A 144,179-nucleotide genomic window follows, 5' to 3' on the forward strand; every position below is an offset into this window, starting at 1 on the left:
TCGATTTATGGCAGAGGCTTCCCTCCATGCCATCAGGTGTGTGTTAAGAGCGTGGGAGGATAAGCTGGGATAAAATACTACACCTCTTGGGGGATTCCTCTGGTGGTTGTTTTGGGGTTTTATTTCAGTTTTGCCTTTGGAAGTTCTTACAGGTGTCAGACAATTTATTCAGAGATTTTTCCTTGCATAGGGAAAACCAATTGATTGGTGATGCTGGGTTTTCATCACTCAGGCGGCCAACACAGGACAGGCTGTGTCCTTTCATGGCCTTACCCTGCCAATGCTCCTCACTTCTGTTGCTCTGGGGTGACCTGAGGGCTCTGATGACTCTGTGAACTGCCTGTCAGGAGCTGTGCTGAGGCTGTCAGAGGCAGAGAAGGCCACACAGGACAGCCTGTTACCCCACGCAGCTCCAAGTGCTCCAGCAGAAATGCTCCACCATCGCGTTATGCAAAACTGCTGGTCTGCTTCAAAGAATGGGGAAAAACCAGATACAATCATCGGAAATTAAAGTCTGTACATGATGCAAATTCATCCCTGTCGGTGATGACAGATAAGCCCGTCTGTCACCGGCACAGCTCCTCTGATCTCAGCAGTGCTGGTGCTCAGGGAGGGTTTGGGAACAGACTGTGCTTGGGTGATGCATCCAGACGGGAGTGAGGGCAGATGCTCCCCCAGGATCTGCTCAGCGCGGGGCAGCAGCCTAGGAACCACTCCAGGAGGAGGACTCTGTGGCTTTTCCAGTCTGCCTTCGGGCAGGGATATTTCCCCTCCTGGTAGTGTTGGCTGGCCCCAGGTTGGGGTGCAGTTCCTGGAGCAAAGCAGGTGTGTGGGTGCCTGCAGGGGGGTGCCAGCCTGGGTGCATTGTATCGCTCCAGAGTGACGTTGGCTCCGTCTCTCCCGGTAAAAGGCTCCCACCTATTGGTTATGCTGCACAACTTCAGCTACCCTAAACACCTGCACATTCATCCATCCATCTCTCTCTGAGGCCAAAGTCAGGTCGGCACATCCCTGGCATTATCCTGATGGGGATGTGTCACAGAAGATTTAGCTTGGATTTAACCCAGGAAAGATGCAACCAGGTGGGGAAAATGCTTTGGTTTGCAGGTATTAACCTACATTGCTGCATGCCATCCCTGTGGACTTCTGACCATATTGTGGCTGTAGCAGACTGTGGGGCATTGGCAAGAGCTCCAGGGGAAAACCACCAAGGTCTGAGCTTGGGATGACTGTACCCTGTGCCATGTGGGGAGGGGGAGCACCCATGTGCAGGGCTATGCAATGGATGATGCTCGACTGGTGGCAGAGGACCCTTCATGCTGTGCTTGTGGGGGAAAGTGTGGATTATGCTTGAAAATGGAAATGAGAAAGTAGTGTTTTATAATTAGAAATCTCATTTAAGAAATTTAAAAAACATTCACAAAGTTTTTAGTTTAAAGACAGAAAAATAAAATACCCCAAATTGACCCCTAGAGGAGGACAGCTTGGCTGAAACCTGGCCAGGCGTTTGCTCAGGCTCTCCAGACCCTTGTGCAGCTCTTCTCCAAACCCTGCACAGTTCCTGCTGTGAAGCAGCCGGTTCCTGGGAGCAGGCAGCAGCTGCTGGGCTGTGTGACCGGGATATGGAGGGGCTGGGATCCCCACGATGGAGCTGGTGTAAGGGGTGGCGGCTGCCCTGTGTGGCAGGCTGGAGATTGATGCTAATCCATCTTCCTGGGGGCACAGCCCTCCATCTCCAGCAGCTCAGGCCAGCCATCATATTTATTTGTCTCCTTATCATTTTTTATGTGCTGCAGGAAAAAAGAGAGAAGGAAAATGAATGAGGAGGTTGGTGGCATAGTGCAAGTTTGTGACGTGGCAGAAATTGCAGCTTGTCTTGTCGTGGAGGATAACGCCACTGGCCCTTGTCTTCTGCAGACAGGTAGGTGAGATGTAGCTTGGGAGGTGCTATGAAGAGGATGGAGCCTCCAGAGCTGGTGTCAGGAGAGGACCACATACCTTTTCAAACGGGGTCTTGCTCATCAGCCCTTTTGCTCCCAAGAAGATCCAGTTGTCCCGGAAGCCCAGCTCACTCACGTGGCTGCTGCCCAGCTCCATGAAATGTGCCCGTACGGTGTCAGTCATCCTGAAAGAGGGTAAGAGGGTGGCAGTGTGCTGCCAGGGGGGTGGTCCCCTCCTGTCCCTCTCTGCTGCTGGCAGCTCCCCCAGCTGCAGGTTTTTGGGGAGCCCAGCGTTGCCCCAGCAGGCAAACTCACTTTGTGGCAGGATCATCGTAGCTTGCTGTCAACACGAGGGTGCCGCGCTTGATCTCTTGGAGGAAGTTTTCCAGATTTGTAATGTCTGGGAGAGAAGAGCATTAGGGAGAGAAAAAGGAAAAAGGGATTTGGCAGGGACTGCTGTGTGGTAGCTGGGGGAGCCTCCCCTGGGTCAGTGGGAAAATGCAGGTGCTAGCCAGGATTTGGAGCCATGGGCCTGGGGAAGGGTGGGCTCCCAGATGCTGCATTCCCCATCCTGCATTTCCACCTGGGGTTTCCCACAGTGCCCAGGACTGATGTCCTCCTCTCAGTACAACTGCAGGGGGAGAATTGCTTCTAAACTTTGCTTACTAACTGTGAAATCTAGTTACGTGAATTTACTTCCTGACACAAGAAATGAACCTGCCCAGACACAGAGCTGACTGCCGTGCAGTCGTGGCTGTATTGAGGGAATAATTCCTCATCCCGCAGCCATGGGATGCTTGAATCCAATGCCCCATCTAGTGGCACAGGAGCTGACTGCTTTCTTGTTCCCAGTGTCTCTCCTACCGAGTATCTTGCTCACAAACTCAGCTGGAAATACCATTACATTAGAGATTCTCCTTAAAAACACAGAGTTATCAAAAATAAGTTGCAAAACCAAGGACATAGGGGGGATTGATCTCTAGGGAAGGTTTGAATAGAAAAGGGAAAATCGAAAGGACTATAAGGCTGATTTTAACATGTGGTTTTTGATGAGTCCTGACAAATCTGAGGAGTGATTTGGTAACAGCTTTGCAACAGCGGTGGGATTTTCAGCATCCAGCATGTCAGTGTCAGCCGGGTGCTGCCCTGGCTCAGGGCATCTATTTGCTACTAGGAATATTGTCTGAAGCCAGCAGGCACAGGTCTTTGCTCCCACCAGGCTCTGCTCCGTGTGCCCAGCCTTGCTGAGCTTGGGGGTCATGTCTCCCTGCCATGCCCTGAGCTCCTCATTTATCCTTCCATGAAAGTCAGGGAAACAAACTCCTGCTCAGCCAGCACTTGCATTCAAAAAGTTGCAAAATATCAGGATTAGTGTAACTACCTGTTCTCAGAAAGTACCTTTCTCAAATCTCAAGTGCCCTGGTCTATTCAGGTTAGTGAAATTATGTTTCCCAGGCTACTGGGTGCACATAAAAGGAGTGAGAAGCCAATCTTGCATTGTGAGGACTCCAGGCTTGATGGACTCAGGGAAAGCTGTGCTTTTACCAGCCAAGCTGACAATTCTAGTCAAAGTCCACTCAGATTTATGGTTAAATACATGACAGAGGAGCAGCTGAAGTAGCCAGTTGCCAGTAGTGTTGGTGTGAGCCCCGGCTGGGAATCACCAAGCAGCAGAGTGACAGTGCTCACCTCCAGAGTACATGTCGAATGAGTCGGTCTTCAGGAGCTGCCCAGTTGTTCCTGAAAGGTTAAAATTGAAAACAGAACACAGTGAGTTTGCACTAGGATGTCTCTAGGCTTTTGCCTGGGCCTGAGGTTCTTGCTCCAAATGCTTTGCTCTTCCCTCAGTGTGTCATATCTTCTCTGTGTTGCTTGGAGGAGTTTGTGGAACTGTCATGCATGACCCTGGTGGGTTTGCTCTCTTCTCACTGGCAGTGCTTGCAACCATAACTGTGTCTGTGTGCCCCACTCAACAACAGATGGATGTGCTTTTGGCTCAGCCACAGTGCCTGGGATGGGGCCCCCAGTAGCCTGTTCTCTCCTGACAGAGGAAGGAAACCCAGCCGTGGGGAGAAGGGGGTCAGTGCCCACCCGACTCACCATTCACCAGTGCGATGTTCAGGCCTCTGCCAATGTTGTTTTTGACGCTGCTCATGAGGCTGGAAAGGAAAGCAGAGAGCACAGTGAATGCAGGGATGCCTTGGAGGTGCTGATGCCAGTGAAACTGTGATGGGGCAAAGAAGCTGGAGACAGCAAAATACCCCACAAATGGTAAGAAAAAAATCTATTTACAGAATTATTTTTAAACCACAAATACACTGTGACAGCCACTGATGGGCTTGGCAGAGGCCAAATTGAAGGCCAGACCAGCCACGGTTGCTCTGTTCCTGCCTTGTGCTACTTACACCAAGTCTTCGAAGCAGATGGAGGGTCCCACCACGTTTGCAGCACCACTGACGATCTTGAAGGCAAAATAATTCTTGGGGCAGCTCTTCTGGTTCCCACACTTGTGCCGAGGCAGCTTCTCACCTGTGAGGGAGAAGCAGAGCTGCAAGCCATGGCATTGGCCCCATGGGTGGACACAGGCTGTGCCCCTGAGTGGCTGAGCAGGGCTGGAACTGGGGACAGTGGACCACTAAGGGGCCAACACCTGGACTGGCTTCTTGCCATGAAGGAGGCTTGTCCTGGTGCTGGGACCAGCTTCATGTTTCAGGTTTACGGTGCTGAGGCTTGGGGTGGGAGGCATGAGCTGGTGCTGCCAGGTGCTGGTCTGGGTGTGAGCAGCGGGATGGCATGGCTGATGCCATAGGGATCAGGGGTGCATGCCAGGAGCGTTTGGAGTTGGCTTCCAAGACCAACCCCTCAGGGCTTTTCTGCCCAGAGCTTCCCCATTCTTTGCCAAGGCGGGGGGACCCACCTGGCAGGGACCCGTGACCTTCCTTCTGTGCCCTGGGGGTGTTTCTGCTGGGGCAGGGCAATTGCGTGAAGGTTTGTGTGCTCGCAGAGCCTGCCAAAACCCCACTGCTGAGTGCAGTAGCAAAATCCTCCTGTGCGTGGGAGGGTGGGATTTTTGCCTTGGGCAAGGGGCTCTGAGGGCAGCTATCAAGCATCCACCATCACCCTCAACCCTGGAGCGGAGCTGTGTGACAGAGATGAAGTCGAGAGCGGTACTCACTGCTGGGCTTCTTCGTGGCACCTGTGGGTATCAAGCAGGAGGGTTAGACACCCCAGAGAGCAGCTGGCTCTTCCCCAAGCCAGGAGCAGCTGTTCAGGCACCAGCTCCCCAAAACTGGTTCCTGTGGCTGCAGGCATCCCTGGCCCCACACTGCCCCAGTGCAGATTCCCACCATGCTGTCCCCTCCCTGCCCTGGTGGCCAGAGCTTGTGGCTATAGCCTTGGCCAGAGATTGGAAGTGCAAATATTTGTGGCCCCTATATCCAGCTCTGGGGGCTGGCTTGCAATGGAACCTCTCACACCCTCCCACTGAATCCGGCTGGAGCCTCACCGAGCCAGCTCCGCAAGCTGATGGCTTTCCAGCTGTGGTGGAAGTACGTCTGCATGATGAACCATGTGCCCAGCAGTGTGATGAGCAGCACCACGCACCGGATCACACCTGCAGGATGCAGGAGAGGAGCCAGGTGAGAGCAGCAGCCCCAGCTGGGTCGGAGACTGGGGCATCCCTCTGGTTTCTTGGGGACTTGGTTTGTCTGTCCCAAGGTTACCAGGCTCAGGGTGACAGCCAGTGCTTACATGGTGTGGGAAGGCAGCTAACACTCCTTCAACACCTAAACGGATTCTGATCTCTTAATTAATATCTCTAGAGGATGTGGTGATGCTCAGATAGGCATTACCGTTCTACTGGGAGGTACTATTCATATTTCTCTCTACATTAAAGTAAATCTGATAATTACTCAGAGAGCTATGTAAATCCAAATATTTCTTATGTTCCCAGTGCTGGGATGACTGCTATCCCCCAATTAGTCACTTGCTACAGCCGAGCAGCTGCTGATACAAATGTGATTGGCATTTGGCTTTAAAACAGCGCTCATCAGAGCAAAACGTTCCAGTCCTGCATGGAAGGAGAGTAGAAAAATGTACTTTTATTGCAGCTGAATGGCTCTTATGGAACCAGGAGCATCTCAATAGCCATCTCTTCTCACACACAGAAGGTTTCAGTGGGAAAAATACAACAGGCTGAAATCTACACAAATCTTGTAAAAACCTGATGCTTACACAAAGGCTTTTTCCCATGTGCCTGGCAGGGGAAGGTCAGGGCTTGGAAGGCATCATGTAAATGAGAAGGAGGCATAAAGAGCTGTAGGAAAATGTACAGAGAAAAGTAAATATGTCTCCTTCACCTGATATCCGCATGGTGTTGGGGAGGGAGAGCACAGCTGAGGGGGTGGCCAGTGGTCACAGGTCACCTGAGGAAAAGAAGGCAATGCCAAAAAGAGTACCTGTAACCCACCAAAGCCAGGCAGATTCTGGATGAAAAGATAATAGCTATGTTTAGTCGTATTTGTAATAGCTAAGGCGTCATCAAAGATGTACAAACTCCTATCAGGCACACATTCTTGGTCCCACCCTGATAAGCCCTGGCTCTGTATGCTGGAGGAGGCTGCACTGATAGAGCTCAGTCCCTCTGAAGTCTCAGAACCCTTCCCTGTGTCTGTCTGGTGCCCCCTGCACTCCTGTTTCATGTTGCGTTCTTGGTAATCTATCAGGCTTTCCAATTCTGCTGATGAGGTGGATATTTTCAGTCACAGGTTTGCTGCATTTCCTTCTGGGATGATGCAAAGTAAGTTTTAAATATTAAGTTCTGCAAAATGCTGTCCGAGGACAAGCTGTGATCTGGCCTTGCCCAGTCAGGGGATCCTCTGGGAACAAGCTTGTCCTCCTTCAAATACAAAGGAGAAAGGAAGAAGGACAGCACCACTGCGCTGGGCAGAACAGGCAGCTTTGCAGACACCCAACTTAAAACCAGAAATATTCCCACTCGGCCAAATCTTGGAGCGACTTCACCCACAAGGTGAGGTGTGGTTGTAATTTGGAACATGAACTATTTCCTAGCCGAGCGAGTCCATCTGCTGCCCTCTCTCCCACTGCCACTCTGACTGATGGGACAGGCACCTGCCACCCCACACACTGGGCTCCCAGGGGCTGGGAACCCACTCCTACCTTTGAAATTCCGGGCTGCAGTCTGGTGAAGATCTGTCCTGGAAACCACTCTGGAGTCCTAAGGCAAATTGTCACTCGTGAGATGGGTACTAACACTCCTGGTGAATGAGCCTGATGTTAACTGAACAGCCCTATAAGTGCCTTTTGACAGAAAATTTGTAAAAGGGCCGTGCTGAGAGTTGCTTTTCCTGTTTGATGGGTAAACAAGGAGCAACGGGTTTTAGCAGGGCTGGGTTGAATGTTGATTTCAGGCTGCTGCGTCATGAGGAAGCAGAGAAGAGCTCTGCCTCCTGCCCAGCCCTGCTCCGGGTCCCCTCCCAGGGCTTGCTGTGTTACTGACTGTGGCTGTGGTGTGTGTTCTGCCTTGAACCCTGGGCAGGACGGACCTGCATCCCCTCTCAGTGCCCTGATATGATGCTCCTCTTTTTTCATACAGCCAGGGACAGGTTGTAGCATCGTTGTTTGGGACTTTTATGCAGCCCCTCAGTGATGGTTCAAGTGTCTGGAGCCCGGCACTGCTCCCCCATGAAACCCCTTTGCTGTGTCCACGGCTGCTCCAGCAGGGAATTACCAGCTTCCCATGGGAGACTGACCTGTCTGCATTTTAAAGGAGGCCTTGGAAGGTATTTCTGTACCCTAATGTATGATGACAGTGTGTTTTTTTATAGTGTATCAGCCGAGCTCGCTGGCTTCCCAGCAGCATCACCCTTCTCTGCCTTGTTGCTATTCCTTCCAGAGGAAGGGGCCTGTGAGCAGCAATCTGTCCCTGTGGGAGGTGTCAGCAGGGTCTGTGATTCCCACAGCTCTTCCCCACATCACCTTGTCCTGGTCCATCCCAGCCCCCAGCACCGTATCTCTGAAACAGATTTTAAAAATTGTGTTGGAGCTGGCATTAGAAGCCCATTTCACTGAGCTGGTGGAAGAGCCACAGACTTCAAAAAGGACAATTTAAAGGTTTTGGAGGATGAACGCTGCCTGTGGCTGGATCTGGAGGGGCAGTATCAGGCTCCTCCCTTTTGGTCCTTTCAGCATGAAGTTTTGCTTGTTAAACGCAGGGACCCTCTCCCAGTCCTGGCTCCCCCATTCCAGTGCCTGATCTAATGACAGGGTCAGAAAACGGGGGCAGTCCTCAGAATCCCTCTTGGCAAGACACAAGGAGCTTAAAATGGGAATTGGTTTGCTTTGGGAGCTTGTTGACTTCCCCCCAAGTGCCTTGAGCAGAGCCTGGAGCTGGTGAGGATTCACACTGGGACTGTGATTTGGGCACAGTGAGTGGAACAAAACTCCACCGGGTTTGCAAAACCCTCCCCGTTTGGTCCCCACCTCTGCAGTGACCATTGGCCTCACAGGGGCCCATTGCATAGTTCTCTCCCTTACCAAAGTTGTGGTTTTTCTGTGCACATATTGATTTCATTGCAGAGGAAGAGAAATGGAAAAATAAACCAATAAATGCCAGTGCTTTAGGGAAGTGATGTATTATTTGGGCTATTTATCTTTACCTTAATCCCAGATAAAATTTATTGGGTGAAGTCCCTAGGTGGTGAAAATCCTGGAACCTGATTTCATTACAAGAGAGTAACCATGTCCTGGCATTTACATTACATTCTTTTATAATTGTTTGCACTGAATATATTTTTTTCTTCCTAGGGTTGTGCCAGAATAAAAGGCACCTGTGCTCTGACATCTGCCAGAGACCTGCTGGCAGGAGAGGAAGAAAGGAAGGAACTGCGTTGTGTGTTAAACAGAGTTATTTGTCTAATAAACCTGAAACATATTTACTTAAAAAGCATTCCAGGAACAAAAAAGTTCTTGGACAAATACTGCTAAAGAAGTTCATGGTGTTGTAAGGCAAAGGCTCCACCCAAGCCTGCTCTGGATGGAAGTGCCCCTTAGCACAGCTGAGTTACTTGCTGTCAAGAAGAAACCGAGGGAGGCTTTCCAGGATTCAGCAGGTGAATGTTCTGTTTCCTCCTGGCACCGCAGGAAAACTTTACTTTGCTTCCCCACAAACTCCTGCCATTTTTTTCTATTCTATTTTTTTTTTTTAATTTCAGCTTTTGAGCTCTACACATCCCTCTCTTTCCCAGCAGGTCCCTGACTGTGAGCACCAGCATTTTGGTGTGGAGTGGGGCTGTGGCTCCCAAGAGGGTGACTGCCCACACCCCTCCAACAGTCAGGGTTTTCCTGCAAAACTGAATGCAGGGGTGCAGAGGAGGGACTGGTGTTGGGTGGGTGCACATCCACCCTGTGTTCAGGGTTTATCCCACCACAGGAGAATGGAGGATGCTACAGTGCCATTTTCAGTCTCAATAGGAGTTTGAGTTTTGCCAGCTTACTCAACTGGAGGAGGCTGTTTGCCAGAGAGCTTATAAATTCCTCTGCTCATAAAAATGCTTGGCCAGCTGCTGGATCTACCAAATGGCTGGAGAGGACATCTTACGGAAAAACTGCCCCAGTACAATCCAATAGTTATCTGGGGTGTTGACCAATGTTTGCTGCTTTCTACCAGAAAGCGCTTGCCACCTCATGTCCTTCATCCTTTCCATCTATTCTGGTTTCTCAACTCCAGATGATGCCATTAGTTTTGTAAAGAAAATAATTCCCTCCCTATTGCTGCTGTGTGGGCAGCAAGACTGGGTCTCTTTTAGCAGTGCAAGAAAAAACAGAAGATAACCTGAGCAGCAGCCTGATCTTGGACAAATCACATATTCTGTACAGTGAATACCCTGCAAATTCATCCACAGCCATGACGGATAAAGGGCTTTGACCTGGACCCCACATCACACAGCTGATTCCACCACATCACAGATCCCTGTTAACATAGGTAGTTCATTAATTCTGACCATGAAACCAGCACAGTTGCACCTCATGGAAGGAATGCACCTCCTGCCTACAACAAGGAGGAACAACCAAAACTTTCCCCATGCAACCTTCTAACCTGCCAGCAAGTAAAAAGTAATGTATGATTTCAGTCATGCTCTAGAAACCACATTTGCCCAGTCAGGGATGGGACAAGTCTACGTACCTTTCAATGTCGCGGCTGTGCCGTCCCTCTCTGCAGGCTGGGTGGGCGCTGGGGTGTCCCAGGGAGCTGGGGCACCATGTGCTGGGCAGTGTGGCAGTGCAGCTGCCAAGTCTGCCCAGCCCTCTGTGATTCATGGCACCTCCCTGAGCCTTATCTCACTGCCTGGTGTGGGGCTGGGCACCCCGGCGTGTCAGCCCACAGGGCACAGCGACCGGCAGTGGTTGGGAGCAGCTGTTCCATGGGAGGGAGGAAACAGTAATTCCTGTGGCCATGAGCTCATGTGTTTCTTTTGGAGGTTTTCTCTGCTTTGGCATTTGCTTTTTTTGGCACATCAGAAGAGAAGAAGCTCTCTGAGGGTGGTCACCAGCCTGACTCTCTGCTCTTGCACCAAACCAGCACATTGGGTAGCATGGCTGATGGAGGGTTCTGCAATGGGAGCAGGTGGGCAGGAAGCCAGGCCTGGTGTTCCCCAATCTGGGGTAAAACCAGAATAACCTCATCTGGCAGGATTTCCCCCTGGCTGTGCTGCACGTGTTAGGGCTGGCCCGGAGCGCTGCCTCCCTGCCTCTCATTTGCAGGAGGCTGGAGGTTCCTTTTTCAAGTGAGCATTTATTTATTCAGCAACAGGCCTGAACACTGAAGGAGTCCCGAGTTAACTACAGATATAGATTTTAGGCTGTTTTCTTTTTAATCATTTATTGTTATTATTATGGTTCTGAAGGAAGAAATCACTCCTTGGAGACTCCAGCCCTGCAGTTAGCACTAGAGGCCCTATATATTTTCAAAAGCTGAACCTCATTTACCTGCCTGCAAGAACAAAAGTGTTCCCATTCCTTCTTTCCTTTTTCTTTTCCATTCCCATTACTTAGAAGAACCAAATAGCATCTCTTGGAGCTTTTAAAGCAATTTTCATTCCAGAACCAGTGGAGGAGATGCAGGGCTGGCAGCGACAGTGCTGCCTTTGGACTGCAGCTTGCAGAGGGCTGGAGCGGAGCCCCTGAGGGACTAACACCTCTCCCTGGTAATTAGTTTAATACCTGAGGGTGATCTCTGCACAAAGCTGTGCACTGAGCTTTTCTTTGCTTCCCCCAGCTCTGGTCCCCAAAGCTGGGCAAGGGGTTCAGGGGCTGCTGAACACCAGGGGAAATCAAAGACCCTAAACCAAACCCTTCCAGACAGAGAGCAGAAAAGCAAACACATGCTTGGGCTCTGCACTGGGATAATTATTGCCCTCAGAAGGAAATTTTAGCTGTGGTGAGAGTCTGAGCTTAAACAGCACAGTCTAAATCAAAAACCTTCTCCCTCTCCAGGGAAATATCCTTCCCATTAGTTTGTTTAGCTGCTGGCAATAACCGGCTCAGCTCAATAACCCAGTGCCCCAAGCCCCGGTGTGCCCCAGCACGTGTCCCTGCTCCATCCACCCACTTCCCACCCGTCCAGGAACTGGCCCACTGCATGGGGACTGTAGCACCCTGGAGGAGGTCAGTCATGTGATGAATTTCTCCTCCTGCTTTAAAGCACCTGAGGCCTCCGAGTCCTCTATGGAGATGGAGGCATTGCTGCTGACTGCAGAAGAAAGGAGCAAAAACCATCAGCAGAGCCAGGAGCCTCATCATCACAGCAAAGCAATCTTGCTTGAAATGCCTCTGCTCTCTAGAACTGCACATTTCATCCAAGATGTTTCCCTGAAACCACAGGAAAGGATGGGGAGCTGTGCAATTTCCTCATGGGATGTGGCTGTGGCACAGCCCAAGTGCTGGTGCTGGCATGGAGAGCCCTTGTGTCCCATCCCTGCATCCTATGTTAGCCCAAGTTTTGCCCATCCACTGTGGCACACAGCCAAAGGGGGCTTTCAAATGGGGGCTTTTTTAAATGCCACCTAACTTCAGTGAAAGTGTCAAGTGCTGGGAACAAGGCATCAGCTTGGTCTCAACACAGCAAATAATTAACTGGTGCAGTGCAATGGAATCACACCAGACTCATTCTCAGGCTCCCTCTGGGAGTTCTGAGTGATACAGAGAAAGAAAAATTAGGAAAAAATAATAGATGTGATATCAAAAAGGTTCCAGGCTGGGGAATGAGTAGTCTATGGTGTGAAATCACTGCACTGCGATGAGCACCCTGGTAGGATAGGCAGAAGTGAGCTGGTGGGCGAGGAGCTGCTCTCCTCCTCCTCCTCTTCTTCCCCCCTCCATGTGTCAATGCTGTGTGTGTGGCTCCTCAGAGGATTATGGGGAGCATTGGGGCACTGGTGGCTCCTGTCAAAAAGCCCCAGTGGCTGCAGGACTGTCCCCCCCAGGACATGAAATCTCAGCACCAGAAGGAGGCTTCCCCCAAAGATCCCTCGTCTGTGGGGCTCTGCAGTGCCCAGGGACACGCTGCTTTTCAGGGATGTGCTCTCTGGAATGAAGTCATGACAAATTCTCTTAGGAAAAGTTTGGCCACTGCTGCTTTGCAAACTTTGTCCTGACAAGCCCTGTTTATGGTTTCTGATTGCTCCTGCCGAGCGTACTGCAGATATTAAGTGTAGCACCTTTGAAAGGAAACAAACTGTAACTTCTGGGTTTATCAGTGGTAAACATATCTACGCTTCCTGCACAACATGTGTCAGAGGTGGATGAGGGCGAGGGTTGTGCCTGCAGCCCACACCTCCCACCTGTGCCGCTGCGGGGTTATTCAGCCACCAATAAACCATACTGTTGCTGGACTCACCTCTCCCACTTTTGCAGAGTCAATAACCATTTCCCCAAGAGCGAATCATGCCAGCAAACTGCGGGGAAACCCATCCCGTGGGTTTCAGGAGTGACTGAGCATCCGGGTGAGACCCGGCAGCTTCCTTGTTACCTTGTGCCAGGTGAGAAGAACTGCGTGAGGACAAAGTTTGATAGGAGGGGTGTTATAACAATATTGCACAGGACAGTGAAGACGCAGTTTCACCGGGGGAGACAGGGTGTGTTTGGCTGGGCAGGGGTCGGTGAGCGGTGCTCGTCCCCGGCAGCGCGGCCGTGCCGGCTATTGGGGGTGCTGTTGTGTAGCGCATCCCGAGCCCGGCGCACAGCCCACCGCCGGCTCTGCTGCCAGGAGGGGAAAATAAATAAGGGAAATCATAACCGCTTTTACTATTAAAAGAGAAATTAGCTCGGGCAGTGCTAAGCCCCCGGTTTGCGGGCCCAGCGCAGCCAATCTGCTTTTATTGTTTTGCAGGACTCCTCTGCAACCGAACGATGACAAATACCAGGAATTAGCACAGTGTAATTACTCCGTATTAGCTGAATTCACAGTATAGACACAGATCATAAACAGCCATTGATTATTCCTAATTTCACATTTTTACCATTCTGAATTGCAGCAATTATGCCTGTCCGAGGGAATTAGCTTCTCTTTCAGCCCCGCAGGTTCACAGTCACTGCCCTTCCTTTACGAGACTTTTTTACTGCTGGAAAAAAAGAACATTTAACACAAATCCCTCCCTACTTCTGCAACAAAATGCCCTCCCCACCCTGCCCCCTATAGTCCCTCTGGCTTTACAGTCTAAAGGTTGCTCCTTTTGCTGCCAGGTGCCGCAAGACACAGGTGGGTGCTTGCTTTGTTCTGTAACTCCTGGGCCACAGCTTATTCCACCCTGGGTCGTTGCAGAGGCCATCAGCAGTCCTGGCTCTCGGTGTGGGTGTTGCTTGTGGGAAGGGGCTTAGGCAGCACCAAGGCTCACCTTCCGTCTCCTGCTGCTGGTTTGTCCATGCAAGCAGCGCTCATGTTTAGGCATCATCTCTTTTTTGAAACATGGTTGCAGGCCAGGACATGATTTCCAAGAGCTAATTTGCACTTCCAGTGAAATCGTGTTGGGGAGCCTGTGCCTCCAGCTGGGTAACTCCTGTGCCCTCCCCAGACAAGATCTGTGAGAGAGGCTGGTGAATCTCAGCATTTTCTTGCTACAGACTGCAAGCAGTATAAAAAAAAAAAGAATGTGGATATAAATTATTAATATTTGCATGGGAAATTTCTGACCCTATTAGTATCATATCATTAAATTTGTTTCTTATGCACAGGCAGTGATTTCATTACAAAGGGTAGCAGAGCGTAATGCCAGCTCTGCAACTCTGAGTCGGTCAATTAATGGTGAGAGGGGAAAGATCCCGTTGTTTTTTTGGTGGGGCCTTTGGAACTTTTGCTTTTGCTTTGCCCCTGGTATATTATGAGGGGTGGTGGGTGACTGCCACCAGCCACGTGCTGCACTCACAGATGAGCTGGAGTGTTAAGCTGGAACTGAAGGGGCTCAGCTTGGGGAAAAGGAGGCTCAGGGGGAACGTTATTGCTCTATACAACAATCTGAAAGGAGATTGTAGCCAGGCGGGGGTCAGTCTCTTCTCCCAAGCAACAAGTGACAGGATAAGAGGAAATGGCCTTATGCTGCAGCAGAGGAGTTTTAGATTAGATATTAGGAACAATTTCTTCACCAAAAGGTTGTCAAGCCCTGGAACAGGCTGCCCAAGGAAGTGGTTGAGTCACCATCCCTGGAGGGATTTAAAAGATGTGTAGATGTGGCTCTTGGGGACATGGTTTAGTGGTGGACTGGGCAGCGCTAGGGGAACAGTTGGACACAATGATCTGAGAGGTTTTTCCAACTGAAACAACCCTATGATTATAAGATTCTATAAAGGGATGAGGGTCTGAAAAGCCTCTGGTCCAAATCACTTCCCACTGCTGGTATGGGACAGGGAGTTATTTATTCCAGGCAGTGACTGTGGCCATTGAGCAGCAGCAGCAGTTTTTTATTGCATCCATTCCTAGGACACCGAAGAAAGATTATGTATGCTTGCACCATGCCAGCTTTTTATTAGATTGCAGGCAGGGGTTAAACTGATCCTTGTCAGCACAAATATAATGCCCAGGGTGATGGGAACAGCATAAATTGAGGACAAGAGGTGGCCGCTTTTACCGCTGCTCTCAAGAATGCTCTGCTGTTTTACTGCATCGTTCGCTCTTTAATTGGGACATTTCCCTCTGGCCAGGGGATGTCTTTCCTTTTTTGCCAATGAACTGCAATAAATAAATGGGCTGAGACACAGACTCTGAGGGGAGGTGAAGTGCAGAGGGCAGTTGAGTGACACTACCTGAGCCCTTTGAATCTCCCCAAATTGCCACAGTGGCATCTGTTTTGTTAAATCTTCCCCAACCTGGGGACACAGGGGCTGTCCCATGGTGGGGAGGGTTCCACAATGGTACAAGTCACACAGGTGCTCTATCTGTTTTTCACCTCCATTTTTTCCAGAGTACTCATGTCAGGAGGTGACAGTCCTAGGTGTGGATCAGTAGAGTGTTTATTTGTGGCCAGTTCTGATATGTCTGTCATTGAAATGCAAATATTCGAGGGAACATACGACAGTCCTGCGCTCTGGGCTGGCCAGATCTGCTGCTTTGTGACGGCAGAGCAGGACTATGGGAATGCATCATCTGAGTGCTCCCAACTGCCTGCTATTTGCTGGAATTAGGCAGAGTGAGTCATTATGGGCTGCCTCTTGTGGGGAACAGCAGTGGGAAACATGCTGACATGGAGTGTGTGAACCTGCAGGTGGGGACACAGTTTGCGGGGAGGCAGACACTGTCTGGGCCCTTGGCTGCTCTCCTGGCCCCACTGGATCCATTGCTGGGGTGACATGGAGTGTCCCAGCACACTGACTGGCTGTTGGAGGGGACTTTGCGGTTCATTTGCTCCTTTGTGACTCCCCAGGGAAAAGTTTGTGGGGACCAGGTGTGGTGGTTGTGTGGGGGCTGCCGGCACCTGGTGCTGGCAGCAGTGGCAGGAAATGGCTAATAACACCAAGGGTGTGGGCTGGATCCCTCTTTGGGCCATTCACTCAAGAACTGGACTTGATGATCCTCGTCGGTCCTTTCCAACTCAGAATATTCTGTGAAACCTGTGGAAATACATTGTAGTTACTGTCAGAGGTACCTTTCCTGATTTGGTGGATGATACAGTGGGAAGCCCTCAGAGGTGACCCGTTGCCCTCGCAGGGAATCCTCTTTTGGGAAGTGCATTGCTCCTCCTGAGTTTTGGGCAAGCAGCCCATGCTGGTCTGAACACCCTCCTAGCTACAAAGGTGTGTAAGGATGGTTTCCAGCTATGACACTGTTAAAAAGACATGTACACACACCTTGCAGAAAATCAGAAAAGCCTTTGAGCCACAGCTTCCAGGTCCAGGTCCAGCTCCTCAGCACCATGGTGAAATGACACCTTGCTCAGGTGAGTAAAGAAGTGTGGGTAAGCAGGTGAACCACCCAGTAGGTAGCTCAGAGCAATATAACAGCTCTCTTGCCATTGGGAGCCACGGCACAGGCTTTGGATTTGCAGCCAGAGCCAAAGTGCATTGACTCTGGTCTCTGAATCTGGTTAATGTGGCAGCCAACCCAGGGCACGTGCAGCCCCCAAACCCTGCATGCCATGGGGGTCTGGCACATGGCCACCCCAGCCTGGGGCTGCAAGGCAGCTGGGGGGGTAAATAAGGTCCTCATTCAGCTCTCCTGGTATTTTTATTTACCCACAATAGTAGATTAATTAGATGTCTTCCACCCCCACTCCCCACCCTCCCTGTGCTGGCAGCAGAGGAAATCCTGCCTTTGTGCTGCTAATGGACCTCACTGATACAGTAAACATTACAGTGCAGACAAAATGCCTCTTTAAGAGTGCAATAGAAATTCAAACTCTCCACCGAGAACAAAGCCAGTGGGGCTTTTTGCATCTCCTGTTTTTATTGTATTCTGTAACATTTGTAAAGTAGATCACTTTTATCGAGGGAGTCTATCTTCTCTCCCAAGCTGTAATTCCTAGACTTCTTATAGAAGATTTCTGCTCACAAAGGAAATAAAAGATAGAAATATGATGCTCTCTGACATTTGAACACACTACTGAGATTCTGAATTAAAAGGAACAGACACAGAAAGTATCATTTATACAGCAATCAACTTTAAAAAGTCACCATCTGCTAAGAGTTACCACCCGGTGTAGCTGTGTCTTTATTGCCAGACAGAGAATAGGAAATAACTCAGGGAACTCTCCTGCACCTGCTGGGTTTTTCCTGGCTCCATACACAAGTGGAGCCACGGTGGCCTGTGTGCCGCGGGGTGCCTATTGCAACTCTCCTTTTACTCCAGCTCACTACAGAAAATAAATCTGAATACAGGTGCCATTAGGAGGAATGATTTGGGGTTGTTCAAGTTACAGCACAGTGATAGACTTTCAAAAAGTCTAAAGGGCAAAAGAAATGACCAGAGCTGTACTGAAGGGCCTGGCTGGGGTTTCTATTTAGAAATATGATTTTTTTTCTTGCTTTCTGCTCACCTCCTTACTGTCCCCCTACCCCAATGACATTTCCTGGCTTCTCAGAGCCCTTTCTAGTTCTGTCTTTCTATTTCAATGCATCTGATCATGATATTACCAAATTCTTTGCCCTGTGAAACCTGAGTAGTGCTCTCCTTGCAATTTTTTTGCCTCGTTTTGGCCTTCCAATTCTTATTGTCTCCTAGAAAGGTTGCAAACTTTTTGATACAAAAATTTCCCATCAAATTTTATGTCTTCAACCAAGACCACTCTGTGTTCAGGTGATTCTTAGCACAGTTTAATCCTCCGTGTCAGTCGGCCCAGTGTCATTCTCTCTGTCCTGGCAATCATGATGGTTTTCCTCTGACCTCTCCATGGACAAGATTCAATTATGCCAACACAGTTGTCAGTCTTTGGTTTCTTGGAATGAACTGGGAACTGACTTATATTCACGAGATGTATCAGCCCCAAAAGCATGAAAACACTTGCACAAGTTATTTCTGCATTGCCTGCCTTGAGTTTTGTACAACAGCACCAGGCACTGGGAGGCTGCCATGGCTTTTCCCTCCCATGTTTTCCATCACTATGCAACATTTATCATACTCTGCTTGGGTCAGAAGCAAGGAAGCAAAGCTGGGGATATGAATAAAGGGGAAAAAAAACATGTATTTGCAAGTTACCTTTGTGTCTGTGCCATCACTGAGCCCCATCAGAGCCAGTGCTTCTGAGGGGCATCATGGTGTTTTGTGCTGATGCACCAACACAGACCATGGCAGGCGATAGTATTCATCTCTCCTTTTAGGACTTTTAGGCTTCCTTTCCAAGGTCTTGTCCTGTTGCAGAGGCTGAGTAAAGGATGGTAGAAAGTATTTGGTGACATGTTAGATTGTGCCTGGTGGGGAAAAATATCTTTCAGCCTCACTCTTAGTTATCCATTCCTGTGTGTGTCTGTAGCACTGTGCTGGGCTTTGGGAATAAGAGTGCCTGCAGTCCTTGTTGACTTGCTTTCAGGGTTTTAATTGCATTTAATCACAGTGGTCTAATTAAAGTTTGGAGGCTTTATTTGAGGGCAATAAATTAGTTAAACTAACTGTGGCTTGTTGTATACAGAGATACCCTTGGTTTGGCAGAAGGGCAGCCAACACATGCTCTGATAACAGACATTTCCAGCCTGACCCATGGGTTTGAAGTGCCCAAATTCCTGGGGCTTGATAGTTGGTTCTGCAAGATGTGGGGCTGCGAGTGTGTTCTGCTGGCTTCCTATCATCATCTTTATCATCACTCATAAAATCTCATTTATTGCAAAATGCAATAACTCTTTAAAAGATGGGAATCTGGTATGAAGCACATAAACCTGCACAGAGGCAGTTGCCAGGTGCCAAAATGGTCTGTTCAAGGTTAAGTTTTACATTTTTAAGCGCCTTTTAGGTGGGGATAAACCTCAGGGAGTTTCAGAAAGCAGGGTGACACTGCCTTGAAGGACATCAAGTAACATCTCTATTTTTCCCTGTAAATCAGCTGCCTTGGGAACCCACACTACCGTTTCATTGGTGACCTGCTTTGGATTTATCACCAGGAAAAATCGACATGCACTGAATTGTCTATAAACCTTCCTCAGATGGAGGGGATTGAATGAGCTGGGATTTTGTTTCTTTGTTGAGATGAAATGTAATTACTTTATGGGCTTTGCATGGTGTGTTAAATTCTGCCAGTATTAAAGTGTGATACGAGCTATAGAACTGTGCCGGTTGCTGAAGATTTATGGAATAAAAGGTATAATTTCACACTTCACTGCATTTTATTTTGAAGTTGGATGTTGATGTGCTTTTCAGCTGTTTAGATGTGTTTATTTAGCCTTTACTCTTGGTTAAGACAAGTATGCTGAGGGATTTGATGAATAAGAATTGTTGTGTTCCTCAGTTTCCAAAGGAGATGCCTAAGAAAGCATGAGGCCCCGTGCTGGAGCCCTGACCCAGCATCCCTTACAGTCAAAACACACCAACAGCTCAAGCATTAAAGTCTTAGAGGGTAAAAAGTCTTTCTTCTGTCTGCTGTATTTCAATAGGTTATGTTTTTCCAATAGTTTTGCAGGGCACAAGAGGATGTTCGGCAGCGACGGTGTTCAAAGCCATCACAGTGGCGGTTTGTTCTGGGAGCGACTGGCTGATGCTACTAAAGGAAATGGTAAAATGTGGAAAAGCCCAAATTCTTCCAAAGTTTTTCAGGCCAGACTGGCCAAACATGAGGGGCACTTGTGTAATATGATGCAGAGATTAATTTCTGGGTGAGGCAGTGAGTGATGCTGTTCTAGAGCATTCAAAAACTCCGCGCTGGTGAGATTCCTTATAGCTGGTCTCCTGTGTTTGACTCTAGAAAACTGATGACAGAGCTAATGACTCCCCTTAATGAATGAACACAGACACACACACAGACACACACAGCTGCACCAAGCTGGTTGCAAACTGCCTGAACTTCTGTCTGCACTTCTTTGAAAACTGCGTGACTTTAATATCCATCAACTTCCATGCAGGGCAGCATCACGCCCAGTTCATTTTTAGGAACTATTCCACGTGCCGTACAGTACCCCTGGCTAATTGCCTAAAAAACTGTAAAGAAATTTTTTCATGCAGCTCCATAAGAAAAATCCTTTTAATTTTCCCCCTTTTGTTTCCACTTCCAACAGTCACTAAGTATCCATCCAGGAACTGCATGGAGAAGTGGTGCAGTTCCTGAGGTGAACTATCCCTAGTGGGCAAGAGTCCAAGACTTTCGGGCTGCCAGGTGTCCCTCACCACAGTTCTGCTATCCTTGGGAAGGGAAAGTGTTAATCCAGACTAAAGACACTCATATTTCAACAGCCCATGACACCCAAGCTCCTCATGCTGCCTGCACCGTGATGAGGTGCTGTTCTTAATACCTCAGCAATTCTTTCTCACATAACATAAGCTTGAAGACATTGGCAAGCTGCTGGTGAGAAACTGCTGTCCAACACACCAAGGGTGTGTGCTGGGGAGTAGCACTGTTTGCAGCAAGGCTGCTGGCCCTGGCTGTGCAGGTGCAACATCACACAGTGCACCGGCTTCAGACCAAACCATTTCCCCAGGGCTCGTCAGCACCCTTGTCCTTTGAGTGACTCTCCCAGATCCAGTGTTAAACCACTCTTCCAGGAGGAACAACTGCTATTTCAAGAAAGACTCTGCTTTTGGACAGGACTGACTAAAAATAGTCCAGATCCAAGCAATCATTGGTGAGCTTCCAGCGTGCCTCAGCTGTAAAGCTCCAACATGAGAAGACCATTCCTGGAAGAGCCGTCTCATAATGCAGCACTGGAGAAGAGTTACAGGAAAGGGCCACTCTGTTCCTGGCTCTGTGTCCACAGCAGGTTTAGGGCTTTCTGCTGCTGTGGGCTGTCAGCTGCCACCCGGCCACCAACACCTCTCTGCTGCTGCACAAGCAGAGCAGCTCCCCAGAGCACCCCAGGGCTCTCCCGCCTGACCCGCCGGCACTCACACACACCCAGCTTAGCAACACCAATCTACAGATACTTTCTCCTGGTAGTAACTACTGGGCCTGGTTCGTAAGAGAAGTCCCTGAGCAAATCCAGCACTGAGTTAAACTGAACTGAAGCTGCTTTAGAATCAGGGGAGAGGCTTCTGTGAAGCAGGCACTGCAGCCACTGTGCCTCTGTACCTGCTCATCAGGGTGTTTGCTGCCTTGTTACAGGTAATAAATTACTATTATTAATACAAATTTAATTTTTTCCCTACTAATTCCCTGAACTCATCAGCCTTTTCTGGTAATAAGATTCCTCCCTTGTGCCCTGTTTCACCTGCTTTAATATTACTTCATGGGGTTTATCTCCTAGAAAACATTGCTGTGCACTGGAAAACTCTGGGATGGAGCTCCATGGGGTATGTACACACTCAGCTCACAGCCCTCTCCAAGCCAACCCATGCAAGATGTGCTGATGTTGTGCTTCACAGCAGCATCTTGATTTTAACTATTTAATAAGACTTACAACTGCTTTTTCAGAGAGCTTGCATCTATAATTATTTTCTTCATGAAGTAATTTTGGTTTCACAGGTAAACACCAATCTCAGCAATTTCCACTTTTAATATACAATCTGATTTAGGACTAAACATCCTCTGCCTGCTAAATAGGTATTTATTATAAGCAAGCCTGCTTGACACCCTTCCTCACCACCCAGGTTTCCCCCCTCCCATATAATAATTATTGTTCGGGGGGAAAAAATATGTTACAACACATGCCTGAGGGGGACCTGAACACTTTAACAAGGTTTAATTACAACATTAGCAGTGTGGGTGAGGCATGCAAGTAAACAAGTCATAAATCAGTCCCTAAAAGGAGCAAAATAGCCCCCTTCCACCCACACTGACTGCAGATTGCACTGAACAAATGGTGTTCTGTGTGTTGCTATGTGCTGATTTCGGACACCCAAGAGGTTTGCAGACATGGGTGTTGTGGGAATGGCCACAAATTTACCCAAAGTCCTGAGTGTCACCTCCCATCTCCCCAGGACTTGGCCCTCCTGCTTGCAGGGATGGGGTGCTCCCACTCCCTTGTCCCACATAAGATGAAGTCTTTTTCCATGGATCCTTTTTACTGGGATCAAGGGGCTCCTGTCTGCTTGGCTGTGGGCTGTTCCACTCACCAACCCACTGCAAACATCACGACCCCTCCAGCCTGATTTCCCAATGGAAGCGGTGATGGTCTGCAACACATGGATTGGTTTTTCAAGAGGAACTTTGGGAATTTCCATGGCAACGTGGCAGCAGGTGGCACACTGCCCACGGGATTGGCATCAAATGCTCATCCAGAACCACTGTGGTCAATAAACTGTGAATTTAGAAGGATTTACATGATAGTGTGTGAGAGCTGCTTAAGAGCTGCTAGAGTATGTTGAGTGATCCAGCTACAAAAATATGCCAATACACGTGCTTGATAAAAGACTTGAACTGCTCTAAAGTACAGTTACAGGCTACTGTATAAAGGAGAAACAGTAAGTTAACTATTCACAGGCATTGAATATGCTTGACTTTATCATGTGTTACAGTGATTTATGCAAGACATGAAAAACAATTGTCAAAAATTTCTCTCTTTTTGAGACAAATTCAAAGCCAAAAGCACAGCCATTTGTTCTGATAACATCTGGTAACGTGTTAATGTAGGGGAAGAGAAACATCAGCACTGCAAATGGAAAGGGACCGTTCGGCAAACTAAACTCTTCATTGGGAATAAAAATTCCACAGAATACTAATTATCCATTAGCTTTAAAATAACCTCCAAGTTAATAGCTGTTTTCCTTGCATCATGATGTCACAAATTTTTACAGAAAAACAAATCTATCACTGAGTGAATTTGTATTTCTTATTCTTTTTATATTCTTGATTGGGTCGAAATAAAACCTTGTTGAAGATAGGAAAAAGAGATGCCTTAGAAGAATAAAGGGTTATAATTCAGTCAAAGTTTCATAATGGCACTGCATACCCACTGCAGTGGAAAGAGAGCCTTGAGACTGAATTAGTGTCTCAAGATTTTGTGCAAAATCCTTCATTGTTACAGGGCCTTGCCAGTTCATATTTATGTGGTTTATAATGTGTCACGTAGTTGTATGTTTTAATCTCATGGCACTGAGTTTATTGCTGAGAGGACTGCAGAGCTGGAAATGTCACAGGAGCATCAGGGGAAAGTAAATTCATAAATTAGCCCCGTTATCCTTATTTCACAGGGTGGCTCTGGATGCACCACAGCTATTTATGCAGAGTCCTGAATGTCTTTGGCCAAGGTTTTCTGGGCTCTGGGTGCCCCTGGGTGCACATGGATGGGTTCTGAGCCAGCAGAGCCCAAGCAGGGGTACAGTGTGTCCCAGGGAATGAGGCTGGGACAGCAGCTCGCCTGGACCACCAGCTCTGCTGGGGCTGAGCGTGGTTCCTGCCACAAGCATCAGCAACACTGCTATGGCTCAGCATCACCAGGACTGTGCCTGGGGTTGTTACAGCTCCAGCTGTAAATCTGACTACAAATATCTCTTTCCCATTTAAACAACTGTAACAGTGCCAAAGTGTTCCCACAATTACCTTCCACAGATCAGTGAACTAAGGAATACCAAGCCCCCTGTTTCACTCAGAGGAAGGTGTAAATATCTTAAATACCTTCTGTCTGTGCATGTGTAACTCTCAGGTGGCTCTGGAGGGGAAGTGGCAGCAGGAGATGGGATGATGGATCGATGAGAGCCGACATGCTTCTCTCGGGTATCTCAGCACCTGCCGTGTGTTGGTTTGCTCAGGAGCTGGAAGTTAACAGAAGACGTCAGTAAAAGATGAGTCCTTTGAGCACCTTACAGACAATCAGACATTTCCTTCTATTGGCATGAGAGGATTTATAGATCATATTAAATAAGGTTTAATGCACTGCAAGCGATCAGGGCACTGTAGAGTAATGTGTCAGTGGCACGGCAGCTGCCAGGCCCTCAGCACCCCCAGCTCTGCTGCCCACCCCTGTCTGGCAGACACCCACGGGAAGGATGAAGGTGTTTCAGCCAGAGATGGGGGATTCTCGATGTTCTGCACTAGGTCAAACGTAGAGTCTCAGCTTTGCTCTAAGTATGCAAAGGGTAAGGGTCTGTTCCTTGTACGAAACACATCCCCCAAATAACACCTGTTGTTGCTGCTCAGGACACGCTGCTCTGAGGGGGGTCTCACAAGGAGAATGCTTAGCTCTGGCCCCTTCAGTATCAGCCTAGAGAAAGCAGCGCTGGGCTTGGGTACCCTGGGACCCTTGATGCATTAGGGGAACTATGTGGCACTGCAGAGAACCAGCAACTCACTGAGGATGGCAGGAGCCCTTCATGGATGTCCAAACTCTCCCACATGGCCCCTGTCCATTCCTGTTTTCCTCTGCCCAGTCCTAGCAGCATGATGGACAGCCCCATGCAAGGATGTTTGCACACAGGTGGCATGACTGCATGTTACCATACTAACATTTCAGAGCAGGAACCTGCCCTCTCGGTTCACCCTCCGTCATAGGAGGCTCTCCAGTTACTAGAAAGGACACTGAGGAAACCCAAGAGCTGGATCAACTTCTGGTATTCTTATGAACATGACACAGCTTGTCCAGGCATTAGTGCTATGTTGGAACTGGTTGTTTCTGAAAAGCTCTTTGTTTTTTTTTTTTGGAAAACAGCATCAATTTTAAAAAAATTTGGGCTTCACATAAATACACAGGAAATGCATAGGTATCTGCCAGACCCTCTAGTGGGAATCCATCTTACTAAAGATTGAATGATAAAATGCAGAGCCACCCAGCTGCGTGATTGGCATAACAAACCTTTTGACACGACGGGACTCCTCCTCAGAGGCTTCTCTCATGCCCCAGTGAGAAAATAGCAGCCTAATGTACAGGAAACTCTTACATGGGATGTTTCCTGAGCTTTATGAATTCATTAGAAAATTACTCAGCACACTAATAAATGCATCCAGAGCTTTGATAGTTTGCACATCAGGTGGTAAAACAGTAGCTGTGAATAGATTGCCTTTACGAAGGTTTCTGCCTTGAGCGCTGCAGCAGCAGATGGCCTAATAAATATGCAGTGCTCTAAAATGTTAGTAATTTCTGTGACCTAAGGTTTTTTGGTCTCCCACACAGATAAAATGCACAATCATCCCATAATAAACTTTTTCACAGAAAAAAACCCCTAAGCAGTGTAATGTAAACATCTTTTGAAGTACACTAGCACTAGTGGTGTGGTACCAGTTGTACTGGGAGCCCAGCTGGGTTTCTTTATGAGAAGTGTTTTACTGTGGCTGTGCAGGTCAGTGCAGAGGACTCTCTATTGGCATAGCCTGTACCTCTTCTCTGGCAGTGGCCAGGGGAAGATACCTGTGAGGAGTGGGATGAAGACACAGTGTCAGTCCCCAGGAGCACTCCAGCCACGCTACAGAAGTAAAATTGCTTTTCATTTAACGGCTCTTGATAGCATTTTTCCTCTGTTGTTTTGTAACCATCTTTCAAACCTGTGTGCTCTTCAAAACTCCCGGGGAAAGAACATGATAATGAGTTCAAAGCCTGAGATCTGCTGAAGATGTCACAGCCACAGGGACGGACCACTGAGTGCTCTGTCTTCAGCAAAATGTTCTGGCCCTCTGCAGCCCACACTGGACTGTTGTGCCCGAAGGCCAGGAGCCAACAGCAGCTGTTCAGGTGTCAACATCTCCTTTCTCTTTCAGTGCTGAGGGTACTTCTGTGTGGGTATCTTCAAGGACACTGGCACAGGGTCTGCATAAGCAGAGGGATTTATCTGGGCCACATTTTGACAGAATTAGAAAAGCAACCTTTCTCAGAAGCACCATTTTGGTGCCCTTAGGACAGAAAAAGAGGTGGAACTGCTGGGGAGCCATGCTCAGCTGGGGCATCTGGTTTTTGCATTGGCCTTCAACTCACCTCCAAAAATCTCTCTCAGTTCCTCAGCATCCCCAACCCGAGTCCACTCTCATCTGCCATGCAGACTGGATGGCACATACTTGCCAAGGTATTCAAAGCATCACAAGGCTGTTGATTCAACACTGATTTACCGCAGGGAGCTTCATAATAATTCTTACCCTGCAGTTTAATGCCCAGAGATTATTTGTCCCCTTGAAAAATGTCAAACTTGGAAACAGGACTGCCTTTAGAGTGGTGTGATAAGAGCAAAATCCTGCTCAGGTCTTTGCACTGTGGGCTGCTGCATGTGAGTCCTTGAGAGCTCACAGCTGTTTCTGGGGTTTCATCCAGAACTTTTGTATTTGTGCTGGTTATAATGCCTGCAGCAGGATCCCAAAACATCACAGTTAGAAATAGCTGTACAGCTGCTAATGAGCAAGTTAAACACCAAATAAGAAAAAATGATAAATATTGTTGTTACACTTATATATTCCCATGGGTATCGTGAAGCCAAGCTTTCACTTTATCAGGGAACACAATTTAAATAGTTTTCTTCAAGGTGCTAAAAAAGGTGGTAGATAAGGATGCCAAGTTACTATAGTAACCATGAGAAAAGTGGTGATTATCAGCAATACCACATAGAAGAGACAGGCTGGATTGTCTTTTCATTTTACATGTAGCCCATTGCTTAAAAAAATAAGCCCTTTTCTGAAAGGAAGAAATACCATGGAAAAATAAGTTGAATGTGAAATTCATTATGTAAAATTATCTTCATGGATTTTTCAGGTTGTGGATCCTTGCCATTCGACTCAGTGTTTAGAGGATGTGCTGCTGAAGAGAGCACTTTATGGCTGAAGAATATGTGAATAATAAAGCATGACTTTTTGTATTTTCTCACCTAGTAACCACGGCAGCAGAGGAGAAAAATCAATATTGATTTCTTACTGTAAGCTCCTCAGGACACAGTGTGTTCTTTGTTTGGTATAATGAGGCTTGGACATACAGACAACACTTGGGTACTGCAAGATTAAAGTCCTGGCAGCTGCTTGGAGGAATTCACGTGTGTGCTCACAGCTACCAGGTTGTCAGTGACCTACACCTCAGTGCTCCAGGTGTCCACAGAGATCTGAGGGCTGAAACCTGGTTATTTGGTTGGATTTCAGAGAAAACCTTGGTAGATGGACCTAAGGGAAAAAGAATGAGAAATGGGGAGAATCATTCCAGCAACATAGAAACACACTACTCTGGATTGTGGTTTAAAACAGTAAAAAGTGTTTTAAAGATTTCTTCTTTCTTCTGAACTATCTGAAAGCTGGCTGACTGTGCTTTTAGCAAGCAGAAACAAAGCAGAGGTATCTGTCACACCTCATGTGTGTAAGGAACATAGAAAGGCCTGAGAGACCAATCGATTGACTTGTGATCTGCTGACAACAGCAACTCTGGCAAGCTAAATTCAATTCCTCTATTTTCAATGCAGATCCAAGAGATGTTAATGAATGCTTACTAAAATTTACTGCATTTCAAAATTTCTGTTACCAGAAATCATAACTGATGCTGGGTCTGTAGAAATAAATCCCTGCAGTTTATTTTATTATTTATTTCATTAACCTGAAACTTTATGCCCAGACATAGGTCTTTTTACCTGTTGGAAAGCTTGCTCCAGTGAGAACTATGTGATTCTCATGGGCTAAAACATTGCACATGACTGCTAGGAGCAAATCTCTGTGTTCCTCATCACTTGCCATAACAGCTGGCTTTGACAAATTGGCTCAACAAAAAGCCCACTGTGTGTCAGCAGTGCTTTAGTTCTGGGTTCACAGGATGATGATTAAGAAAAACATGGTGAGGACAACTCAGAGCCCTTCTGAGCTGCTCAACTCACAGGTGTTGTTCACAGCATCATGGCAATCAATCCCCATGGACGCTGAAGACATAAAGCTGCTAACTAGAACACAAAGGGCAAGGATCCCAAACTGCTGATTTTGAAAAGCAGGATACTACCTGCTTACCTATAAAGTACTACCGTGCTAATGACATGAAAACACAATGTATCTGGACTTGACTGGGAATCTCTTTGGAATAACAAGCTCTCCCTGAACCTACTGTTGTTGCCTACCTGACTCCTTATCTCATTAAAGGTGGGGCTAAGAGTGTGGAGTCTCCAAGAACCTCCTTTTGCCCAAGCTTTTGATGCCTACTGGTACACTTCTGTATGTGACTGCCTGCCGTGAAGCCAGGACAAGCATATCTACCCAGACAGGCATTGGCAGACAATCCATCTGACACCAGTTTGCAGACAGTATTTAATTTTTTTTTTTTTCTTTTTCTTCCAACTGAGCAGCTCAGTAGCAGCAGTGATCCAGTCTGGACTCACAGTGGTGCTCTAGGACATCCAACCACTCCTGTGAGACATGTGGCTATGGAAAGAAAATTAACAACATGTTTTAAATAGCCCTTGCCATAGATAGAGGGAATGTGGTCCTGATTACTAAATGATGCCAAAAAGAAAGTGGTTAGATATGCACAAGCATGTACAAGCTGGCATCTGTTTTTTGAAGGTCAAAATTATGATTTCACTGAACTTTTAAACTGATTATGGCATTAGCAAGAACAGGTACAAATCTTTCTGGCTAAGGCTGGGTAAGTAAATTATCTCAGCACAGTATCTGTCTTCCTGTGGATTTCAGTGCTACTCTTACTTGAATCAATTTGTGATGATATGTTTGTACCTGCCACAGAGCCAAATACACAATCTGATCTTATGCCAAGTCACTATTACCAACTGCATTTCCAATTGATTCTAGGATATTCATTAACTGGGATCCATAATTACATATAATTTACAGACATATAATTTTAAATCACTTGCCACTGAGCTTACTAAGCTCACTTTATGACATTCAAATACATTATTCTTAAAAATTCACTGAGTAGTCAACTTGCAAATAATTACAGTGGAATAGCACTGGATATAATCAAGTAGAAACTTAGAACAAGAATCTCCAGAAATGCCTATAGATCACTTTTGCCATGTGATTTTCACACTCTCTTTAGCTGTCTCCAAAAAACTGCTAGGTGGACTCCAAAGCTGTTCCACTAAAGCAACTCCATTACAACACAATTCCTTGGATTTCTTTCATAGGCAATCCCTGCCGGGCACCTTTTTTTCAATACCTGGCAGCTGATTTTGTAAAGATTTATTTACCCTTTAGGCAAGCGTCCTGTTGGTTGGGGAGGATGCTGTCGGCAACAGCACTGCACTTGCTCTGGGGCTGGAAATGTCAGGCACTGCTTGGGGCCAAGCAGCAGCCGTGGCAGTGCAGAGGCGTCAGGGTCAGATTAACTGGATTTTAGACCAAAGTCCAGTACACAGGATTCATGCACAGTAATAAATAAGTGAAAAAAATTAAACAAGTATAATACATGCACAGTATTTTATTAATTTCATATAAGGATTTCATTTTCACGTGAGCACAGACCCTGAAGTGCTCGGCACTGTACACATGGCACCACCCCCTCTCTGACATCATCCCATCATCCCGTGTAACTAAAGAGGATTTCTTGAAGATGAGGAAAAACTTTCTCTGATGACTGAAAGGAGAGAGTGAGCATATGAAATGGAGGCCCGTGAACAACACACTGTGTATCTTACAGAATAAGATAGCCCACACCAATTAAGTAAGCAGTAAGCAAGTAATTAGTGTTTTTTTAAATTTGATTAAAACCATAATTTACAGATAAATACCACCAACCTTCTTGATCCAGCTTCATTTGTCTTCATATGGGAGCTGTGAATATTGGAAATAAATCAGACTAACAAATAACTGTCCTAGACACAAGGAACATTTATGTTATGCAGTTTTCCACTGCATTACAACTTAACACAAAACTATAAAAATAAGACACTGTTTACGAAATACATTAATTTGGTTGCAAAACTATTGTTTAATTTAAATTTTAAGTTAGGTAATAAATTATACTCAGTCACATTTTGCAAGAAGTTAAAAGATACTCTGAATACAAAATGAGATCCTCTCATGTTCTGACTATGCCAATTAATAGTACTTCCCAGAATTTGGATCAAAGTAACAGTTCAGGCATGGATCATACGGAAGAGTCAAAACTTCCTCATCTTCTTCAGCATTGAAGTCATCTTCACCTGCATGAAGTGGAAAAAGTAAGAATAAATCACTCCTATTCCCTCGGACAAAAACATGGAAATACCTTTCTATCAGATGTGAGAGTTTTTTTTCTTTAAAGTATAATCTTCTGACTTCTGAATTGTTACCTTCAAGATAACAGCAATTCACATTTTTATTATATTCCTGAGGACTTGTACTTGGCTGAGGTGAAATGATGTCAGTTGGAGTTTGCTTAACAACTGGACTTTTCGAAGTCCAATGGAGCAGTTCACCTGAAGTACCTTTACTAATAGTGGATCAAAGTATTTCTAAGTGATATTTTCCTCAATAACCTTCTTAATAATTTTTTAGCCTGAACAAAGGCAGTCAGGGCGTACTTAAGGCCTGTAAGAATGAAAGAATTTGAATGTCTGGTATCCAATATGTCACCTAAATGTCCAATATAGGTAAACCTGTACAAAAGAGCTTTCAGTATCAGAGAGGAAATGAGATTCTTCCAGACAATAAAGATTTTAAATCTAGGTTTTTCTAAAGTTATATAAAATTTAAGAATGTTTTCAGGTAACAGAATTGAATCTTTAGCCTAAAACACACTGATAAAGCCATACAGACTTTTATTACAGATGCTTTATACATTATAGCTTCTTTTCTGTCTGCCTTTCATATAAGCTAAATCTAAGTTATATGACATATACCTTTTTGATAGGAAATAATTCACAGTTGAATGCAATCCGTATCTTGCATTTCACCATAAATGTTCAGCCCATTCTCAGGCTGCTAATACCAGCTGAATGCTTTGTATGCCCTAACACTTCATAATAAGTAATGGCCTGTTATGCGAACGGCAGCAGTTTCGAAATGCTCACAGTCTATTTACAGCCAGGATCACACAACGATATATAGGTTACGTTATCTGGAGACCAGAAAGTAGGTTGGTGCATTTGATGCATACCAAAGTGTGAGCTTTATCGCTTCAGAAGAGATTTCATTTTTGTTTCCTCAGCAGCATTAACAAATACCATCAGAGAGAAACTGTCTTTTACTGTAAGCAAAGGTAAGAAGGTAATGCCAAATTGATGCCCTCCCTGCTGTGGGCGCTTCGTCAGGCCTGGGAAGGTAAATGAGGTTAACTGAGGTATTTTGTTTGGGCAGCTCCTGGGAAAATTATGCAATGCTGAAAGAAGGCAAAGAACTGAATGTTTTTTCTCTGCTTCACATCACAGTACACAAAGAAACAGTGTTCATGCCTCACTCCCTTGCACAGAATTACAATTTCACCTGAAACCACGTTGTTATTTTCACTGCATTCTTCCTTTTATTATTTTGCTTTTCACTGACTATGCTTCTCTTCAAAATGATTCTATATTCACCTCTAAGCTTAAATCTCCTTCCCTCTTTACCTTAAAACTGGCCCCTCAATTTACTCCCTGGTTTGAGTTAGGAATAAGAAATTCTTCAGACTCATCAGGAGAATACCTCTTTCCCTTGTGTGCCTTGAATTCATACCAAACCAGAATTATATTGCATCCAGGACTAGCTGGATTTATACCTTCATAGCAATAATTCCCTGCATGTGAATTATTGGTCACGACGTGACCAAGAAGAGAAAGTTTTCTAGATGTACCTTGTTTTTAAAGTTAGGCTCCGTTCTTTTAGCATCTCACCAGACCTCCACATGCACTTCAAGGCATTTTTAAGTGTTGCAACAGATTTCCAATATCAGCATGGAGTATTCAATTTTGAACAGAGCTATGAAAACCTCACTTCTGTTCTTCTTAATAAACAGAAGTACGACTTAAATTAAGTGATATTCTTCTGAAAACCTCAGATAATGTGTATTGGTTGTATTAGAAGGCATCTTTCTGATTTTGAGTGGTACATTGTTTGCAACCTGCCCATATGTAGAAATGAAGTGCCCATGGCCACAATAATTGATAACCAGGTCACCTTCAACGAAAATCTCCATAGCTGTTTATGCTGCTACCACCCACACTTTTGGGGTTGAAGCTATTCAGAACTGCATGAGAAAGCCTCTTGGCAGTTTAATTTGCATATCATGGTGAAAGCGAAATCAAAGCTTTTGTTCCTACATCACTAAAAAAATTAAACGGTATTTTAGGTGAGAAAATACCTTCATTTTAAATGAAAACTGAGGTCTGTGATATACACTATAGAGGGATGAGTATTTTTTTGTTCTGGGCTGAAAGAAGGCTGAAGGTAGGTAGTCCCAGCGAATACCTGTCATATTAAATGAAATGCTGTCCCACTAAAATCAGGGGAGCTATTGTTTTTGCGGAGAAGGACTTGATCAAGATGTCTAAACCCAGATAACAAAGAACAGGGCAGGCATGTGGCAGCTTTTTCTGAACTCTGAAATGAATGTACAAATAACTGCATGGTTATTATTATGTTATTATTATCAGATAGAAAAGTTTCTGTATGAAGTTTTCAAAATTACAAACGTCGTACATATATGAGTCAGAATTTGACTGAACAAAGGCACAAATATAAAAAGCCAAAACAAAAAGCTATGCTATATAGACATTTTCTGCAATCACAAGTACATGATATAAAACATTTCAGCTTAAAGGAAAATGAGCTTAGGAACAATTCACAAAAGAGTTTGAAAATCCTAGTGTGAATAACAGGAGAATTACAAATTCCAAAATAGACTTCTTTTTTAAAGCTTTTAAAGATAATAACACAATTTTTAAAATTTACAAAAATTATAGCTTTACTGCAGCAAACCTTCGATTTCACAATGCTAACATAAAAAAGTTCTCCAGGCCTATTAGAAATTTTTGTCCAACGGGCCTTTAACTCAAGGATTACTGCCCAATTCTCCTTGGCTTATTTAGGACCCTTAACACTATATAGTACTTGATTCTTCAAAGCAAGGTCCCTTCCTGACAGCAAAATTCTATTTTGCTGTCATAAACAATTACAAATATATGTCTATGAAAATATTCCCAATTTGAGGGGCATAATTTATTTTAGACAGTAAAGCACTGAGACATCTTTACCCCTCAGGCAGCCAAAATACATGGGGCAGATTTATGAGAGTTCACAATGAATTCCAAAGACTTGAAGAAAAATGTAGATGTCTACCCTGGATTGTGTGCAAGGCCAGGTTGGATGGGACTTTGAGCAGCCTGGTCTAGTGGAGGGTGTCCCTGTCCATGGCAGGGGGGTTGGAACTGGATGGTTTTCAAGGTCCCTTTCAGCCCAAACCATTTATATGGTGACTCTATGATGATGACTCTACTCTTTTTCCTAAGACAGCTGATAGGAAAAAAGGGCATTTGCAGAAAAGAAGGTATTTTCTTTATTCTTAACTTTCCAGTTTCAGTTAAGTTCTTTGCCATTCTCTAAGCAAACACCATTAACATAAAAAAGCTTGTAACACTGGTGACAACAGTCCTCAGGAAATCACACTAAGATTTCATTTAAGGGTAAATCTGAAATTTTTCTTCATAAGAGAAGTGTCTCTTATGCAAGTATAATTGTGCCTCTGAATAAGAATGTTCAGTCTTTGTGTTCTTTCTTACATAGGTTTGCCATCGCCATTAGCATAAATTCCTTATTTTAAACAAATAAGATGCATTTTTTATGAGTTAATGTGTGTAGTGCCAGAACATTAGGAAAATGCAACTGCACGTTATTCTAGCAGAGGCAAATAACATTGCATGGAAAACTCTGTTAGCTTGAGCTGAGCATAATAAATAAGAGAACTTGAAATCAAAAGGTACAGAAAAGTTTGAAAAGGCAGCACACCATCACCACAGAAACAGCATTTAGAAATCTTTTTCTATCCAGGTTCTTTTAATTTTCTTTAGAAATTCCTACTTTGATTATTCTGTTTTGTTGAAGATTTAGTGTGCTCTTCCAGTTGTTGGCTTCCAGGAATGATGGGGGGACTGAACACATTCGACCACTCCCTGAAAAATGCAAATCAAAATATTATTCATAAAAGCATAGTTTATGTTTCTAATTGTTCTAATTTTTTTATTATTAAAAATATTGAAAGTAAATCACATGTTGTCAAATGTGCTGAAACAAAATCAAGCTAGATTTTATTATTATAACAATAAACTTTACATTTAATGTAATTATTAAATATTAAGCCCCTGTAATAGTGTAACACAATAAGTGGTGCATCATTCCCTGTCTGGATGGTTGGTGAGTAAGAGCTGAGTTTAAACATGAAATGGATGGCACTAACAGTTTTCCAAAGAGGAAATATTGATATGGGAAAAGTATTGTTAGGTAAATACATTATAAATAATTCTTTATTCCAATTTCTTTTTGCTACAAAATGTCTGTTATAAATAAAAATTTGTTATAGAGAATGACATGATTCATCACAGCTGTCACAGAAAAAAATTTTGATGTGACCTTTATCATAGAGAAGAGAGTCCCTTCCACCTATTCAACTTAATGGACAATTTTTGTCTCTCCTGGACATTACTGTGATAGCTTTTAAAAATGGTTTTCATGTTATCAGACATTCATGCAAAGTTCAATGGTCATTTCACATACATCACTGTATGGAACACTGTCTTTGATTGTTACAGCTCAGAGAAAGGAAAACAGAACAGTTGTTTTTATTGTTACTGTTGTCTGTTTTTTATTGCAAACTGAAGTGCAGTTCAGTGACAAAGTCACTCATATTATACTATCAATCAGAGAAAGACTGCCCTGGAAGGACACATCTAAGTAACAAAGTTAAGACATTCCTTTTGCAGGTGCCCATGTCTTGCAATTCTTGTCACGCATGAAGCTGATCTCTGCACAGGAAGCTAATCTGTGCATAGCTGATGTTTCCTTCTCATCTCTCCTCTTCAGCAGTGAAGATCTGTAACACATTAAGGCTTCCATATAATCATTAACTAGACTAAATAACTGCCAGTCAACACTTGAACACAGAATTCAAGGGACCTCAGTGAATCATCTCATTTTGATAGAACCAGATCCATCCTTTTTGACCAACCTATTTCACTGCAAGGCAAGAAGAATGGAAGGGGATAAATTCCTATATGTTTGCTTCATGGTCATGGGAGCACTGCAGCTCTAAGGAGTAAATTAAACTTGTTTGGGGGTTGATTCAACTTATGGCTGGCCATGGCTGTTCCAACAACTGGCACAAAAACATTATGCATATGAGCTTGTGCCAGAGGCCAGGGAGATTAGCCACAGCTGAAGAGGTAACTTCAACATCCATGGTTTTGTCTAAAGGGGATGAATTTTTCCAAAGCTTGGCAGTTCTCTTCGCATTGCCAGGCTGTAATTGTCTCAACTCAATTGTCCAACACCAAAGGAAAAGGGTAATTCACTTCTGCTTTCTGAAAACCCTTCATGATCTCATGTACACGTTGCTTCTGTCAGAGAAATGTGGCAAGGCTCTGTCATCTGGTGTAATTGCTAAAATATGCCAACTACTTTTTTTTTGTTTTGTTAGTTTTTCTGCTACTTCTGGATATGTTATTGATTCCACATCATCTCCTGTTGGCATGTACGCATAATCTGGGGTGAATCAGGGGACAACCACCTATCTGTTTGCAGTCAAAACGGAAAAAACTAATTTTCCGCCTCAGGAAACAGAACTACTGGTGTAGAAATCCAGCAAGTAGTACAGCAGATTTAAAGGAGGAGATATTGAATTTTCCATCATTTCAAAATGTAAAAAACATACGTCAAAATTTTTTTTACACCATTGTATTATTTTCACATATATGGCCAACTTCACAACCAATCCTCCTCCTCTTCTGCTGTTCAGCTAATGCCAGTGAGACCTGGTACAAGCAATGCACACAGCAATATGCTTGCCCAGACTTCTCATTGTTAGCTCTCTGTCAGCGCACCATATCTGCGTTCCCTGAATACAGCCAAAGGCTTTGTTTACACCAAAGCTTCAGAAGTTTTTAGGAATAACAGCTAAATGCATGCTGACATCCAGTGGCGTGGAAGAATGCATTTTCCATTTCTGCCACTTGCATGTGTGGTTTGATCTGCCTCAGAATCAGCCAGCACAGGCCTAAGACTGGAATCTGACCACGCTCATAGGATGTGGTCTGAGAGCAAAAAACATCATCACATACCTGATTCTCTGCAATTGCACTGAAACACAAAGTGATGCAAGGACAGAGGAAAGAGTGCTCGCTTCTAAAGAGAATTATCTCACTCAGACCAACAAATAGAGTTACAAGAGTAAAGCAATTTTAGAGTAGATGTGCACTTCTACAAGTCTGGCACAAAACAGACGAGTTTAAAGATACGTGTTTTTCATATAAAGCGTGTATCAGAGAATTTCTAAAGAAAATAGTTGGTACCTGTAAAACAGAGAGGATGTTAGTAAGAGAGAAAGAAAGATAATAAGGCAATTACCTGCAATGGAAAAGAAAGAGGCAATTCATTTAGAGAACATTGAGGGAGCGAGGTAATAATGTGTCGTCAAACCAGTATTTCTGCTAAATTAATAGTTCTTATTATTCAGGAAATTGATGAATTTTAGTTTTAAGTCTCATCTCTGGAAGATCTGCCTGAAATCTCAAGTCTGGGAAATCAGAGACAGCATGATTTGTGAGTAGCTGGGTGATTTTATCTCTGATTTTGTCTTCATTTATTGGAGTAATTTTGGTGTAAAGGAGTTGTTAAATTTAATTTTTGTATTATTTTGATGCACCTGGTTCAGTAGATGAATGACTATTCTCTCTAGGAGGTCCAAGGGTAAGATACAGGGATTTTGATGTACTGAAGTGAGGTAAAGGAGTTTTTATATATGATAGAGGCAACAGAGATGTACTGGCAAGTTCAGTATTTCCTACTGAGGAAGTCCAGATTCAGATCATGTTTTTTTTTCTCAGTGCCCAAGAAAAACAAATCATTTTGCCTTTCAAGCCTCTCTCACCAAGACAAGTAATTAAAACATTACTGTATTAGGGTTTAATTGTTGACTTAACATTACTTCCACAAGTTAGCTAGCAATGTCAAAATTAACCTTTCCTAAAATCCTGAAAAGAAATTTTAAATAAAATCTCATGTGTGCTGAAATCTTCTTGGCAAAATTGCAGTAGAGAATAAGTGGGTTTGCAGTATAATTCTGACAGATGCTGGAGTCTGGCAGTCACAACAGACTTTTCCACAATGAAATCTGCAGTTACTTTTAGGAAGCAACTGAAGTATGTGTGTGTGTGGATGTGTGAGACAGAGGGTCTGGGTTAATTTTAATAAAACATCTTGAAAAATTTGTTAGACCTTGATTAAAGGTCAAGGCCCAGCCTGGAGACAACTGGCAATATTCTGAGAATCACAGACTGTGGCCTCTGTTTGCGTTTATTGTGGGTTTATTCTGACTGAAAAAGAATATACTTTTTGGAGAACCTATTGAAGTTATTGAACTTATTATCTCCTTAAACCAGAAAAGTTAATCACACATTCTGACTAATTAAAGACACTCTATTTATGCTATCAATGCCTCCAGCTGTAATCGATACAATCAATGTGCAATAAACTATCTAGAGCTTTCCTGGTAACAGTGTGGAATGCCAAATATTGTCTTTTGACATTGTGAGCTGAATTGTAGGAAGACTCAGAATAAATTCCACACACTCTCACAGTATCATGTACCTTTAATGCTTGCACTGACATTCTTCATCATTCTGAAAGATATTCTCCACACCAAAATGCAATACAATTTTTATATAATCTTGTTATATTTTTCCTTAAAAAATTACTTAAAAATTCTGTAAAAAATATTTTCAGATAATAATATATTGAAATATCATATGACAGCTGAAGTGTGATGGAAAGCAAAAGAATCTTTTGGACTTCTGAACACGGTTTTCAGTTTCATGAAGTTTTATGATACTACGTTAAATTTCCCAGAAAAATAGCATTCATCAGCAAAATCTGTTGAGAAAATTAGCGATGCTTTATTAAGTAGAACTTATCAATAGCAATGTATCAAAATTATCACCACCAACAGGAATCGTTAGAATCAAAAGGTTTTCATTTAAATCTTAATGAACACTTTTGATAGTTTGTTTTTTTACAGATAATTTTGCAGACTGGGAGACTGAAAAAATGCTAAATCACTTAGTATAAAGATTTTTAACATTGTTGTGAACTGAGACACCATACTTTACTGCATTTCTTTTGGATTGCATTAAATTTGTATTACTTAAATCAATGGGATCATTTAATCCATGTTATTAACAAAATTGAAATGCTTCAAAGTTTTAGTATGGTTTCATCCAACAATCTACAGAGAAACTGAAATTTGTTCAGCCTTGTAGCATGCTTAAAAAGGCCTACATTACATCAACACAGGAAATGTAAAAACAACAGTTTTGTATCGTTACAAAGACCTCAAATTGTCAGACTATTAAGTATCTGAAGTGCACAATCACTAAAACCACAAAAGATGGTATTTAACTGCATAAACTACTTAGTAAATCTTTATGAATATGACAGGAGAACTAACTTGTGCCTGAGTGATAGGAAGAGGAGCACATTTGCTGAACTAATTTTTTTTTTAACAGTGGATTATTTGACTAACTCTGTGAAGGGCCAGAGAATGCCAAGGTATGAATCAGGAGTGTAAAAACACTTTAAGGAAAAAAAAGGAACAATTCTTGACATCTTGTGCAGCTATAGCACATGAAGCATATTCTGCTGCAAATGCTGAAAGTAAGTGGCATCTTACTATGATGCACTGAATGCAAACTACCGGCTCATATCAAAAGTGTGGTTCAGTACAGCCTAAATATTCAGTTCAGCTAAGATGAAGACTTCCTTTCTCTTGTTTGTAATTTTAATTGTGTCTATTTCAGAAAGTTTAGCAGAGAGCATCTCAGTTCTTAGATAAATTATTAAGTCACCCAGCTTTGTAAGACCCCTCACCTATTTCCCAGTATGTCTTTTCTGGAGCATGAGTTACTTGTTAAGCTCCTCTAGATTAAGAGGTGTGAATTTTTAATTATTTACATATCTGCTGAGCTTCATGCACATGTATAAGTTTATTAACCTAAGTCAGATTACCTCCATACACCTATTTATTTGGGTTCTGCTTTGAAATATATTAACGATGTATGCATGATGGGAGCATTGGGTTTATTTTTTAATAGAAATAAACTCTTCAGTGATAGCTCCAGTAGTGAAGAAAGGACTTATGTAGGCTATTAATAATGAGATTTGAGTTATGCACAAAATGCAATTATATTATTTGAAGATGTGTTGAAACTAAATTTCAGGTCCTGGAACTACATGTCTGTAATAATTATGAAGTCACCTGAGACTTAAATTGTGCATTATTATATCTAAAATGCTTTAAACAATTCAAATTTTTGCAGATTCATGAAGTTTTTACATAAAAATGACACAAGCCAACAAAAATTCAATATTAATTTAAACATCAGTAAGTGTTCAGTGCTACTCAGTTCCAGGTGGGAAAACGAGCATCTTTGAAATGAAAAACTGAGCGAGTGCACAGCAGAAGAAGAAATACTACCAAAAGAATACAGAGTATACTTTACATACAAATCAAGAATTTTTGGAATGCACATTTTAATAAAAATATTGAAAAATAACATAAATTTATGTGTTTATATGATTTTCCATGATTTGAAAGTTCTAGTTTAGGAAGTATTTAAGGGCAATCTGGCAATACACTGATGATTAAAAAAAAGCAAGCCATGAGCTACATTGTATTATTCTCCTGGAGTGCTACTGTAGTTTCAAAATATCATTAAATCAGCACAAACCAACACTTATCATTTCCTGCACATTTTTCACAGTGAGCTGCATTCTGACTATGAGTAATCTGTTAATCTGTTCTTTGCCTCACAATCCGTCAAAGTGACAGATTCATTCCATCCCTAATACATAATATCTTCATTTACTGTATGCCTTACTGGAACTTTCTTTCTTTCCTAGCACCAAGATTTAGAAAATCACAAGCATATTTAGAGAATGCCTTTTCCCTTCCTCCAAACCACTTCAGCAAGTCCAGCGTGCCAAACACTGTACCTGCACTGGAGGCTGAGGTCTCCTTAAAAATAAAACCATTTAATTGTCAGTGAATTAGTAACTAAACACGAGATCACAAAAAGTACAAGTGCAATTGTGCAGGAAACACTTGAATCTCTCCTAAAGTCTTTAATCTGTAAATGAATTATGGGTTCTAGCACTTACAGGTGCTAGATTAGATTCAAGGATAACAAAGGAGATGTGAATGCTACTTTATTAAACAAGATATTTAGATAGTGTAAGGTGCTATTGCAAATGTGTACAGTATAATCATGCTAACTAGTATGTGCTGAAAATGACCTGTTAATGCTTTCCAGTTCTTTCATTTCCAAAGTTGAAACTGTGTAGGTTACTAAAAACATATACAGCCATCTACATCAGTCTAAAAATACAAATTACTTGAATCTAGAGGTTTAACATCTTAGTAATTAAGATATTGTGCTATTGGTCAATGTTTTGTAGTTAAATACATGACATTTCTATCACAGCTTCTGTTAAATGGAAGGAACATTTGATTTACTTAAAGACTGAACCTCTAGTTCATCACCATGTTAGCTTCCTGTCTAGATTATAGTCTCCATATTCACTAGCAATACAAATGGCACTAACAGAGAAACCTAGTCTTTTAACATCTAATTTAAATAAAATACTAGTTCTTTCTTCCTTGGTAGTTTTGATTAATTTATCAGAGGACCAGCTGTATAAATTGGAAGTAATGGATTTGCAAAGGTGTGTTAAAATTCCTTCATGTTAATCTAACCTCAGCAAGTAGATTCCAGTAACTACATTAGATACTCATTGATCAGCGAATCAAATGGATTTTCACATTTAGTGAAGTGTTCGTTAGGTGGGATGTAATTCCTTTTTTAACATTTTTAACAATTAAATAAACCATTAATTTTTAAAACTATATTTTAATGTTTCACCAGTTCAGGAAGCACCCGAATCTAGTACCTAACAAATCTTTGTTCATAGCCAGCCACCGGGAGCATCCTACTGCTCTGTGCATCCTGGATGTTGACTGCAGCCCATCAACTTTTAATGGATGGTAAGGAGGCGAGACATGACTCAGCAGAGCACTAACTTCAGTATTATCAAACTTGTTAAAGGTGATGCTATTGAATTCTTTTAGTATGGAAAAACTACTTCTCTTTTTCAGAAAAGGAGAAAAAAAATTGCAAGAAAACTCAGATTTTTTTTTTTTTATATTAATGCAATAAATGGGACAGCACAAAATCGGAAACTTAATCATCAGCACAAAGTAAGCACTTATGCTACCTTAGTTCAATTTTCCAAAAACATCCAGTTTTGTCAGTCTTGCACAAATGATACTGGAATAGCAGGGAAGGGAGGTGTGGGCTCCTATGCCCTGGGAAACCCAGATAGTTTTTCTCTGAAAGAAAATGTTGTATGTATATGGAATGTTGGTCAAGGAGTCTGATTTGTCTGTATTTAAGTAAGCTTCAAGTTCAGAAGAAGAACAGAGGAACAAATATATAGTTTCAACTGAGTACTGAAAAAGAGATTGCAACAGTCTGGGAACAGGGGGAATTCCAGACTTCTTAGGAGATAACACCTATCTCTTCCTTTCAATCTAAGATATCTGAGAGGCTTGTAAAACATTTTACTGCATATTCTCCATCTCTGTGTAAAAGCAAGGCCAGACAACTTTGTTTGAACAGCCCAGGAATATCCAGGAAAAGTGTGGAACCAATAAAAATTATTCTCAGTTAGTCTTGAAGATACAAAAAAAAAAAAAGAAAAAAGAAAAAAAGAGAGAAACTATCTTAACACAGAAAGAACAGATATAACAAGATAATACAGCATGTTTGAAAGTATTTGCCATGTTTTATATAGAAACCCTTAGTGTATATGCTGCCATGTTTCCATGTTCTCAGACTCCCATACAAGGGAAAGCCATTTTTGGATTATTTTAACAAGCTTTTATGTGTTAGCCACTTGGTTCTGAACAACCTTTCTGCAGCTAAGCCCTTTACCATTACGATTAAACAATGTAACCTGTTCAATTAGGTGGTTCCTGTGCCATTTGCTTCTTTTGTCATGTTCTTTTTCATGCACATTATAGCCTGACAAATGCAGCAGAATTTTGCTAATTCAGATTAACGACTGGGAGATCTATTGCAAATTACTCTATTTTGTGGGTAAGTCACTGAACAAGTAAAATAAAAACCGAAGTACATTTTGTGATACATTGTTCTTGTTCACTTATTTTGACAACTGTTGTGTAATTTTATAATACTTGATAATGTAATATTGTCTGTTTTGCAAAAGTAATGGGGTTGTATAGCCTTGATCTTATAATGAATCATAAAAATAAATATGCTTCTTTGTTTGCAAAATTCAATCTTTAAATGTGCTTCTTAACTAAGTTATTCTGCTGTTCAAACCTCTGCTTGGAAATACAGGAGACAAAGACCTTTTGTGTCTGAATTTCAGAGCATACACGTTGGAAAGGTTCTGGTGTAGTGCAAATAAATGTTATAGCTACAATCCTTCTTTTATTGCACCATTTTGTAGGTGAGTTTAATCTTACAGAATCTCTCAATGGTATAATAACACATGCACCAGCTATTGGAATGTTTAGTTTTCATCTGGGATGGATGAGAGTACTTGAATGGTAGTCTCAAAGCTGAATGTACTTTTAGATTCAGGAGTTTACAGTAGATGTGTTTTTGTGCTGGAATCACTGATATGATGCAAATTATGCAAATTTCAGGTGCCATGATGATGGCAATATATATGGCAGCAATAGGTTCCGAAAAAAGACTTCTCTAGCAGAAACTTTCGAAGAAAAAGAAATAATTTACTTCTTGAGATCAACAGAGTGGTGAGAGTTACAGAAAGAGGTGTTTATTATATGTATATATAATTTATAACTAATAAATCTAAATTTTACCAATAATCAGTACTGATCTACTAAGTACAGGTTACACAGCAATTCCCAGTTCCTGCACTGGAGGAAGAAGTAACCTGGATAGTTACAGCTTCCTGTTTGGAGAGAAGAAAGCAATTCTGAAGTTCTTCCAGGGCCACACAGCGCATCAGTCAGTGGGAAGTGCACGGCCAAGGCTTGAACACTTCACATCCTCTCGCTCTTGTGGCTCTGTAGCCTCTGTACCTGCCTGTCTCCTTTCATTAACTGGTTCTCTGCCTTGCAGAGCAGCACGATGTGGAGCTGATTTGTATTGTAGCAGCAATACCCTTGGCAGACTTATGACCTTACCCAGCAGAACCAACGGACAATGAGCCGAGCTGGGTCTCTTTATTGACTGAATTTCCATTATCTTCACAGGAGCTTTCTTTCCTGGCTTGTTCTTTTATCTTATTACGGACAGAACCTACATTTACTGGACAATAGCTTCCAGATTGGTCTCTTTTCATTTCCCAGAAAATATCACTACTATACTTTTTAAAGTTACTGGAGATGTGTCAAATTCTTTATCACCCTTTACAACAATTTGTTGATTCAGTAAATGCACCACAGAACTGTCTTCTTGCCATGGCATTTACACCCACACTTCTAAAAAGGATGTATCAATTTTTCAAATATTCTATGTTTTCCCTACATAACTATAGCAGGCTTACAAAGTTTTAGATGTTTTCTAGTTGCTCATAACTGTTGTTAAAATTGGCTTTAAAACCAGTTTAGGGAGTAAGTTATAGAATTACCATTAATTTTATCTCCCTCATTTAGGTACACATCCTCTGTGAAAAACATTACTGAGTTTTCTACTATAAAAGAAAGGTAATGATGTGAATAATGGTATTCAAGTCACATCATCCCCAGTTTTTATATCATGATGCAAACTGACCTCATAATTTTGTCATCTTCTGTATTTACAGCCCAATAATGCTTTTCTGGCAGTTCACAAGGGCTACTGAATTTATGAGGCACTTGCAAGTCAGGTGTTTTATGAATACTTCACCTGCATTTCTTGAAAATGATTTCTAGAGAAATTTAAGTCTACTGTGTGTACTGGATTAAAACAGCATATGAACTAAGTCGTAATTTATACTATTTTGTTTTAAATTTTACTACATGGAAATACAAGTTTTCATTGTTGATCATATTAACCTTATATGATGAAACACTTTATTTGTACAGATAATGGTGTTTATTCTGTTTTTCAGTATATAAAATGTATCGAGTACCAAATTGCTTTGGCACATGCATAAAAATAACTTAAGGAAACCTGACTCAACCAATGTATGGGCAAAAAGAAAACTAACTATGTAGCTTGCACTAAGATACAGGCAATTCTAATGTTATCAGAAGTGTGAAACTGGTTTTAGAATAAAGAGTCCAAGCTGCAGTCTCAAGGTACCTGCTGTTGTACTCTGGGAACTACAGTCAAGTGTCTCTGTCCACTTCACCATTCAACAATTCTTAAGGTCCCTTTGATAGCCATCACCCAAGGCAGAGAGGTGTTCTAGACCAACATAAGCACTTTTATTTACATGTGAAAGGGAACAGGAATCCAGGATTATACTTTAAATCCAGTAATATATTTTGTGCAATAGGACACATTTGGCTGCACATTACAGTAACTGATGCATCTGGGTGAACTTGCACAGAAAGTTTCATAGTGTTCACATCATAAAATCTAACCAGAAGATTTTAAATCCATAAAAATATGGATGGCAAGTGAGACAAGTGGCTGAAAACATCTGTGTGAGGAGAAACACATAATATCCTGCACAACTGCCTGGCAGTGTGCTATCATAAAACATCTCAGACTGTTGACAAAACATAAAGAAGTTGTATCTGAAATGTCCTCTCCTCCTACCCCTCCAAGAACACATACATTGCCCAGTTAAAACCTGGACAAACAAAATCCACTTTAATGACACCAGGGGAAAGTAAAATAGGACTGCTATTTAAAATAAGTACACCTCTTGCTCAGGCAGTTAAAAAATTGACAAAGTGATGTTAGGGGTTTCACAGGTACAAGGCAGTTCTGAAACTGGACAATTAATCTTGATTGTCTCAATACTCTCAATTTGATTAATTCTCCCCAGACATCTTCTTCCCTTGTCTTCATCTCACCTCACACTGAAGTCACAGGGATTTTCTTGCTGATTCCAAAGAAAACAGATCAATCTAAAAACCTGACAGACAAAATATACTGTAGACAGGATCCCTTAGAACTACCCCCAGCGTTGTAACACCCTCTCCTCAGTGGGCTATTTACTGAAAAAAACCCACAACTTTCTCAATAAATAACATTAAAATCTTTTGGAACAAATGGATTCCCTGACACCTACAGTCACATACAGAACTCTAGTTCTCAACCTTCAGAGCAGAGAGGGAGAGAGGGAGAAAGCAATGGATGAGAGTGTGTGTATGTCAGATGAGGACGATTTGCTGAATCATGCATCAAAGCAGATGTAGGAGCAAGGCCCGTGTCAGACACTTTAAATACACAGTGGTACATCCAAAACATGCAGAATTCAGTTCTGCGCTCCCGGACAGCGCAGACATCCTGCAGACAATGACTAAAACGAGCAATAAAGCCCTCTGAGAGGAGGTTGCAATTGAAAAGAGATTGAAGATTAAATCAAAGAATGTCACATTTAATATTCAGAACACTCTAACTGAATCCTTACTGCCGGGGCTATAAATGGAATCTTACCGTGGGTTGGAATGAGAAAGTGGGCTCATTTCTCTCTGATAGTGATGCTCCTGACTGACAAGCTATGGAAAACAAAAAATAATAGAATGTTTAGGGGTATGTAAGAGATCTTGTATGAGCATACACATTTACAACTTCTGATATTAGAATTTTACAGTCTCTTTTCTCATCTGTGAAATTAAAAACTGATATTCAAACTGTGCAAAAGTATAACTGAATAGATCATTCTTGTTTGGGTGGAAATGCATATGAATTAAAGAGTCAACCACAAAGTCATTTCTCTTCTGCCTGTGAGAGTGTTGGGACAGAGTCAGGAAATTTCAGAGATGGAGGGTGGCAAAGTCTTGTCAGACTGAAGGTATCTAGGAAGCCTGGTAGGAACTCTTAAGTAGGACCTGTGCAGCACCAACCACTCTGAAGAAAATACAGAGCCAGCACTAAGAGGGCTGGCAGATTCCTCTCTCAGAAGCACCACTAACAGTAAGCTTAACAGTCCCAAATGAAGTTTGCTGAAGCACATATGATTCTTGATGTCACTTCACCTCTGAAACCTAGATTGAGCCAATAGTATGGATATTCACACAAAAGATGGCAATTTTCCACATTCTTCAAATCTTGAGACCTACCCGTCTCAAATACGTGCCCCAAAGGTTTCAAACTACATTTGGTTTTGCAAGAAAGATCAATATTCATAAACTGGTATAAAAATTCAAGAATTCTAAAATTCATAAATACCTTTTCTCTTAGAACATATGTAGTACTCTCCCTGACATTATCACACACCTCAAAAGTGGTTCTGAACAAATCACTGAAGCAAATGCATAGGATGCACAAGGAGTGAAAATATAAGCATACATTAACAAGACTTGTACAATTTAGTATATTAAATGACAAAAAATTAATAAGCAATTTTTTGAAAAAGAAATCACTATAAAAATGAGCATGTTCTCATGGTTTCAGAAAATGAGACGCATTGTTGTAAAATATATGTTTGGGATGAATGACATCTTAATTACTGCCCAATATGACTCACTGCCTGGTGGTGGATAGTGCAATTCCCAGATGATGGCTAGTGGAAGATTGAGGACGAGACAGAAAGTGAATTAGTCAGTCTATGAACCAGAATATCTGTCTAAATAATTTTTAGCCTCATTTCATAGTAAAGAATATTCTGCTTTAGTTTCTCAATTTGACTTGATGTGAACAGATCCCTCCAGGGGTTGTCAAACTGAGCTCTCAGTTGGAATAATACTGGGTTTAAATATCAGTCCTCTTGTCTGTCAGACTTCAGTTCTTCCACACCATTTCTGTGTTAAGTGGTTTCCTTTTCTGAAAACTCACAAAAGAGGCCAGGAGACCTTCCACAAATTAGGTATGAACCTGGAAGTACTCTTTCAAATATTTTGCAGATCAAGACTTATGTGACTGAATTTATATTTAGGAAGTTGCTTTGGGAACAAGTAATCCTTCTTCTCTGTGAGTACTCCTTACTTGAAAGATGGGTACAAGTGGTGAGTGTAATATGGAGTCTGCTAATGCAGCATTATACCACTACAAGCTTCCAGGATATATCAATGAGCAATCCAGGAGAATCTTCCTTCTCCTTTGCATTTCTGACTCAGAAGCAGTGAATTCCCTTAGAGATGATCTTTCTCCAGAATGTTTGTGTTATACCTGAAGTGGTGCCTGAAGTGTTGAAACAACTATCCAAGAAGCTGAATGGTACAATTCCCTGACAGGCAGGAAGGTCTTACTGGATCTCTGGAATAAATTAAGGCATTTAAGTGGAAATGTTTTGCAAGCTCTGCAAATTTTCTTGGATAATGTGTATATGTGTGGGTATAAACTTCCCAATAAACTCTGCAATACATAGAACTGTGTCTTTCATAGTGTTGCAAAACTAATGTGGATCTTCATAGATCTTAAGATTTAAGGAAACATTCAGGTAAGACATGGTTCAAATAAAATCTTTTGAAATATTTAGTTCTGCATACACATATTATTGATTTGAAACTGTACCCCACACACATTTTGCATGGGTTTACAATTCCCCTTCAAAGTAAATCTATTTTAAAATAGAAGTTTTTCATATTTATAACTGATGGCTATGCTGGGTAATGTATAAGATTCAGACGGATTTTATTCCTTTTTGCCTGTCATAGTTTACAGCAGCTGCTAAATAACTTACATTTCAATGTTTTCTCCTGACAGCATATATTCAGTTTGTGGTAAACTACCACAGAATATAAAAATACAGTTTTAGTATATCCGTTTTATAGTTGTTTAATGACATCTGCTCTAACTGCAACTTAGCAATATGATTGATCTACGTGCCTTTACATTCGCGATGGTTTCTCAGATTCATCAGTCAGTAACATGACTCTAACGAATCCGGAAATCAGACTAACAATGGTAAGTGATGAAAAAAAAAACTAGCTAAAAATGTGTTTTATATATAAAATATTACTTCGATACATAAATTCACTATTTAACATGCTTATACCCTACCCTGCCATGCAAAACATCACAGGTATTTCAAAATGAAAGATACACAGAAAGCTGCCTTCTGGTGGTGCTGTTGCCATAGATTCCACTAAAGGACAAAAATGTATAAAATGAATGAAAATTTGGATCAAAAATACTCCTTATTTATCTTTGAAAAACATAAGAGAAAGCAATAGATACTACTGATTTAAAGAATCAGAAAGATATAACCTGAAAACACATGTAAGCATGAAACTTTAATCATTACAAGAATTTCAACCTATCCTTAATTTCTCAAACTACAATAAGAGGATTATTTCCATTTCTTTTCTATATACTGCACTGCTAAAATAATTTACCTACATAACTAGAAGATGGCTGCAGATATATATATATATATATATTTATATCTATATATCTTTAGATTTATAGTTTATATATATATACTTTTCTGCAGTTTGTACATCTGATTTTTGATGGATTGAGATTTGCAAATTCTCTTAAATGATGGTGGTACTAAAGATCAGTGACATAAAAACAAATTTGATTTTATTCTACAAATCCATATTTTACATGAGATAACTAAGGAATAAATATACATATAAGGAACACTTCTTTAAAAACTGGAAGCTGAAGAAATGATGAGATTACTAAAAGTGGGGAGTGAAGAGATTGAGAGCAGGCCTGTGGAGAAGGACATAGGGGGTGATTCTGTGCTGCCCTCATGAGAACCAGCTTGGAGTCCTGCGTCCAGCTCTGGAATCCTCAGCACAGGAAACACGTGGACCTGTAGGAGTGGGTTAAGAGAAGGACTGCAAAAATTATCAGAGGGATGGAAGACCTCTCCTGAGGAGACACGCTGAGACAGTTGGGGTTTTCAGTCTGGAGAGGAGAAGGCTCTGGGAAGATCTTACTGCAGCTCTCCAGTACCTGAAGGGGACTTACAAGAAAGATGGGCACAGCTTTTTCAGCAGGGCCTGTTGCAATAGGACAAGAGGCAATGATTTTAAATTAAAAGAGGGTGGACTTAGACTAGATATAAGGAAGAATTTTTTTACAATGAGAGTGGTGAGACATTGGAATAGGTTGCCCAGAGAAGCTGTGGATGCCCCATCCTTGCAAGTGTTCAAGGCCAGGTTGGATGGGGCCTTAAGCAACCTGGTCTAGTGGAAGGTGTCCTTGGCCATGGCAGCATGACTGGATTAGATGACCTCTGAAGTTCCTTTCCAACTCAAAGTATTCTATAATTCTATGATTCTAGGTCTTACATCAACAGCATGTATGGCAAAAGACCTTTTCATTTCACTCAGCCATTTGAACACCGGCACAGCATTGCTACATTCATAGTCTTCTGAAATGTTTTAAGCATATCAAAATATAATAAAATTAAAAACCAGAATACCAAAAATTTTAAAAGCTTCTGTGCAAAACCAGTTTGGGGTAATTAAATAATCACATTCCCTAAGAAATGTTAATAATCTTACATACTAAAGGCCTAGAAGGCGAATTATCACCCTCACATAGATACTATGTCTTTTTCTAAATATTGGAATAGAATTACATCAAGCAGTGTTAAAACACCCAAGTCCATACTCAGAAAACTTGCATCACATCTATGAAGATCTGGTGCTCTGGCAGATAGAAAGGAAATATGAAGTGAAACAACAGATTCTGTGGGCTTTTTGACACTGAACTGGTAAAGAGTTCCTCTTTGTAAAGGAAGAGGTAAATGGGTAGGGAAGACCTGGAAAGCTGAATTCCATTGTTGTTGTGAGTGACTAAGTGGTTAGTGCTTATCTAAGAAAGATTAAGTTTGTTTTCTAAGTTCTCTCTTCTTGACTAAATAATTTAATTTAAAATTAAATTACCATTTAATTTTAAAAGCTCAATGTCTACCTTGCAAAATGCAGAGGAGAAACCTGACAAGGCTCTTTGTGTTAAGGCCCACCAATATTTCAGCCCAGCCAGATGAATGAAATGTGAAAAAATTCTCTCTCAAAGAAAAATATGTTGCCTCTTACACTTGAATTATGTAGAAAAAGATGGTCATAAAGGACTGTTATGAAAAACTACAACTGTATAAATTGCAATTTAAATTACTAACCTATTATATCTAAACACTTTTTTAGACTGATGCTATTAGTCTGAATCTACAGAAGCTGATCAAGGCAGTAAGATCAAAGAATTGTCTTTGCAGTCACACTGTGCTTCTCCGAATACTGGAGCAGTACATTTGACTTTAAAAGTTCATTTTGTTTTAGTAATGTAATTTGTACTAACCAAACCTGACATGTCTAAATATTCTTATCAATTTCTTTATAATTAAACTACTCAGAAATTAATAAGACTGCTATTCTCTACGTTTAATTGAGTTTCATTTGTCCAGTCTTGCAGATTTACACCATGTTTGAGCCTATTTAGTGAATACTAAGAAAGTGCATTAGAAATATGATTAAATCAAGAAAATGTGCAATGTTGCTCATTCACTATGGAAGATTGTTGCCACAGGCCTTTACCTGGGCCTTGTAGAACCTCAGAGGTAATTTGCACCTAATATTTCAGAGCGTTTACCCTCCAATAGTTTATATTGGGGCAACACAGATGTGTTTACTTTTCTAACACTGGATCTGGCTTTCAGAGTTGTTTTGTGTGCTTTACTTAAGCCAAATTCATTGTTTATTATGGCTTCAACTATAATAAAATAACAGCTATATTGCTGATATATAAATGGACTATCTAGTTTTACAGCAGCTCCTGCAAGTACCTTTATATAGTTCCTGAAGTTATTCTGTGATTTCTTACATTCAGTACTTTTTTGGTGGACTGCAAAAAATACTCTGCTTCTGATATCAGTACTCTGTCACATAGTGCAGCTGTGTGTGATTTTGTGCCACTTTGTACCAGGACAAATAATGATACAAGGTGTAAAATACATAATGATCACATACTAAGTGCTCAGAACTACTGCAGCTTTTTGCTGCTGTTCTCCTACTTCAGTCCTTTAAACGTTTAGCTTTTCAGTAATGAGACTTCATGATTGTATAAAGCAATTATTTTCCATTACTCACACTGTAATGCAGCTGCTGACTGGTATATCTGGGTTTCATTCATTTTGGAACTATTTTTAAGTACTATATCACACACCTGCAGCTTGTCAGCCACTATTGTGACAAGCCGTACTGCCTACACAATTATTCAGGATTCTAGGAAGAAATATATATAAGATTTACTCTTTATCCCTGATGGTACTACAGAACCTGCTGGAAGTGCATGTGTCTCAGTAGCATGCTTTACTTTAAAAGTTCTAGAAGCCTTTGGTGAAGATGCCTTAAATTCCAATGCTTCTCAGAGAAATTTTAATATTCAAGATCCCTGAGTCTCAGAATTGACAGAAGCTATCCAGAGAACATACTTTGGGTTTAGACTTACTGGTGGGAAAAAGGAGTTCCAGGTTTCTGTGGTATCATCACTGCTTGTGCTTATGTTAACATTGCAGGTATCAATCTGTGACATGCTCAGCCCATGTGAAATCCCAGAATCCTGGAATTCTTCATTTTGTTGTCTCTTCATGCTAGCCAGCATCTGCAGTTCAGATGAACTCACTGTATTTGAGTTGTAGTTTCTCCAGTCATACTGCTGTGAAATAAAATGGAAAAGTCAGCAATACAGACAGGATCATGGAACAGAATAGATGAGTGAAACAGGGACCATGGAGAATCTCTTGGAGAATCTTCAAGAAGCTCCAATACTAAAAGAGGAACAAAATGTTTACTAGAAAAGACTGGTTAACAGATTTCTGTTCAACTATGAAGATCAACCACATTTATATGTAATTACAGGAAGGAAGAACATCACAAACACTGCAGTTTGTCTCCTGTTTTTACTGCAGTTTGAATCCAGGGTGTTTGGTGAAGTTGCTGTTACACTGTGGTAAAAACAGGAGACAAGAGCAGGCTTTAAGAAGTCCAAAAATCCAGCAGCAACAATTGCTCAAGCATTAAAGGCAAATCTTGAAATAAATGAAATCACACAGTTATCACAGTATCATCAACACCATCAACATAACATTTAGTTTTTGGTCAAGCACAGTTGTAAATTTCTCTGGAAAGTTACACACTAGCATTAAATTTCAAAAGTTATTTTGGCAATTTCCTACTGTATAAATTTTCAAATAAACTTCACTGTCTTTTTGTTTTTCTTTATATCCATTGGTTGAATTATTAATGCAACTCTAATTGTCATATCAAACTTGATCTACAGGCCAAAAGCTGAAAATGCATACTAACCATTTTTCACTTTGTACTTAAGCCTCATCTAAAACCTTATGATAAGATAGTTTAAGGTCATCCAACCTGCTGTGGCATCAACTTTGTTTAAAGAACTCCTTTTTTTAAGAATAACTTTTCCTTTTTTAAAGTGTCCACACAGATTGCTGTTTCACAAAGGAACAGGTCTGATATCTGAGGTATCTAGTTTTGGTTCTGAAGAAACTACAAAGCATTTCTGCTTAAAAAGTGAATCCAAGCAGTGACCAGGACTTCAGATCAGTGGAATATTGGCCAGTGGGCTGCGAGACACTATAACAGGTCCCCAAAGAGGGACAGTGCTTTGATTCCAGTGAAGAGAATGGAGCTTTTAGACCAGCAGTGTACATGTTCCTGGCAGAAGGTATGATCTCACAGTCTGTTTTGCTGTGAGAAGGCACCAGGTAACTGAACACCTCACGAACACATGGAAGTCAGCAATACGAGTGATACAAACACTGCTGGCTTTTCCCGCTATTAATGCAGTGTGTATATGCTTTAGTGTGTCCTTTAGGGGTACGAAAGTCACCTTAGCACCAGAAGACATACTAAAGTATTACACACTGAATTATGATTACAACCTCCTTTGCTTTCTTCCTATGTGTATAAGATAAAAGGCAGAAGAAGATACCAGAAGATAAAAGATATAAGTACATGGCAGAAGCAGCTTGCACAGCTGCCGCATCTTTTTTACCTCTGGCTTTTGAGGTCCAAGCTTCATTCCTTACTAGTGTCATTAGTTCTACCATTTTCAATCCTAAAATAATACAGGATGTTTACTCCAGATGCTTTCTGAATGTTTGTGACCAGCTCAGTTACTATTTCCTCACTTTGTTACCCTTGGCAGTCTGCTTTGCTCTGATCTATCAGTATTCTACCAGATCTACAGCTGCTTTTTTATTGATCATACTGAAGATGCTGATTTCCTGTTAATTTTTCTATATATAGACCTTCTGCAGTTATTTGATTATTGTAAGAGAAGCTGTGGCTTACCTTTCTTATCTCATATAAGCAGCAATTGGCATGCAGTCATTAAACTGACAGCACGAACTGGTGCTTTGCAGCATAAACGCCCTAACCATTGAAAACACTTTATTCTCATTCTCTTTTTAATAAAAGCAAAACATTGCCCAAACCTGCTTGTCCTTTGCTTTACATGTATGAAGAAAGGGGCATAGATTTTTGGAATTTTTACAGCATAATTCTAAATATGCTGCTGTTTTTACCCTGCAGCTTATTTCAAATTGTCATTCTGTTTTCTTTTCCTGTAATGGTCCCCCTTTGGAAATACCACTCTCAGGAAGGAGAAGAGATGTCATGACAATTTCCTGTGTTAAACATCCCATTCAATAAACTCCTAATAAAGGAGAAAGAGTTTAGACTACTTATTCTTCAGATTCAGATTACTATTACCAAAAAGCCTCTTTAAAAATTTTATTTTGTCTTAGTTGATTTTCAAAGAAAGAATTTGGAAACTGAATTTGAAATTAAGTTCACTTTGTAATTTAGAAGAAACTTTTGATGTAAGAAGTAATTTTGCAATACTCGTAAATTTGTCTAAAATTAATATTTCATTTACTAATTAAAAGCTTATCTCTTCTATTTGCATATCCTTTCCTTACAATAAAGTATTTTTATTAAGCACTTAAAACTTTTCCTAGATTGACAAACCCAGTTGTTTAAAGGATTTTTTTCATATATAATGACATTTGCATTCTTCTAGGTTCAAATGATTTGTTCAGAATTGTCTGAATGTAGTTATACGTGTGGAAAACTTTAATTACTAGCTATCTACATGCCCACAATATTACCCAGAGGGCTATACTTCTTTCTTAATTAAAAATATTTGAACTTAATAATAGAGAACTCTATTAAAACATGAATAAAACATTGCAAGCAACCAGGTCCTTAAAGCGTATTAAGCAGTTGGCAAATCGATTGTAGGAAGAGTTGGTTAAGCATTTTTTTCTTTACTAGTCCTCTGTACGAGCACAAAAAGGAGTGTCAAAGAACTCCAAGGAAGGGATTCTGGATGGGAAAATGTTAATACTTGACCAAGTCAAGTATGAGAGCTAAATCTGCCAGATATTTTAATCTTATATTTTGTAGCAATAAAATGAGGTCTGTAGCTTTTGAGTTTTTATACACTGATAACAGGATTTGTTCTTGAAAAAAAACACCAAACTTACAAGCAACAAATTATAAGTGCAATACATTTACAGCTATACATTTACATTTACATTTACAGCTATAAGTGCAGTATGTTAATGACCCTACAGTCTAAATTAGCAATCAACTATTGCAATCCACCTAGATAGTCTATATTTAGGTAAATTCTACAGGACAAAGTTGATGACTGCATTAACTTTTAGAAAAGTAATCAATGGATCATTTCATTTGTTGTGGACAAATAGATTTCAGTTATTATTAACAACAAATATAATTGAATTTCAAGTGGAACAATTTTCCAAAACTGGAAAAAAATCAGGAAACAAGAGAGGAATAGATTTAATCATGAAACTATAAATAGTTACTGGAAAACAGAAAAATTAAATTCCTATAAATTATACTATGAGGGAAAGGGAATGCAAAATACAAACAAATTTTGTTGTACACTTATAGACAGATACTGGGATATGAACCTATTTAAGAGAGAGTCAGATTATCAGTATCAACTGGGGTTTTCTATCACTAAAAATTACCGAAACATTATCTCCTTTCTAAATACAAAAGAACCCATGCATTGCATTCTTCTGCATTTTCTACATCACTAGTGGCAACTCTAATGTCTTTTCCAGATCATAAATACACAGAACATATGCTGCTGTTCATAGGACTTTCTTTGCTTTTTAATTTTTTCCATTTTATAGTCTTCAAAATCAACAGCCACTGGTATTTTTCATTACCATAAAGTCACAGCACTGCTTCTGATTTTCACTTGCACTATTGTATTTCATTCCCCTTGCTTCCCCCTAATACACTTCCTTCCCAAAGGAAACCAGGCTCCACAACTTTCATGGAAAAGGATGTTCTATTTTTATCAGGAAAACCCCAAGGCCTTTACCAATCTGATAAGCTTCTTGTAGAATACAGGAAGAGATTTCCAGAATCCCCCGTCTGAGAGACACCTCACAGGACTGTGAGACACATCAACCCCAGTCCCTGCACCAGGACTGAAATAGATTCATTTCACAAAAAGCACTGAAGTATCAGTGGCATGTTGTGCATTTCCCCATAACACAGGAAATACAAAGAAAAGCTGAACACATGCTTTGCTAGACCTTATTCTTTAATCTGATGCCCAATTTGGATTGCTCCTTCTAGCCCAATGCCCAGATTTCCATACCCACTGCAGGGCTGTCCATCCTCAGCAGCCAGAGCAGCCCAAATTAGGCAAGGTAGAACCATTCAGCATGATGACCCTGCCCCAGCAGCCACGTCCTTGTCCCATGGAACTTGTCCCCCCTGCTTCCCCCTTCACAGAGGCTTTCAAATCAGGTAACTAAAATTAGCTGTATCGACAGGTCACAGAATTGCTACAGACTAAAATTCCTTTAGTAGCTTGGTAAGTCAGCTTGTGGCACAGCTTTGCTGCTGGTTCTCAATCACATAATTTATTATTGTTCAGGGCTGTCGCAGAGAGACTATGAAGTGCCCAGATTAACGCTCTTTCTATGGCCACTCATTAATGTATCAATTCAAAATCTGTCAATGTTCCTTAGCAATTGTTCAGTCCCAAACTAACTCCCATATTTCCAAAATGTAAGTTGCTCAATGACAACTCTTTTTATCTATAAACCACTGTGATTTGTTTTATTTGGAGAATTATTTTGTGTGCTACAAAAACCTACAAAATCAACTTTCAACAGACTGAGCTCAGTAAATGCTGTTATGATGAAACCAGAATATATTTGGATGAAAGATGTACTATTAATCACTTAATACAAATGAGTATATCTAATATAGCTTCTCTATACAATCTAGTAATTTAATTTCAAAGTAAAAATCACTTACACAAGTCTGTGCTGTCAGACAGGAATTTTCTTTTGAGATTTTCTTGAGAGACGTTTTACTGACGGATCTTTCTAATTGATCATAAACTCCTTCATATCTTTCATATTTTTCAGATCCATTTCTAATTGCTTTAAAGGAGTTAGATTTACTTTTAGTTGGAGAAAGAGAAAGGATAGGCTTTAAGTTTCTCTGAGAGCTAAGAGAGTCTGATTTTCTCACAGTGGAACTCTGTGGTTTTGGTAAAATGGTCTCATTGAGATTATGTTTGCTGTGCTCCTTATTCTTCCAGTATTCAGTTTTCCATGACATCATTTTTAATGGGATCTCTTTAAAAACTGCTGAATCAGATGTTCCTTGTCTACAGCAGCTGATCTCAAGGTTCTCAGTACCCTGGATGAGTCCATTTATGTCATCCTAAATTCAGGAAACAAAGCAAGGGCAGTTGGTTTCCTCTCATCATTACACAATTCAGTTTTACATAATCTTAAAACATTTCAAAAATCTCTCTTTAATTTCTGCTTTCTAATTCTAATTTTGCAAGGGTTCTGCAAAACAGATGCTTTTCCTTGCAACTACACTGACTATACCATAAACATATTCTTACATCTCAAATAGATTACTCTTTTCAAAATGTTGCCCCAAATTTAGATTGCTAATCTCCCAAACCTGTGTCTTACCTGATAATCATAATTTCAATAAAATTTATTAAACCTGTAAACCAAAACTAAGCAAATAGTCCTCAAGAATGATGTCTTTCCTTTGAATTATTAAAATACCATATTTTCACATCACATCTTCAACTTAAATGTAGCAGGAATAACTCCTGCTGAGATCACTTTGCTCACCTCTGGTAATCATATGGTACAAAATATCATGTTCATTACCATTTGAATATAGTTTAAGAATTTTAGAGGTTAGTCTGCTAACCTCATACTCGTGCTCCTAACAATGTCTCTGCAAAATATCTCATGAATCAAGTGCACGATGTTCACTCACACCCCATCTCAACAACAAACAGCAGGACTGAACAGATGGGAAGAAAAATAATGGGGAAGCACATCTAGTGTTTGCCTCAATGCTCTTACTCTGAAGGAAGAAAGGATGAGAGAGGCCTCATCTTCATCTCATGTTGCTGCTCCTCTGCCATATGCCACCACACAGGATGTAAGGCAGGATATATTACAGCATTCAGCAAGACACTGAAATATCATCTGCTGTGTTGCCTCTCACAGCCACGTGCAGTCCTACTGCACAGGAAAGTGATGCGAGTTTGTTACTGACTTCAGTGAGTCCAGGACTGCACAGAATGAAAATTACATTCAAGAAGATAATAACTCAATTTTATTAATATGGACATGTTGGAAGTTTATATTTAATTCCCTCAGTAATTTCCTTGAATTAGGAATCCTTTCTTCCCTCTTTTTCATGGATTTTTAGTGACGTATCAGTGAAATTATCTATTGCCTTTGTAAGGGTACATTATCATATTTAATCTTATTTCTTGATTCTTTGAAATATTTTATTTGTTCAGTGAAGGCTTCACTGAAGCACTGGCCTGTTACACTTAAAACAGCATTTTTGACAGCAGTATGTGCTATGTGGTCACACCTGCCACAGTTGCATAACTCTTGCAATCAGTAAGAGTTCTTGGTTTTGCTCTGCGTTTGGCACAATCCATAAATGCTGCCATGACAAGCTTAATCATACAAAGTCTCTGAGAGAAATCTGAGCTGAAAGCATGGACATTCACATAATTACAAAATAAGTCACTTGATGGTGAATAGTTCCAACAGAAGAAGGAATTTTTATCCTTTACTGATTATTTGACTCTGATAATTGAAAAACAGCATTGAACTATTTCAGTGACTAATTAGTAACACTAAAGGGAATTCATACATACTTGTTTTCAGTTTGCAAAAATTTATTCCCCAAAAGCCAAAAGTTACATAAACTGTCTAATTCTAGCACAGTTATTGTGCATATCTTACATATCTCAGTGCATGCAACACAGAGGGAGTCAATGTCCACTTAACGGAAGGAAATGGTGACACAAACTGAAGGGAAACTTTTGGCCTTTTAATCAGTCTGACACATTTAAACTGAAAAGGTATGCAAAATCTTGTTTTAATTAAAGAAAAAAAAAAAAGAAAAGTTTTACTTATATTTTCCAGGAGAAATGCAATTTACACTCACATCTAATTATTTAAATTGTAGGCTGAGATATCTATTTTATTTGTTGTAACTCAAGAGCATGTACATCTTCATGGGCATTATACACAAACATAGTTTATTTGAATTTCAGAGGAAGTTGTAATCATGATTACTAGAAACAATAATAGTGTAAATTTAACATATATTTAAAAAAACCCAACACTGCAGGATTCAGCATAATTTGGTCAAATAAATATTTTGTCATATAGGTGAAGTACACTGAGAAACATGTCATGGTTGGGTTAAGAATTTTGGCAATTTTGCAAAGATACCTTAAACTGTGCTAAACCAGATAGAATTAAGTTAGCTATCATGGCTTTTCCAAGATCCTCTTTCCCATATTTCCCAGGCTTGAAAGAAAACTGTTTTCCAGTTTACCTCAGTAATGCAAAGTAGAGCCCTCTGAATATGAAATGTATCCAGACTATCAATATAAAGCTGACTTCAAGAAGCAACACAAAATGTATCTGTACAAGGAAGAGGATGAATATGGGCAAAATATGACTGCTAAGTAATTTGTTGGTTCAGTGGCTTCTTTCACATGAAAGAAAGGCTTAACTATGAATTACTAATGTTGCAGACTGAGAAAAACAAACTCTTCTAGCTCTGTAAGCCTAATGCATCTTCAGCTGCAGTGCTGATACTATTTAATGCAGTTTGCATCCAAAGATAATTACTGAAACAAGGGTTGTTCCCTATCACACCTCTGGCACATAATCAAAGAAAAACTTTTAGATTATGTAATACCTAAATTTTTTAAAGGAAGACAGGGGTCCTCTATCACTCTCTTGCATCAACCCTCGAGAATGGCCACTAATGTCCCCAGTGTTCTTCTTTTGCTGTAAAAGCAGGAGTACTTGGCTACTGTTTTTTCTTTGTGTGCTTGGCACTGGATCTGTATAGATCTATATAAATATAAAAAAACCGTTTCTTTCCTTTTTATTAATTTTATTGCTGAAAGATTTCTACACTGAAAAATAATTAAAGTTGGTGATGCTGACACAGCTCAGACAGGATATAAAGTAGAAATACCAATAATCAAGTGGCATTCAAAAGCTGAAATTTCTTAATTCACTTTCAACAACGTCAGTGAGCAAAAATAGTCTCCACTTACAGTTTTAAAATGTACAATGAAGTCTTATTTACTGCACTCATGAGCAACCATAATGGACTTGCATCTCACCCAAATTTATGATGCAGGCTTTTTTTTTTTTTTTGGAGTAATGATGCACAATTCTCACATCCCTCTGTTAGCACAGAGGCTCACAGAGAATTGGGTTACTTTTCCTCACTTTTTACACATGGTACACCTGCAGTTTCACTCCTGTACCCAGTTAGACACAGCAACCTGACAAAGACAAATCTACCTGTAGGTATATGGGGAAAAGATGATTTATCCTCTGTCTAGCTTGAAGACAGAATCTCATCCTAAGAGTTTTAGGATGAAGACCGCTTTATCAAGAATTACAGGTACAAAGTGGCCTACCTCTTCACTGCTGTCAGTTCCTTGGAAGTTATCTTGTGTCTTCTCATCTACTCTGTTACTGTCTGGCTCCAAATCCAAAGGGAAAACATAACGTTCTGGTGACATATTTGGAGACTTCCCATGAGGAGCTGATCGAGGTCTTGATGAAAATGTGAAAACCTCTTTATTGTTCACTTGCTGATCACCTGTTTCGCTGTTGTGATGTTCAACAGAGGCATTCTGGGGTGAGTTTAAATTATGGCAGGCTGAATCTTCAGTAGCTATGAACTGATCACTCCTATCCAACCGAATACTCTCAGTGAAATTTCCTGGAAACTCCCATTCATCTGAAACACACAATGTTTATTTCAATGCCAAATATGTAAATTGTGTGATACCTTGATCGTGCTTATTTTTTCAGGAAGTTGTACAGCAAAGGAAGCTTTTCTAGTACAGAAGCATTTTGCTTATCAGATTTTTACAGTTGGAAGAGTGGCGAGGATGTAATACAGAAAGATAAGGCTGCTTTCAATGTGCAATAAAGTTAAAAACATTTCTAGATCACAGATCAAAAAATATATAGGCTTTGGTGCATGACACGTGGGCCTTCAATTTGCAAACCTGAAACTATTTAGGTGTCAAGATTTGAGACCTGCAACTGAATTTTATTCTAGGAAAACACAATTGTATTAAATTCAGCCATTGTTTTTTTTTTCTATAGGCATTTTTTTGTGGCTGGCATTTAAAAAAAATAAACATACATTGGTGGAAAGTTCATAATATTACAATTTGCTGCTTCTTCATGGCTGAAATTCTGCACTTTCTTTTACATCTAGAACTTATGGTTTAAATCTCAATTTCAAACAACCTCTCTGATGAAAAATAGTGTGACATAAAAAATGTATGAAGATATCTGTTTCACCAAGTTTCCCTGAATACAGTCACTACTAATCTGACAATTTTAAAACAAACAATAAACTCCAGAAATGGATTTAAAGATTGAGTGCAGCTGATACACATGAAAAGACCATTTTTATATTCTTATTGTTAACTTATATTTTACTGTCTGGAATGATGGTATAGAAAAAAATGTCAATTTGATTGATTAAAACCAATCTCAAATAGCATCTGAGAAAAGGAGAACTGCTCAAGTATCCAATACTCCCTTATCTTCATTAAAGGTAGTGTGGTGTGGATTATTCACTAGATATTGAAACTTTCTGGCTCCATAAAACAAAGTTATCATCAACCATATTGAAAAAGCCTCAATAAAAAAAAACCTAAAAATGTAATAATAAAGTAACTCTGCAGTAATAAAATGCTTGCCATCACAGAAGACAGTAGGTTTACTCTGGTATTTTAGTTTTAGCTTTGTAAAGTTACCACTTCAGGCAGACTCAGCAGCTTTGGAGGTGGGAGTGAAGTCTGAACCCCCATAAATGAAGGCAAGAGAAAGAAGAATGTGATACCAGAAGAAACAGCTGTCTTCTTACTGGGTGCTGTGATTTTTCCAATTTACTTATGACAGCTAGTAAAGCTATGAAACTCCAGTTAATATCCAGGAACCAGTGAAAACTACTTGCTACATTTTTCAAAACAACAACAAAAAAATCTTCAAACTTACCTAGCTAAGAAAATGTTTGTATTTTTTCCTATCTCAGTACTCTTCAGCCTTCGGACCAGCCTGGCACCCACTCCTCCACATTGTAGTCTGGATACATTTTATGAAGTTTCAATGGCAGTGGCTTGACTTAGACCAAGTGTATAACACACACTTCTTTAATATTCAGAAGGTCTTTTCCCCATCATGAAATTAGATTGGACAAGTGTTGTGCTGCCTTTGCAGTTAACAAATACCCCCAGCTCAGACCACTGCAACAAGCCCTCTAAGGTGTGGTTATATGTTTAGTGTACAACCCACTTTATGAGAATTCACTAATTCTTATGCACAAAGGACTGTGAATGAGTAGAGAAGTGGCTTAATTTTTATTTTGGCCTACTGACTTAATAACAACTTCCCTAACTGCAGTCTCAACTGTTCTATTCTCATTCTAGAATAACTTCTAAATGCTGTTTATTTCCAGACGGCGTTACAGACAAAATTTTGTAATGAATTCTGAAGCAAAAAAAGGTGATAAATCACTTGCTCTTGAGATTTTAAGTAAATTTTAAATAAAGTTTCAAAACTTGGAAAAGAAAGCCTAAGTTTTTGTAAGGTGTTTAGAGAATAGTAGGCAATTACAGTCTTACACTTCTGACTCTGCCTCAGACATCCACAAACTCCTCACGTATCACTTTACTCAACATAGCGAGTAATGTCTTGCCCAAATAAAAAGTATTCCAGAAGTATAAAGAACTATTTTAAAATACTTAGTCTCTGGATAATATTTAGCCTGAATATTCTGCCTGTTTAGTCTAAGCCTCCCTGAAAGGAACAACATTCATTTCCAGAGATGTTAGAGAAATATACTTGAGTTAGGAGAAAGTTAAATGTAAATATTAGTTTGCATAGCTCAGTACTTATTCTTCATGAAATATGAGGGAGAAGGCAGAAAAGTCTGTAAGTCTTTAAGATGACATTTTATGGTGGTTACAGAGTTCAGCAACTTCTGTAACTTCTTGTATAGGCTACAGGGAGTTTTGGACCAAACAAAATCCCATTACCTCTCCAACAAAAACTCTACTACAATTTCTTTTTAACTCAGTATTTCCATGTCAATTGTAACAAATAATTTGGAGTACCTTCTTAGCAAAATATGCAAACTACTGTGTAATCACAACATTGCAGCAAACAACATAAATGCAAGAATGATCACCTTAACATCTAATTAGCTCTTCTACATAGTCAGACTTATGTTAAAGCTTCTAATTGCAGCCTAACATTTTAATGAAGGTTTCAGCATTGAGTAAATAAGATTGGCATAAACAACGTTCCCTCGTTTTATTTTTTTCCCCTCAGTTAAAAACAATTTACCTTGGTAAAGGTACAGTACACCTGCTACAGAAGACAGGCTGATTTGAGGTTATAATAAATCTAAGAGACATTATTATAAATAGCAACGCCTAATCTCAAAGGTAATAAGAACAACTGCTTATGAAAGTTTTCCTACCCCCAGCAAATTTAAATTAATATTTACTCAAGCCAATGGCAGAACAAGTGCAGTGCTGCTCCAAGATCTCCATAGGCTATGGCTGCACAGGGGTCAAGAATATTAAATGCCTGGTGATAAGAGTAGTGTATGATGGATTCCTGTTGGTACAAATTGCTTTGACCATTGTAAAAGAGGAGCCAGAAATCATGGAAGCTTGCACTTGGCTTGGGGAATGTGGTTTTGTTCCAAGGACTCTGTCATAGGTTTATGTACATTTACACTTTGTCAGAAGTGTCAGGACTACAATTTTGGCTGAGTCATCACCACTGGCCCAGACTTGTGGTTGTTCACTCTGGGGTAAGATCAGTTGGGAGTTTCCTCACTAGAAGATCTGTCCTGAGGATTATGGGGTTACAACCTTGACAATGCACGAAATACAGCTAGAACTCAAGTTATCACATAAATCAAGATTTCTTTGCTTTTATTAGAAAGGTATTTGTTTTTAAAATGTGAGTACAAATAAATCCAGTTCTACAGAATAAAGAAATCATTACGTTATCTACAAACAATTAGATAATTTCATGTATTGAAGAGAAACTGAAATCTGCAAATTGAGCTACCAGTGACAGGCAATGAAAACACAGGGAAAGAAGTTTGTAGAATTGTACCTTACAAACTCACATCATACATTTATCTGCCTGTGCACACAATTAAGACTGTATAGAAACAGTTTTCATTCTTGCAAACAGAAACAGTGAAAGGGCAGAGCTTATACATAGCGTTCTTCCTCAGTTTTCTGCTTCTGAATTCATACAAGGACAACTAGACATGCCAGTCCACTGCCCTAAGTCTGTCTTTTCATATCACTTATATTTACATTAAATAACCAGTGTTGATTCAATTTTCTGAAATTCTAGCCCTAGATAGGGACCCTGATGTTCTAGATGAAGAACAAGTTAAGATTTGTGACTCCTGACCCAGAGTCCTCAAAATTCAGGTAAATTAAAAAATTCTCCATAAGGTTCTACTTGCCTGAACATCTTGCATCTGTTTCAGTCAAATTATGGCCCCCAACACAGCAATTACTGACACTGCCATAGTACATAATTGCTTCTAAACATCCTCAAAGAATAAACAAAATGGAAATCTCTCACAATGTGAAGGAAAACCTCGTTGGTCAATTTTGAGCACATTTGAGTAGTCTAACCACTTTTCAAATTGGTGGCTACGCCTTTTAACAGAAAGTAACACTACTTTTCCATAGAGACAAGGGTTATTTTTGCCACAATAATGCACTTCCTAGACAGGGGCAGATCGAGTTGATTGACACTGTGTGCCAAAAAAATATCCACACCTTTTGACAGACAATCCAAAACATAAACTGATGTGTCTTTCTGTGAGTAAGAACAAAATGTAATTCACCACTGAACTTCATAAACAAACAAACACCCCAATATTACATAGATACCATAGTTAATATTCCAGTTTCTTATTTGTGACAAGTAAAATTTCATGTTTGGAATCTTCAGTGTTAAATTTATTAGATATTTAAAGAATAAATTATTTTTAGTTCTTTTCCTTTTATTATGAGAGCAGAACACTTTTCTTTTTATATTCATTCACTGCTCTGGTACTCTGCTTAATCCTGCAAATCTTTATCAATGCTCAAAAGCAATTCTGTTGCAGGGTGTTTGATTTCCATAATCCCCCACAACACAGACATTTATTTTTATGTGAACTGCTTCTGGATCCTTTGAAATTAACAACAGATAGTCCCTCACACCACATAGAAATGAAATGTAAAATAACATAAAATGAGCATCATACCTCTGGTTATCTCCCATGTGTTTTTGGCTGCATTTTTTAGAGATGATCTTTTATGACTGTTCTTGTCTGGTGATGGTACTTGTGGTGAGGTGAGCTGAAAATCTGCTTCTCCACTCACAGATGTTTTCTGAGTCTGAATTTCAAGGTCTGAAATGCAATGCAGAAGCTTATGAATGCCTGTGAACACTCATATTGTGTGAATAATGGAGTACTGTGCTGGGATACAAACATCTTCCAAACAGCATGGGGGTCTTGTAGGGCAGCAGGAATATGACAATCACAAGGAAGTAAAAATTTAATAATAGGTATGGAAGATGGGCAAATCATAGAAGTTATAAAAAACAGGCTTGCAAAAGGCTTCAAAATAATCAAGAGCCACTGCAGCAGCTCAGTTGTTTGCACAGCATGAGGGAAAGCAGAGTATGTGCATAAACTGTGGCTACTGCCAGCAGGGGCTGATCCCCGGCTCAAATGCTTACAATGCGAATACCTGCAGAGAAAATGAGCATTTATTTAAGCTCATACAGGAGAATAAGCCATGATTTAATAAACACGTCTTCAGTAATTAATAAGGCAGATAAAGGATTAGGAAAACAAAGAATTAAGTCTTACATTCCAAAGCAGAATAAGGCACAAATTTTGGCCGTTTGAAAACTCTACATATTCTTTGCTTTATACTCTTACCATTTTGACATATATCTTCAGTTGTTTGGTGAGTATTTATTTTGCCTCCTTGATCTAAATAATCATTGCATGATGAGAACATTAGCTCCAATCTCTCAATGTTATGTATGGATTCAGCTGGCATTCCTGAATTTTGAAGTTGGCATGATCTATTACTTTTGCTACCCGAGGTCTTTGTCACCTTGAAAGACGTAATTTTCTTGGTAAAAGACAAAAAATGTAACAGCTTTCAAACTACTCCAAAATAAATACACATTCTGAATTACCCTTATTTTTCAAATAAATATTTCCAGATTTTTTTTTTTTTTTAATTACTATCTTTTCAGGAAACTTCCTGGCAGATGTGATTCAGTGTGGTATGTTCAATTTTTACAGTCTAATAACAGGCAGGGTTTTTTATTCACCGAGTGAATGGAAAACAAGGCAAAGAAAAGTGAAAAAAAAATAAAATTCACTATCAGAATAAAAAGACTAAAACTTGTAGTTATTCCAGACTTCAGGAGTCTTTTCTTTTTGGGAGAAAGAACTCTCATTTTACATCCTGGTTTTAAAGTGACTTCCTACAGAAGTGGATCTGGGAATTGTAGTCCTAACCAGATTCCAAAAACTTGCATATTGTTTGTTGACAGACTGAGAGCAGGTGTTTTCCCTGCCATTGTAATTGGCTCCATCACATGAGCTACACTATGGCTGACTGTCAGAGCATATTGAAATGCAGTTTCTGCTCTGCATCATAGCTCTCATCATAGGGAAAAATATTTACATACACAAATTTCAGCAGTCTAGAACAAAAAATTCAGAAAAATAAGAACGATAAGAAATCACAATAATCAGGGTAGAACGAGACTTCTTCAGGCATGATGCTGAAATTAAATCAGCCTGTTTCAGTCATGTTTTGTCGTCTTTGAAAGTTCTGAGTTCCACAAATCCCTGTGATCCTGTTCTGGTACTGAATCACTTTATATCATTACATTTATCATTATGTTTAGTCAGAGACCCCCTGCAATTAGGGCCTTCTGCCCCTTGATCTTTCATGGCATCTCTCAGAAGAGGCCTGGCTTCTCTATAGCCCTGCCTTAATTGAAAATAGCAACCAGATTCTCCCTCAGCCTTCTGTCCTGGGGGATGAAGTAACCCATGCCCTGCGCTGTAGCCACCCAAGCATTTTGCTTGCTCCCCGCTGGGATCCCTGGCACTGGGGGTCCATGACCTAACAGAGTATTCCAGGGACAGCCTCTGAAACAAACCTTTAGTGTAATTCCTCTGCTTGTCAATCTTTTCCTTTGTTGAAGTGCCAGCAGTGTTGTAGGAATTTAAACCTTCTTACCTCTCCAGGCACCTTTGTACTGACTCTCTTGTTTGAAGATGGAGGTGGCCCAAGGATCTTTGATCCAAATGCAATATGTGATACATCCTGAGTTTTACCGCTGCGTATGTTGCCTTGTCCTCTATTAATCAAGCTACCTAAGTAAAGAAAAGCAACAGTTAAAAAAATTACAGTACTTACAAACAAGAAAAAGTAGTATTTTTCAAATCAACTAAAAAAATTATGAATACTACATATACCTAAAAACTGTATTTCTTTAAAGCACAATCCCTAGAAATATAGGAATTGCAAATGCACATTTTATAAAAGTGTGTCAACACACAAGCAAGAAACTTCTGGTCTATTATTGAGAAATATTTCTAATCCCCTTGCTTTAAAGATTGATTTAAAAGGGGGATATTTATAAAAAAGAATTGGTTTGCATGAATTCTTTAGAACTTCAATGAAAACCTAACTTGTGACAGGAAGAAAAAAGAACTCTAATTAATAAATAATAGAATAAATAAATAATAACACAAAAAACCTGAGGCAAGGCTGTCAAGGTATCAGTCACAGCTAAGAGAACTATTTACATATAGCTTGCTTTTTGAAATTACTGAATCTGCTCTATTGCCAGGCCTGAGCCCTAATATTCTAAACACACTCTATTGCTGGTAAAATGTTCTGCCCCTTTTACTATTTATTTTTTTACTGCTTAAAGTGTAGATTTATTCATGTAATTCTTTTCAAGCACAGAAATTGCTAACCAGTCTGCAAGACAAACAAAAAGTAAGCATGGAATGCAGGTGAATGTTCTGAAAAAAATTAAAAAGGAAGGACAGGAAAATGAGTATGTATTAATTTTATCATCAGGGTTGCAGAACTGCATGTACTATCTACTATATCTATATATACTACATCTACTATATCTACTATATCTACTATATCTATTTTCCTCTTTTTTAATTCTCCAAGATTGTCAGTGAATTCTCCTTTTCAGAGCTGATAAAACCAGTATCTTCACATTAATTTATATTTAATACCTATAACGTCCAAAGATATTTTCTTGCTATAACTTCAGTGTTAAATTGCTATCTCACTTTAGAGACCTGACACCTTCATAAAGAAACTAAGTAGAAATAAAACAGTTTGTTGATTCCCCTAAGCATTTTTCATAACCTTATTTCAAGATCAGCTTTATTTACAGTGTCATCAAGGAAATGAAAAACAGATCATGCATTAGCCTCCAAATACCATAATTTACTGTACTAATAAGCACAAAAGAAGCCCCTTTCTGCCATTACCTTCCCCCCTTTTTCCTAATGTGACATTTGGTTGCTGCTAACAGCTGCCATTTCACAAGATTAGATGACCTGTTTTGGTTTAACATCAATTTCTTTAATTTGCTGACTACCTTGGGATGTTGTTAGCTCCAATTAGAAAAGCTGATTTGCATTAAAATCTCTCTTTATTAACACATTAATTGACTGCAATTAATTACCTACATCTACACATAACAGTGTGTTGATGTCATAATGCTGATGAAATAATACGTGTAATTAAAAGTGGATGATACTAAAAATAATTAGGGCTTTTGATTATCAAACAAACAAAAAGTTTAGTGGATAAAAAGAACATTTTCCAATTAAAATGTACTTAAACGTACAAAGCTTCCATTTTCAAGGCGGCCAACTTCTGAACTTTGAAAAGCATGTCTGGAGGAACTCATGCTATCATAAGACGGGGTTAAAAAAAGATTAGACCTTAAACTGAAGGCATTTAGTTTTCATGCAGGTGAGGGATGCTATCATTAATTACTTCCCTATATATTCCTAAAGGCTATATGTTTTTATAGCATTGATGATAAAACCTGAGTCTTGTTTTAAATAAACAGTCGTTTTTCTGTTTAGATACATCATTCACATTATTCTACTCATCGAAATTTTACACTCCCTTGTATTTTGACAACCAAGTCAAGAAGTATTTATTTTTGAACACAGCCTCTGAGAATCTGGATTCCACAGTTCCCATTGATATTTCAAAGGCAAATTTACAATCTAACTTTACAACAGAACTTTGGCTGGACTACTTGTAGGGCAGTAATACTCTAAAAGTATTATTTCCCCTTTATTATTACAAAACCGGTACTTGCTGAATATAATTAAACACGTAAATGTATGAAGGGTCTTACTCTAAGCAAAAATTTAAAACTCCTCTTATTAATATCAGTTGCTACAGGACAAAGATTGCCTTTACTAATGAGGTACACTGAGATAGAACAAAAATTAACTTGAAAGAGCACCAGCATGGGAGCTTAGGGTGGAGGATGAAATATTTATGAGTTGTTTTTTTTTCAAATTCTGGTAAAAGCAGAAGAAAAAAAGTTTAAAAAGCGGTTTTTAAAAACCTTTGATATTATCAAGGTTGTTCTCAAAGTTTATTTTTCCTTAGAGTTTATGGAGATGGTATAGTATTACACTTAACCAATAGTTATCATTCTCTGTAATCTTATTCCTTTGGTCAATAGTTTGCACATGTATTTCCAGAGCATTTTAACAGAAATGGTGGAAATGATTATCTCCTGAAGTCAAATACTAAAGATGAGAATCCTCAGGAGTGAGAAAGTACTAAGCTGAGTGGGATAAAAATGTATCTTCTTTACCTACAGCACCACTTCTAACAATGCCTACATTGATGAAGATGTGTTGGAAATGGGTTCTTTATCTAATTTACTTGTCCAGACCCACTTCTAAACTATTTCGGTCCAACATCCTTTAAATCTTGGCATTTGCATCTACAGTTCAGTTTCTATGATTCTTGGCTTACAAATCTGATGCAGACAGATATGCCAACTTGAACATAAACCCACAGGAAGTCCTGGTCTAAAACAAGCCAATAATCTCTCTTACACATCCAGTTTCAAACAAAGGCCAAACCCAAATGCTTCAGAATTGCCTCAAGACAATTTCAGGAGAGATGTATGAAATCATCTGCCTTCAACACAGTTGTTAGAGTAAGGTTGGAAAAACTGGGAAGTAAAAGATTAAATTTTCCCTTGACACTCTTACTGGTGCTGAATACATTACTCTTATCCATATAAATGGCCAAATGATTTTGGAATCATACAAATTTCTTTACCAGCTTCTTGTAGCAGTAGGTTCCATATTTTAATCATATTCTGTGTAACAGGGCATTTTCTCTTGGTTTTGTGCCATGAGATAGGAAAAACAGCTTTTATTGAACTTTCTTTGTACTTCAGCTTATCTTCACATGAGAATTTTTCATTCATGCTGCTTCTCCCTGAATCACTTCTTGGTCTGTAAGATCTTTTCTGAGATGGTTGAACTGATAATGTATAAAGTATTTCAGATAATGATGCAAAACTGATTTAAAGGTTTGATATCTTTTTCATTTCATATGTATTTGAATTTCCTGCTACTATCTTAGTTTTTTAAAACATATTAAAATCTGAAAATTCTACTGAGCTGTATCTATGGTGATGATAACCTTCCTTCCTTGAATCATTTAATTTTGATACTTCAAAGCTTAACTATAGTTAACATTCCTCCTCAATGTACAATCTTTTGCATTTTGCAAAGCTAGATTTTACAGGGAATTATGTTACACATTTACCCAGTACAGTGGTCCCTAGACCATAATTTCTCAACACAGTGGCCACAAGAAATAAAAACAGTAAACTGAAACCTTGCTTCACAGACTCTGATTTTTCCTGCACATTACCTGGTCTGTTCTGTTTTTCATGAAAAAGTACATAGGGGATTGCCCATCTCACAAGCTTAAAACTCTCTGAAGTCCCACTCCTTATTAAACTAGTAGCTGTATCACATCACAGTTTTTATCCCATGTAATTCACATCTCTGTTGAGATTATTCATAACTATAATAAAAAACACAGAGCCTAGAAAAAAACCCACACTTTTGAGGTCTCCTGTTGTTAGCTTTCAGCTGGAGCAGTAATTTAAAATTTAATCCTCTCTTTTCTTTCTCTTAGCTTTTACCCAAGTCAGTAGTTTGTATCTTAGCACATGACTGCCCAGCTTCTTTAATAAATCTCTTCTATGCAATGCTGCCAAAATCTGAATTATATGGTTTATTATCTTGTAGCTTACGGAAACATTCAGATAACTCTGAGACACCAATAATACAAGATCTCCTATTTCAGAGTATAAGCTGAGGAGACTGCATGGTCATCTTGTCAGAACAGTTTCATTTATGTGAACAAAAGTTTAAAAAGTTTATGTGAACAAGAGTTTAAAAAGAAGTGTACCAACTTCACTGTACAATGCTTCAATGTACGTTCAGATGACATATCTCTAATACAATTATAAACTCCACACCTGAATTAGAATTATTCAGACTGCACATAGATCTCAAAGTACAAAACAGTCTATGTGCTCACGGCACTGCAGCTCTGCAGGAATTGTCACATTTTATTTTAAGACACTGGAACTTTAAAAAAAATATTCCATTGTTGAAAACAGACTGCATAGATCATATTCACAGTATTTTAATACAACAGGATACCTTTTTCTTGTAGTGGATATTCCCTACATTTTATTTCTTGCTTGTGAATTTTTGTTAGGTTCAGCAGTTGAGTAACTTGTGGCACATCCGTATTTAGCTGGCAGGTTCGAGGAATAACATCTGTGGGATCACGTGGCACAGACGGAACAACACTTGCAACTGGGATCGAAAAACATGGGCTTTACTTCACTCACATGACACTATGGAATTAAATTCAACTTACATTATTTGGTAGATTACATATACTTTAGTTCATATGGCTATAACAATTTAATAGATAACAGTAATTTGAAAAATTTGCTGTAATTGTTCACTTTTAAGACCATAAGCATGTAAATTTTAAAATTATATCGTGTGAATTTTTTCGGTCAAAAATTTTGAATGCAGTTAAAGTAATATACACTAGTGGCTGGAAGAGTAAATCAACTTCTTCGAAATCAACTTCTGTGATTTTTCAGGTGCACAAGCAAAACAGAACCACAAAATATATTTTTAAAAAATTTTTATTACAACTCAGCTTTAATTGTAATGCTAATATAGTGATTTTTATATAAAATGAACACCTGAAAATGGTATTTATACCAGTGGTACTGAAGTAGCAAAAGGAGAAGTGCCACATATGCAAATAAAGAATTTCACAAGCTTTAATTTCAAAATTTGGACACCATTACACTTTCATGATAAATTAAAAAGCTGTCAACCTATCTATTCGTGTGACACCAGGTACTAGTAGAATGTGATCTATCTCTGTTTTCCCTTTGATAACCAATATACACTGAGTTTATGAAAGCTATTCTCTTTGAAGAAAGGAATCCATGTCAGAATCATTCCTGATGCTATGATGCCAATTCCTTCCAAATTTAGAAGACTGGAATACAGTAAGGAAATGAATATTAGCCCATTTTCCAAGGATAAGAAGAGGAAAACATAACCCAAAAGCCAAACTTGAATAATGGATTGAGTATTGAGATACTAATAAAAAAATTCAAGTGTTCCATGTTGTGCTTCAGTAGTGCATGTATTTTTTCAACCACTTTTTTTGCCCAGCCAGTACATTATTTATCGCTGCTGGACAATACTTAGTGATAAAAACCCCATATAGAACTTGGAGATTACTATGGAAACCAGAAACTAGGTATAGATCAAGCTTGTATACCTCAGTATTGTGGGGCAGAGAAGATGAATTATTTCCTCCTCTATCTCAATGATCTCATACAGAAATAATTTCTAAGTATAAGTGGTTTCTCCTTTGCATTTCCCATCATTTTAAGAATACAAAGCACACTGTAAACTTGCGGCTTAAAAAAAATAACACACACACACAATTTGAAATCACTGCTTCTACCACCAAAGAGGTTGAAGCAAAGAACTCAACCCTTGTCCTGGTTTCTGCTGGGATAATTTTCTTCCTAGTAGCTGGTACAGTTTGGATTTGGGATGAGAACTGTTAATAACATACTGATGTTTTAGTTGTTGCTCAGGAGTGTTTACACTAAGAAAAGGAGACAAAGACTTTTCAGCTTCCCATGCTGCTCTGCCAGCAAGGAGGCTGGGAGTGCACAAGGAGCTGGGAGGGGACACAGCAGGGACAGCTGACCCCAAACGACCCAGGGGATACTCCAGACCGTATGGTAATGTGCTCAGCACATCAACTAGAGGGAAAGCTGACTGAGGGGGCTGCTGCTTCGGAACAATTGTTTTTCATTTGTATAATTTGTTTTTCTTCTCTTTCCCCTCCCCCCCCCATACAATTTATTATTATAATATTTCAATTATTAAACTGTTTGTATCTCAACCCATGACTTTTCCTACTTTTACCCTTCTACTTCAAGTAGAAGGCGAGTGAGCAGCTGTGTGGTGCTTAGTTGGTGGTTGGGGCTTAAGCATGAAAACTCTCATTACAAATTGCAATGTCACTGCATTCAGTGGAGCTCAACCAACTGGTCCAATCATCTGAGAGGGCAAATGCTTTATCAAATAGTGATTGTTACCTGAAACTTAATTAATAATAACAAAAACTCCCATACTATTTTTTTCTGTAATTGGGTATGAAGTGTAGAATCACTTTAATTCAGCCAAAACTTCAGCTGCAATGTAAGTTTAAGAGTCTAGAGAACAAGACCAGAGGGGAAGGTGAGGGAACAGGGGTTGTTCAGCCTTCAGAAAAGGCTGAGGAGAGACCTTATCGCTTGCAGCGAGGTGGGTGTTGGTCTCTTCTCCCAGGCAACAAGAACAGGACAAGAGGAAATGGCCTCAACTTGCTCTAGAGGAGGTTTAGATTAGATATTAGGAACAATTTGTTCGTCAAAAGGGTTGTCAAGCACTGGAACAGGCTGCTCAGGGCAATGCTGAAGTCACTATCCCTGGATGTGGCTCTCAGGGACATGGGTTAGTGGTGGCAGTGCTGGGTTAATAGTTGGGCTAAACGATCTTAGGGGTCTTTTCCAACCTGAACAATTCGATGATCCTATGAATTTCCAGGCTGAGGAAATTCATAAATATACAGAAAATACTAATGCCCACCAGCTTTGTAATAATCATAGAATTGATAATGAAGTAATTAGAAGTACAATATTTTACTAAGCACACAGTTTATTAAAGCTGTCTACTCATTATGTTAACTACATTTTAGACTTTTGGAACTCATTTAGAACATTTAAACACATTTCAAAAACTGTTTAGAATGGAAGAGAGAAAACAACGCACCAATGGAATTAAATTAAATTAATGCCAGTGAGACCTCTAACTGCAGTTTCCTGCTGAGAATTTACCAAATTCTCTCTGCAGACATTTTTTTAAATTATTTTTTTCCCCCAGCATTACCTACAAGAAATCAGAGGAGTAATCACAAGGATTGCTTATTCTCCCCTATTGGTTTAGGGTTTCCAAATGGAAGATGTATTTTGTTACATTTACAATACTGCTGACTATCCCTCCTTCTGAAACCAGAAACCTTTTTTCAAGTATATTCTTTAAAAGCCACAAAATGAAAATGTGAATGAAATTGAAGCTGAACTATACCTAGGGTGCTTTTAAAATAAGAAAGTGCCAGCTGTGCTTTTGCAATTCCTCCTCTATTACTGCAAATACCAGTGAGGAATGAAGTTTTCTCCTTTGGAAAAGGATGATTCAGGATTATGATGGTAGTATGGAGACTGGTAAACTTTGACCAATATCCTGCTCTATTACAAAAAAAAAAAAAATCATTTTCCAGCTCACCACCGACATTATTTCCCCAGTAAACAAGGACACATTAGAATAAATGGACATAGGATCAAAGGTGTTTATGATAGTTTCATAGCTCTGTTTCATATAATATCATTTTTAACAGTTTTGTCCTGGATTATTTAAAGAAGAAATTTTTCATCATTTGCTAATGTCCAAAATTAAGAAAACAAACAGCAAATGTTGCTAAGTTTTAAGTATTTCTCTTTCCTTTCAGACACTCTCTTCTTGGCCAAAACCTGCTTTCTATCAGCATAAGATACCCTCATTAAAACAAGCTCTCTACTTGATAAATCTTACCTGAATTTGTTCAATAAAATACTTCTAAGGAATTCAATGTTTAAAACAGAGGAGTACACACATATTTAATTAGTTGCCTAAAGTCTGCCACTGGTAGATTTAAAACGCTGTGCTACCACCTTAATTTCCACAAAATCATGTAACCTTTCAAATTGCCAATCTGATGAAAAAGAAGCCTTTGATTTTATGTGAACAGTTATGATTAGGAGTAGATAGTAATTAAAACATACCATTTTCCTCAGCTGTATCTTGTGGCTTGGATTTTAAAGTGAAGATCTTTCTTAGCTTACAGTTAGCTGAAATAATAATTCCATCCAAAGACTGGAAGACAGCTCCTCTGAATATTTCACTGGTGAATGCTACCAAGTCAATACACATATTGCACCACTAGAAAAGAGAAAAAATACCCTTTATTAAAACCCTGACACAAATCACTGCAGCAGAGTAAGAGTGTATAGTTCTCTACAAACAGTGTCAATGCAGTATTAGATTCTCACAAGCTGTGATTCACGATGCATAACATTTTGATATCAAAGTAAGATATTGCTGTATTTGCATTTTGAACAATTACTTTGACAAACAGATAAGGACATATGACCTAGTGACTGCCAGCCCAAGGGAGTTCAGCACAGCATATCCACAATATGTTTTGCAGCTAACTTGTAAGAAAGTATATTTATTGAAGGATTTCTTGGGGGGAACAAGAATTGTTATTCAGAATTACTTTGTAAATAAGAGTTACTGCAGTTTAAGTTGAGATTCTTTGATGACTTCTTTCTGAGATTCATAACGAAAGGACCTCTCCATAATATGCACTCCTTCCACGATGAAATTATATGGTAAATTTCTAATTTGGACAAGACTGCAACATATCAGAATATCTTCAATCTACTACTTCTTTGTAAGTGTTATCCATTCATGGTAAGACCTTTCCAAAAGGAAAATCAGATAATGACAATTGCCTAGATTGCTAAAGATCCTACTTAAATACCTGTTTTAATTCTCATTAGATGGTTATTTGGTTCAGGAAACACTGTTACAACACTAACATCAATGTGCTACACTCTCCTGCACTACTCAGAGGTTTTTGTAAAATATTCTCTCTCATGTCTAGCCTTAAATTCTCAGCTGCTTAGTATACCACTTGTTATCTAGTTCTCTTGGTGCAGATGTATATTTTAAAATACTTGAAATCTAACTATTCTCATATCAAATTTATTTTCTGAAGCAGTATTTGAGACTTCAGTCCTCACACAGTTATGTGGTAACCATCAGGTTTTGTATCCTGGCAGCTACTACCATATGTCGTGGCTGGGCACGGGAAAGGGAGACAGGGAGAAGATGATTATTGTTTTATTTTCATTAGTTTGACATATGCTTTGTTATATATAGGCCAGAATTGGGAAGAACCTGAAGAATGTGAGAGCAGCCATCAGCTACAGTCTACCTGCAGCTCCAGAGAATGCAATCAAAGGTCACTACAGGAGAAGGGACACGTGAACAGGAGCCCTCTGATGAAGAAGTATCAGGGACACAGAGCATTTTACAAAGGCTGAATCGACAGGAGAGATAAACACATCACAAAGAGCATTACTCTTGGGAAAGGGGAATGAATTCCTAATACAAAAGAAGGATAGAGGAGGAGGAGTATTAAGCGGTTCTGCTGCCATCTGGTAGAGGGGACATACACACGTGTCTTGAATCAGCAGGAACTGAGTTCTAAATCAAACCATAATTTCAACAAGTCTATAAACATACATAAAACATTTCTGATTAAAAAGCATGCTCAACCAGAGTGCAAGGAATATTCCCAAGGCACCTACTATTTTGCGCTTGATCATAAACAGAGGAATTTTTGCATGCAGAGAGGTTACAGACAACTCCTTGTGGACTGTTGACAAATACAATCTTCTTTTAATATTGCCTAAATCAGTTATCCTATAAAAGAAAAGGCAGGAGAGAATAGAACAGATCTTTGTCAATTCAATAATCCAGTATCTTTGGGAAATCACAAAAAATCCATTCATATGCAGAACTTTTATGTCAGTGATACAAATATGGAATTTAAGAATTACTTCTTTTACAAGATGAGTAATGAGATTTCTTTCTCCAATTCAAATTTGGTGGCTATAGCCCTGCATATATAAAATCACTTTACATGCAAATTTTATTTCAGCAGTCTACACTCTGCTAGATTTCCACAGCCCTTCAGACTATGAAAGAATTCAATTTGTTTGAACTGAGAACCCAGTAGCCTTTAATTATCACACATTCTTTGGCCCCTTAAACTTGTCTTATCTTGGGCCTGCTAACTAGAAAAACATTATTTTCTTTCTTTTCCTAAAAATGCCTCTGTCACTTTACATAGACTCTTTGTCAGCTTAAAGGTAAACACAATACATTGCTTGTCTATTTTACTTCCCGAGGACATATCTTCAAATGTGAATTATAATGCAGAAGTTTATTGCTCACTATTCAGGTCATCTCACAAAGACACCAAGGACTCTGAATTTGAACATTTGTAATAAATTCAGACTACAGCCATGATCACCAAAAAAATTAGGTTTCCTTTCAAATGATAAACAGTCATTTTTATGTTCTGTTTACTTCAAATCTTGTAAGTAGCTGTACTGATTTTGGATGGGATACAGCTAAATTCCTTCAGAGTAGCTTGCACAGAGCTGTGCTTTGGATTTGTGCTGGAAACGGGGTTGATAACTCAGGCGTGTTTTCATTATTGCTGGTCAGGGCTTACATGAAATTCAGGCCTTTTCTGCTCCTCACCCCACCACGTCAGTGAGGAGGGTGGGAGGGGGTCAAGAAAGTGGGAAAGGACACAGCTGGGACAGCTGATCCCAGCTGATCCAAGGGATATTCCAGACCATATGGTGTCATGCTCAGCAACATGAACTGTGGGGGAAAAAGGAAAGGGGGAAGTTCAGATTCACACTGTCTTCCCAAGTAGCCATTACACATGATGAAACCCTGAGTTCCTGGAGGTGGCTGAGCATCTGCCTGCCCGTGGGAAGGAGAAGATGCCTTGTGTAGATTTGGTTGCATGTGGAGGTTTTGCTCTACCTCTTAAACTGTCTTTATCTCAACCCACGAGTTTTTGCACTTTTACCCTTATATATTCTCTCTCCAATCCCACTGCAGGAGGAGGGAGAGCAGCTGTGTGGGGCTCAGCTGCCTGCTGGGGTTAAACCACAACAGTAGCACAACCCTGACATCCCCCAACAGTCCTACATTATTACTCCAGAGCACAGATAAAAATTTAAAGGCTGAAACCTGGGAAAATATGCTTAATGTATGGGGAAACAATGATTAATTTACCTATTATTTTTGAACAAGCCTATTTGTAACAGATGGGTATTTCTCTGTAATTAGCCACCCCTCTGAGAAGATGACAAAAAAGTACAGTAAACAACTTTTTGTCACTACTTAGGGTTGTTAAAAGTAATTACTCATTATCACTATTCAGATGCTGGGTTTTACTTTAAAATTGTGAGGCGGCATTGTAGACTTGTTTTTTAAACTTTCAAACAATTTTTCATTAGTTAAGGACTACTTGTAGCTCAACTAATGAAATGCTGTCACCCGAAATTTGCAGATAAACACTAAAACATTCTTAGGTTTCCTTAGGTCAACTTAGGAAGGCATTAACTGAGCAAGTTACATACTTCAGCTGATTATGGCAATTTGAGAGTTCAACCAAGGACAGTACAAAAAATACGGCAAGTATGTAAACATGAAAAGGTTCTAGTAGTACAGCAATAAAAATACAGAAGCACCTTCTTGTTCCTCCATAATCATAAGAACACCATGCAAAGCAAACTGTTCACCAGCTTAGCAGAACTTGCTGATTCTTTCCTCTCCCTTGCAGACAAATCCGATCTTTAATCTATTCATGCTCCTAACATGGATGGGCAAATCAAACTAAACTGGAAGAACCTATTAGCTGTTTCATTCTGAGAGACTAGCAGTTCCTCTTATAAATCACAAACACTTCAAAAGCAGATATTTCCCTACTGTGCCAAGGAAAGAACGTGATATCCTCACCATTGCTGTTGTTTGACATAACAGATTCCAGTACCAGCTGCATATATATTTACGAATGGACAAATTATACCATCAAATCCTTGAAAAGTGCTTTCATCAGAAGACCTCAAAGTGTCTTACAATCCTGGGGCTTGATCTTACTTATGAAGAAATTTAAGCAAGATGCAAAATAATTCATGCAAGATCACCAAGTTGGCCACACAGCTAAACCTGTGCCCCTGGTCAAGGCTAAGTTCCATCCATCACTTTGCTTCCCATATCACTTCTGGTGAAAAAACCAAAATATATGGATGTAGTTTTTGGGAACTCTCCACTCTAAATCTTGATGTTCTAAAGTGCTAAGAAATTGATGCACCAAAGAACTCCAAAGTATTGGAGAAGAGCAATTCTGCTGAGGAACCAGGTAGCTGCAGTAAACTGAGTGCTGAAAAACAAATAAAAATACTGAAACTCAAACTGGTAACTCAAACTCAGTAGCAAATGTTGCTTTAAATGATGCTATGACAGAGCAGTGGGAGCCCAAAATTAAGTCCTGCATATCTCCAAACAACTGGCAATAAATACATAAGCTCACTTCATAATATTAGTTCAATATGTTTAAATTGTATTATTTATTTGTTATAGGAATAGATTTATCTCTCTCCCTCCTTTAAAAAAAGTAGGTACTGTAGTTACAGAAAGGCCATTGGTAAATCTACAGCTCAGTTACATTCCAAAATGTAACACTGAACACACTCACTTAGATAAAAATACATACATCTATATCAGACTCTATCATATAAGTCTAAAATAAGAGTTTTTTATGATGATATATGTGCAATAAAGAAGGGGCATACCTTAGATACATGCCTATAATCACACCTAAAGAAACATGATTTATTTCAAAGAATACTTTAAAAACAATAAAAATATTTATATTCCACAGGCAAAAGCACATTAAACATTTGAAGAGGCAAAATTGAAGAAAGAAGGGAGACTTAAAATTCTGCAAAATAATTTATTTCCTAAGAGAAGAAAGATAATTATATAAGAGTTAGTGTTACTTGCAAACTTTCAAGTTACATTGCTTATTGGAAAACAAAAATACAGCAAGAGTCTGAAGAAACACTTTTCTGAAATAATTCAGACAACGGGAGTTAGAACATTAGATCCCTCAGTTGTAAAACGACTCGAGTACTTCTGGTAAAACTCAACTTTTTCTTTCTTTTTTCCTATTATCCAAAAGCAGAACCTACCTTAAACCTACAAATGCAAAAAAGATCTGCAGCACACATCTTGATTTTCAAAAAATCTATATGGGAGTTAATGTATTTTTATTATGTCTGTGCTTGAGTATTTATATCTAAGGGTCAGACATATGATAGAAAAGTAATGAGACCATGCTGAGAAAAATGAGGTAGTCAACAAGAAAATCAACCTCATTTATAATAATATTCCTGTGATCAGCAGGTGCATAACTCTTCTAGCTATGGTCATTAACTGCATTCACTTCACACTTAACATCTACATTTGCAAACCATTTGAAAGTAAAATTACCTTCCAATTCAATTTTCAATTTTATTTTATATCTTCCAACTTTGATTGACTATTCTCCTCACAATGGTAACTATAGTGAGATTGCAAGCAAATGGTAGCAGCTACCCAAAAGTACAGATAAACTCATCTTCTCAGATTGGCTATTCACTTTGCTTCTCTATGTATAATAATTTATAGCCATTTGTTAATGTTCATTTCAAGGCTTAAAATGAACTTGGAAAAAAAAATGACACTCGACTGTTGAAGGGACACTTCATTTATCAGGCTCACCTGTTCTTTAAATGAAAGTGGTTTTCTCCTTATAAATGACTTAACCTGGAAGTTTACCAAACATGAAAGTAGGTATTTCCTCGATGTTGCAAAGCTAAGAGCAACTCCCATACCATTTAATATTAACACAAACCTCTTTGTATCCTGGTCAAAACCCAGACAGAATCCTCTGCTAAAGCTTCACTTAGTATATCAGTACTTAGCAACTGCAGTGCCATTTTCTCCATAATAAGCACATTAGACTGTATCATCACCATCTCCATTTTAAAGAAAGTAAAATAAAGTAATAGCAATTGTCAGCTGATTTGCTATGCTTTCAGATGCTAAAGTTTCCTTATTTAGGAGCACCCTTTACTTCACATATGTTTTGTTTTATGCACCACTTGTAAATTGGACTCGTAGGAGATACCACATTACTGAAGTGCCTGCCTGATCATCTGAAATCCAGAGCACTGTATTCAGCCCTCATAATACAAGACTTAGTTATTTTGAAAATGAATCAAATCTCTATCAAATTAGAGATCTGGAAGATTGATATGTCACAAAGACCTGGAGAAGAAGTTGTTTTGTTTACTGGAATTTCCTTTTGGTAGTGGTTTTCTGGAGAGAATTAAGAAAAAAAACTCCACAAAGTCCCCTTAATCAGTATCCAGAAAGAGGGGGTAATATAGATGGCAGGTGCAAAACAAGAATCATCAAATCTGGTAGTTACAATAGAAAAACTTTCAAAAAATGAACAATTATGAAGAACTGGTGAACCTTGACCTCTCCCTACTTGACATACTTGCAGTCAATCATCCAGATAAAAGAATGACCCAATCAAGGTTATTCACTGATCATTCACTGATCAAGAATACTTTCCTTTGAAAGTTTAATTAGTCTTAGAGCCTCATATGGTTCAAAAAATCATTCTGGAAGTGTTCACTTCATAACATGTATTTTAGAAACTTCTATCAATACTTTAATATCCTTGGTTTTGAAATGAGCTCATCTTTGTCTTATTTTGAAGTATTCAGCAAATTCTGTTTTAGGGCACAGTGGTATGTTTCTCTGAAACAAGGCTAACTGTGCCAAATCATTTAGAAAACTGTAATTTCCAAAAACAGTTTTTAATTTTTCAGTACAAGGTACTCTAATTAGTATTAATATGTGGGAAGTTTACTGCCGGCTTCTTTTCAAGAATCTAAACAAATTACCTCTATAATGCAGTTATTTATGCCTGCAGTTAGTTCTTTTGGCTCTTTTATTTAGTTTATCGGCTATTATTCTTTTTGCTTTGTTACTGTTTCCATGAATGTCTCTACTCTAAAGAGACAATCTCTCCTTTCAGGTTTACAAAGACAAAGGAAAGGTTACGTTTGCACCTGCAAATGTAACAGTTCCCTCGGGGACAGCCGGATTTCTCATATTTAAACCATTTATTCTAATTAGTAAGAATTGTTAAGAACTCTGCCCTTTAAAAAGACAAAACAAAGTTGCTAACAAAATTTACGTAATTTGGTATATGAAAATCCTAACAAACCCTACCAATATATAAAAATATAAACAGGAGTAATACAATGCAAGTAATACAGAGAATGAAAGCATCTCAGTGTCAGAACAGCAAGTGAAATGGTTTTGCCCACCAATTTACAATAAACTAAAATATCTAAATGTTAGTGGCAAGATTTAGGAATGGATTATCAGCTGTACTGAGCTCATTGGGAAAGCCTGAATGAATGACCTGACTGAAAAGAATGCAAGGAATCATCTATCTTAATACTGACCACTTGCAGTTTTTTTCTCCTTAAAAGGATCATACCCAGTTAAGGAAGAACAGAGTTAAGGAACAATATCCATCTTTCCAATTTAAATTTTAAGTTTTCACAGGATCTCCTTCTGTATATTTGTATTATGGAGCATGTACTGCTATGTGCATTTAGCTGTCTGCTTAACTAACTACTCTTTGGTGGGGAGTGACACAGGACAGCCTGTAGGCATCTGGTCAGCTCACGTCATCTCCATCAATCTCTGCACATCCCAGCACGTCCCTCCACAAAAGCAAGCTGAAATGTAGACAGTTGTACCTCCTAACAAGAATAAATCTCAAACCAGATGAAACTTGGAGCCATTACTCCCAAATTTTGTTTCTGAATAAACTGAAGCGTTAATGCAGTCTCCAAAACGGTAATTGCACAAATCTGTATGGAGCCAGCTGCTGCATAAAACTGGAAACCCAAGACCTTGTGCTCCTCACTAATTCTGTTCTTACATATGATCACTGTGGCTGCAAGTCACATCACAGCCGTGCCAGCAGTATTCTCTAACCGCTAACAATCCTTCTTCCCTTTTTGAACTAAAGTACAATTGACCGGCACTGTGCACAGACAGGGTACACATTCAAACACAGAAAGAAATGCTGCTGGAAAAGAGAGATCCTCCTCAAGTGGTGTGCACACCTATGGACTCAAGAAAGGCAGGGAAAAGAACGTTTCCATGAAAATCCAGATGATCTAAAGATGTACTGGAGAAAGATGAACTGATAATTAAACTGTTAAGAGGCACTCAAAGAAAGAAACATTTTAGGTTGTAGTCAGAGGTCTTGATAATCTTGGAGGAAAAAGAACAAGAAGTACAGACTTCTGAAGAAGGTCCAGGGCCAAGGAAAAAAGATTCCTTCAACAAGCAGAAAGTAAATTCGGATGTGTGCAAGTTCTAGAACAGATGATCAACAGTGCAAAAGTCTTTCTCCACACTTGATGTTTTATATTGATTAATTCAATGATCAATGAAATTATTGATATAAGATGACTTTAAACAGTTTTATAGTTGCAGAAGCAAAAAAAACTCATCAAATGTGAGAAATTAGAAATACTTACAGAATAAGGATTACAAATTTGTCCTGACTAGAGGGAAAGAAGATACTTTTAGACCAAGTGTCTAATTTAAATAGCAACATAATTTTAAACTACGACTGTGGATTTTGTTATCAGTTCTATAAAATTGCATGAAACTTTTATTTTTTATATCTGGAAGCAGGACACTCTGTTCATAGGATACCTTTATACCTTTTTTTTGGATACCTGTTTCCTAAATTACCACCCAGGCTGTGCTTGTACTCTAGTCAAAGTGATGACTGAAGTTATTAAAAAATGTTTACTTTCAAATATATGAGTCAATCTTCAAAAATGATGGGATTTAACACACTCTAACACTTTCCTGTATTTCACTCCTGCTTCACAAAAAATTCAAGGAACAAGTGTCATGCTACTAAACACCAGAATCTCTCCAGCTAAATCTATTCAATAGAGTTTACCTCCGGTCTCTATCTGAAATCTTCAAATACTGTCAGACATACATGACAGAATTAGCATCTATGTCTTTCTTCAAATCTAATGCTCCAAGTTTTGCAAGACTAACCAAGATTCAGATTTTTATTGTTCTGTATCTGAAAAGATGCTGGGTCTTTGGGTTAACATGAATAATTTATGGTATCTCTGTCAGCAAAGCTGAAACGATGACTGATCATGATAGCATCTAATTCACATAAATTCAAGCTGTTACAGTATGTATGAATAAATTAGCTATGCATATAAAACCTAGTATGTTGTGGTTATTAAAAATCTCAATGTAATAAACTTACATTTATAGAAACAACTGTTTGAAAACAGGAAATATGGTACAAAAATATAGATTCTACTGCACTGCTCACAAGCCTTGCAATAAAATTTCTTTTTATTAAACAAGCTTATCAGCAAGCACAACTACTTTAGGAATACAGACATTTTTAACCCCTTTTTCTCTACAGATTCCTCTATCCATAACTAGATAAACTTCAGCAGAGCTTGAAACTCTCACAGAGTTCGCATTAATTCAGAATGTAACAAGGGCTGGATGCCTTCTGGAGCTGGCAAAAGTTAGTGGCAAGCAAAGATAATTTGATTATGAACAGTGGGACACTAACTGAGCAAACCTGTTGATACACACTTGGCCAGCTGAACAAAAGGCTGAAACACTATGAAGAATTAAGAGACATAGATTCCATTAGAGTGAACGAGCAACCATGCTGTGACCCTCAGAACATGGTCCATAAGGTACTGAGTAATTCTGGGAAGTGGCAACACAGCAGAGCCTCGTGGCACGTGAATATCAAGCACCGAGTCTGGGATTGGGAAGCAGGACTCTGACTGGGAAGCAGTTTTCACAGACAGTGGGTATTTCTGCTGTGCAAGTTTTCACATCACAGAGTTGGGGGGATCTTATATGAGATCTCAAACCTCCCCAGCGTTACAAATTATGCCACATGTGATTTACAGCTGTTTATCAACCCAAGATTTAAAGCAGCTGGAAGCACCATGAACTGGCCACCAGTGAGAGTGGCAGCATGACTTTGGAGCTGCAGCCAGGGGTCAGTGAGTACCACACGTGGTTTTGTCACTAATATTGTCGGATCACTTCATAGTTTCACCACATTTTGTTGTTACTACCTGCTGTCCTGTCTGGATGCCCGAATGCAAAACTGGTGAACGAACTTCTCTTTTTTTCATACAAAATGCTCTCCCCCTAAACTGGCCTCAATTCAGTGATAGGATAAAACATCAAATATTAAAACTGTATTATCAGCACACACTAGCTTGCATATCAACAAAACTATACTTAATCAACCATCAGATTTTAAAATTTACTACCATTCCTATTTTTATCACTTCATATGTTTAAAAGTATCATACATTGAGTTAACTAACGAGTTTTAATATATTTTCAAAATACATTGACAAATATTATTCTCATATCTTGCATGAGAGAACTGGGACAAAAAAAGGCTGAGCAATCTACAGGGACTCAGATAGAGCAGATAATATTTCAGTGCATAACCAGAAATTGAGTGCCTGATCCTTGTTCATACGTCACACCAGTCTATGTTTTTTTTTTTTTTTTCCAGGTTGTGGTACAATTTCAAGGTCTGTCCTCTCAGATCAACAGATCTAACCATTTGCTGTAAAACCTATTAAAACGAGTTTCTTAGTCTTGGGTATTCTGTGACACTCAAGACTGAGAAAAAACATATCAGAAATAAAGTATGTCAATGACTGGCATTACAGTGGTTTAAGAAGAACAAATGTTCATATGCTTGTCAAAATGCTGAGCAGAACTGCCAACAACCACATGTTCTATATATTGGGAATTAAAGCAAGAATGGCAACACAAGCCAGATGCTGTTTTCTATTACACACAAATATTTTTTCAAACATTGAGTTACCTTTGCTTTTTCAGAAAGGTAAAAAAATCCATAATATTGAAGATTTAACAACTAGCTGCTGCATTTAGAGCAGACAGCTATATTCACCATTACTAATAGCTTTGCTATTATTTGCTCCAAAGAGGCTGCATAAATTACATGCACTCTACCTTAGTTGTGATTTTATTATGCTTCACCAAATTCTTCATCCACAATCTATTTCACACATTTTTTAGGCAGATCAATACATTGATTGTTAATGTGGTGATATTCACCTAATTATGCCACCTAACAAAGTATCTAAAATTCCACTTAAATTTCTTCCAAAGAAAAGATAAGCCAGCTAATGTAAACAGTAGTTTGCACATTCAGTATTTATGACAGGAATCTTGCATGACTGGTTGATAGCAGCAGGTTAGAAGGTTTATCTCATCTGATGGCAGCAGTGATGGATGGCCTTGAAGGAATTCTTGTTTGCTGACCAGATCAATCACTGAACAGAATGCAAAAAAGGATGAGGCTCAAATACCAATTCCATCTCTGTGCAGAATATGGGAGCAAGAAATGTAACAGAAAGCATCATATGCAGCTACTACAAAACTCGCCAGAGTGTTTTTTACAGAAAATAAATTTCATGGCTTAGTATCCTATCAATTTTCACTTGAAGCTGCTCAAGGATTCAGTAGCAAGTAGTCAGGTTATGTAACAAATCAACTTTGAACATTAAACTCTAAGAAGGAACAACACAATCAACATTCTGTACACAAACAAGCAAGAGATTTCTTTCAAAACATCTGAAAAGAAAGGAACTGAATGGCAGTCACATGAAGCAAGGACTTGTTTTCATTATTTACTGGATTATCATTAGACTGCTAGGATAAAATAATGTACCACCTATCCTGCAAGTCTTGAAGGACCTTATAGGTACAAGAATAAATTACAGTTGATTTCAAATACAAAACTTAGTAATAAAACTATTTTTAAAGATGTTTTATTAACTTTTTCAAATAGTTGCATTAAGTAGGGAACAACTGAGATTATACTTTTAAGATATTTATTATATATATGTAAGATGTATATAAGATAGATATAAATTCAAAATAACTGGAGCAACTTAAAAAATCAATGAACTTATGGAATCATCAGGGTAAGCATGACTTTATTATAACACAAGTAATGAAACACCAATTCTTTTGTAAAAATTATATGGAAATATATTAAGTGGGATTACTTCATCTCGACAGACATTGAAATCACTGCACTTAAGAGAAGAAGAGAAAATTGGGATTTGTACCAGGTCATTAAATATCTGTTCTCTGCCCAGAGAATGCCCATGAGGAGCAAATCTATGTACTTGCTTCCTGTTTACTGAAGGACATGTCCTGTTTGTTTTGTCCCTTTACATGCAAACTTACAGAAAGACAAACAAAAATAAAATCCTTCTTTGACTTTACACAGCTTAATTTCATATCATTCAACCCATCTTTTCTTGCAGGGCTTCTAAGGCCCAATATTTCTTTTATTAATCCAACTCTTAGGTGCTCTACTGGCTACAAAGCTGAGTGAGTTGTTCTGCCTGTATAAAGATGGTTGGTGTCAGTAGTAGAGAAATGTTGTCCAAAGTCTGACAACTGCCCAAGTGTAAAACTCTATTAAATCATTCCACACTTGACTAATAAAAATTCAGCTGTACCTCTCTGTCTTTACAATGGAGATAATTATACCAGCTGAGTGCTCCACTTTTTGTTCTATCTTTTTACTATTTGTTTGGTCATGTTTTTCTCCCCCACTTATTAGAATATATATTTCTTTTTGCCCTGAACCAAGGGGCCCTGAAATAATTATAAATCTCTTAAAAATTTTCAGAAAGCCCTCACGAGCCAATATTTTCATATTTGCTAAATCTGTGTCTCATTTCTTCAGATTTTTGGCCGTCTTCGTTCAGGATTTTTAGAGCTTGTTCTGTCTTCAAAGGAATGTCAGTATTTAAAACATCCAAGAAATAATGATCTCATTAGCTTAATTACTTCTTATTGACTTGATAAGTCACTGCGCTTTAATGCAAAATATGCCACTAAAATTAATGACTGCAATCAGGCATTCCCTTTACATTAAGTCTTCAAGGAAATTTTGTGCAACTTACAGTAACTCCGTGGAAAAGTCTTTTCCCAGTGGTACAAAAATCTGAAGTGTCAGAAATTGCTGGATCAGTCCCACTAGAAATAGGCAAAAAAAAATTAAATAAATGTGCTGTGTGCATGCAGACGCATGTTTTGCTATAAAGCATTTCAATTTTGTAGCATACAGCTATGCTCCTGCAACACTATTTCCCAAGGTTCACACAACATATGAACACAAGAAAAACCCGAAGAAAACCAATTTAAACTGCAATAAAAACGTTGTTTTAAAAGTCCCATCTGTGGCTTTGGTGGAATTCTCATGAAAACAAGAGGAACCTTTTTTTTTAAATTACAATTCTCATGTTCCAAGAGCATGTAGGCAACAAATATCCCATAAGAATTATAAAATGAAGTAATACTTTCCTATCAAGATTATCTTATAGTCATACGAAATTTGCACTCCTGTTTGTGACAATGTACACATTGTTAAACAACTTCAAAAAACCCTTGGGTAAGAATGTAATCAGCTCATGACAACACTGCTCAGTGGAGGCTTCTGATTTTTAGAATAATAGCAAATGAGTTTGACTGAGGGAACAAACAAAAAAATTCAGGTGGCTCCCTATCAAGGGAAAACAGTACAAAACTGTCTGGAATGAACCATATGTTGTTTTCCTAGTTATTCCATTAGGGATGGTACAGGCTGCTCTTCATTGACTTAACAAGACTCAACACCAGCAGTGGTTTCACTTCTGAAGAATGACAACTCAAAATGTTCTGCTAGTGTGCTTATTTGATACACCAAAGAAAAAATAGTTTGAAAAGTAAAATTAGGAAGGGGACAGGAGCCTATTTCACATTCTGAAATGTGAAGTGACCTGCTCAAAGTTAATGAAAACCCCCCACTTTTCTAATGCTGAATTACCCCTGAACTAAGGGAGAATACTGTAAGTTATACATTCCAATCTAAGACTGACGTAATAATCAGAGAAGCATCACAAACATTTAATTCTTTGATACTTACAAGTTTGTCTAGTTTCCTTCGGTAGTTGCATTTTGTTGACTTGACTGCTTCCTTCAAGTACAAAAACAAAGCCTTTTAGTTCTTTGTCATATTCCTACAAAAAGGAAAACCAAACAAAAGCATCCTGAGAGAATTCTCTTCCTGACAACCAACCATGCTACTAACATGCAAAGCTATTTCTTCTAAAAATTAGAAATGGTAGACGGCACTCAAGTATGAAAGTAGTTCAAATTTGATGGCAATAATACAATCCATATAAATATGTCCTTTACTTGCATGTTTTATGAACAAATAATGCTGACAAACAGGACTCACAACTCAACGAGCCAAGATCAATTCATTAGTTATCAGAATAGAAAAATTACTTAGTAAATATTTAAACTATAAAATTACACTGTGACCAACCTAGTCTGCAAGCAGGCATAAAAAACTAATCTAAGTAGTCGTTTAGTCTGTCATAATGACAGAACTGCAAGTGACAACTCCACTGTCAGGTCAAAGCCCTCATTACCTTCTAATTTTAAGCTTCATTCACATTTTTCTGGTTTATACTCTAGGTTTTGTAAGTTTCTTAAAAAACTTACTTTCCATATAGCTGATGGATTGCCAGAAATCTTCCATTTTGCTCCTGGGTTCTTGCCTTGAGCACTGAATATTTCAACAAACCGGCCACCCTATAATAAAATGGTTTAAGGATACATCACCCAACCAAATGTTCAGCACTAAATTATCAATGGTCAAGATGAGGACATAAGAATCCCTCCCCACATCATGCTGTTACCACAGTCCATATTACCAGAAAAAGGTAAGAGCTGTATTCATGCTGCAGCCTTCATGAGGCATCAGAGAATTGATACTGGAAAAAGATTATTATAAATGCCCCTGTCAGGTGAAAACTCCTGACACAGAGCATGGGCTCTATTAGACATCAAAGAATCTAACCACAGGCTCTTGGGGAGGTTGGCTTTGTCACCTCTGCTTAGGGAATTATTTGCTTCAATATTTTTCTCATTTGATGTCACTTTTTTTTTTGGTGACATCTGATACACTCAGCCTACAGTTTGCTAAGCATTTTTCAGCAGCCTGGTTGACCTAATCAATCATTACAACTCTGCTGCTCCCTTCTCATTTCTACTTGCCTGCACTCTCTAATTCTCTTTATGCTCAGCTGCCCAAGCAATTGTACACAAGTCAGAATAAGCAAGAGGGGCAAGGAGTCTTGCCAGCAAAAGAAATGCTCTTCAAATTATTTTTTCAGAGAACATCAACTCTGCATTGTATAAGAATTAGATATTTTCCTCTGCCCACACACACCTGAGAGCTCCAACCCCATGGCTGATCCCAGTGACTGGACTTACTAAGTTCTGAGGGGATTCAAAATGGCATTCCATAAACTGCACTTAAAATAATTTTTGAACTTATAATGGATAATTTTTTAAAAAAATACAGTATAATATAAATTTCTAAGTTGTCTGATTTATGTAAGGACTACCAGGATCAAGCTCTTAAAAAAAAAAAAAAAATCAAAAAAAGATTCTTAACTCCCAAGCAGTATGGGCTTGCAGCAAATCTTAATCCTTCCATCTTTGCAAATGCATTTTGTTAATAAAGCAGCCCTTGAGTAGACCCTGATTTGAGGTTAAACTGAACAGCACATGGAAAGACATGACAAGAGAAAACGTCAAACAAACACTAACGTGAGATGCTGACAGAAGTTACTTAGTGCCGTGGGGCATGGATGGATCTCATAGCAGGGGCAGGAGAAGTTAGGGAAGAAACTGCCAAAATCCACAATCAGCTGGAGGGGAGTATGGGGCACGTTTTGGGGAGCACAATACTGCAAAGCCAACAGCACCCAGGCATCAGAAATACCATGCCAAGCTGAGAAAGCCTGTGCAACAGCATCAGAAATAACCATTTTGGGGACAGAAGCAGCACATCTGGGACCGGCAGGGAAAAAGTAATTAGGGGTGGGTTGTTCTCTTGGCATGGGACTACTTCAGAGAAAGGGAGGCAAAGTGGTAAATGAAGGCCAGGAAACAGAAAAAAAGGGATAATAAGGTTTACGAGTGACAAGTGTGACTAGTGTTGTCACAACCTCGTGCTAAACCAATAAAATAAAGCAACCCCCTTTTCTGACTATACCATAAGAGCTGGGACTGCTTCCATGACCAGCTGGAAGCAGAGGCTGTGCCTTTTCTGGCCTACAAGGGTAAAGACATTGGCAAAACCACGTTGGTGCCCATTCTAGACCTGACAGCATCAGCAGCTACCCACTATTTAATGAAATTTCTATAAAAATACAGAATAATGAAACACTCCAAAACATTTCTGCAGCTGGACTTTTTGCCTCCCAGAATAAGCTATTTTAATTGAGCTTTCTCAGAGGTGAAATGAAAATGGGTGAAAAATAAAATTATTTCTGTTTTACCTGATAATGATTTTTGAACATCTTTCCACGTTTCACAGGCAGAAAATAATTTTAGCTTCTCAATCAGTAAAGACGCTTACAAACTATGAAGCAAAACAAACAAACAAACAAACAAATTTAGGACAACAAATATAGGATTTAATATGTAAACAACCCAAAAATGAAACTCCAACCATATTTTAAAAGATATGAATCCTATTATTAAGTACTTTTCTGAGTATAAATGTATATCAACTGCACCAGAGTGCTAACACAAAAGAATTAAGACCAAACTAATATTAATATTGATACTATCTTGGAAAACATTCTCTTCATTCATCAAGTAAATAGAATGGCTGCAATAGAGACCTCTCCACCTAGAAATATTTGGCAGAGACTTCTGAGACAAGTTATCTTCCTTCACACTCAACATTCTTCTTTGAGGGTTATTAGTGTAAGACTCAAACCAAGCGCTTCAGTTATTTGAGGGCTGCTAAAGTGACTGTGAATTAAGAGATGTCTGCAGTTAGAGAATCAGAACAGTCAAAAGTGAAGAGACTGATACTGGAAGCCTCCCACATTCCCCTTTGATCGTGCTGAGTGTCTGCAGGCTCAGCTGAAATCAACAGAAAGTGAAGAGACCCTGAACATAAAAGGGAGTTGTCAATCTCCAAAGACAGAATCAGTCACAAGAGACAACACACACCTTCACTGAAAACTGAAAGTGCTTCTCAGCTCACAGAAAAATCCTTTCACAAGATTGTGCCTCACTTTTATTTGAGATACTTTCTTCCTGTTCATTGCTCCAGTTTAGGCACAGATGACATAAAAAATATATATTTTTTTTTTTAATTACTGGGCAAAGCACTTGCATTTCTTTTTGCTTTAAAAACCAGTTCCATGTTTGCCAGGCATCATGCACCTAGCACAGCCCTCATGTACTCTGAAGTTCTGTTATGCCTTATTATATCTGAGGGAAAAATATTAAGACTAAACAAGTGTGAGAAATCCTGATTGAAGAGTCACTGTATAAAAAGTTTTAGTTGAGACTGAAAAGAATAACTTACCTCTTTCAGGGACTAATTCTGATATTCTGGTGAAAAGTCTGTATACCTGTATTTTATATTTTGGAACAAACATTTAGTGTGCAGTATGTAGAGGCCAAGTTTCATCTTCATTACCACACCAAGTTTCAGGAGGGAACAGCTACTTAGCAAGTGGACAGCTAAAGCATTTGCAGGCACTGCCGTAATCAGGTTTTTACTTGACACATAGAAACTAATACTTCCCTTTCTTTACTGTTTTCTCATACAGTACAAGTGGCTTCCATACAAGCCAGTCCACTACTGGCAAATCCCACAGCTTTTTGAAGGAAGATGCAAAGAGCTCTGGAAGCCATCTTGATATATTAACTTGGGTTCAACACGGTGCTAACATGCTCTGCCTCTCAGCATTGCTTATTAGCTTTGGCTCAACATCACTCATTTATCTCCACGCTGCATTGTGTGGAAATAGTTCTCACTTGGCTCTGAGCATGGGAAGAACACACAAGCACTGGTAAAACTCCATGAAGGCACACACCTATATCACGCAAAAAACGTGTGCTCCTGATGAATCCTTAAGTTCAGGTAGAGGAAATTTATGTCTGAATTGAAAAGCTCTCATTCAAATGCAATGCTTAAGATAGAAAAGATGACCAAATGATTAAAGACTTTCATACCGTATCACAATACAGAGAGAGATACATGGAGAGGGTAGATATATATATATGAAGAGATAACATCTCGTGGTAGAAAAGAGAAATACAGAACTTGTGGAATTATGAACATTTATTGAGTGACTAGAAAGATCATACCATCACTAGAAATCTTCAAATTTCTTATTGTCAAATAAAGTTCACTCTTAAAATATGGCTTAAAATTTTTCACCAATGCAGCTGTGTTTTAAACTGATACACATATGGGCAAGCCAGGTTATTTGCTAATTTGCAGAACAGATTTTACACAGACTCAGAAAACTGATGACTGTTGTAGCTATCAAATTCATAACCAGATGGCTCTTTCTAACTTCACTGAAAGGTAAACTAGACCCAAAGTTTGTAAGCATTTGTGTTTGGGCAACTCATTCATACTACAAAGCTGATTACTGTAAACATTTCAGTGAAATGTCAGTTTGTTTTTCACAAAGGCAAAAATACTGCAAGTTACATTGCAATACATTTTTGCTCATATAACTTCTCAATTTCCATTAAAACGCTAAAAATGAGGACTGGAAATTACCTTTGTTATTAAGAGCGGTAGCTGCAAAAAACTTTAGGTGAATGATGTATTTGTCATTTAATTACTGAGATACTGCTTTCAGTATGCATTAAGTACTATTGTTTTTAATTATAGTAACCTATGTTTAAAAACAAAAGAGAGAATGGTCTGGAAATTTGATAGTTGCAATATTTTTCCTCTTTTCATCTTTCCTCTTCCCAATCTCTCCAGAAATTCTAAAAATCAAGAGTATATAAAATCCAGAAGGACTATTTGAGAAAAATCAAGAGCAACCTGAAATGCAAATCCGCATTTTTTTGCATAGTTGTCAAATAAATAGATATTTTGTGACATCTTTATAGAATGCCATAAACATAGCAGTTTTCCAATTTTTCAGTCATAGATTAAGCTTATCTTTTTATTGCCCTGAGCCATGTACCTTAGTACCTCTGTACAACTGGAAATACAGGCTTAAAGTGTCAGTCAATGACAAACAATCAAGAACGTAATTTATAAAGTTAAGCAACAATGAAGGATATTTACCTTTGAAGAATAATTCCCTATCAGGATTTAACTTGTGATTTGTGCAGTGACTTTGATCTTTAGTTTCACAATGTTTCCCACACTGAATATAAAGTACAGTAGTCCAAAGTGCCCGTTATTACATCCATTCACAAAAGCCACCTAGGACTCTGCAAAAATACCTCCACCCTATGACAGCTTCTTATGTATATGTCAAATAATGTTTCACATTCAATGGTTTCAATAATATTTGGTGTTTATGGAGTACTGCGATTCCAACAACTGGTCCCTAGAAAGTTACAAGCAAAGGAGTATTTCATAAACAGCAAATGCAAACAGATCTTCATCCTTTCTTAAGGTAATTAAAACTAAGCAGTGTTCTTAATTCCAGGAGAGACAGGGATGGACAGACTTACACAGACCTAAAACCCTTCATGATCATGGTTACTCCCTTGACTTAAAAGGGACTATTTACATAAGTATAGGAATACATGTTTCTGATCAATAAAAGCAATGTGTTTATTGAGGTTTTACTACTCCAGAGTCAAAACTGTGAAGCAAAATAAAGCGAATTTTCACTTACTACTAATTTGCACTGAAAAATGACACGGATACACTATTTTTGGCAGGGCACACAGGCTCACACCCAAGACCGTTAATACACATAACTCACCATCACGGGCCCAAAGCCAGCGGTGATTTATGGCGGCTGGGACACGCCGGGGAAAGCACTTCATCACTGATGAAGGGTTTTAGTATCTCCCAGACAAATGAATCCCGCATATTGAATATTTAAAGCTGAGCCGGTAACACCGCTATATATTTTCTCAAAACACAAGTTAGCATAATAAACGGGCGGGAAGACCATTAATAAGGTGTAGCAAGAGGCGCTCGCTCCTACGCGCGGAGCGGCACGGCCTTTAGGCGCAACACGAAAACTAAACAAAACAGATTAAAAATCGAGGCTTTCACTTTTACAAAAATTCGAGCGCAAGAACGCTTTGGCAGTAAGACCCGCAGCCCCGCGGAGCCGCTTTCCCCACCGCGTCCCGCATCCTCCCGCCCATCCGCCAGCACCGGCGGTCGCGGCCGGGGCTCTCCCCCACGGGCCGGGGCCGCTCGTCCCGGGGAGCTGCGGCCCCGCCGGGTCTCACCTGGGCGAGGGCACCGTTGAAGATGGCGGCGCGGGCGGGCCAGGGCGGGCACTCGGGGCTGGCACCTGCTCGGGTTCCAGCGGCGGCGGCTCCTCGGGGGACGCGGGGGAGCCTCTCCCCGGGCACAGCCTGCGGTGCCCGCGGGTCCCTGCCCCGCACCAAGTGACGGACACCCGGGCGAGGCTGTCACAGAGCCCGTGGTGGCCCGCACGGGTGTCCCGAGGCTGAGGGCGGCCGTGTGAGGTGACGCTGTGTGCCACCCTCGTGCCTCAAGTGCAAATGTTGCTCAGACATCTCAGCTCGTGAAATACACTCGCCATTTACTCTTTCCGTCTTAATTTATTCACGCCCCCCTCTCCCACCCCCTCTCCTTCAGGAACGTGAAGGATGAGCTAGAGCAGCCACATCAAAGTCCTTGGTTTTTAGGGAATTAGAATGGCCTCGCGAGTCTGGCATTTTTCTCTGGGAAAAGGAAAGGAGAAGGACGGCCCCATTAATTTAACACCACTGACAAGAACAAGCAAACACCTCACAATGGCTTCAAAAACCTCTGGGAAGAAGGTCATGAGGGAACCAATTTGATCCTGGGTTTTATAATGAGATATTAGTCAAAGGAGATCTTCCCTTGAAGTGACTGCATTTCTGATCACAGCATTTCTTCATGAAACTCTGTAGCCTTTTCACAGAAAAGTAATGGAATTTTCTTCCTCGAAGTGTGTCTTAACGTTTCTACAAAGAGCAGTTATTAAGACCCTTGTAACGCATCATGGTGTGATGAAATACATGAACTGAAAGCCACCAACGGGACCCTGCTATGCTCAGCCCAACGTCGCACTGCTCAACTTCCTAGCTTTTCCACCTGAAAGGTACCATCCTAGTTTTGCCAAGGAAGGGAATGAGTTAAATCAATTATAAGATGTATTTAGCTTTCTCATTTTACCTTGGGATTTTCAAAGAAATCACATCCAGTGTAGTTCTAGCGTACACTGGATTACACTGAGTAGAGTTCTTGGGTACTGGAGATAAGGAAAACAATAATACTAAAACAGAGCTACAGGTTATTAAATAAAAACAGTTAATAGAACAAAGACAAAAGAGAGATGATGATAGCTAAAGTTAAAAAGCTATTGTAGAATTCTGTAGCCAACAGAAACTATATAGTTCATTACATATGGTTTAACCTGAAGTCATCTTGAAATTCATTACACCCAAAACTGTATCTAAAAAGCCTGAATCCTTTGTGACAGGAGTTATGCTAAGGCCTGAATAGTTGGGAAATTCCAGTTAAAAATTGAGACTCAGGCTGAAGAGTCCAAAGTTATAAAGGTACATGAAGCAGCCAGCTGTGAGTGTAATGTATGTCAGCAACTACCTGCCTGCTCCGGACAGAGCTGGGCTGCCCAAGTCCCCTTTGCCAGCTGCCACAGGAAACTGGTTTTAGACACACTCTGAGGGGAATTTTTTTTCCCTGTTTCTTCCAGTTTTACAGAAAAAATCCATATCGTGTGACTCAAAAATTGCAGGTAATATATTACTATGAACCTGGTGTCATTAAATTTGGTCAATTCACATCCTGAGCACATCGTACTTCCAAGGTCTGTTTTGGAATTATGGCAATATGGGAAACTCTGTAAAAATAATAATGAGACAATCAAGATGTTTGTTATAATGAATTCTTTAAGATTACATCTGTATATTGGCTGCTGTTGGTACCTGAGCTGCTGAGTTATATACTTTTCTTTCGCTAAATATTTGAGGCTGCTCCCCAGTGAGCATTCAGGAAGTGCTTGGGTAATAATTTGGGAAAAATTGTGAGAACTCACATACATTTATCTTCGCCCCTTACATGTTACAATATATTTCAGTGAAGAGATTTTTACTATGTCTTGGACTAGGAAAATGGAACATATGGACATCCCTTCTTCTTGTAAATGCCCTAGGCATAAGGTGTGGTTAGGTCTCCTGTCTTAAATTAAAATACTGAGAAGTTAGTAGCATCATGCTGGGAACTGAATTGATTTAATTTAGGAGAGTATTCAATGTGCACTAGATATCTGATGTGTGATATTAAACCCAGCCATTTTTAAAGGCCCCCCACTGACACAGCTTGGGTTTGTATCCATAGGAGTAGTTCTGTAATTTCCTTCATCCTTTCCTGACTTTGCCTCTTTTCATGCCATTGCTTATACTTGGAGCAGCCTGCCAGTTGATATATGGCAAGTGGCCTCCCTTCCCTCTGTGTAAAGCTCCATTTCAGCTCTAATGACCATTTGCCAGTCTGTTCTGTGCCGTATTGTTCTGAATCAGTTTGGTTTGTGCTTTTTTTAGACTGACAGTTCATGTAGTCTGGAGATCTCTTGTCTTTCTAGTTCACACTGTATTTTGTAAAATGCCATGTTGTATCTTGAGATCTATATAAATTATAAATACTAGTTAAGAGAAGACACCCAGGCATCCTATGAAATGTTCTGTAGTCCCTGCAATTCCTGACGTGCAGGGAAGGGAAACACAATGTTGTTGCTGCCTGCTTAGTCTTCACTTGGTAACAGCTGCCATGGAGCTGAGGCATTGCCCCAGTGCCAGGCCAACCTTCATATCCTTTGGATGTTACTCCTCGGCCTTCCTAAGTTTGTTTGCCAAGATTTCATTGCACAGAGTAATTTAACTGTGTGTCACCATTGTATCCATCGCTGTTTGTGGATATGTCTGAACAATTTCCAGCAGAATGCTTCCTCCTTCAGCCATGTACGCTCTGAATTTTGTCTCATTTTCATCTGTACCTTGGGCTTCTGATATAAACACTGTCCAAATAAATAAAATAGTGGGATTCATTAGTTATCTAATGAATATCTAGGATATCTTGGATATCCTGTTCGATATCCTAGAACAAAATAATTTCTGTGAGAGATGCATATAATCTCTTCACCAGCTTAAGGTTTTTCTTTTAGAAGGATGCAATAATACCTTTGATTCAGAAAACACCACAATTTGGAGAAGGCAGTTCTTGAGTAAATATTCTAAACCTGAGAATAGGTTCACAACCTATTTTCCTAAGCTCCATCAATAGAGATTCTGTAAGATTCCTTATCTGAGGATTGTAGATAGTTATGACAAAACACAGTTGGGTCAATTTCTGTGGTGTGTACTTCCAAGATCAGACTTTCACGAAGTTTTCTTTCACTGATATGCAGTCCTGATAAAAGGGGGCACCAAGGAGGGCCGTGGTCAAAGGGAATGTTAAGGGGATGGACACAGCTGCAACAGGGATGGGAAAGCTGTGGGAACATTCCTTCTGCATCTCTTTGTTCTTTACACCACACTGGACAGTGGAGAGCTGAAAAAAATTATAGTCTTTCTGTAAAATAAGTGTATTGCACCATTCCAGAAAGCATTGAGTCCTCAGAAAGTTATACTCAAAACTGGAATAATGCCCACTTATGTCTTGTCAGGCTTTACAGGAATCCACCCATGTGACCAGTTGGCCACATTTCAGTTCAAAGCAGGCATTTAAATCCTTGAAATCATGAAGATAAGTATTTAATGAGGATGCCTAAGTAGTTATCCAACATTCGTGGATGTAGAAAGACAACCAGCACAGAGCTAAAAAGTGTATTAATTTGTTCCTCTTTTTTTTCTTTGTTTGGTTTAATTTGGGCCGACTGGTATCTGTTTACAGATAAATGTGGTAGCATTTGAGAAAAGGCAGTAAATAACTGAAAGACCCATCAGCTTGATGCAGTATATGTGTTAATGGCCTTCTTTCCTTGGAGTAGTTCACTGAAGCTGTGTAATAATAAGAAAAGTGTACAGGTAAAGTAAAAATTTGCCGTGGTTTTCTATAGAATGGAAGCAACCTGTGCTTAAGTTTGGCAAGTTATGTTTAAGTGAAAAATGTTCTCTTTGCACCTGCTATTGTGCTTTATAGAAGTTACAGTCTTCAAACACCCCAAACTATACCAGTCTATTGGTTGCTTCATTTCAGCTTTGCAGTGTAGAGGGAGATTTTGTCTAATGTCTTTTATAGTTTGTTCATGCTTCTTTGATTCAGAGAATTTTTGAAGAGGATTAAAGAAAAACAGCCTCTGGATGGCTGGTGGGAAGTTTAAATAGCATAACCACTCTTCTCTGTCCAGTGAATCCATTAAATGATAAACTATTGATTTTTATAACACAATTAAGGTGCCAAAGATTTCTTAAGAAATCATTCTACATTTTTTTGTATCATGCACTCATCACATTATCTATTGTAAATCGGATGATAGTGTTCTCAGTCTGGAACAAAACCATTTTCATGCTCTTCTCAGAATGAAACCATTTCCACACTAGTCTCAGTGCTGCAGAGGGTTTTGCCTCTGAAATGAACTGATGGTCTTCATCAGTTTGATTATACTGTATATATACAAAAAAAATTTAACCACTGTAATTTACTACTTTTGGGACATTCTTAAGGCAGGTAGTTTATCGTGCCTCAAAAGTTTTATTCACCGGCACAGATAAGAGTAAAAAATTGAAATTTCACAAGCAGTCCCATGATTTAGGGTTAAAAGGGATGGCTGTCTGGATTCACAGAGGAATTTTCTCATCTCTCCATCACACAGTTTATACAGTGAAGGAGAATGCCGTGGAGTATTTCCTTTGAAGCAGCATGAAGTATTAGAAAGCACGATATTGGTTGTGATGGGCCAAAACAGATTCTTCCATTCTGACATTTCCTGTGTTCTTTTGTGCTGAGACAGGATGAACAGAGCCTTTATTTGTTCTGATAACTGTGTGGGTTTTTTTCCTTTTCTTTCCACTTTTGATTTTATTGTTACTGACAAGATAGGAAAAGAAGTCAATATATAGTTTGATGTTGCTCATCCAACTTGTCAGATTTTTGTTTAGTGTTTTGATACTGTTTTTTTTCATTCAATTATTGTTCACATTGTTAGGGTGTAAGGTTTCTCACAGTATGCACCGCATATAAATGCCTCTTGTGATATCTTTTAAATTAATCTTTTTAAATTAATGTGTTTTTTTCAGAAATACAAGTATTTTCAAATAAAACTCTTTGCACATTTGGAATACAAATAAACCTACAAACCCAAATACAAATTTAGAGAAACAAAGAGCATCTGCAGTTTTCAATTATTTCTTTTGGGCTGAGGCACTGGATACCATGCAGGACTTTCCATTTTGGCTCCTATGAAATTGTTCTGTGAACAAAAGTCTTCACAAAGACAGATTTCATGCAGATTTGTGCCCTGAATTCTTCCTGTCTAACGACATCAACTTCCTCTGTCTCTTGTGACTCCCTTAAAACAACAACCCCCCTTGTCTTTCCTTTTTCTTCTATAATATTTTCACATTTCTACGTGTCTTGTCACTTTTCCTGTATTTTGACCAGTTTCTGTTTTCCTAAAACTCCTCTTTCTGCAATGCAGAGCTCCCAGGTGTCCAAAGTCCTCTATGTGCTTTTTTCTGCTCAGCAGCCAGAAAAGAAAGTACGTGCTCTGCTGTGTCCAACAGTAGCTGTGCTGAGTGGACAGCCACTGAGTGAATCTCAGCCCTGCTGCTGCCAAAGGAAATGAATAGTGACTTAGTTTCTTCCCACCTTTCACTAATGGCAGCATCAATAACATCTGTTCTCCACCCTGCTGTTGATTTTCATAAAACTTTTGGAGCTTAATATCTTAGGATACTCCATAAGAAGTAGAGCTAAAAACTGTCACCAATTTTGAGAGGAAAATCTGGATAGTTTGTGGAGAGGTACATTTACTTATAGGTTTGCCTTGCTAAGGTGAAAGCACGTGATGCTTTGAGCATGCGTGCACTGATGATTTGAGCTTTCACAGAACTCTGCTAATAGCTAATATGCTTTCATCATTAGGTCTTAGGGATAAAGCCAAACATGAAGTAACTGTAGACTTTAGGGCTTTAGGGAATTGCTAAAATAGGAAAAGTTTTTCAGTCTCTTCAACTTGTGTTATGTTACCCCTGGCTTGTGTAGAAGTTTGGGATACACACGAGGGATTTTAGAGATGGAGCCTCTTCTCAGCTCTGGGGGCTGCGTCACAGAGCAGAAGAATTTGAGATGCCAATCATTGTACACAGTACATTTTATTACCACCTCCTTTCTCCATATTTCCAATTTTTTCCCTAAGAATATGTAGCCCAGAGACCTAGGACAAATCAAACTGGCACAGTGCAGGAGTCCTGCACACCAGTGCCATGATGACGATGTGAAACTCTGTGCTTATTGGCTCACTTATTTGTGATTGTCATTATGAACCTGGGAAAAGAGGTCACATTTTCACCTTGTCCCTTCCCTGACTGAACTTTCTGTTTGTTTTGGAGCCTAATGTTAAAGGTGTAACTTCCTACCACAGGCTGCTACAGAATATGCTGTACCTCGATACAAGAAGAATCTAAAGACAGGGAAGACGGGCAGTTTCTGTGCCCCTGAGTAGCTGCTGAGGTAAATAGGAACACTCAGGTGCAAGTGATGATGGAATTTGGTTTAGCCCAGCAGTGGCAAACACTGGCACCAATGTCACATTTGCCACTAATAGAAGTTTGGATTATGAGCAATGAAGGTGAACTGTGCTGGATAAAATATACAGCACCTGGCACTTTTGCAAACAGTCTTTCAGCAACTTGTCCTTTTGGCCACTGCTCAGCACTGATTTGATGGAATACATTAAGGATAAATCCATGGGGACATCATTGATAAGATAACTCATTTTCTATATAGCAAAATGCAATTGGATTCCTCTAGCTGGACTGTAGTTGTGTATGTGATTTGGCATCTCCTAGGGAAATTAGAGATAATGCTCATCAGAAATAAAGTTGCAAAGCAAGTAAAGAATTGAGTGATGGTCTGAGAACTGCAGGAGACATTGGAAAATTTTAGTTGAAGGTGTAGTATACAGTACAATTTTTAAAGACTGGTCTTCTGACTAATTTTTTTTTTTTGGTATTTTTGTATTTCTGTTCATATCATTATCCCAAAAAGGAGATGTATTTGTATGAAATATACAGATGAAAGAACTCTGAATAGGAGCAGCCTGTCCTATAGGAAGAACTGGATGAATTTAGGGCTTGGAGTAGTGGAATCAGATGAAATTCACTGCTGTGTGGTGCAAGGTCAGGCATTTGGAGACTAATAAGTTGCAAGCTCGTGTATGGGAAATGACTGAGGAAGCAAAAGAAGTGCTGAAGCTAAAGAACAGTGTTGGCAAAAGGACAAATGAGTATGAAGCAATCATGAATACAATTAAATTTGGAGACTAGAAGGACATTTTAGTTGTTGATGAAGTAAAATTCTGGAACAGCTTCCCCATGAGAGGTGTGGGGGCAAAACTAATTCTAGTGCCTTCTACTGCAAAACTATGTAAAGGGATTATGACATGGTGGCTTGAATGATGAATGGATTAAACTCCAGGAGGTTCTGTCTCTTTTCTTAAGAGTAAATTTGAATTAGCGCTTTTTTTTTTTCCCCACATATTTTTTTTCTTCTCGGGATTAAGACCCCAAGACCTTATCTTGGACAGATATAGAAAAATGGGGAAAAAAAATGACACAAAGCTGAACGGTTCAGCTGACACAACAGGAGGACAGGATGCCATCCAGAGGGACCTGGACAAACTTTAGAAGTGGGCCCATGAGAACCTAATGAGGTTCAGCGAGTCCAGGTGTTCAAGGCCAGCTTGGATGGTGACCTGTGCAACCTGATTAGTGGAAAATGGGCCTGCCCATGGCAGAGGGTGTGGAACTAAATGATTTTTAAGGTCCCTTCCAACCCAAACCATTTTATGATTCTGTAATACCAGCCGTGCTTAGTCCTCAAACCTTATATGTAGCTTCTACTGCTAATTCTTTATTTAATATAAGTAAAAACAACTAAAGAACTTTTTTTGCAAAGGCATCCTGCCACCTGCAGTGACAAGTTTGTGGGACATCTGTTTGCACTGAGGATAAGTTGGATATTTGAGAGTAATTGATTAATGGATTCACAGCGTTTCTTGTAGTTGTGCCACCACTGCAAAATGAGAGTGAAGGAACAAAAAATGCTTTACATCTGTCAAGGCCAGCATGCCAGTGTGTGGAGATCACAGCAGGGAGAACAGGACCAGCCACTACAAAATGCTTCTTTGCTCTTGTATCTTTTTAAAAGATTCTTTTTATGTTTCAGTCCCGTGCAAAAAGCCAGACCCTCATTTGTGTCTGTGTGTGAAGGTGAAATGAAGGCCATCTTTTGTGCCACAAGTGCCCTGAAGCCATCCAACTTCTGCTGCAATTCCTAGGGAAAGCTCACCTCCCATCATTTCTCTGCCAGTGTCTTTAGAGGCTGTGCTGACAGCTTGGGATTGCAGCACATTTGGGGTGCTTTGGAAATTTCCTGCTTCCTTCCAGTGACCGGCTAATGGGCTTTAGGGCTGCTTGGAGCCATTAGAATAGTGAATGGCAGCTGGTGAGCAAAGCGGGATCAGGCTCCACGGGGGAGAAGGGTTTTTCTGGATATAGCCTTAGGTGATTGAGAGGAGAATAAGGCCTCTGCCTCCTGTGGCTTCTGTGCAAGGGGCTGCAAATTCTGTCAGCATTTTCCCCTAAGGATGAGTAGAAATGCTTTGGGGAAATACTCTGAGGGTCAGTCAATAAAGTCAATTGCCTTTCAGGCCATATTTAGAATGGTTATGGGGAGCCATTGGCACTGAGCTGAAATGTGAAAGAGATCTCTGTAAAGAGCTACAGAAATGAGGCATTTTGCACTGGCTTTTCCTGGTTTTCCTACTGTGCTCTCTATACACTGGCACTCCAGACATGGCAGATGCAAGGCATTTTTGTTCCCTCATTTTCGGTCTGTGACTGTGATATCCACTACATCAGACACTGAGCACCCATTACACACACTCCCTCAAATCCACTCAGTTCTTTTTTTTCCAGTAAATATGTTGTACAGATTCTGGCTCGTTTGCCACTCTGAGTCTGATTGTTTCTCACTACAGCTTTTCCAGATTCAGCTCTGATGGGGTTGTCACTGAGGAGCTAACAGAGCCCACAGGACAAGACACGTTCTCCTTTGAGGTTGGTCCCAAAGCCCAGCTCCAATTCTACTTCCAGCTTCACAGCTCCTAGGGTTTGGATGCTGATCATTCACTCCCATTGTCAGAGGGAGGGACCTGACAATAATACCAAGATCTTGAGGTGATCTTAATGGCATTGTGAGGACTAGGGTAGTTATACAGATCTAACTAAATAGTTTAGAAAGACTTGGAGGGGTTGGGGCGATGTGGAGGTGGCAGCAAATGACTTATAGATATATGAGAGTTGACTAATCTGCCAGAAGAAGTATTTGAATATCTGAGATGAAGGTCTGTAAAAGCTGAAAAGGAAAGGTTGTAATACTGAATAACCATAGTCAACAAGTAGAATTCAGCAAGGATCTTATTTTTTGACACTTTTTATGGAACAGTAGCATTCCTTACAACAGCAGTCTCTAGGATATGTAATCAGTTTCTTTTTTATGTTTAAAATTTAATTTTTTAAACACATAATACTTCACAATGCAAAATTAAGCATTTCAGATACAGAGCAATCATTAAAATAACAGATAATTGGATGGAAGTTCCTACAATGATGTGTTGCAAATGCATGGGACTGATTCAAAAAAATATGTTTGGCATGTGGTATCAATGTTACTCAAATTTCTTTCTGCCAGGGGCGCAAAAACCCCATACTCCCCAGCCTATGTGACACTAAAGAAAGCACACTGCACTACTTCTGGAAAAGAAGCCAAGAATCTAAGCTGGCAGCAAACACCCTTGAAATTGTCAATGTCGGTGAAGTCTGTGAAACTTGAGAAGAGTGTAATGTGGGTATTGCTGCTCCTGCTGCAGCTCTATCTCTGTCCAAGAGAGCCCTCTCCTCCCACCCCTGCAATCTGCCCTTGATAACTCCATGGTAGATCCATAACCTCCTGGATGTGCAGGAGGAGGATCCTTCGTCCTTCACGCTCTGGACCACAACAAAGAAGGGCTCGAAGTAAATGGCAATTTGTGAGGGTCTGACTATGTTATTTCTCACAAGGTCCTGATTTCCTCACCGTATTTCCCAAATTCTGCTCTCAGCAAAACTTATAAGCTACATCATTGTTTCACTGTATGCCCCCACTATTCCCCAAGAGCTAGTGCCACAATTAAATTCACTGTATATACCTGCTTGTCTTAGAGAGTCTGAAGCAAACCTGCTTCCCACTCATACATGATAATTTTGTTGGCTGTTCTTAAAAAAAAAAAGAAAAAAATAATCTTATTTTCTAAGAATTATTTCTGTATTTGAATTTTACCTTGTAAAGGTGACAGGCAGATTCAGTGAAAATTTTGTACTAAAAATACCCCTACATAGTCCACCTTTCTAGGATTGTTGATATCACTTGTTTTGCAGATGTATGCTGATGATTTACAGACGCCTCAGTTTTCACGGCTGCTACATCTGACTGGGTATCAGTCCATGAATTATACATTTTATGTAGTGGTGATGTATTAATTTCACACTAGAATCTGTAAAGATATTAAATTTACAGATAAAGCATAATTTCTCACACTTCCAGAAGTAAACATTAATTCTTTTCACCTCCGAAAGAATCTGAAAGGACTTGTTGCTTTTCATAAGAAGAAATATAAATCTGGCACCTATTTTGAAGATGTGATCCATTAACATACCAGTAAAGTTTTACAATTTTTTTCATGATTTTATATATTAATATAGAACTCTGCAATGTGAGGTTTTTCTCTACAGAAACATGGGATGTATTTATTTAAAGAAACCGTATCCCAGACCTCTCCACTGCTTCTCATCATCCCTTTCAACTGGGTTCTTCCAAGTGAAAATAATTGCGTAACTGTAAATTCTGATATTTTATCATTTGTCTCAAGTTGAGGATGAACTGTAATTCATCTTGTTTGATGAGAAGTTTCATGAGAAGGATGCATTTACATAAGGATATCATCACCATTTTACTGCACCCCACTAGGTTTTTCCTTTTCTTAAAAGATGAGCTGAGGTGACAAAAGTGATGCACATATTAAATAGCATCTCATGATAACATATGACGAGTTTCTGACACTTGAATCATCCCTTATAAGCCACTCATCATATGATCTGAGTGTATGACTGAGTGCTGGTCAAATGGCTTCCCCAGTGCTCTGCATCTTTAAATCCTCTAGATTTTGATTTCTGTTTTTAGGCAATTCTGCTCTCCTGTGTAATAAGTAGCACTGCACTGCCCTGTTTAGTTAGTGTGGCTAATCAACTATTAACAAGAGTGATTTTAAGCTATTTTGGTAACTAAAAGCTTTGAGTTTGATTTATATTAATTTTGTGGGACATAAAATTCCCAGTGTGTTCTCTCTGAACAGCTCCCAGAAGTCTGTGAATCCCCACCTTAATTGCAAATCTTAAAATATTATTCATTTCAGTACAAATTGAAAGTATCTAAATGTTCAGAAAGGACATGTTTGTTTGCTATTTATCACTTTCTAGTTTCAACAATCCCTTTAGGGACCAGAACAGCAGTGATACCTTGTGATTTAAGTGATCAGTGACCCTCTGTGAATATTCAGTAAAGGATTCCTAAAGTAGGCAATTTGCAATGATCAAGACAAGAGATTGATTTTTTGTTTGTTTGTTTGTTTGTTTTTTTGGTAAACTGGTGACTATAGTAATCAGGATTATTTTTTGAAAGAGAAGAGTTCATGCTCATGGCCAAAATTATTGGTAAAAATATCTCACTTGCAAACAGGTGAATTCATCTCTGTCCTTACTGGTTGTGATCCTCTGGTGCAGAAAGCATCCATCATATCTCTGCTACAGCAGGCAGTGTGTGCTTCTTTGAGTGGTAGACTAAGCCCATTAGACCTTTATACTTTCTCTTTGGCTAATTTACCCAGCAAATTTCATTATCAAGTATACATTTCAGTAATACCTCCTAGAAACTATTACCTCCTTGTCGCTTGTTGACACATTTATAAGTACATAAAGACCTTTCAGTAAGTCAGAATCTTTTCAGGGAAATGGAATTTACTTAATGTGATGGTTATAGGAGCATGGAGATAGAGAGCTCCATGTATTAATCAGTTCATTGCTGCTGTTGCTTCAAAAATAATTAATCTGTCAGATGAATGTTTCCTACTCATGTAATCAAATGCTCCTTTTTTTTTTTTGCTGATGTATCTGTCCCTGATATAAACACAGATATCATTTTCTACAGTACTTGACAAGGAAACCTTCATTCTTTTCACGTACTTATGATATATCTCAGATATTTTCACTTGCTTTTTGGTTTAAGGAAATCATACTTCTTAAACTTCCCATTACACAATGGGATATTTTGTAAACAATATATGTTCAAGCTTGTGTAAATAAAAAAATCACTTATATGAAATGAAACAAAAAGAAAGTAAATTTTTTTAACATCAAATTTTCTCTGATCAGATACTTTTAAAACACCCATGACTTACAGCGGATTTAATACTCAAAACTATTTTGAACAGTTCTAATATTCACTGACATCAATTATTCTATCACTATTCTGTGTAAAATAAATGTTAGGGTTTTCATTTAATTTATATTTAAAACACTTATTTTACTTGCATAAATGTATATATTACAGTGATTCATGAGTCCATGTCGGGATGAGTAGGTTTTTGTTGGATTAAGTTAAAAAGGGCTATAGAATTAATTTCATTTGAGTTGGGTCATGGCACTTGCATCATAAAGCTGCTTAAGAAAACTAATTGCCGGGTGATACAGAGGTGAAACTATGAACAGTTTTGAGGAAAACAGTGTCCTGGAAATCTCATTGAAGGTCCAAAGTATTTAGAGAAGACAAGCCCTGTGAAAGGACAGTGCCCCTTATGGTGGGCAAAGCCTCGCTCACATTTTAGGTTCACGTTTTAGCATTCCCCCAGCTCAGCAATGTTACTGCACACAGTGCACGTGCACTTCTCTGTGGGCCTTCCATTCTTCTGTGCTTAAAGCGCTGTCCTCTGGGTGCTTCTTGCCTCAACACATCTTGACTTTGATACGTGACAGCTGTTTTATGAAGCTAAAAATCTAGTTCCAGAGATCTTTTATTCAACCGGTTTGGCTTGCCAGCCTATTTTTCCTTCCTGACTATTTAAGGAGATTTTGAGCTTTTGAGGGGAAGAGGAGGAAGTCTGACATAACTGGCAGCTCTGCTGGCTGTGTATTATAGTAATGGTAATCAGTGTGTCTGTGCCAGCCTTCCCTGGCATCGCCTCTGTTTGGTCACCAAGTTCTCATGGCTGTTTGATGTCACTTAGCCAAACAGAACTTCGAGCAATTATGAAAATGAAGAATGCAAATGCTTTGTATAATTCAGGATCAAGTCTTTCTTCCATGGCTATCAATGGGAAATTTCCTACTGAAAGGAATCTAGATGATTCCTGTACTCTGGAAATGCTGATATTTAATGAGAAGTATTTTTATAATTTATTGAGTAAAAAATTGCAACCCATACTAAAGCCTTAATATTAGTAAATGAAAGTGGTGGAAAGTGTGTTTTGGAATATTCCTCTACATCCTCACACTACTTTAGACTACGTGAGACAAAAATATCTATTTTACACTATCAAAATTTAATAGAAAAAAGCCAAGACATTCAATCATACATTAGAAATTAGCAATTCTAAAATATTTTACTCCCTTAAATTGTCCTCTTAGCAGGGCATGTTTTCCATTCTCACTCCTTTTTCCTGTCACCAAAGCACACACACCCACCGCCCCATATTTAAGAATAGCGGATGGCATAAAATATGTAAAGGTTTGTTCCTTTCAGTCATTATTCTTGCAGGTTGGGTTGCCTGCAGTGGTTCGCAGAACAACTTTATGATTTGTCTCCTAAAGTTTTGCTCTTTGAACAACTCAACATAGAATCTCCAGTTTCTTAGGTATGTGATCATTTGCAGATTGCTTTAGGAGCAGTCTTCCTGCCTGCTCCATTGCCTCCCAGCTGATCCTCAAGATGTTCCAAACCTTTCTCTCTGAAAGATGGAAAGCTGAACTGAGTACAAGGAGGTGTGGTAGGAAGTCACAGCACATCTTGCCGGGGCAGGGCAATTCTCATCGCAAAAGTTTTGCATGTTGGATAATTGACACACGGTACAGCTGCAGAGCTGTGGGGTCTGCCTGGCTGTCACGGAGAAGAAGAGCAGAGCAGCTGATGCCTCTAGAGCTTTATTCAAACTGTCCACATGTGCTGACAGGTAGTGGTGACATATGTTTTTTTGCTGTCAAAACTCAGGCTTAGCTCTACGATCATAATGCTTAAAAAATACATATTATACATTCAGATTCTGGATGCCAATTCTATGATCCAGTGTGACGAATGCGAGGTGAAGATCAATAAGAGTTTGACTTTTGTTTACTATCGTTTCTACAGGAGAAAATGATTTATTTAAATGTCAGAAACTCAAATTCTGCCTCCACAGATAATTTACACGTGTCTTTAGAGATGAAAAATGGAACAAAACTACATGTCCTCTTCGCTCTGCTAGAAACTGATGAAATAAAATTACAAAATAACCCTCATCACCAGCATAGAAATTATTAATAACTGGTTAGGCTGAGAGCAGAGATGTAATTGGACGGCAGAGAATTAAAATTTTGTTCTCAGGCTCCAGAGTTAACATTAATTCATTAGGGTTGCATATTTTTACTGAAATTTGGGGGTTCTAACACTGCTAAAAGTTTAAGTAGTTTTTTACTCATTACTACTGTAATTTTAATATACTTTCATTAATTGAATTGCTAAATGCAATGGTACTAATTCCTCATGACACCTTTTCTGCAGAAACTGAAATTAAAGTTAACATCAGAAAAGTGTGAGCAGGTTTAATTCTTATTAAAGTGCGAGCCATGGAAATAGGGATGGACGGGGTTGTAATAATGGGGTGTAGATCTGAAAATAAAGGACAGTAACACAAGATCACATTTTTAGCTGCTGTGGGGAAGAAAATGGCTGAAGACTTACAAAAAGAGCATAGTTTTTCCTTGCAGAGCCCAAACCACAGTGCGAGGAGCCCATCTGCCACCCAGACCTCAGTGCTTGTTCCACCAGGCAGCTGCTGGCACTCTCAAGCAGCAAAGACAACCTACTGCACTGATACTTCTTCCTGTCTTTCTCTACTCACAAGTTTTGTGGTTCCAATGCAGAGACAAAAAAAAAAAATCTTGTTACATTTTCTCTAATTTATTACCAGGGGTAGAATTCTAGGGCATTTCCGTACCTTGTGGTAGCCGTAATCAGGAGACTTTGCAGCAGGACAGGCTGCACCCAATTAAAAGTTCTAGTACTGATTTTTTTTCATAATAATATTTTTTGTGAATATAAATGCCAATGAGTTTATAGTAATGAAACTACTGCTAATATTGCATAGTACCCCTTGAACTCAAAGTGCTTCACAAAGGAGATTGAACATTGTCTTTCACAGCTTACCAGGGGACCAAGGGGGGTAAAGGAAATGTCAACCAGATCTCAGGTAGAACCAAATCTCCTTCATTTTTTCCTATGAAATGAAAATGGACCACTCTGTACAGCAAAGTACAGATCCAGGAACTGCAGCCACAGTTGAAAACAGAAGTGATGTCCTTTTTGATGACTAATTTTGCAAGTTCAAAGAATTAAGTCAATAGCATCATCACAAAAAAGGGTCTCTGTAGCAACTAAGGAACAATTGCACATGCCATTGTTCTGGTAGTGACCCACAGGTTTATTCTTTGCTGCTGTGTTACCTATAAAGGAGGAGGAAGGAGTTACCTGAACAGAATCGATTGTAAGGTTGATGGCATGTGCTTTGTTGCTGCAAAGAACCATTCTCATGAATACATCATAAATAAACTTGTCTGAGACATATCTATGTACTGTGCAGGGAAGCAGAATCTCTGTGTTAATGTTAATTACACTGTTAATCCATAGCATGAGGAAGATTTGCTGCCTGTTTGCAGTTGAGATTTTAGAGAGGTTGCCAGTAAGGGCACTTGCCCCAGCCTTTTGTGTGCATTTGCTGCATTTTCTTGGTCAAACAGGTTTCCTCTTTCCGTGCTAAATATGATCTATTAAAGAGGTAGTAAGGCATTTACATGACTTCATTATCAGGTTTTTTGTGAGTATAGAACAACGTGTTGCAAGAAACCAGCATTTAGTCTTACCACTGCATTTGGAAAAGTATCTGAATATTCATTGAGCTGGAGTAGAATTTCTCCAGCTGATAAATTTGGCTCTAAAACAACATCATGACTTACAATGTGGTAGGCAAAACAGATCTGTACACCTTCATTCTAGTGGAAAACTTGTTCTGGATGGAACAGACTTTCAGAATTGGCACAGTTGTTCAAAACTCTCACAAGAAAAGTGAACAGTCACACAGGCAGATGTTTAGGGCTGTATGTAGGAATGGTGAAAAAGAGGATTGCTGTGGCAAGAACTGAGCATCAGTTCTCCACCAGCTGAGCATTGTATTATCTGATAGCTCATCATAAAATGAGCACATATGGTGCTTGTCAGCATTTCCCTGCCATTCATCAGCCTTGGCTTTCCACCACTGCCCCTTCATCTGACACAACCCATTCAGAGTTCACTGTGAATCTCCCTGGAAGGCAGCTTGTCCATGATGGAATCTGCATGGGCCTGTACAACCTCATGAGTGCTCTGAACAGAAGCTGAATTGCTGTATAATGGTCATTCATCCAGTTTGGTGCTCACCCACGCTGTCTGGCTGTGTGAGTGTGGTGTGTGTAGCTGCAAAGGGGGCCTTGGTCCCAGCTTAGGTGGTGTGAATGTGGCTGCCAGAGTGGCTCCTGGATGGTCAGATAGGAAAGTTTCCTCTACTGTGGTTCTGTCAGTCAGAAGCGTATATTGATTCAAGCCCTTCCAGCGCTCAGCAATCTACCTGCCAGTCTCTCATAGAAAAAGTTGTAGATGCATACAAGAGAACTTGAACTTAGTTCTTGAGACATGGCTCTGATGATTTTTAATTTCATGCCTGATACACAGAGCAAAAAGCAAACCATTTTGGCTGAAAATCACTTGTCTGCTCTCCATGCAAGGTCAAAGAGTGTTGTTCGATCTCATGTGTGCATTTACATCTCTCAGATTAAGAATGTCAGAATTGGGGAATATGTAGGAAATTTTGTTTGACATTGGGTCAGATTGTGATATGATTCCAGCAACAAACTAGTCCTGTTTGCCTCATGTATTCTCCTGTGCAGTACAAAACAATGGCAGCCAGAAAAAGTGGACTTGAAATTAAATTGAAGTGGAGAGAAGACAAAGGAGTGTGTGTAAGACACAGAATGCAAGCAATTATTTTTTGTGATGAAATGTAAGTGCTGTGTTGACTGCAATTAAAGTTGTACATCCACACATGCATTCTGTATATAGATATGTATATGCATATGTCTGTGTCTGTATATTGTAAAAGAAGGAGAAAGATTATGTTGATCTTGCAAGTGAGTTAAATAGATGGATGCCTGGATTTTGGCTCGAGTTTTAGAAAAGGACATAGCACAAGTTAACAGAGAACTGGGAAAACCAAGATGGTGAGATACTGAGGGTATAGGCAAGATTCTGTTGCTTTGGCATAAACTTCCTTCTGCCAGTATTACTGTGCCCCTGTATACAGTTTTTTTTTCTGGATAGATCTATTCTCTTTCCTCTTTGGAATTTGGCAGAAGGTGCATATGCATGAAACAGTCATCTGTGTCTCTGAAGATTGTCCATTTCAGTCAAAACTGTGTTCTGAAAGCCAGCTTTAGCAACGATGTGTTCCTCAGCCAAGCCCTTTTGCTATTCGTAGGTTAACCTTTCTACTAGATCACACTGCTGTTTTCCTCAGACATCTGAGTTTCACTCACTGGTGCTACAGGGAAGTTGGCCCTTCCCTGCTCCTGGCACTACTCTGCTCTGGGCACCTTGATGAGCTGGTATTCAGATATTTGGGAATAGCAGCAAATATTGGATAGGAGTTAAAAATAGCAAGTGCTCAACTCTAAAACTACCTTTTATTTTTTGTCTTAAGAAGTAATATGGTAACTTTTTGCTACAGTGACTTCGTCTGGATGATAGACAATTTTTGGGCACCTCATTCTTTCCATTTTAGGGATGATTTGCAGAGTCCAGCACAGAACCACTGAGTCATTAAAAAATCATTGAGAAGGTGTTCTAGTTTTGCATCAGCAGCTGCCTTTCAGGCTTTACACATTCAAGCTTGTCACTCTAGATTCTAGAGCTATTACTGATTGATCCCTGTATGGTTTCTCCCTGTAGTTTCTGGTTCATTCAAGGCTGTTTCTCTTGCTGAGAAGTTTTTATTAAAGGTTGTTTTTCTTGCACCCTCTAAAGGAAGGTCTTTCCAAAGACAGAATTGTTGGCACATATGAATTGTCTAATACTGAACTGATAGATGAGCTGTCATCAGGGTGCAGACTTGTGACTGTCAGAACAAAGGTTGGCAAATTCAAATGGGAAATAAAGTGCATTTTTTTAACGTGCCCCAGTTCAACAAGACATTATTGAGCTCTGTGCAGGAATCCACTGGTGAAAGTCTTTGGGCTACATTTGGCAGAACTCAAGCGCAGAGGATCCAGTGGTATCTGCTGAATCAATAAAGCAAACCTGAACTGCCTTGGAAGGACCAGCAAACAGCTTTCCTCTGTAGATCAGGCACCAAAGCAGGAAAATGTAGCATTTGACAAGTGTGCTGTATATGGTAATTAAATTGCTTCTATGTTCATTTACAACTTTCTCCTTTCTCTTCTCAACTGCATTTTTCATCCTATATTTTTCCCTTCTTTTTCTCTGCTCTTTATCACTTTCTACTCCAAAGCCTTCAAATTGTAGCTGAACTTTTGAACCACACATGGAGTTTATCTTTAATCACCAGCACACACTGTAGTACTCTACCACATGACAGCTTTAGGGTAGACATTCCTAAATTGCAATATAAGGAGGGAATGCATGAGCTTAAGGATTAAAACTGTTTGAAATACCTCAGAAGAAGAAATTATGGCAACAAATCATAATAATTTGACTGCCTTACTGGTGGCAGCCAAGGGCATGTGCTAACAATTGCAGCATTTGTATCAAAGGAAGGTGGGCTGAGTTTGAACTGCTGGCAGCAGTTCAGATGAGTTTCAGTTTACGAGTGAGGTCCTCTCTTCCTGCAGGGAATGGGAATGGTTTGTTTCTGCTGGAGCCTTGGCTTCTACTGACCAAAATGCATCCACTCAGCCTGCACAAATGTAGACTAATGCCGGCGCTCAAGCAGTAGGACCTCATTTACTTTTTTCTATTTTCTGGTTGAATTTAGCAACAAACCCAGGGGTCTCTGCAGAGCATTCTGCTGTATGAGCTTTACACGTTGTCAGTGTGTGTTTTCTCCTGCTTGTTTGTATCCATTCTTCTGCTGCCTCATATAACAAACCAGTCTGTAAGCCCTTCACAGTAGGTACTGCCTTTCTGTTCTGTCTTTCTGATGTCTAATATCCAGGACTTGTAATGCCTAACTGTGAGTCCTAAGTGTTATGATGATAATTTTAATAACACTTCAGTTACTTTGACAGTGATTAACTGTGCCAGGCTATTGATACCAAGTTAACCATATTTGCATCCTCAATCTTTCACACAGCAAGCTGCACCATAATGGTCTGAAATTTCCCTGTCTAAAAATAATTTAGCAGCATTTAATGTATTTTTTAATTAAATGCTAGCAGAAAACTTCTTGCTTTGATTGTTAAACCAGAGGAGAATCTTGCTGATTGTGTTTCTCACTGGAGTTTCTTATGATAGTGGAGCAACACAGGAAGTTCCTTTCAGCTGTTACATGACAGCCATGAAAAGTTTCAGAGGAACTCTCAGTCATTAGGCTTGAGATGTAGTTGGTGGGTGTAAGCACTTTCTAAAGGAATTTTTCTTGGTATGGATGAGCAAGAGCCTTCTAATTTGGCTAATGGCCAGGACCCAGAGGCCAGGGAGCCAGGAGGGTTTGCCTCCAACATCTGTTTCCAGTGTGTCTCTCTAACTCTCAATTTATCAACCCTTCATATTGTCAAGTAAAAAAAATGCATAAAATAATTGGATTATATATTAAGACTCGAGAGAGGGTTGCTTATTGACCTTCTTCTACTCCAGTGAACTTAGCTGTGAAAAATTGGGTAAGAAGCAGGGCCTTGCTGAAATCGAGATATTACATCTGAGCAGTACACTCTTGGATAAGTAGAAATTACTGAGTAAATAACAAAATGTGAAGAAATAACATCCAAATTGAAGTGTGGAAATTGTGAACTGTAGAAGTGATTGCTTTTATAAATACTTTTAAATGCATATTTGCTCTCTGAATTTCCCTTAAATTGTAATAAAGTGCCTCTAGGTTCGGATGTGAATAGGGCCAGATCTTGCAATTGTTATGTGAAGAAACCCCAAACCTTTGAAGAAACAATATATCAACTGAAAATAACTATGTTTTACCTCCCAAAAGATAGCAGGATTGGTTCTGAATATCACAGTATTCTGTTGTCCATTTCTTGTGCTAAGCATTTGCTATAACCTTTTGGACCTTCCTTGTCATTCAAGCTTGATATAAAATAAAGCTACACAAAAATAGTGGATTTTAAAAATCTCATACATTCTGTCTGTAATTATCCTGGTGGCATAGTGTGACCTGCTGATTCAATTCTTATTGAGATGAATATGAGCTGTTAGTAGACCAAGGTTCAGTGAATACATTAAATCTTGAGGCCTCAATCAATTACCCGTTTCCTCATGGCAGTGTCTAGGATGTCTGGAAAATAAGAAGTATCAGAGGTGATTAGAAAATACCTCCTTGGACGTAAAATGTCTCTGAAAGGTTGAATATCAATTTTAGATGCACTTTTCTTGGTGACTTACTAAGTTTGACTTCTGTTTTTTTTTTTTTTCCATTACAAGAGAAGGCAGAATGTTGCACTGACTGTGTCCCAATGTCAGTGTGCTAAGGAGGGACTGGCTAAGATGTGACACTCCAATCCAGCTTGCTTTGGTGGCTGTACTGGGTTAGTAGCACAGCAGTCTTGTCCAAATAGGAGCAGAACACCTTTTTTCCCCCTGCCAGAATCCACTCTGCAAACGGAGCCCAGGATGAGGGTGAGGAAGCTGTCACTTCCCAGCAAAGAGCTTAAGAAGAGGGAGACAGAAAAGGAAGAGCAGTCACTTTGGTCTAAATTTAAAAGTCAGTGCTTTAACCTTCCCAAAGAATTCGTCAAGTGGCTCTTGTGCTATTTCCTCTTTCAGGTGTCTGACCCAATGTTAGAAAGGGTTTTCTTAATATGTAAATATGTTTCCCTCACATATTCTCCAGTGGCAATCATGATTGATGCCATTAGGGAGAAGAGGGGCACACAGTAACTTATGAATGGTAGTGTTCTCCTTGTCTTGTTTCTGTCATTTGACTCATTTTTTTCACAGCAACTTTTTCCTTTGTAGTTTTCTCTGTGTGCATAGTACATTCTCACTCACACCCACTTTTCCTTCTTTCCTGTTGGGAGCCATTCCACTAATGATACAATCAGGGAATACTGTAGAGAGACAAAGGGTGAAATTTGCCTCATCTGCCAAGCCTATTAAACTTTAAATGTTCCATTTCATTAAATCCGTATTGCTGCACTGGAAGAGCAAAAGACTATTCCCATACCCAGGGACCCACTCACCTCCTAGTAAGGTCTTTAGTAGGCATATACTGGGAAAATTTTATTACTAATGTAGATGCCAGAGTACAAAGGCACATGGAGGTAGACAAATTTGGACTGAGAGTTGTAGGGTTTGTTTGTGAGAGTTTGTGTGTTTTGTTAATTGGAGTAGGTAATTATATGTAATTATTTGGGCAATTCACTAATTCTTTCATGCTAGAACAAGTGCCAGGTTCCTTTTATTTTGTGATCTCGCTAAACTTGGCAGATTTTTATGTCTTGTAGATTTTAAAGCCATAGAAGTCCATTGTTATATTGTGAAGACTGTAGTATTTTAAGAGAAAAAGTGTCTCGACTGGGGTCACTTGGCAAAATTGGGAACAGAACTTGCCTTCTGACTTTTGGCATGATGCTCCATCCATCACTTCCTCTGAAAGACCCGTGAGCTGGAGAGATGAGACCTGAATTCATGCTTCTCAGGCTATACCTCAGTGCACCTTCCCCTAGTCTAAAGGGAATTTTGATAAGCAGTCAAATAATTATCTGATTTTACAGGAAAAAAATAATTATGCGATAAGATAATAGAAGCCATCTCATCCACTTTGCTTTCATTAGAAATATTTACATTTTGAAAGCAACTTCTTGTTCAGTTTTCAGTGTATAATTTACAAAGATGCAACTAAACTTCCTTTCCTCTGGAAAACATTTGTCTGGCTGTTCTATGCTAATATGATCAGTCATATTCTGTACATCTCTTCTCCTTCTCTTCCTGCCTATAAATTATTCAAAACTATTATAGCTAAAACAGTGAGTAGATGATTTTATTTCTGCCTTCTGAAATGCTAGAAAGGATTTGAAATGAAGGAGATGACATCCTTGTGAGATACTGGGAATCAATTGTGCCTGGCAGGCCTGCTCTTGGAGAAATGGAAAAAATGGTTAACAGTATCTCTTTTAGTTAAAAATATTAGCAGACTTAATATAAAATATTTAAGCCTTCACAGCTCACTCTTTAGAAGTTCCTATCAAATATAACAATAAGCACATCAAAGTTTATGGAACCATTTCCTAAGATAACTTTATCTCAACTCCCTTACCTGAGCTGCCGTTAATTTGGCTTTGTAGAAGAAACTTAACCTCTCTCAATAATTTAGGTCTTTTCACCTGAAAACACTTGATTTAATCTTCTATAACACAAGCCATAAAGTAATTAATGACTTATCTTGCATACAAATAAACAATCCTGTGAAATCACATCCAGTAATTCACTCAGATGCATAGGCTTAATCACTTAACTACCTTGAACTGCGCTTCCCAGGAGCACCTGGGCTGAAGGGCAGATATAATGAGTGCCTTCAGGTGTTTTGTGACCTGTAGAGGAGAGGGGTTTGTTTGTGGCTCCGGGTGAAATTTGAAGCTGTTGCTGTTGGGCTGCTCTGAGCAAACTTTTGCCTTTGTTCTAGTGCAACACGAGGTTAAGGTAGGTCTATTTTCTTATTTGTGTTTTCTTCCAAACAATCTATATATCAAGCTTTGCCATCTTTTCCATGGAAACTCAATTCTTTCTTCCTACGTGCGTTGCGCTTGTAGCTGCTACACAGATCTTGCTTTCTGGGGTTCTTTGCCTGCTGGAGAAGTACAGCTCTATGGAGATATGGGCCATTTTGTCTTGATTCAGCTGCTCAGGCTGGACTGCAAAACATGTAATTTTTTGTTTTATTGATCTTGAGGAAGTACAGTAACTGCAGGATGCTTCTGTGGTTCCTGTTTTGTCCCCAGGCATAAGGTTTGTCCTTGGTGAGAAGTTATATGGTCTTAATGTGATCTGTGGTGGTGTGGCCAGTGGTGCTATTCCCAATTCCTACTCAAAATACCATAGACATCACCTTTTCTAGATAAATTTTAAAAATCTGAGGAAATTAGGCTCTCCATATGAGCAAGCCTGCCTGGAAGGAACTGAGTGGAATAGAAATATGGTACACTAGTAACATGGCTGGTATTAAAATGATAATATAAACTTAGAATAATTCAAAACTGCATCCTGCAGTCTTGGGATACGTGCTATGTATTTAATTTGCATACAGGCTCTCTTATTACTGGTTTGCTAAATTGTTTTACTTTGGGTTTACTTTCAGGTTTTTCAGGTATATGGCTATTGTGAAATTTGTTCTTTTACCAAAGCATAGAGTTTCCTCTACCTGCTACTGGCATTAATAGCATCAAGCTGCTGGGGTTGCCTGGCTGACAACTTTAGAAAGTGTGTTGTTATGCTCTAGTAGCACCCAAGTACCTCTATAGTGGGCCAGAGTCCTGCTGTGGTAGGTACTGAAATGCAAAGGAACTGGTTCAAAAGGTAATAGGAATAGGAGAGAGGAGGCAAGAGAGCAGCTTGTGGGCAGATGGGGAACAACTGAGACTGCTGAGACTGTCCTAGTTAGTGTGAGAGACAGGTGTCAGACTGTGCCAGCAGCCTGCTCGTACTGCTTTATGTGCATCACAGGGAAGGGAAGGTGGGTTGTTCACTGGGAGTTTTTCTGAGCTTTATGGGGCCTCTGAGGCAGAAAATAAAAAAATGCTCTGAGGTGATGGAAGCCAGCAGTGTTGGATGTACAGGTATGAGTAACATTGTCTGAGATATTGTGGGGGCTGGCTGTGACAGGCCCAGTGAGAGAGACAATGCTGCATCCCTGGAAGTGTTCAAGGCCAGGTAGGATGGGACTTTGAGAAATCTGGTCCAGCAGGAGGTGTTCCTGCTCATGGTAGGGAGGTTGAAACTAGGTGATCTCTAAGGTCCCTTTCAACCCAAACCATTTGATAATTCTATGACAAGGTTTTGTGCTTTCTGTGAAGTGGATTACAGGAAGTGGTGATGATACAGTCAGAGAGAAATGAGACAGGGATGTTGTTTTGTAGTGCTGATTTAAATGACTCTGAGCTGGCATTTGTCAAGCCAGCAAGGAGCAGCCTATGAACTTTAGGAAGACTGTTCAATAAAATCCAGTAGTCTGTGGTGCTGCAGGATGACTCTCCTAACTAGCAAAGGTCCTGTTCATAAAATTTGTGTTTAAATTACAGCTTGAGCTTCAAAGATGCTGCTCTTTCATGTGAATCCATATCTTTGCAACAACATGGGACACTTGCAGAATCGTGTATAGGTGTAATTGTCAATTTATTTTTGTTCTTTCTCTCAAAAGTCTGGATGTATTTGAATTAAAATCTTCTGGTCTTTGCCTTTGCCCCATCTTTGTATACACTTAGGCTGAACCAAAGTGCTGAAAACAGAAGTGCTGTTTCTAGCAAAAATCACAAGTTTTTACAAAGTTGTATCTGCAAGAAGTTTCTTCCTGTTATTTTGTTTAGTGCAAAGAAAGAAATTAATTCTGTGGTGACATATAATTTGTCCTAATTAGCAGGAAACAGAATTTATATAGACTCAAAAGCTATTTGTTAGTCTAACATACCAGCCTAAAATTTTAGCCACCACTGATTGTGCATTGTTGACTTGACAGCAGAAGTAACCATAACTTAGACTTAATGAATGCTTTCATGCAGTATGCACAGTCCTCCAAGAGTCCTTATTTCATACTATTTAATGCTGTGCTGAACAGTTGAGTTTGATAAAGGCTGAAACAGTCAGAATTATGCTTTCATTTGAATTTTAATTTTTAAAGGGAGAAGGCAGATGGTATTGTTTTACAGAGAGAGTAGCCCAGCATGTCTTGCCATACTAAAAGTCTCTTTGAGCCCATCGGATACTGGTCTCTGAGTTTTTTCTCTGCTGGTTTCCTTAGCTTACACATCGCCTTCAAATTGCATATATTAGTTTCCTATCAGAGTAACTTGCAGGCATGGAAATCAGCCATGTCCTGTGAAGGTCACTGGGGTCTTGGTGATGGAAAATTCATTCCCAAATAGACAGCTTCTGTATAGCATCGATGCTCTTCTTGGTGCCAGAGCCTTAGCTTTACAAATGGATGGGAGCTCAAAGGCAAATGCTAATTCAAAGCAGCAGCATGTCTTTGGAAGTACAGTCTCCTTGTCCAGTATCCAGGAACAAATGATATTTAAATCCACTGTGGGTTGATAACTTGTCTGACCAAAAGTTAAAGCGTAATCTTAAGGCCTTTGTCCAAATGCCTCTTAAACACTAACAGGGTTGGGGCATCAGCCACTCTCCTGGAAGCCTCTTCTGGTCTTTGACCACCTCTGGGTAAAGAAATGAGCATGATCAAAAGTAAAATGGAAAAATTCAACAATTCACTTTTTCTTTGACAACTTCCTCAATTTTTTTCCCCACATGGCATCTACCAGTAAGGCCCCTTGCTTCAAGTCTGCCTTTTATAGACCTGCTCTCCTGATTTCCTTTAGACTTCAAGGGATGATGCCATCTGACTCTTCCCACCTGTGGTTTCCTGGTTAAAACATCTGTTTTAAAAGCTGTTGTAATCTCAGTATAGATTTGCCTCAAAATAGAAAAAACTCCTCTCTCATAAATCTTTCCTGATGCTTCCACATCCTTACCTTTCCCCAAAAGCTTAGGCAGCAATATCTGTTATTTGCTCAGCTCAGCCTTCTTAGATAGAAGTTCAAAGCTTTTGATGTTGACACAGTTAAGTTTGAACGGTATAATTTAAATTTAAAAAAAAAAAAAGAAAAAGGTACATTGTTTCATGTTTGGTGAATTCCGTGCAAGTAGATAAGAAAACAAACAACACAACACCAAAACCTAGATCTGATTCAAAAGTGTTGGCTACCATAGCAAAACTTCATGGATTCAAAAAAATCTCATTCCTTGCAATACTAGCAAAGGTGATAAAGAATCAATTCTTTGAAACTGAAGTCGTATTTTAGAACTTATTGTGAGGAGCTGATGGATAGTTACAGATGGACCCAGCTATGTTGTGGGATGTTGAGTGAGATCAGCCGATAACTGTGTCATGACTGACAATGAAAGTGGGTGAGGGAGTGAGATACATGAAAAAAAGGCCGGAGCTTAGAGATTACCTTTTTGCCTTCAAGAGAAATTCATATAGTGCAGTGCACATTGCTGGAGGTGCTTGGTGATCTCAGAGTAGGCTAGAGAGGGATGGATATGCCAGAACAATAGACAATTTGTTTTCCTTGCTGCTAGAAGCCACGTCCTAATGCTTTACTCTTCCTTGGTGAGGAACTACAAGTCAGTGCATCTCATCTTGGGGCTTCTACTGGTGGAAATAGTTATGATAGAAGGCACCAAGCCAAAGGCCTGGACTGCAGTTATCCCAGAAAATTACAAGGGCAGCAGAAGAGAGTATAGTTCAAGTATTATACCCAGATTTCTGACGTTTTTGACCCCAGTAGACCGACTGGTGCTCACACAGAGGAGCGTACCAATTTCATTCCAATAAAGTAACATTAAGCATAGGAAACAGCATTAGGTACTCACAACTTAGTAATTTATTATTTTTTTTAAATTTTTATAACTACTACTAAATATTGTGAGCATTACTGATGTGAAGGTTTTGCCCTTTGGGAATTTCTGTGAGTTGACTCCCTGTTGAAAACTGAATAATATGGACGATTGCTGTATTCAAAGTGATGTGAGATTTATTTAAATGTACAACTTGCTCCTGAAACAGAAATGGTCCTAAAGTTAAATGTATCAAGTCTCTGTGTTTCCAATGTACACCTTGACTCCTGCTTCAACTGCTGACTTCTGTGAGAGAGAATAAAGTGAAGAGAGAGCCTCCTACACTATAGAAGAGCTGTCTTTTTTCTCTTTCCTGCTCTCCAAAAAGAAACTTCACTGGAAAACCTAACAAAGGCATAATCCATCTCCAAATCAAAAAGTATACCTATCCTGAAAAAAGTGTTAAATTATGTGTAACAGTGCCACCTGCTGAATCCCAGCCTAACACCTTCTCGAAGGGGATGTGATTATTAATGAAATGGAGTTAGTTTTGATTAAGGCACAGACCTTGTCTGTTTCTCACATAGAACAAAGGATACAACATGGTGTAAAATACTAAATTAAATATTCACCGTTGGAGTATAAGATTGGTATCAGTTTTATCATAATAAAAAGGCAAAATATAGCCCTTGGAAATTATGCCAAAAATGAGTCTGTTTGCTGTTAAAATGGCCTGATGCATTTTTCACTATTATTAGTACCGAGCTGTAAAAACAAAAAAAATAAAAACAAAAATTTGAACTGCTCTTCTGGTAGTAACTTGTCTAGAAAGTGCCAATGCTCTCAAGTTGCAAACAAAGAGAGATTCCCTGCTGAATTTCTAAATTTAGAAATATTTGATTCTACCAAGAACACTGTCAAATGAGTCTCAACTGACAGAAACAGGCAGTCATTTTGTGGAAGTGAGCAAATGCCTTCACTGCATTCAGCAGTTTGATACAGCAGCCCCCATACTGCCTAAGAACACTTAACTTTTTTCAAAGGCATTATGAGCTGAATTCTGCCCACCTTATTAATATTTAGGATGTCTTTAAATGTTTCTGTTCATTTTAATGGAATGCAGATGCAGGACAATGCTGTTGAGAGTCAGTGTAGTTGAAAGGAGTAACTGCTCTGAAGAAAACCCCTGTGTGATGTCAGATACTGGTGAGTTTGAGCAACCTCAATGACATCACCTGGGTTGGACTTGTATATGCAGTCCTGCACCACTTTCACGTTACCAGGCTGTTTTTTTGCGTCATATCACATATGCAAAACCTTTCTGTTGCGTTTAAATCTTATACATGCCCTTGCCTTAACCCTTTACTACCTGGTGCAGTATTACCCTGCAGGGACTGGTTTGCTTGATGACCATCTTGCTCAGGTGACCATCCCCTACCACATGCTCAGTTTGGCAAAGGCCAAGACCGGTGTCCACTCTGGTCACAAGTAGAGCTCTGACATCTTTGGGAACTAAATGCAACATGTAAAACTGCAACATACTGTGTGCTTCTGACATGAGTTGGCAGAAAATGTTATGGTGAAGAGTTTGCTGTGAAGCTGTCTTAATTGGGAAAGAAGAAGAGAACAGAATGTAGTGGACAGGACTCATGGAAAACATCCAGCAGTAAAATGCAGGATGCATACATCTTCTTTTCCATGCCCCTACATCCACCTGAAGAACAGTACCACCAAAAAAAAAAAAAAAAGCTCCCAGCACATGACAAATACAGTTTTGTTTAATTAGGAAACAAATATTTTGGGCATCAAATTCAGAAATGTGAGACCCTAAGTGGCTATCATAGGTAAAATGCACCAGTATTTTTCTTCTTGCTGTCTCTGGCACTGACATTTGGGTTGTGAGTGTATAGATATAGAGCAATGCATTCTTGTGTTTCTGTTTCCAGTGTGAGTTCTGTGGTATTGGCCTCAGTGTTTCTAAGCAAGGAAAAAAGGGATGTTAATAGCCATGTAAATGAAACTGGACACATGCTTAACAAAATGCGACAGCAAAGTAAAGCCAGTGACTTTGTTCCATCAAAAGATACAAATTTCCCATCCTCCAGCATAACATTCAAAGTGCCAGCATTCCTGGAGCTGTTTTCACTCTGTGATGTTCTCTAACAGTCAATTTGTTTAAAGGGGAAAAAGGATGGATTGCAAATGCAGCAAATAAAACCTAGCAATACTGCGGCATGAATTTCTAGCAGATATCCTCCTGCTGGAGTCAGGCTTCCAAAAAACAGCCATTCATACTGGCTCTGGATGGCAGCAGTGGCACAGAACAGAGAACCTGTTTTCTTCCATCAAGGAACGCAGACAGAGATGGAAGCACTCTTGTATTTTGTCACCTGTGCTGAATACCTGTGTGCTGAAATATCTGATAAAAGCTTCAGAGGCATCTTAAGAACAGTGTACCATGAAACAGATACTGTTGGCTTCAGCTTGGGCTCAGCTCAAAACCCTAAATGAACACAAAGGATTTCTGTATATTGGTTATAATAAAAATGGTCTCTAGCAGCTCTGCATTCAGAACTGCAAGGAAGCCATAAGCTTCAGTGCATTTAATAGTCACATTGGCACATTAAAATATTTTCTTTTAAACCTGAACTCATTCCAGTGAGTTCTTCAGACAAACCTTTTGTCTAAATCTCTCTCATAAAGAGTTCTGGAATCTGTACTGAGCAGTAACGATGTTAATCAAACTGCTGACAGCAATACAAGAGTCATTGCTTACCTAAAGAATAGGGCAACACAGTTTCTGTACCCTTTTTGCAGCCTGAGTGAGAATTGGAGAGTAGAACTGAGTAGTAGATTATAGCATGACATCCTCCAGATTTAATTGCAAGGAGAATTTTCTAAGGGTACGTGAGGTTGTTAACACTTGGCAGCTTCTGCCTATTTGCTGTAGGTGAGGGTTAGGAATCATGGAATGGTTTGAGTTGGAGGTGCCTTAAAGATCTTTCAGTTCCAAGCCTCTGCAACAAGCAGGGACACCTTCCACTAGATGAGCTTGCTCAAAGTTCCATCCAACCTGGCACTGAACACTGCCAGGGATGGGGCAGCCGCAGCTTCTCTGGGCAACCTGTTTCAGTGCCTTGGAGAGAGCTGGTCCCTTGGCAGGAGAAACGAGTGTTGAGAAGACCTTGGGTAAAGCCTGGGAAACCAAAGGCTGAGGCTCAGGTCCTCTTGTTTCTGAGACACAAATAAAACCAAACTCTGGGAAGAGAGGTGAGCACAGATGTTTAAGAGAACCATGACCTGAAGTAGCAAAGCCTAAGAAACTATTTACAATTATAAAACCTGCCCTCATCGTATGAGCAAGAGCATTTCTTGTGTTGCTTGGTAATGTCCGTTGGAAGCAGGAAGAGCAAACCACTCCTGTTTGATGAATTTGAAATGTGTGTGGTGAAGACTGAATGACTGGAATCTGCTGGAATCCGTCAGTAGTGCTGGCACGACTCCAAATGCACAGGACTCAGTGGGAGAATAAAACCCCTTAAAAATGATTTCAAATCTCTTTTCTAGGCACACTTTTCTTGGGAACACTTACAGAAGAAGCAAATGCTATGCTTTTCAGATAAAAAGTTGAAATGCTTCCCTTTTTGCCACTGAACATTTCCTTCTTCTGGCTCTGCTCAATCATTAAGTGTTGGGTCTTAAATTTACCTTGTCTCCTAAGGGGAAGAATTCCATGTTCTACATGGAGAAAAGGACTTATTTCTTTGATAGATTTACTTTAAAAAGGGATGAGGAAGAGACTTGCAACAGATTTGAAGTGTTTAAAATAGCCATGGACAGGATGTAGGTGATGTCAGGATGTAGCTTTTCTTAATACAAGTACAGAGCCAAGAGGGATGAGGTGGCACAGGAATAAGGTGCTATGGAGGTGATCATAAGGCTAAGAATGTGTTTTCAACTCTCACCATTTGTTGAGCTATTTGACCTCCAGCTTGACTTTGAGTACTTTGTCTGCAAAACTGGTATCAGCTTTGGAATTGGACAATATTTTATTCAGCTTGTAGGTTTACTTGGTGAAAATGTAACTTAGGGTGACAAAGACTATTTGCAAATCCATCAGTTTTCATTGATAGGATTTTTTTTTTGACTGGGAAAATCAAATGAATATTTGGGTGATTGTGAATATTTCTCTTACAATTAGCAAAATCTAATCTTTAAGCAAATTGCTGAGAAAATAAGTGGAAAATTACTACTACCACAATGCAGAGAAAAATCCTCTATTCTGTCAAAAGCAATCACTGCTCATTTTGCTTTTGTTCAGATTCATTGCATGAGAATAGGAAACAGAGGTCCCAGCTGAGCCCATGACACCCTGGGATGGAGTTCTGGGGATGTGTGTACTGAGAGACTGTTCCTTCCTGGAGGAACTCCTGATGACACCAGCATGGGTCTTTTTCAGATGTCCAGTCCCAGAGTGAGAGGGGCAGAGTTACTGAACGGGCAAGACAAATATTTCAAAGGAACAGCCAGGCCTGTTGCAGTTGCCTTGGGATAGGGAATGGATTTGATGATCCTGGAGCCTTTTCCTGCCCTTTTGTGTGTGATTTTCAGGGTGGGGCTTCCAGGACTCACAACACAGACTGTAGCTTGGGGCTGAAATTCACTGTTGGTTTGTTGTTCTCTATGTTGTTTAGCAGTTTCTGGGGTTTTCATAATTGTGAGGGAAGCTTTCTAAAGGCACCACAGTGCTGCCTGTGGGATATTCTTGGCTTTTTGCTCCCAGACCGCGATTTGTATTTGTTCTTTTTAGCAGCCATGGGGGTAACCCACAGTAGTGACAGGGAGGTGCTGGTCATTCACCTTTCTGATCTTTTGTCAGAGTATATTTAGTGAGAACAGTGGGGTGTAAGGAGGACGTTAGAAGTCTTCCAGCAGGTCAGTGTGAAAGGGGAGAGAGACCATTGCTAAAGTCCTCTATCATAGTCAGTGCAAAAGAGAGGAAGAACAGCCTACCAAGAAACTGTTGTGTTAGACCTCTAGAGCTGAGCTCTGAGACGGCAAAATTCTCCCACTGAATTGATAAAATAGTAAATGAAAGGGGAAGCAATATTTTATTGAAATTAACATGAAGTCCCTTTAATCATCAAGCTTAATCCTCAGTAGGAAAGGACTCCAAAATTGATTTAAAATCTCAGTACAACCATCCTCTCTAATGTGAAACAGAGATTCAAGTAAATGAATCATTTGCTTAAAAAATTCTGACTAATCTTGTGAACATTAAAATTAATATAAATGTGTGATCTCAAGTTCTATCCATTTTTGGATCCCATTTCAGTAAGTGCATATAATTTGGAATGGGACTGAAGCCATTTTGTGTGTAAGTGTACAGGGAATGCATTCCAATACCTTTAATCAGAATGTCAAAGGGAGATCAGCTCCGCTGTTTCGCATAAAGTATGGAAATACCATCCTGGATGAGCTGGAATAGAAACAAAACATGCTATAGACTGGAAAAATGCAACAATTTTCTTGGAGGTATGGGATCATTTAAGCACCCGTTTCCCTGGGGAAAAAAACACATATAAGGTTGTAGGAGCTCCTGGCCACATGTGTTCGTGCTGTAACACATATGACCATGGCAGAAGTTCTATCAAGAAACTGTGCTGTGGATTCCAGGATCTGTTGGGATAAGAGAGACCATCTACCTGTATGCTTGGCTTTGTGGAGGAATGTCTTCTGCCTTTCTCCTTCCAATGAGGGGCTCTTTGGACGTTTTTTTTTGCTTCTGCTATGGAATTCTGAGGGAGCCATAATCTTGGAGTGCCATACAGTATTCAAAGTTCAATTTATTTTTTATTCAGCAGGAAAAAGTGAGTTAACTGCTCAGTTTAGAGATGACATGGTATTTCTTGCTGCACCTCAAGTTTAATCTGCTATGCATACTTATTAAGATACTGTCATCATAGAGTTAAAGGTGCTATGAGGGCACTGTATGATCTTACATATTAAGTTAATTTTGTATAACAGAGATCATTACCTTTCACTGATGTGTCTGCACTGTCAGCCCAGTGCTTTTAGTCAGACTGAAGTATTTAAACTTTGGAAAAGGCAGATGTGTGTCAGAGGCAGAGAAGGAGGGGTATCCCTCCCACTTGTGCCTGCAGCACCCAGGAACACGTGTGCCTGAGGAAGAAAATTCTCTTCATGCTGTCCTATGGATTAGAGCTGGTCTCTGATGCTTTGGGGCTGGAGGTGGAGAAATCTAAAGAACTCAAGTACATCTGCTTAACTTCATTAACTCTGGGAGATGATCAGCCCCTGAAATGAAAGAGCTGTTTACAATAATTTTTCAAATCTTGAGCTGGGCACTGCCTTTGCTTGTTGTGCTTTGTGGATAAAGGGCCTACCCAGGGACATTCCCAGATTTGCTTCTTCTGTTCTATTTCCATGCTAAGTAGTGGGTTCAAACTCTGTTCTTTGTTAAGACCTCTGGTGTTTTATGATTCCAGAGGTAGTGACTGCATTGCTTTCCTGGATACTGGAGTTGTACTGGTCCTGCCATGGCTTGTCCCCTCTGTATGCATCTTGCCAGCCTTCTGAGACCAGAACTGCCATGTTACCTAGGAACTCGTGTCATGCTATGCAGATTTTCTGTAGCAGAGATTCCCCTGTGTATTATCCTGCTTTGGAAGTAGATGAGAAGCATGGTAAATAAAGCAGGAAGTGCTTCTTTTCATAGAATTAACTCTTTGTATTTGTACTTTTTAAAAAACAACATAAACTGCTGTCAGCTGAAGTAAAAACACTTACTGGAGATTGTAAGGGATTTTACATATCCTTCTGTGAGCAAGAGAATTAGGTATATTCTAGGATGAGGGTTAGAGACAGTGATAGTAAACACTGGGCAATCTTGCAGCATTTGGGGAAAGCTTGGAAGATAATGCTGGGGACTTCCAAGTCCTGAGGTATTTCAGAATTTGAGGAGCAAGAGTATTTAAAATTATTCATCTGCCCAAGCTGCAAGCTGTGGACAAGTTCCATTGAAGAATACAAGTGACTGTTTGCCACTGACTTCTCAGTGGAATCATGCAGGTTATAGTGAGTTAATATGCCATACTCAAAAAAGATGCCTGACCAACAATCCGGGGGGATAGGATGTCCTTTCTTTGAAGCACGGACACAGCAGAGCTGTTGCAATGCCAGCTTCCTCATAATACCCAGTGACCAATTATATTGCTGCTAAACCAAGCTACAGTAAAATCTGTGTCACGCTTAAATTGCTGTAACAAAAATGTGCGGTCAACTGTATCAGAAACCTTTGCTAGATCAATAAATAAGGCTCCATAAATGTGGCCAATATCCAGAGAAATCATAGTATCATTCCCAATGCATACAGCTGTACTGCTGTAGTTACTCTGAGCGTGGTCCTGCATCCAGAATGAACAGCAGTGCTTAACTGGTGTATAAATCTGCTGTGAACGCATGGCTGTGTGGGTGACTCTTCCATGAAGAATGGCCAGGGTATGTTTGACCTTTCGTGTAATTTTGTGAACCTAGAGGATAACTGCTCACCACGTAGCTTCTGATTCAGTCTGAGGGTAGCATGTGTGCTTTCGTGACTGATGAGATGCAGAGTGTAACTGTCACATATGAAGGATTCAGAGGTAGCAGCTGCCTCTATTCATGTTACAGCACCAACTGACCCATGCCAGACCAGCAGGATTTTCCCAGCATTGTTTCTTTTCTGAATTCTTACTTCCTGCCCCATAAGTTACTTCCACTAATACTTAAGATGGTTTTGACTCACTTTTATTGTAGAGATTGAAGAGGGGGACACTTGGAGTGATGGCATTTGTCTTCCCAAGTATCCATTACACGACAGGGCCCTGCTCTCCTGGAGGTGGCTGGACACCTGCCTGCCCATGGGAAACAGTGAATTAATTCCTTGTTTTGTTTGTGTGCACAGCTTGTGCTTTCCCTATTAAACTGTCTTTATCTCAATCCAAAAGTTTGCCAGCTTTTACTCTTCCTATTCTCCCCCCAGTCCCACTGGTGGGAGAGTGAGCGAGTGGCTGTGTGGTGCTTGGTTGCTGGCTGGGGTTAAACCATGACAATTATGAGCCCATAATCACTGGCAGTCAAGCTGAATTGTTTATCAGACACATTTATAATCCTGTTTTCATGAGGTTTTTTTCATTACTGGGAAACTTTGGAGGGAGGGAGAGTTTAGTGATTAATCATTATTATGAAGAAATTAGAAGTGTTGTGTACCAGTTGCAATTCTGAGTTTGAGAAATCAGTTATGAGTGCCAGACTAAGATGGAGCCCTGCTGTGGGTAATGACAGTTTCAGATCTTCCATTGATTTTGTGAAGTTTGGGCCCTGCTGAAGGGATCAGTATTTTCTGTATTTGTGAACTTGCAGCTGTTTGTTCTCTCCCTGTCCTCATACCTGTGCCTGTTCACATTGCATGGACATTGGTCACAACTGCAATTATAAGGTCAATCTTCTTCATCAAAACCACAGCCTAATACTTTTGTTGGCCCGATTGACACCTGTCATTTATTGAACTGGGGATTCTGGAGCTCCCCTTCCTGACTGTTGTATCCTCTTCAGAGTGTGCAAGTGTAAGTTCCTGGTCACTGCATGCCTGGTGTAAACTGCAGCTCTTTGGGCATTTGTGAAACAACTAGGGATATAGGTGAGTTCCACAAAATATAAATTTGATGTTATGTGACTCTTACATCATCTGGCTTCTTAATGCTGACACTTGCTACCTAATAAAATACATTTGGCTCTGGGAAGAACAGCATCTCACCTAGCATAGGAGCAAAGGGCAGGCAGAGTCTGAGACAGCAGCTGGAGCCAAGCTTGTGCATGTGATATTTAACCTTCAAATGAGTGGCAAGGACTGGGGTATATGGTGACAGACAATGGGTGAGTGGTAAATCCAGTAAATGGATTTAGTATACATGTAGAAAATGTTTGTATGGGTGATTTAACACTGCAGTTACCCAAATTTGTCCTGGCCAGGGGCTTGCCATTGAAGCAATTAATTGAATGAGATGGGCATGGTAACATGGATCCTTGCTGTTCTTAGCTAGGGCTGTGTATGTACATGTGACAAATAAATTGCTGGTGACTGGCAGGGATTGTAGTAAAAGGTGGCATGCCCCCTAGCCAGAGACAGGCTTTGGAGGCAATTAATCAAATGAGCTGGCCAAAGATATGTGACACCTGTCGCAGATAGCACTGCAAATACACGTGCAATTAATGATCTTGATGAAAGGAAGAAGAGATAATTTAAATTAAGGTGTTCTCTAAAGAGCTCAAAGCAACTCTGAGTAGAAAATTTCTGCCTTAGCTACAAAGGAGTCCCAGCATTTTCAAAGCTTTGGGATGTCTGCTTTTCCAGGTAATGCAGTGCATGCACATAGGAAGAAGGAAAAAGAGAATTTTGTGTCCTAAAATTCCCTTGGTTTGAAAGCTGTTTGCGCAAACAACGTGCACTCATGTTCAAGCATTGTAGCTCATCTGCCAAATTTAATATAAAGATAGCACAAATTCCCAGACATTGGAGGTTTGCTCTTACAAACATCTTTGATATCAGGTACTAGATAATGTAATCTAAGAGTCTTCAGATGTTCTTTGCTCTGTTGATAGCAGGTGTAATTTTAGAGCTTTTTAGCCCATGACACCTTTTTACAATCTAAATGAATATTGATCTGACCATAGTCTTCACTAAATTTATACTGGATTGCACCTTTGCATGGGAAGCATGAATTTCTAATGATGATCTTGAGATTTAAAAAAAAAGGGGGAAAAAATAATAGTAATTTCCGCCCCCCCCCCGAGATCTAGCTCATCAGCTACTTTTTCTCTTGCTCCCTCTTACCTCCTGCCCTTTTCCCACAGATTTTTCTACCCTACTCCATCATAAGAATCTCCTTGAGTCACTACTGGCTTATCTAAAAGATTTCCAATGCAAAAAGTTATCCATGATGGGCAGTGAAGTGTTGAGTCTTGCCTACATACACTAACACAAGGTCAGGACTTTGTTCTTTTAGGAGTTTTGTGTAAAGATGACAACCCTCACACAACACTGATAGTATTTTGATTTGTGGCATTTGTCTACTTCTTTTTCATATTGGAGAACTAGTCTGTCCCTCTTGTATAACTTTGTTCTGCAATGGATGCATCATAAATTTGTTTTTTGGTCCTACCTATCAAAATGAGATATTTGGAATGTTGTCCTTAGATTTCTCTTCTACTCCAGTAGCATCACAGGTATTGCTCACAATAGGACTATGCCTGATGCAAATGTCCAAAGACTTCCTTAGCTGTTCTTTTGTAGGTGGATTTTTTTCTGAATTCTGCAGAACCCTTTTCCCAAAGATCCATATCTTGCTGGCTTGAAATGGACAGGAATTCATACTTAACTTTTACTGACCCAAGTTTAACATGTCATCAATGATATGAAGAAGCACTTAAGGTTTTTTTTTTTCTCAGACTTGTTGTGGCAACTCATAGACTTTTAAGATAAAGCAAAAAGATGATGTTAGCTCAAATGATTGGCAAACTAGTTGACAAGCACAATGGGACATGATCTTTAGTATGTACATTAACAGCTTGCCATTTCAGAGAACTCCTTTTAGTTGAATTGAGTGGCACTTTTGTTCTCTTTACGGTTTCATTCCCACAGCAGGGAGAATACAAGAAAAGAAAGAGCAGGACCCTACAGACGACAGAGTCTGATCAGTTAATTTCAACAGCAACTGAAAAGGAATCTTTTTATCTCCTCATAAGCCTCTGCCCATCACTTGCAGGATCCCAAAGAAAGGAAGAGAGCACGAGAGCATAGTACCCTGAGGCCCCCACCACTCCCACAAGGTCAAACACATTATCTGCTCTATTGCCACTTCTAAACTGTGGCTGTAGAGAAAAGATGAACAGAGATCTGTTAATATTTTCTCCCCAACCTAAGTGAAACATAAAAGCAGCAGTAGAAAAGTCTTAAGGAGAAACAGGATGATGATACAGAGATTCTTTTGCACACGTGAGAAACACCCTGTATTTAACAAGGCATAGAAATTATTTGCAGGCTGGTTATCAATCCTTCCAGTAGTCTGCTGGAACCTGGAGATAGGGATAGCTGCTTGAGTTAAAGAAGAATAAATGTTTTGCTGTCAAATGATCCTTCTTTATTTTTATTTTTTTTAACCTTGCTTTATTATTCATATGCAATCAAAAGAAGATGACAACTGGATGTGAATGAGAAATTAACTCCAAAACAAAATTATCTGGCTGAAACACAGACTTAGTGAGGAGAGCATGGTTGTCTTTTTCCACAGAGCAGCTTGAAGAGAAGATTCAGATTGGGATCACATTTCTTGTAGGTTTCTCACCAGCCCTGTTCTGTATGTCTTTCAATATGCACATGTTAATTAAATCAGTTTAATTCCATTCATTGCATCTCTATCGGAATTGGTCCAATATATTCTAATAACACTCAACCTGCTAATTGTTTCCCAGTGAAAATAGAGATGGGTCAGTCTGAACCTATAGGACTTTATTATTGATTACCTGGAAGCTAGATTGATGGTCTTTGCTTAGTTCTTAATGAATTAATCTGCATTAGTGATGAGGAAAAGTAGAAATAGTTTTGATTTTAGTCTTGCTGAAGCTGGGGACATGTCTTAAATTTTGCAAATGGATAAATGAGAAGTCTCCAGCTCAGTAGAGTTCACCACAGGCTTCAGAATACTAATTTTGTTCTTCATTTTGCTTTTGTTTAGAATTGAGCCTGAGTCTACAAGCATATTGTTCTTTCATCTCCAACTCTAGAATTACTCAATTTCAGTGTTGTAGTGAAGGACAAATCAAAGCTGGAATTTGGGCTTCCCCTTTGTAAGCCATAGTGGAGTTTGATGTAAATGGACATGACTACTGGTTGGCAATGAGATAAGATTTTTGTACCAACCTAATGTGCCCTGATATAAAATGGCATAAATAAACTGGAGTTCTCAGGAGTGCCTCTAGGGCCACAAATAATCTCCCTAAAATTTGGAAAACCCCTATTTCCACAATGCTGTTACTTTCCTTTAGAAAGGGGCAGTTCTCAGCTTGTGCAATTCTGTACCAGTAATTATGAGCACTCAAAGATGTGCACATGTATGTACACGTGCACACAGATGTATAACTGCGTGCACAAACAGCTGGATTTGGAACTTAGCTTTTAGAGGTTTATTAAAGTGACGTGGTGTTGCCTACTGCTTTATAGGAGTCTCTGGTTAAAAAGGTATGAGGCTACTGATTGTAAAACCATCATGTTACAAATGTTAGTTAATGCTTCTGTCAGTCATTTCTCTCTGGTGTGCAGTAGTCTCACATCAGAAGGCATTAATCTTACAGTGGTTTATAGGCAGAAACGCAGTGTTGCTCTTCTGTTAAATCAAAATGGTGCCCAGTCCTTTGCAGAATTGCATTCCATCTATTCCAGTAAGCAACTCTGCTTTTTAGCAAGATGCTGCGCTCTTGTCATCTTGTAAAAGATTTTGACTTTTTACTAATGTACATAAGCCTTTAGCTTTCAACGCTGGAAAATAGCGCAGGTCACTCTAGCAGGACCGAAAATCTCCTATAGTAGTCCCCCTAACCAAAAAGGACTTGGGGGAATCTAGCTGTCCTAAATAGTAAAAAGCAACAGTAAAAGCCACAATTCTGTGCTGAAAGTCCAGTTACATTCTTGCTTCCCCACACTGTCCTAGCCCACAGCTCTGCTTCAGTCTCTAGGAAAGTCTTATCCCTTGTATCTGTTCATATATGTCAATATACATGTGCTTATGTGTTTGTGTAACATGCCTATAAATACCTGTATGTATTTCCTTTTGTTGTTCTACATCCTGCCTTTTTTACCCTTTTTGCAGGACCTTCTGAGGAGGTTTCCTTGGCTTGCTTGTTGCCAACCTTGATTGCTTCCATAACTTCTCCCTGCCAGACCCCTGTTGTTTGGTTTTCAGTTCTTGTTTGCCTTTGTTCTCGGGACCATTTTCACTGTGGGTGCTTTTGCATGTTTACTATTAGGCTTTTATCTTCCTGAAGTGTTGTGCCTGCTGTATCATGTAGTATCATGTATTTTCTATCTTGTCTCACAGTTTTAAGGCCCTTGGAAGGGGGGTGATATTTAGTCCCTTTATATGGTACCTTATACAAAGGTACCTTATACAAAGGGTTAACAACTTGATTGGTCTCTAAGTAGTATTATGTTCTCTGTGATATTTAATATTATCATTATGTGTAAGTCACTGACTTGCAAGTTACTTTTTTTTAAATTTTTTTTTTTTTTAAATATAGAGAGGTTTTTGTGTTGCTTTTCTGGGATTGATAAAGGCTTCTGCCAACAATGAATGTACAGGCAGGAAGTTCAGTTGCTTCCTCCACAGTGCTGTTGTGCCCTATTTATTAATTGGGTCCTGCACAAAGCCAGACTGCAATACAAATCACTTTTCCCTCTTCTTTCCAAATTGAACCCATCTATAGCTAATCACTGACCTTAGGTGTAGCACTGAGCTTGTTTCCTCTCTGTGAATTGTCCCGTTGTTGCCATACTTATTAATTTTTATATACTAGTGTTATATAATGCTGTCTAAAAAGCATTCCTGGAGACAAGTGCCTTGTATTTCTACCTTCAGTCCCAACAGTTTTTCATTGTTGTGCTCACAAAAGCTTTGCTGAGCATGACCTCCCCTTTAGAAATCCTCTTGGACTATTTGCTGTGCAGCCTGTCCGAATACTCTTCTGTTCTTTGCCTTATCACTGAGCTTCGTATCTTTGCCTGTGCTACAGCTCTGTAGTTTTCTAGTTTGGCCCTTAATTCTGTTTTAAGCGTGGATGGCATGTAAGCTTTCCTCAAATGCTTAGCCCTATTGAAAAATAATTGCATTTTTCTAGGGCGGTGTACAAACCAGTGCTGTTAAGAACAGTGATGTTACAAAGGCTTTGAGCTGTATAATGCTATGGATTTTTTTCAGAGAAGTTCTTTTCACTGAGGGTCCCACCCCAAGCTGAGCTTTCTGCAGTTCAGTATGAGAGAAGAGCTCACAGTTCTGTGAAATTCAGAGAGTTTTGAGCCTACTGCTGGTTTTGAAAGAGAAGGTGCCAAAAAGGGGTGCAATAGAAACCCAGAAGCACACAAAACCACTTCCGTAGTGTTTGGGGTTTCTTTTAATCTCTCCTTGCTTTACAGTTCCGGATACAGAATGTCCTTTGTGACTTCTCATGAACTGAATTCTTCCCCTTTGACTGCTTTGACACTGTCCTCAGTTGCAAAAATATGACATGTTGCCCCATTAGTAGATGCATACTTTGTTCTTGTGCAGTTTTCTCTTCCTCCCTGCTGTTCATGAGCATAAAGGAATATGTTTTTTCTCTAGCAGTACTAATTATGTCCTCTGAACATAATTAATCCTCTTCCTTTTCAAAACCTACAACCCTTCTCAAGGACAGTCCTGCCTCTGGGCAGATTCATATACTGGTGCTTCTATGTTGCGACTGTTTCTAAATCCTTACACTCTTCAAACTTACCTGAGCAATCTCTTGCTATCTTGGGCAGGGGGAGGATGGGGGACCAGAACCCACAAACCATTTGTATTGCCCTTGCAAACTTGGCACATGCCTTGCTGCTTTAGGTGTCCAGGGTATGTAATGATTCAGTAGCTGAAAACCATGGAAAAGCAGTACTTTGAGCCTTCTTAAATTCCAAGTGTTACCTGTCTCCTGTATCAATTTGGTGCCTTTGGTGGTCCCTTCTCTTGCTGTGTTCTCTTGCTACTTGTCCTCTGAGAGGTGGAATTTATCACCTCGCAGGCAGATGGGGCATTTGGCAGAAGCAGGATACAGATGTTAAGCTTTGGAAAGTTCCCAATAGCAGCATCTGGGCTTGGCTCTGGCTTACTGCCTGAATTCTTTGTGAACTCCGAACAGCTGGCCATGGAACTGCCTCTGGGGTTATCTCAGGGGTGGTTGCTACAGATCTGACTGTGAAATCATATTCTCCTGACATACCTCTCCACTCGGAGGAAATGTACCTGTACGCTTACATGCAGAAATCTTTTTGTAGCTCAAACTTCAAATGTACTGTATAAAATATGAGCATGTATCTTTTTGTACCCACAAGATGACTAATCTGGAAACTGCATGAGGAATAAGCTCGTGTATGTGTGTGGATTTGTGTCAATGCACTTCTGTGTGTATGAGTATGGTTAATTGTTGGCAGCTTCTGTACTGGTCTGACTGCTTTGACTCCAAGTCAATGGGCATATGCCAGCAGAATATTTGGCTAAATATCTCTTCATTTCATGTAGCAGTAGAACACTGCAGGTTTTGGGCATGTTGCCTTCTGTCCATTTTACTTAAAACACAGTCTTGCGCAGTTGAATCGTGTTGCCTTCATTATGTGAAACTTAGTTCAGTGAGCAGGTCTGATAAAGACTAATTCTTCAGGCTTAAATGGCTCCTAAGTCAGTGTCAGACCCTCTTTGCAGTGGAGATATTCACTACTAGATAGATTTCAGTGCAGTCAAAAGAAAACAAAAGTGTATTAATTCAGTATTTTATAGTGATCACCACAGCTGCCTGTATCGTGAATGGGAAATGGTCTGTCATCTATTTATGGTAAATCATTGTTTAGGATACACTTGAAATATTGGGTTGGAAATAAATATAAATCATCTATGCATATATATTTCAAATATTTATCCCTCTGTATGTATTGTGGAATATATTTCTCTATCATTAAATGACCAGACTTGTGAATTTTGGTGCTTCAGGATACAAAAAAGTATCTTTTTTGATATATATATGGTCTTTTTAATAAAATTGTCATAAACTGTTATTTGGGTTGACTTCCACTGGAGTGACATTAATATGTAAGAAAGAAAGACCAAATGTTGAACTTGACTACTTCGATATACACATATCTTTGTGTGCATCCATGCTGCATACTTACATGGAAAATTAGAAGCATGTGGCAAGTGTTTGGGGTGAAAAGTGTTTGAAAATGGTAGAATTTTTACTCCTGATTTATGCTGAGTCATTTATGCTAAGACAATTGGTCATTGTTTTTCATCAGTATCTCTATTGAAAGGTTACTTGAGTCAAGACTGGGTGAGTCTTACAATGGGAACAGGTTCATCTGTCTCACTCTACTCATAACCCACCTAGAATTTAGTTGGTATTGTTTTCCTTTATGATATATTGAAATATACAAATGATTAAGGAAAGATATGAATTTTTGCTTTTTTGGCATGTTTTTCTTATTTCCTTAGATCAAATTTTGAAAATGAGAATTGGGAAGCAGTTTAATTTCTGGAGGTCATCTCTGCTAAAGCACGTGCCTGTTGTAGTGCTGCATGTGCTGGATAAGTGCTGTCCACTGAGATATTCTGTCTTTGACATCATAGGAGTAAGTAGTCTGTACAGTTGCTTGTAGTGCAGGTTCCCTGCCATCATCTCCTTTTGACAGCTCAGCTGTTAGCAGAGAATTTTTGCAACTGGGGGAACACATCTGTTCTTCTCTCTCCTTTTAACATTGAAGATGATGTTCTCACCAGCTCTGTTATCTGGGGGAGTTTGGTGCTTACAGTCAGAGGCATCAGACAGCATTGGAGTCATACCTTGTGCATGACCTCTGCCAGTCAGGTCAGGTTAGCAATTGCTGCATTACACACAGCAAGCACTGATTCTCCTGTTGTGACTTTTCCTTCTTCGTAATTACTGAGATCCATCTCTTCCTGTTACCTAGGACTGAAAGCGCAGGTATGCATGGAAAGGAAAGGTATTTATATCATGAGGAACAAAGATAATGGGGGAATCATAAAGAAGAACAGTATTTTCCTTATTGCAGAGTACTTTTCTGCAATTTTTATATTCTCTTAGGTATAAAAAAAAGTAATAAGATTTACTTTTTTAATTTTAGAACTGGCAGGTGGTGGGGAAAGACAGGATGATATAAAGCATTTTGCTTCTCATGATTTATTTGGGGTCATACTATGCTCAGTGCTCTTGAAACTCTGGCATGATTTACTCCCACGGAACTGGTGTCCCTGAAAGGGTGATTGCTGCACTGATACACCTAAATCTACAACTGGTTGGTATAGTTTAGGGCAGGTGCTGAGTAGTAACTCCTGCTGTTGTGCTAATCACCAATAACTTCCTCAAATCAGTTGGTAGTCAGGAAAATACGTGAAAAAGATTTTAAGACCAGTGGTCTTACATGCATATCTAAGTACTCTTGGCTTATCAGATGTAAGGTCTGAGAAGCACAGAGCAGGAATTGCTTCAATAGATTTAAAAGCCAAAGTGTTCTCTGGACCTGCTTGACTTCTCACTCTATTGCAGGAAAGGTGAGTTTTCTTGCACCCTCTTATGATGTTTTCTAGAGAAAATTGTAGAAGCTATAGCAAAACCCTCTGCTTCTTAAGCTCAAGCAGTAAATCTGTTATTGAGCATGATGTGTGAGCTGCTGTCTGATAGACCTGTGACTACAATGGAGTTTAAGTGAAAAAGTATAATTTTCATATTATGATGCCATTTAGTCTGTCACTTGCAATCTGCCTTTTAAGAGCAGTTCTAGGTCACCAATTTGTTCTTAACTTACAGTTTCAGAACGACCATGGCTTTTTGCACAAAACACTCTTGAACAAGAAAAGATCTGCCTGCTCAGTTTCCTGGGTGCAGCAGGAACGTATGATCGTGGTTGTTTTTTCTATCCTTTTCTTAATACCTTTTTAATAATGTCTTCTTTCTCTCATGGAGTGCAGTAGTGCATTTATAAGGAACTTTTCCCTTTAACAGCAATTGTGTTTTTGGCAGTACTCTGAATAATAGAAATTCACTTTTCCAGTGTCCCAAATGACAGGAAAAACTGTTTCATCAGCAATATATCTTCAAAATTGCATTTAGCAAATAAAAGTGTGGTGGACTTTAAATATAAATAAGACCCATCCTTTGGATCTTTAACTGCAGACTTTCAAAAAATTATATTTTTACTCCCAGCAAATTACCTAGGAGAAAAAAATGACAAGAGTAATCTATTTTTTTCACAGCTGGTCGGTTGGCCAGAGTTTCTCATCAAGGAGTACATGCTGTTTGCTCCCCAGATGGACAAGCTGGATGAGTAACAAATCCACAGAGCCTGGGACACAAGGTAGAAATTATACTGCCTGTGCTTTTAATCTTGCACAACTCTACTCATTGGTAATTGCAGGTGGCCCATATCCAAATGAGACTCTATTGGGACAATATCCTATATCTTGTCAGAATGAGTCCCATTAAAGCCACAAATGGAATTAAGCCAAAATCTTGAAATAATTATGGGAAACTTATTTTTAAAAAGTTGAAACCATATAATGGTGACACACATTTAAGCACCATCAGCTGTAACTGCAATGTTAGCTGCTTCTGCTTGGTCCATTTTGTCTGTCTGGCTCAGCAATACAATGAGAGGTACTGAGCAAAAAATACATGAAAATGTGACTTTGATCACTATGTGTCTTTTTGTTCTGAGACCTCTGGATAGTGCTGGAGCAGCAGTGTTTGAACAGTGCCTGGTGAATTCCCTGAGGCTTGGACAAGAAATGCTGCCTGTACACTGCCACACGGATATTTGGGTCACATCTTGCTCATGCTTTAATTTAAAGCATGTTTGCTGCTGTGCTCATTCTGCCCAGGGATGCCCCTATTTGATCAATCAGAAAGCATGAAGATTTAGGAGCCTTTATTGTGAGAGTCTTATTAGAAAGTTTGAAGTACAAAGTGATTCCATACATTAGCCCTGAACCATTTCCTTGGGGACACCAACCTCCCCCTCTCCTCCTACAGTCTAGATGTTGAAGAACTGCATTTTCTTCTTCCTGTGCTTTTGAGATGCCATACAAGAGCAGAAACATCTCAAAGGTACCCTAAAATGCTAGTGGGCATATTTAAAAGTGATGTGTCTAATTTCTAAAGAAAGCCTCGAGGCAAAATGCTTCTCTTACTCTGATGTAATTCTGACGACTACTAAATCATTATACTTTTAAACTAAGCATGTAAACATCAGGCTCCAGACTCATTAGTGTAAGACTTGGAGGGCTGCTGTCAGGGATGCCATGGTAACTGGAGCTCTCTGCTTCCCCCATCATTTCACCGGAGCTGTGGGGTTGGTGCAGAGCAGTATCCAGCCCAGTCTGGTGCTCATCTCCTCCAGGGAAGGTGTTGGGTGGGGTCTGGTCTTTCAGCACAGCTCAGTGTGCCCACTGAAAGCAGATCTGCTCTGCTCTGTCTTGCTCCCTCTTTTTAAATCTCACATCTGCAAACAGGCTGGTGTGTAAACTCGGTGCTGACTGCATGGATTAGAAGTGAGATGCTTGTAGTTGTAGTAGATGAAACCTCCTCAGACCTCTTTTCCTCTGCTCTTCCTTGCTTGCTGGTCTGGACTTCATGACTGTGTGGGAGAGAATTTGCAGACGTGGGTAGGGAAAGATCAGATTTGGAAAAAATGTAATCAAATTGATTTATTTAGTTTTTAGGTCTATTGAATGGTGATACTGTTTTATTTGGGGTCTGGAAATCTCCTGGTATGGATACCCACTGGGCTTGTGCAATACACTTGAGACACAAATAGGACACAAAGAAGGAGTCTCTCTGCACTGCACTTCATTTCCCCTCAATATGGGAAAAACTGAATTCCTGCTGTGACCTGACTTCAGGATCCCATGTCCACTCCTGTGCTCTTTCTAGTGGCCTTAGAGAATTAAGGAAGGTAAAGTGGCTACATCCCTTTTTCTGTGTAAATAATGGTCCATTGGCAGTATTCCTTGGTGATATATCTCCACGTGTATTTTGATAGAGCAGTTACATGGTACGTAAGTCCTGGGCCATAAGACTGCAATCTGTCTCAGAACACTTTTGCTGATAGTTCCAGAGCAGACGAGTGTGTGGGCTGATTTCTTGTAAGCCCCGTAGACTACTTTATCTTCAGCAACCTCCTCAAACCTCAAGGGAATTTAGATAAAGCATTTGTGCCCTTGCTCAGCTTCATGGTCAATATGTAACTGCTTTGCTGTAATGAAGATACCTTGCTAACGAGCATGTGCAATACGCTGTCTGCTTGAGTGCATGTTTGTTGGCAATTTTTCTGCTCCATAAGAAAGTAATATGAGACTGTATACAAACAACAGCATCAGTAAGCAGCATGTTTGTATGAATGTGGGCAGGGAGGTTAGACCTGAACAAGCTAGAGATAAAAAATACAGTGTAATTCTTGTGTAGCTGAGAAAATAGTGAGGGAGGTGTGGGTTCTGTTTATTTTGTGGTTTTGTTGTTGTTTCCTTTTTTTTTTTTCTCCTCCTCTTATCGTAGAGCCAAAAACTTAGTGTTTCCTGGTTTCTAAGGCTGAAAGAGTCTACTTGATTTTCTGCAAGCATTGCCCAGGAAGTTCCTTCTTCCAGAAGCAATTTTCTGTGCAACAGAAAATATTTTAGGTATTTTTAATATAAAAGTGAGTTGGAGGGTCAAGTCTATTACTCTAGATCATCTAAACTTGGTGTCTAAGAGAGATGTGTCTATTCCAGAACATACCAATGCTGCTGTAGCTAATATTTTGATGTCTTCTACAACACAAGGAGCGGTATCCCTTTGCATGTCTCTGATTCTTATGGTTGTTTTGGATCTACTTTGGTGGGAGAAAAGAAAAATCTTCCTGCCTGAAATAACATACTCTCTGCACCACAGACATAGCACCTGTATAATTAAACTTTTAATTTGGAAAATAGCTTACAAAGATTAACATATTTTTGTTTGGGTTATGCCTGCTCTGTCCTGGCTTTGGCAGCAGCACTTGTAAATGCTGTTAGTCCAAGATTGGCAGGGCCAGCTGGAATCCTGGAATGTCAGGTGACTCTCCTGTACTGTTGGTTTATCAGAAGGAAACTGAGAACCAAGAGCAACAATTCAAGCTCCTTTATGCTGTAAGCTGGAGATGACAAAAAGCCAAATAAAGTTTCCTGAAGGGACAGGTTTGATACTGACCCCAGTGAGCTCAGAGTAAAAAATGTTCCAAAACAGGTAGACTGCTATTTTTACTGTCATTCTCCTGAGCAGAGGCAAAGCTCAACGGAAGCACGGAGAACTGTTTGAACCCTACAGCAGCTCAGTGTTCCCCGTGGCTGCACATGAATGGCTTTAGGAGTCTGACTTTCTTCCTGCCATAAAAAAACCCAAAACATCTGCATTTGGCCGTTCTCTTCTTTCAGGCCAACTTTGAGCAGGGATCTCAGTGT

The 144,179-nt window shown here is 39.6% G+C and overlaps 2 protein-coding genes across 4 annotated transcripts; both read right to left on the reverse strand.

Annotated features, from left to right (window-relative positions):
* Positions 1 to 1,462: 1,462 nt before the first annotated feature.
* FAM3D (family with sequence similarity 3 member D) lies at positions 1,463 to 7,137 on the reverse strand. 2 transcript variants are annotated; one of them, XM_027882354.1, is made up of 10 exons: positions 7,119 to 7,137; positions 6,299 to 6,424; positions 5,446 to 5,553; positions 5,116 to 5,136; positions 4,346 to 4,469; positions 4,041 to 4,099; positions 3,630 to 3,680; positions 2,256 to 2,340; positions 1,999 to 2,125; positions 1,463 to 1,790 (listed from the first exon to the last, which is right to left on the reverse strand). In XM_027882354.1, exons 2-10 carry the CDS (start codon positions 6,309 to 6,311, stop codon positions 1,701 to 1,703), a joined length of 678 nt encoding a protein of 225 aa, XP_027738155.1. In that variant the 5' UTR covers positions 6,312 to 6,424; positions 7,119 to 7,137; the 3' UTR covers positions 1,463 to 1,700. The 2 variants fall into 2 exon arrangements, with proteins under 2 accessions (XP_027738155.1, XP_027738156.1); XM_027882355.1 differs by lacking the exon at positions 7,119 to 7,137 and having other exon boundaries at positions 6,299 to 6,465.
* Positions 7,138 to 29,819: 22,682 nt separating this feature from the next.
* CUNH3orf67 (chromosome unknown C3orf67 homolog) lies at positions 29,820 to 94,878 on the reverse strand. 2 transcript variants are annotated; one of them, XM_027882376.1, is made up of 17 exons: positions 94,646 to 94,878; positions 91,835 to 91,922; positions 89,988 to 90,077; positions 89,404 to 89,497; positions 88,403 to 88,475; positions 77,000 to 77,114; positions 75,407 to 75,563; positions 71,652 to 71,810; positions 67,129 to 67,265; positions 65,802 to 66,000; positions 65,118 to 65,264; positions 60,220 to 60,545; positions 56,523 to 56,936; positions 51,634 to 51,840; positions 45,721 to 45,782; positions 33,887 to 33,978; positions 29,820 to 30,057 (listed from the first exon to the last, which is right to left on the reverse strand). In XM_027882376.1, the coding sequence occupies exons 2-17, from the start codon at positions 91,853 to 91,855 to the stop codon at positions 29,954 to 29,956; spliced, it is 2,397 nt and encodes a 798-aa protein (XP_027738177.1). In that variant the 5' UTR covers positions 91,856 to 91,922; positions 94,646 to 94,878; the 3' UTR covers positions 29,820 to 29,953. The 2 variants fall into 2 exon arrangements, with proteins under 2 accessions (XP_027738177.1, XP_027738178.1); XM_027882377.1 differs by lacking the exon at positions 56,523 to 56,936.
* Positions 94,879 to 144,179: the final 49,301 nt, after the last annotated feature.

The sequence above is a fragment of the Empidonax traillii genome, unplaced genomic scaffold, assembly GCF_003031625.1.
Source record: "Empidonax traillii isolate 1590-97213 ecotype Southwest subspecies unplaced genomic scaffold, ASM303162v1 scaffold104:size2570737, whole genome shotgun sequence".
Classification (NCBI taxonomy): Eukaryota; Metazoa; Chordata; class Aves; order Passeriformes; family Tyrannidae; genus Empidonax; species Empidonax traillii.

Bases quoted from the DNA above. Each gene is read 5' to 3' on its own strand.
- FAM3D (XM_027882354.1), bottom strand. The intron at 5,137-5,445 runs GTGAGGCTCCAG...TGATACCCACAG, and splicing joins CAGCTTGCGGAGCTGGCTCG to GTGCCACGAAGAAGCCCAGC. The intron at 1,791-1,998 runs GTATGTGGTCCT...TTTTTCCTGCAG, and splicing joins GCAAGACCCCGTTTGAAAAG to CACATAAAAAATGATAAGGA.
- CUNH3orf67 (XM_027882376.1), bottom strand. From the start codon at position 91,855: ATGTTCAAAAATCATTATCAG. The intron at 89,498-89,987 runs GTAAGTTTTTTA...TCCTTTTTGTAG, and splicing joins ATCCATCAGCTATATGGAAA to GAATATGACAAAGAACTAAA. The intron at 30,058-33,886 runs GTAGGAATTTCT...CACTTCATGCAG, and splicing joins AACAAAACAGAATAATCAAA to GTGAAGATGACTTCAATGCT.